The 144,179-nt window shown below is 44.7% G+C and overlaps 2 protein-coding genes across 2 annotated transcripts; both read left to right on the top strand.

Moving 5' to 3' along the window:
• Positions 1–26,989: 26,989 nt before the first annotated feature.
• On the top strand, positions 26,990–103,053 carry LOC8036101 (histone-lysine N-methyltransferase 2A). Its single transcript, XM_029966914.3, has 34 exons — positions 26,990–27,178; positions 30,526–31,822; positions 35,462–35,626; positions 36,941–37,138; positions 39,562–39,648; positions 40,790–40,948; positions 41,883–42,423; positions 47,040–47,087; positions 50,485–51,052; positions 51,571–51,681; positions 53,677–53,790; positions 55,394–55,531; positions 55,613–55,708; positions 56,943–57,051; positions 57,138–57,193; positions 57,412–57,469; positions 59,580–59,728; positions 60,751–60,886; positions 62,189–62,253; positions 62,373–62,453; positions 65,330–65,522; positions 68,818–68,885; positions 70,767–70,904; positions 71,494–71,652; positions 72,837–72,957; positions 82,244–82,322; positions 84,863–87,057; positions 89,861–89,935; positions 90,389–90,513; positions 93,755–93,996; positions 96,499–96,628; positions 97,759–97,854; positions 98,075–98,142; positions 102,088–103,053. The coding sequence occupies exons 1-34, from the start codon at positions 27,011–27,013 to the stop codon at positions 102,191–102,193; spliced, it is 8,139 nt and encodes a 2,712-aa protein (XP_029822774.3). The 5' UTR covers positions 26,990–27,010; the 3' UTR covers positions 102,194–103,053.
• A 2,202-nt stretch (positions 103,054–105,255) lies between these two features.
• Positions 105,256–141,303, top strand: LOC8036104 (vacuolar protein sorting-associated protein 16 homolog). Its single transcript, XM_029966911.2, is given in 24 exon segments — positions 105,256–105,330; positions 106,016–106,107; positions 107,997–108,097; positions 109,835–109,963; positions 110,264–110,408; positions 111,063–111,187; positions 112,348–112,467; positions 113,031–113,086; positions 113,151–113,225; positions 114,517–114,611; positions 117,043–117,119; positions 117,253–117,384; positions 117,555–117,682; positions 118,578–118,722; positions 126,003–126,137; positions 127,005–127,113; positions 129,278–129,345; positions 129,347–129,373; positions 130,066–130,170; positions 131,218–131,295; positions 133,278–133,447; positions 136,910–137,006; positions 137,092–137,195; positions 140,995–141,303. Coding segments are annotated over 24 exon segments (2,511 nt in total). The 5' UTR covers positions 105,256–105,277; the 3' UTR covers positions 141,140–141,303.
• Positions 141,304–144,179: the final 2,876 nt, after the last annotated feature.

Raw genomic sequence — 144,179 nt, 5'->3', positions numbered from 1 at the left:
TCTAAGAAACAGAAAGTTTCCATACGCCGCTCACCTATTGTAGTATTTCAGCACGTACGATAACCTCGTCGGAGATCTGCGCGTGCGGAGCACGGGAAGGCACGAGTCGTCTCATACATTGCCACCTATCGCCTGTGGACAAAAGTGATGGCGGCGCCATCAGTTTTGTCCACAGGACAACCGGACTCCATTATCGGTGTCCGGCTTTATGAGCAGGCACAATTATGTTTTACTTTAACCAGCGTAAAAAGGGTGCTATCACTTCTAACATACCCTAGTCAGGATTGTGCACCGAAATTATATACAGTACGAATGCCGAACACTGGAGAGTGGGTGCCTCACCTTTTGTACAGGTACGATATTTAATCGACGCGTCCCACCTCCAGCTCACTAGAAATACAACACACACACTCACGCACACACGCACGCACGCACACACGCACGCAAACACACACGCACGCACATACACAGAAAAACAGATAGCCTCTCGTATACCAGGTTTACGAAAGGTTTGAAAGCCGTGAATCACAACAGGGTTGTTCCAGCTTTTAGAGAAAGGCTTCGAACAGGTAAACCAAGCGCCTGTATAGTCGTTTCAGTCACATTTTCTTTTCTTATTTCTTTAAACGCGGATATAGTACATAACCCAAAAGAAGACGGCTGAGAATATCCTATCTGGCCTTGCATTGAAAACTCTGGTAGGGGAAGTGGTTGGTGGGGGGGACGACGTCTATAAAATGAGCCACGTCCCATGGCAGCTTCCAGTCTTGGTGGAGGGATACACAACGGGAGCGGCTTTTCACCAGGGGGGACATCTGGTTCCTTTTCATCGGGAGGACAAGGGGGGCGAGTGGCACGGGGAGATGCCTTCCTTTCCGCGCCGATCAAGAGCCGGGTCGCGCGTCGTCAAGCGGCCGACCACGACGAGGGGCTCGAGAGAGCAGCAATCGCTCCTCCTCCGAACTGGTTTCTTCACTCGGGCCTCGAGGCGGGCTCGCTGGAGATTTTTTTGACGGGTTCTTTGCAGGGTCACGGCTTGCGCAACCAATTCATATCACACACCGATTCACGAACGAACTCGTTCTCCCCCGGCGTGATCCAAGAGGCTTTCTGGCTGACGCCGCCGAGATTTCGCAAGACCGATCACAATTTTTCCTCGGTTCTTTCATCTGTCTGCTCTTTTTTTTTTTTTTTTTTCACTTTATAAATGAAAATGCCTTCCTTTCGAAAACGTTCGGATAGTCGATGAATAGCCGCGAGGTACCCAAGTACAGGTCTTCAATGGAGGAGCTGGGCTATATAATATACCTATAATACTTTACACAACATCTCGGCCCGAACATCTCCACCCTCAAGGCTTCGGTGTAAACTCAAGAGTAGTTGGAAGCATCGCACGTGCCGCTTAGAATACAGCGAACGGACCTATCATAGTTGATGGGGTTGGCACCTTTCGTCGTGGTTCCCGCATAGGGGAAGACGATGACCCTGCAATTCGGAACCCTGAAGCGACACTTATTTTTGAACCTTGCATCTGGCACGCCAGTCCCGATTGACTCTTCTCGACCTCCTCCTTCCTTCTCTCTCCATTCCAATTACATATTCTTGCTATATCCTCCAAGAGCCCGCTGTTCTCTTGGCGAATTTCGGGGGGAATCTTAATCGTAGAGTATAACTGCATTTATATCCACAGGTAAAATATTGGGAGACAGATATCGTTGTAATCAACGACAAAATGAAAGACAAAGAAGCTCCAGCGACTGTGCAAGAATTATTAGGCTGAATTAGGGGTTTTCTCTTTTAATTTTTTTTATCACGGACTATGTTTATGGTCTGGATTTCATGTAAAAGTGTAACTCTAGAGTGTGACGAATACGCGTTACACGCAGGCCAAGGCAACATAAAGGATGCATAGCCCGTAGCAGGCAATGCACAGGCATCCAAAGCATAAAGAATATATAATTAGTTCTAGCAATTCATACGTGATCATAACTAGGAACAAACAATCGAAACCAGAAAGGTTCGCAGAGGAGCACACCTAGAATCGAATTCCTGACCACGCGGTCTGCAGTTCGATATTTTTGTTCGGTGTCACGAGATAGGAGTTCATCGTCGTAAACAGCGTGAAAGACAGACGAGGACGAAGAAGAAACACGGGACGAGCGCTGACTATCAACTAAAATATTTTAATAGGGGAACACATGAAAACGACCACTAATCTTTGGCAGTATGCCCCCCCCCCCCCCCCCCCCCCCCCAGTCTTTCTTTGTTTTGTAGCGTGAGCTACACTGGCCGAGGTTGAGCAGTTTCGCGCGGCTCCTGGAGAGCCATGCTGCGCATGCGCAAGGAGCAGGGACGTCACACGGCGCAAAGCTGGCGCGCCGGAGCCGCCGCCGCCGCCCGCGCCTCGCCGGTCTGCACATTACAGAGGAGTGACGTCATAGGCGCGGCAGGCGCACTGGCGCCAGCGCGTGCCCAGCTGTGCACCTCTGTTGCGCAGTAGCCAAGTCTGACGCTGCACCCGAGCCGCTTGATAGCGCCTCTCATTTTGTGCGCATGCGCAGAGGTATCAATGGGGGTATACGTATAGCGGGGCGTTTGCCAGTGTGGTATAGCCGTAGAGAAAGAGAGCGAAATTGCTGCTCAGCGGCACAGAAGAGCGGAGAAGCTTAACTCATCGGATCCCGAAGTAGTTGCCTGGCCATTAGCGGTTGAGCGTAGGAAGAACGAACAGAAGAAGGGTGCTGCGGAGACACCAGAGCAAAAGGGGGACGTCTAGCAAAGCGGCGTCGCCAGGAGGCTGAGAGACGTGCCCGACCGCTCACGCTACGTATATCCTGGCATAGCCGAGCTAAGCCACTGCAATTTTTTTTTTTTTTTTTGGCAGTACGCCCCTCGATTTTCGCCTTGAATTTCCCCGGGGTGAATTCCCATCAACTCTCCTAACTATCCAGTTTTCTTTACAAGATAGGAGATGAACGAGAGCGCGAGCAACTGTACTACTTATGACTGGCCGCCGACGGTCGCCTGCGGTAGCATTCAAAACCTCAGACAAAAGTCGACTGATAGAGTAAAGAGCGCGATAAACCTCCTTCCCTCGCGATTACTTCAGTTGTCACAATGAACTCCTTACAATCCAAGAACACTGAGAATTCAAGGTTCTATACGCACGCACAACAGAAGCGTAAAAACCCATGGAAAACTTGTCATTAAAACATGCTCGTTATAAGAAATGGAAACTTTTCTCGATCCTTCTGGTGAACCTGAAGATCACAGGAGTGTGTCGTGTGTGTAGTGCATCCGAAACCGCCCAAATTTCCCCTCAACCAAGCGTAGCAAATCATAACGCTCGCACAATACATGCATGGTTTATTCTGTGCTTCCCGGGTTTCTCGGAATAATCAAGGCAAGTTTGTATATATTTTTTTTTATTTTTTACTGCATGTTAACTTTAACTTTAGAACTCGAGTGTACTTGCAGTTGAATGCAATAAAAGCGGGACACTGTTGCCAACACCGAAATACTTGACAATATTAACGTATCGGAGACTTGAAATTTTGTTGTTTGTTGCTGTTAATGAATGCGTGCAAGTTCCGTATTCGGAGCGTTCTCGAACTGGGGATCAGTATACGCTGTCTTACCTGACCTCTACGAGACACGCCTGAAATGTTAATTCAGAAATCGTTCTCGACATCGCTCGAGCCTCACCCAGATCGATAGCATCTCAAACGACATCGCCTTTGGCATTGTTGGCGGCCTGGCTTTACGCTGCGATGCATCATCAGAAACAGAAAGCGGAGATTTGATCAGAGAAGCTCGCAGAGTACGGATCGGCCCAATAAACCCGTTTTTTTTTTTTCGTTGTTTTTTTTGCGTTTTGTTGGTTGTTTTGAGCTATCTGCTAACGCGTCTGTCTGTGTTGTATTTCATTCTGACAGAGAAGAGCATCGCCGGGTGATGGATGGGGGGACCGCAGAATCGAAAGGCTCTGCACGAACTTCCCTTTTGTCGACATGACCTGGCCACCACAGTAAACGGCCGGAAGAAAAGAAAGGGAAGCGACGAGTTGGGAGTGTTTACCTACCTAATGTAATCGCCCCGTAAAAAAAATAAAAAAATAAAAAAAAGTTGTTTAAATTACAGTCGCTAAGTAAGGTTAGGCTGCGGTCATGCAGCAAATACATCATAAAAAAACACAGTATGTCTGAAGCGCGTCTCTTCCTTGTACGACAGTCATGTCTCATTGGTCATACAAAAATTGCCTGCAAATATGTTGGGAACATGTATGAAAGAAATACGCTTAAAATATACGTGAGGCGTGGCTGTGGCTTTTTCTGTCATCGGGACTGCAGAGAGCACCGCGTCCTTTGTACGATGGGGCGACTGGGGTTTTATAGCCTGTTGCAGGTTAAGAAAATCAGCACGGGCACTTATCCATTCAAAAAGGGGGAAGAGGCCTAACGTAACGAAGAACCCGTGCAATTCTCCCGCGCAAGACAGCCTAAAGGCGATCGAAAAAGATGAACAGGGCAAGAAGAGGCGTAGAAAAGCTGGACAAGGTAAACGCAAAATAGAGAAAAAGGAATCGAAATAGTAACGTTTCTCTTATGTTATGACTTCTTTTCTTTCTTTTTTTTTTGTCTTTTTTTTTTTGTCTTAAAATTTGATTTTGGTACGTGGCAAAGCTTTGTTAAGAGTTGTCGCCACGCAACGTCCAGACCCACTGAGCGTTGTGTAGAAAGGAGAGCGTGTTCTTTCGGGCCGAGTTGGCGTCAGACCGCATACTCGTTCCGGGGATTACTAGTTTCACCTGTCAGAGGAGGCTGGTTCGATTGGCGTTTTGCTCGTCGTCGGAAGGCTCGTTTGTGCGCGCTCTTCTTTCTCGTGCGCCCTGCCAGTCGGTTGGCTGCCTCCCTTTGCATCAGAATGAATGAACAGTTTCCACGTCCGTTTGACCGGCAAAATAAAGACATCCCTCATGACGCCTAACCCGGAAGGCTTTTTTTTGTTGTTTTCTGACCGAGCTTTCGTCGACGCCGCTTTGTTTTATGCCTACGCTCCTTACCCAACACCCCTTGTTGGCTCACTGCCCCTATTTCTGTCTCTCTCTTTTCCCCTCTGTATATTTTATGTGTGCTGCGTGCACTGGGCGTCGTGTATTGGCCGAACGTGGTTCACTGCTGTCCAAGTGTGAGATCTATCTATCTATCTATCTATCTATCTATCTATCTATCTATCTATCTATCTATCTATCTATCTATCTATCTATCTATCTATCTATCTATCTATCTATCTATCTATCTATCAATCTATCTATATGTCTATCTATCTATCTATCTATCTATCTATCTATCTATCTATCTATCTATCTATCTATCTATCTATCTATATATCTATCTATCAATCTATCTATCTATATATCTATCTATCTATCTATCTATCTATCAATCTATCTATCTATATATATATCTATCTATCTATCTATCTATCTATCTATCTTTTCTTTTCTTTTTTCTTTCCTTTCTTTCTTTCCTTTTCGCTTTCCTTTCTTTCTTTCCGTCCATCCGTCCCCTGCCACCATTTGCTCCTTACCTAAACCAAGGATCCACAAAGCACCAAATTCCGACAAATAAAAAAAACGAAGACTGCCACACACAGAAATTCCACATAATTCCTCTAAACCAACTTTTATTCGAAGCCTCGTGATATGTAATGGAAGCCATAGTTACAACCAGACACATGTACGTAACCCCCCCCCCCCCCCCAAAAAAAAAAAGAAAGTAAATACCGTTACTCGTTACTCGCTCAAAAGGTAACTAAATACGTTACTAGTTACCCATTCTCAAAAATAACGCTTTACTTTACCTCAAAATTAACGAGTCACTTTTCTCGTTACTTTGACAACCAAATACGCAACTGCTTTTGTTTCACGGTTTATTGTTTTCTTTTCAGTAGTCGCTGCACCTCAGCAGTAGCAAGTTTTCATCAGTTATGTTTCCCCGCTTCCTTGAGAATACATCTCCGGCGACATTGAAGAGTTGTTCTACTGATACGCTCGAAGTAACAACAGTGTTGTGCTTCAGGAAAAGCTAGTAAACTTGGGATTCCCTTCTCGGTCTGTACGCGATTCTTGAAGGTTGAACCTTCTAAAAGGATGAAGGACATTCCCAGCTGTAAAGTTCGACTGACGTGTTCAGCGATAAACGCTGCTATACTGTCATATTGTTTAGTTGTTTCTCGGGTTGTCCATCTGCCTTTGTCGCGATACTCAGGTTAGAATGAAAGCAATCCTCTTTAAACGGCGTTGTACGCGTTAGTCCTTAAAAGTAACGAAATACCGTTACTCGTTACTTGGCCTTACAAGTAAATTAGTACATTATTCGTTCTTTTTCTAAAAAAGTAAATGAATAAGTTCCTCGTCAACAAGGTAAAAGTAGAATTACGTACATGTCTGGTTACGACAACCACCTGGGGGATCGGTGGCCGAACGCGTTAGCGCACCGCGGCTCGGAGCGCGTGGAGCGAAAACTCGCCCTCCAGAACCCAGGAATTCTGGCTTCAAACCCAACCCCTGCCCGTTTCGATCTGGATGAGCATCGTACCGGTGGACGGTTGTGAATCACTACCGCGTGGTGCACGTTAAACGCCCCAGGCTAACAATGGTACTGCACTGGATAAACTTCTCATCTACAGCTGAGACACCAGACGCCCATTGAGGCCGACTAACACCCGGCTGTGTAAACATACACGCAACACAATTCATTAGTTGCAAATGAGGCGCTTCATCGGGCGATCTCGTCGTGACAGGCAACCAGAAGGGGAAATCCGTTTGAGCTCAGGGTTCTTTGTTCTTAGCTCTCCGGTTTTGAAACGAAATGATGATGATGATGATTATTACTACTACTACTGCCACTATTATTATTATTTTTAAAGGCCTTTGAAATCAAATTACGCCCCCCTAAACTATCGCAAACAGAAAGCACATAATTTTTAAGAAAAACAACGGTTTCTATGCCCATATCCCAACTGCAGACATCCTTCATTACAGAGATTATTCCGAAACGCATGGCTAAGTCACATCGGCAGGACCCTGTAAAGTTTCTTCCGCAATTGCGACATTAATGTCGCAATAGTGTTTGAATTTAAGTGGAAGACCGCTTGGAATTAGATGGACCAAAGCCGAAAATGCGGAGTTTCCTGTTCGTTCTGCGGAGGTGTGAAAGTTACGCGGCACCTCGGCGATCAAGCCCCTCTTCTTCATTCTGTGGCGCGCGTGGCTCTTCTGAACTGGAATAGATATTACTCTGACTATTATTAACTATGACTTCAGAGCAGATTTCTATTTCTCTTTGTTCACAAATATACCGGGGTTGTTTGTTTTCGTTTTCCTCTCTTTTTATCGCATTTGTTTGTTTGTTTGATTTTGTGAAAACTGCATGACGGACGAACAGGTTGATCAGAACCATGCTGCGGTAATAGCAGCACCAAGGCCGGCAATCCGTGCCATCGTCTCCTCGGCCATCCCCGCTCCTCTCGTTCTTCGTTCGTCAACGGGAAGGCGAGCGACAGGATGGAGTTGCGAATACCTTTTCCATAATCGCGTTTCATCTGTCGACTGCATCTCTCCGTTACATTACATGATTTCGCCTGAAACGGCATCATCGATGTTCACATAATAATACCTCACGGAAGCTCGTTTTAAAGTGTTATGTCTTATTAAAGCTGCAGTGTGGCGTCACGCCTATCTCTTGTCTTGTGTACTTTTTCGTATATTTCATGACTGTCTCTTGGAGGCTTCTAGAACGTATGAATAAAAAAATATGATTATGCTTAATTTCTCTGTCAGCTTTGTCGTAAGTATGCCCTCTTTGTACACCATGTGAAAAAACGCTGCATGGTCTGACGCGGGTACCTCAAAAAATGCAAATAAGATTTAACTGAACGTTAAAAGTATCCGAATTAAAAATTCACAAACATTCTAAAATATCTTTTTTTAATATTAAGTAAGTGAAAATGCACACCCCATATTTCTGGCAGCGCGCACGTCATTGTTTTCCCGCCCAGACACGCCGAATATTAACAGTAACCGGCGACAGATGGCGGCCCCGAGGAAAACCGATTGGCGCCGTGTCAGCAGCGTGGAGGAGTCACGCCGTCCAAAAGAAATCCCAAGAGCCAGCAAGCATCAGGACACCGGAGCACCCACAATTAGACCTCCCGCTCTCGAAAAGAAAGCATCCCCCCCAACTTGGTTTTTATTTTCTGGTTTCTTTCTTGTCCCGCCTGCTCTACATACTGGAACGTGTAAGTATATCCCTCGGCAAGCGCCCGCGCAGCTTCGGCCAAGTCGCCGACCGAACGAGGAGGCGGCGGCATATGCACGAACGCGAAGCGGAGCTATAAATATCGGGCTGTTTGCCCATTGTCCTTACGAAGCTGCCGATTTCCTCGAGGTGCCCGGATATACATTCGCGCCACTCGGGAGGGAGACCTGCCAACTCTTCAAAGACGCCTGACCTCGATAACTCGTCCCTGTTTCTGATTTTTCCTCCACAAACGCCCCGATGCCACGCCGACGTGTCGCCGCCGCTATATGTGCTCGCTTGGCCGTGCATCTCTCCCCTGCGTGTGGCGGGGACTGTTCGACGCGGTTTCCCTTTGGCTTCGGCGCTCTGGCTACTTCCTCGCGGAACTGGAGTTCCGCAAGGAGCCTCCAGTTCCTTGCGGAACTGGGAGCGCAGGATCGCGGTGCAATCGCCGTGCGCGGTTGGTTTAGTCGGTGACGTTCGAACGCACAACGGCCATGAACGCCGTGAGGGTGCACTTTTGACGCCGCTTGATTGACCCCGTCGGGTCGTGGCGACTAAAGTTCCTAAATAAAAGCTTTCTACAAGTAGCGACATTCTTTGAAGCGCGCCGACTGCGTGACGGCGCAGGTTTTGGGAAGCGAGTGGCGGCGCACAGCACAAGACGCAACTGAATGACGCCATTCTGTTCCGGCGGAATGTGCTTTGTAATTTGTATCGGTCGTTCTTACTCGTAAAAAAGAAGTATCGAGGGGCTTTAGTAGTGTCGGCTGCGGGCGGACGCGAAGTGAAATGGAGCGCCTTTTCTGCGTTCTTCAATGGGCCATGCGGACAGTGTAGCACTAGAGCCGCACCACCTGTGCGCAACAAGAACAAGGTTATGACCCGTAGGCGCGAAAGACCGACGGTTATGTGGTGGATACCTGCCTCAAGATCCAAAGACGCAATGCATGTAGCAGACTTGTACGGTACACTTATTACGAGTAATGAGACCACTCGTAATCGATTACGTTTTGAAAATAATTGTGTAATATTTTAACTACGATTATGAGGTAGTAAACGCGAGAGAAATTTGACCACTTTTGAAAGTAATACTCGTAACCCTTACTATCCCCCCCCCCCCCTCCTTCTTAATGGCGCCGTCTGTTCTCACAAGCTTCCTACCAAAGAAATCCTCGAATCAAGTCTCCGGCAGGGCGACCGTCTACCAAAAGTGGTGGATTTAGAAGATGAGTAGTTTGTAATCCGATGATTCTGATTCAGTAATGGAGGATTCGAAAGACATGCTCTCAAAATAGGTGTAGACAGATATATAGGACGTTTTAAAAATCGAAAAAAAAAGTAACGTGTATTTTTTTCTTTGGGTTACTGTTAATTACTTTTTATGTAATTAAATAGACTAATTTAATACTGTTTTAACTGAGAGTACTAGTAAATATAATCGATTACTTTTTTTTATTAATGCGCACAACCCTGCATGTAACGTCGAACAACTGCTTTCTGTAGCTTGTAGTCACTGGCGGCCATAGTTTATTTCTTCGTTTACTCATTTTCCCTTAAAGACCCTATTGAGGGCATTACATAATGAGGTTTGCATGGTTCAAATTATACAATTATTAAACACATCATTCAGGTAAACGAAGAGAGTAGAAATAAAGTTGTATGCAAAAACACAGACCAGCGAGAATATGAAAAACAGCATGGCATCAATATACGGACTTGTGAAACTACACTTTGTTATCTAAAAAATACGTAGCTAGGTTAATTTAAAAAGGAAATCATAATTCTAAATTAATACAATGCGATTTGGCACGCTGTTCAAGCCAGACTTGCGCCTATCTCAAATACTCTACTCAAGATACTGTATTCCAAATACTTTGTGAAGTATCTTGGTATCTTGCAAATACTTTTACTCGAGAATATTTGATACTGTATTTTAATTGCATTTCTTAGTATGCTGTACTCATTATCTCAAATACATTTTTTTGTTTACATTCCGCCATTTTCTTTTTTTTTTTTTTTTCGGTATGAAGTGGCGTGGGCGTGGCACCAGCAAACCTGAACATTCTTTCGAGCAATCAAATCATGTTGCTTGCTCTGATTAGCTACGGTGACTGAGTTCGTGAAAACATCGCTTTTGGGCCGAATGTGACTCATATTTCCCCTCAAAGTTCGTACAATGAAGGTTTTCGTCTCGTCTTCCCAAACATTCCTTTTGTTTCCTAAAGTCCCCCCCCCCCCCCTCAAAAAAAAAAATAAATAAATAAATAAAAAATCTACGAACAAAAGGGGTTGTTTTACGGAAGTAAAGATTGCCACACGGAGGTGCAACTGAGGACTGGAAACGAGTCCCTACGACGATATACAGGCTTCAGTGTCAAGAAAATAACAAGTAGAAGAAAATGTGAAGTAAACATAGAAAGAAGCAGACTTGTACGTAGTTCAACTACTCTACTTAAGTTACTCTAGTTTAACTAATTTTCTGAGTAGTTCAGTAACTTTCAATTAAACTTTTATTTCGGTAATTAATACTTTACTTTAATTACTTTATTCAGTTACTTCCACTCAAGTTACAAATTACTTTTGAATTTTAGTGGTTGTTTTGCCTATCAACAAACATTTCTGCCCAAAGGAGATAAGATGTTGGAAGATTAGCTGATATTTGCAAAGAGGCGGACGCATGTGGCGGATAGAAGGGGGGGGGGGGGGTGAGAAAATGGTTTGGAGAGTCCGAAACCCCCCTAAAATTTTCACAAACCGCCCCTCCCCCTCCACACACACACACACTGCGACAACACTGCTACGAGGCGCGGAAAGCGAACAGACCCGACGCAAGAGAGGCCAAGTAACTGCGGGATTAGCGCCGAAGACTGGCGTTTCTCCGTGACTCGAAGCTCAAGGAGACTTGACCGATTTGAAGAAAGGTCTGGTCCCCACTACTCCCCAACATAGAAACTCTCGCCCACCACAGGAGGTGCCACACTGCATCCTCAGTCAAAGGAGGCAACAAAATGCAGCACCTGCTCTGGAACTCATCTGGTGCTCCCGTTCTGTAGTTTGTGCTGCACTCGAAGAATCGCGTGCTAAAGGGCAACAGAACGATTACCTTTTGCGTTGCCTTTCTTCCCAAAACTCAGAATATGCAGATCTTCAAAGATTCAAAGATCGTTCGAGAAACCTGTAGTAATCCCCCCAACGTTTTTATATAAAAAAATATTAAGCAAGCAGGTGTTGGGAAGTACTCTATGTACATGGTACTTAAAGTACTACTGTTTAGAAAAAATTTACTTTACTTGAAGTAAATTATCTGAACATGTACTGTATTTTGCGAGGAAACTAAAGCTCCCGACTTGAATGTACATTCCCCGAATTTGAAAAAAAAAATGGCAATATCGTCGTGTGAAAACGCGCTCTTTCGAGACGCCATCAGGTTGAATTAATGGCGGCTGTAAGACCGATGGAATTAAGTGCCTTATAAGTTAATCGTGTCAAATAGCCCGTCAGCGAAAGTAAGACAACTACTCAGCGGCGAATTGATCTTATGCAATATTTGCTGCCATTTCCGTAAAAACTGATGCACCTCCGATTACCCCCAAGAGCAATGCATACCAGTTAAAAAAACACTGTATAGGGAATAAAAGGGCATCATGAAAGGTTGTGTTAAAAGTGCTTGTACTTTGCCTTGAAATATATTGTATTTATATATGTTAGTTCACGTACAGTTCACCCGGTGTACTTACTACTTTACTTGAAGTACATAACCTCCCATTTACTTTGCACTTTGGTTCAAGTATTTTATAGGTGTACTTTACGAAACACTGTAAACAAGCCAACACTGTCTAAAAAATCGGGCTCAGACAGTGCTAAACCTCAAAGTAGAAATGACACATTCGCAGTACATCATTGACCAAACAAACAAGAAAGTACAAAACAATTAGGCACGCAGAAGCAGAATTAAAGCATTTCTGTGAAAAAAACAAGCCGATTCATATTTGTGCACCACAATTTTGCTAACGGATCAAAACCTCTGTACTTTCTTTTTACAATAAGAAACATATAAAAGTAACTTCAAAAGTAATTCGCTACTTTTTACGGTAATTAGTAATTTTCTCGATTACTTTCTATTTGAGTAATTTCTACTCTACTCAAATTACTTTTGACGTCAATACTCAGTAACTTAAATTTATTACTTTTTTTAGTAACTTGTACATGTCTTGAAAGAAGACATTTTTTTTTTTTGCTCGTTGCATATTTGATTCCGCTACCGCAAAACGTAGATGTGTATTTTTTTTTATTTTTTCTCCTTCTTGTCGTCAGTTTGGCCATTATTGCTCTCGCGAACACTGTCTGCAAGCGAACACTGATAAGCATGGAACAGGACAGAAAACGAACTAGTACAAGCAGGATGACCACTCAAAATGTCAACAAAGCGTCCCCCCAACGTTGAGTGCCTTTCTGAACGCAACCCACTTGAAGAAGGTGCGACCTGTGCCGTGGCTATTATGTCGGCTCTCTTGGTTATCCATTCACTCATTTTCGCATCCCAAGTTCGGGAATATGAATTGTACTTAAACGATGCGTCTAAGGTGCGCCGCAGGACGTGACATTCAGTGATGTCGCTATTTGCAACTTTCAGCGATGATGGTACCGCAGTGTCAGAATCGTGCTCCCTAGCTCCGGGATGATTGGCTTCAAAAAAAATGATTGCCTACACCTTCCTGGCGGGAAAAAATAAACTGAGGCTCAAACACTGCTCATATAAAGCAAAGCTAGAATTCATTACTGCTGTTATACGACGAATATATAGATGACAGTCATTTTAATAGGCACCAGTCGTGAAAGTTGCAAATAGCTAAAGCGATCTTTTTTTTTTTTTTTTTTTTTTTTGTCCCAGATATGTTTTGTAAGATGTATAGTGATATCCTGCTCCTTATAGTTGGACTGCATAAAATAACCCTACAATGTTTTTTTTTTTTTCTGCCTTTTTGTGCTGTCGGGTGCAAATAAACAATTCTGGCAAACCATATTTGCGAAACTTTATAAGTGTGCTTGTCACTGACGTTGATACAAATTGCGCAATGCGGAAGTATTCCCAAAAGTAATTGAGTTACATCTCTAAGTATTTGTACTCCATTCAAGATACTTTACTGGGAAAGTAACTTGAGTAGTAATTTAAATACTTTATGGAGCAGGTATTTAGTAACTTAAATACTTTTGTCAAGTATTTTCTCGAACACTGGTTCAAGTCAACGATTGTCTGGGGGAGGAAGGGGCGGATAAATGCGTTCGTGCTACCCGATAAGCGGGCGATGTTTCTAGAATTGCTTCTCAGGTAGATTATCTGAAGGGAGTACATAGCAAGGCATCGCGAAGTGTGCCATGATGATGGTAGGTTTCGTGAAAAGCTGAAAGGCAGGCAATTTTAAGGCAAAGGTAATGGCGGGAGGATTATTTGGAACTTGAGAGCGCATACGCAGGAAGTGCGGTTATAATTGGATAAGATAAATCTTGTTGCTCTGTTGTGGACTGCTTTAATAAAATATATTTGATGAGGGGTCCCAGACTGATGCCACATACTTGAGTTTTATTCGAACAAAAATTTCAAACGCTTTTTTTTTTTTTATGTGGTGGGGCGAATGAGTTTGTTGTTGCTGAGCGCGCGCTTTGTGGATTCCACACCGTCAAAATCATAGTTCTCAGAAAATCAGGGGAAGGTACCGTTTTGAGCATGCATGCGCTGTCAACACCGCGCTCAAATATGGAGCCCAGTGAATACCACTCACTGCCGTGGATTATTTAGTGTTTCGAGGAATCGCGCCTACCAACCAAAGACTTTGTGCGGCTAACTGGTCAGCGGCCTTATGACCTCTAATTCCAATATGTGACGAGATCCAGCGGAACTGAACATCGCATCCGCCCGCTTTCATTTGGAGGGTAACCCTAGCATTGCTCGTTGACTTCTCCACAGACATTAAACTTTTTCGAAGACCGCAACGAGTGTCTGTGAGGATATACAGCAAGGGTCTCAAACATGCGGCCCTACAGGCAACCGGCTACGAATCCCTGTTCCCATATCTCGAGTGCTAGAAATGGAATGCGCCATAGTGCATCTCGCTGACTACTTTTCACTCGAAAAGTGTAGTTCTGCTCTTTTAACGTATTCACATAGTTTACACCTATCTGTGTTCATTTGCCTTTTGTTTCGCTTTTCTTTTCTTTTTTTCTTTTTTTTTATGCTTCCCAGCTTTTTGTCGTGTTAAACACCTTCCGCTACTATGCTCCGTTTCACCTTATGATGTGCCGCAGCAAAAACTAGAAACGCGAGCTCTTGTAGCCTTCCCTGCGGTACATTAGAGAGTTTTAGTAGATCGTTCCCATGACTCCGATAACGATATCCCGATACTCCGCCACCGCCTCCCTTGCGCATGCATAGTATCGTTATCGGGGCTATCGGAGGTATCGGAACGATCTACTAAAACTCTCTATTATAAGGTGAAATTGAGTATAGGTTGCAAGCGCGAGCTCTTTGTTGAAGGACGCATCTCGGCTGCGCGAGCTCTCGATCAGCAGGAGCAACTGCCAAAGATAAAGCTACGAGCTCGGGATCCTCGCCTTGAAATATGTCACCATTAAACGACAAGTATATTTTCAGTGTTGTAATAAACATCGTCAGGAGATCAAGAAGTGCCAAATTAACTGATTGTTTTTAGAGACACTTTGAGCTTGGTTAATTCCTGCGTGAATTGAGCAACGGGAACGTAAGTGCACTTGACCTTTTGTTCTATGAAGGGGCCGTGCCATTTTCATTTTTGTTATCACATCAGGTCATTTTCATTTTTGTTACCACATCAGCGCCGAGCTCTCATCTCCTCCTCTACCTCGGCTTCTACCCGTGTTGTCGGATAAATTCGGGAAACCTCGGAAAACACTCGCCGGTAAAATTTTTGACAATTCGATTTATCTGAAAAATTCAAAATTTCGATGTTACGATGGCAAAATGTAAAGCAAAAAGACAGAATTTTTCAAACAAAGTTCGCCAAAGCACAAAACATACAAGCCTCAAAAAAAAAAAAAAAAAAAGGTTTAGCCCATTTTTTAAATTTTCGATTATTGACAAAATTAGAGTTTTCTGTTTACTGCGTCAATGTCCCTTTGAAAAAACGGGTCAATGTACTTCTAGGCCACGACAAAGAACACTTTCTTCGTCGGTTTCTATATTAGATGTGATTCTTAGATAGAGAAGGGGTGGTGTTTTCATAAAAGTAAAAGATACGAACATGCAGCCTTCATAGGAGGGGGGGGGGGGGGGGGGGGGGGGCTGAAGCTTTTATGCTTCCCAATGACTAAGTCCAGGAGTTTGGCTATTTCAAAGTAGCGGCATTTATTGAAGCAACACTCGTGTGAAAGATTTGTCGTGGGACAGTTAGTACCGCTAATCGCAAGGGAGTCAATGCCAAATGCAGCTGCGGAAACATCTTGCAATACCGTGCCGAGATTTTGTTTTCCTTTTCTATTTTATAATTTAGGCTACGTTTTTGTTCGGAGGTTATCTATTTTTATTTTAAACTTAAAAAAAAAAAACTGGGAACAAGGTAAAATTAAACTAAAAGATCAAAAAAAATTTTAAACCTAAAAAAAGCTTCGATAAATTTTGAAATTTCAGCAAAAAATGAACTCCGAAAACATGAAAACCTAGGTATAGATAATTGGAACTTGGAATCATGCAACCTTCCTGTCGCTCCGCACCTACCGCCAGCTGCGACCAAGACCACCTGCTTCTGGAATCCCAAGCGAAAGATATGTTGTTTTTTTTTTTCAGTCTTTGGGCCATAAACGTGTCACAAGCATTAAAAACAAAGCAAATCAAAAAAGGGAAAAAAGTTTTCTTGCACGTGCTTTAAGGTTACACGCTACATGGATGCAGCACCTTTTACTCAACTTCTGAAAAGTGGCACTTGCGACACTATCGACCTGACCAAATTGTCCTCCCACTTTGAATGTAGTTCTCTCGGCTTTGGCCGTAACATATATGCGTGCGTGTGTGCAAGTCAACAATGAAACATTAGGCTAACTCCTTGCCTTTTATCGAAATTCATCGTTCAAGACAGCGTTCAGTCACGGGAAACATAAAAAGAAATATCGTGTCACAAAGTGGCGGCGAAGCACCTATACCACGAAGTGTCGATGTTGCGATATATCAAGGAGTGCTAGCATATCGTTCTTTCATTGCGATAACGCTAGCCCAGAACGATACGATGCACGCGCAAAGGCGCCGGCGAAATAACGAGTGCTGGTATCGTTACCTGAATGCGAAAACGATCAGTTGAAACACCTTATTCTCCCCGCCGACTAGCCGCGTTGAGATTATCGCTTTTTCCACCCACCCATAGGCACGCCTTCGCCATTAATCAGAAAGCGAGTTACTCGACACACGGCATGCCGGTGACGACGAGGATAGCAACCCTGGTGTCACCGCCCGAGAAAAACGGCATTATTGAAACGCTATAAATAACAAAAGCCGATCATCCTAATAAATCCTTAACGTTTATTGACCTTCGTTCGCGGAGGTCGTACACTGTACACGGGTCCAAGTCGGAGGAGAGAAGGCGACGAGAGCAAGCACGGGAACGGTCCATCAGACCATCGAGCTCGGTTGGAACGATTATAGTGGAAAGACGCAAGGTTAGCCACCTTTGCCTCCACTCACTCTTCGAACGCGTTCGAACGTCGAGCGCCGGTGTTCGGCCCTCGCTTTTCAACAGCGAGTAGACACAAAGGCAGCTAATCATTCCTGACTGACGTTCCCTCGCGCTCTCGTTTCCTTCTCTCCTCCAGTCTCTCGACTCGAATAGTCGTCGACAGCTCGAAAGACGCAGTGCGTGAACAGTCCCGATCATCGTATATCGTCACCCCGCAGCGAACGAGATTGCAGCATTCTCTCGTAAATTGATGTCACGTAAAATTTGACTTTATTTGGTCTTAAACTTTCAGTAACTAATACGGAGCGCAAGTTCGTCTGCTTCTTGCTCAGGGGTTTCGATGATGTCAGAACGCCGAGCTCTTATTGGCTGATTGAAAAAGAAAATATATAGTGGGTGGAGCTTAAGACGTCATTGAGGTTTACCCACCATCCTTTCAATCAGAGCCAATCAGAGCTCGGCGTTGTTTTGACGTCACCGCAACTCCTGCGCAAAAAGCAGACGATTTGCTCTTCGCATATTCAACGTTTTTCTATGTCTCCACCCTTAGAAATCCCCCCATAAGTGATACGTAACATTATTAATTCGTTAATACTTAAATAATGATCCTTTTCGTACGTGCCCTTCATATTCATGGCTTCTGAAGAATATATATATGAGCCAATAATTGTAGTTTAGCGACACTCCCGTCGTAATTCAGCGACGGCTTATATATACAGACACGGACTGACTGGTGTAAATTTCGCGTTCGCTGCGATGCCATTTCCGTGTCCGTGCCGTGTTTAACTTGGGCACGCTGCGTGAGGAATCCTCGGCATGGACCGTTGCCAAGCGGTCGACTTGTCGCGACCGAACCCGTGCGACTACTTCGAAGAACTCGTCGACGCTTCTCTAGAACGACGAACGTGTACATCACGCGCCGCACCCCGACGCCGTGTTCTCCGGACGGAGCGCCGTTTGTCGTCTGCACGACTCCGGCCGGTTATACGCTGTCTACTCGAAACAACAACGCAGATCTTCTTTATAGGACTCTCGCAAATCGCTGGGGACGGTGGCACCTTGTCCCTTCGTTCGCCCATTCATCCATCAAGAGGTAGAGACGCTCGCGAAAGAGAGACAGAAAGGAGAACTTGAACCTCGATTTTAGTTGGCTATCCACGCGTGCTGCTGGGGACACGGTGATGGACTAAGAAAGACACGGAAATGATAGATCAAAGTAAGGTGGCATGACAATGAGGATAAGGTGACAAGCCGGGATGGTGTTAAAAGTTACATAAACGCTTAGACATTTACAGGCTGACCGGGGGAAGATTTATCGGTCAGGCTTTTGGGGGGGGGGGGGGGGGGGTACAGAAAGATGACGTCACGGGCGAAGCGTTGCCCATATCTATTTTCTTGACCTAGTATTTGCTATGCCCCTTAAAACTAAACATTTCTTCCTAAACACTTTGTACGTGTCGTTTTTTTTTTTTTTTTTATATATATATAGAAAAAGTTAACCTTGGGGGCATGGGCATCCCCCTTCCCTCCCTTAAACCCTCCATGAGGTGGACGGCGATCCTATACTCGTGAGGAATACTGTACCATGCATGGTCTTTGGGGCCTCAATGGATTGGTCAGCCATGTCACAAACAACAGAGCGCTGTAAAAGCACTAAACTGGCGTGAGTTCATCCCCAGCAATGCTTTTTTACAGCCCTTTTTCTTCGTTCGAGTTATCGCATTCGCGCAACATACGATCAATTGTCCCTTTGAATGCCCACCTGGCACAATCCCCGGAGATGAAGGCCTTCAGGAACTGCTGCCCATGACTATCTCCACTTGTCTTGGAAATCCAAGCGGAACGCAAAATGCAAATCTAGGATGACGCCAATGCGTGTTTGTTCGGTGGTCTATTATACAATACGTTTATATTCGCGGCATAAATCCGGGCATTTGCGTCATGCCTGGTGTAAAAAAGCAAACAAATTTTCCTTGGCTCGTGGATCTTTCCGCATCGTCTGCTGCCTCATTTGCGGCGACATCACAGTGGCCTGCAGTTCACAGAATAACTACGTGACGCCCCTGTTGGTTGCCTAGGTCACACTGGTCATACATCACACAAAAGACAGTCTGCAAACATCAGTCCATGGTTCGAATGCCGCGTGCCAAACTTCTCTTTGAACTTGTTGTCTTGCGGCGTTCGAAGCACGGATCGTTTGTACGATGTGACCCCCGCTTACGTGGCTGAAGATGTCTTGCGTATTATGTTTAATGAATGACTATACGGCGAGCAAGTGTTCCCAAATGCGTCCTGGGCGCGTCAGAATGAACGCCGATCAAAGGGCAACATAGATAAGGCGCAGGGAACGCGCGAGGACCAGGCATCCAAGCGCGCATCGTCGTTGGTTGAGGTGGAGGGGGAAACAAAAGTACGTGGCGTGGACACGTTTGGGGGATGAACAAACGCACGAGGTGCGCAAGACTTGCACGCCATATATGTATATCAGATATATTTTATATCGTTTCATGTCTTATCTTCAAGTTCAAAGAATGACTGTGGACAGGTACCACAACACGAACTGCAGATCACGTATGCATCAAAATAATGATTCCGAAACCGTGCACCACTTGAGACAGCAAGCTGATTGGGCTCGGAGAAAAAAACAAGCAAACAGCACGGCCGCTCGATCCCTTCTTATCGACGGGCCGTGAAACTGGAGAGGAACGACGGAAAACACTAAAACAAATCACACAAAGTTGGGAGGGCCTGCTGCGTGTGCTCTATAATGTTCTCAATCGCCCGTTTCAACAACTCCGATTTGTCACCACGTTGCAACAACGGCTGCTCGACTTTTCTTTTCCCTTTTTTTTTTCTTCCCGCTTTGTTGGTCTGATACCGACGGAAACGATAGACCACGCCGCATCCACTCTCCTCGTTTGTGAACGATTTCGGTCGTCTCTGGTTTCTTCGGTCTACCAGAAAAGAAGCCGATGTTTCCCCGGGTTCCTCTTATCGCAAGACATCGTTCCTCGAATACGGGCTCTGTACGATAACACAAATAAGGTGAGAAGGCGAGAAACCGAGACCGCTCGCTGTTTTCCGCAGATAACGGACAGCCCTACAAACGTGCCAAAACCACCAGTCAACGAGCCGCGCTGATAGAGCGACCCCGTTTGGCGCGACGCGGTCTTTGTTTTGCGAAGCAGGCACGCGTGGTCGGAAATGCGGTGTTAGCAATCGGAGCTTCCTCTCCCGCGTGTTTGCACATTGTATAAAAGAGGCGTTTTCGCCGGAAAAAGAAGACTGCGATCCAACAAAGCGGGAAATATAAATATATAACCGACAAGAGAAACAGTCCGCGCGTACTGTAGATAGTTAGGACTGTTCAATTTTGAGTTTATTTTTGTCTTGTTTTTCTTCAAATAGCCACCTACTTGATATACGCTGACATCATACGCGGTCGTCTACGAATGTGTTTGACCCGACGTGGCAACAATTTGTGTCATCATAGCCAAATCAGTGCGATTTAAATCACGATTGAAATATAACCACCCTGCTATGGTTATGACATGCACGATACGTGCAGGGGAGTGTTTAGGAAGCGTTAGGTAACGATTGAACAAGTGAAGGTTCGCTCCGCTAGATGTAACCAATAGGCACAAGAAACTGAACGCGCCGGGCACGTTCCAGCTTCTTGTGTCCCTGACTGCCTTACGCCTTTCGCGTGAGCTTGTTTGAGGAGAAGGAAAGGATCGCATTTCACGAAAGTCAATAAAATAGCTATCTACCTAACAGGCGACACTCAGTTATCTATCTATATACACCGTTCTGTTATCACTTAGGAGAAAAGTTCTGAGCCAGGGGGGGGGGGGGGGGGGGGGGGGCACATTTAATGCGTCTGATATCTCGGAGAACAGAGCTGCTGTGCGTGCTCAGAACACGTTACACAGCCTGGTAGAAAAAAAGGTGACCGAGCGCGCAGAGGGTGATCTTTTGGAATGGACTACGTTCCCGTCTATATTAACGTCTACATTATTATTTAATCGTTCATTACGAGAGACGTGACGGACTGTGTGAATGACAGCTTATGCTAATGACGATACAAGCTGTACGATACAAGCTTTCCTGTCTCTGTATACGATATAAGCTTCTCTATCTCTGTACGGTACAAGCTTCTTTGTGTGCTATAGAAAAGCAGCCTTTTTCTTCTTTTTTCTAATGTGTCCTGCGTATGAGCGGACTATGAACTGGATGCGAACCTTGCATCAGATCCAAACTGTATAAAAAAAAAAAAACATAAAAACTAGTTTTTTTTAGTTGAAATTGCGGGAAACAAGGCATGTGCATATCAACTTCAACGAGAATGGGCGACTTGTGTGTCAATTTTAAAAACGATGGCGTCAAAAAGAAAAAGAAAATACTATTTTACCTTGGCCGTTGTCTTGAAAGGTTGATCTGGACTATGCACAGTGGAAACTTCGTACCACTAACGATATCGGAATGAGGCATTCTCTGGTGACCTTGAGACTGTTTTCCCCATTAGAACTGTATGACTAATAATTCCACAACTGTCATCACTGTTTCACGGGGAAAAAAAAAAGAGTGGGTGGGAAAGGAGGGGGGGGGGGGGGTAGGGAGTGAGAGGCCAGTTGCTTTAAAAGAATCTGGAACCATAGCTATCCTTTCTTGCGCTCTCGGCTGACGGCACCGAACCGAAATATGAGGAACGTTTAGCAAACCGTTACCGCGTTCCGCACGACGGGAGCCTTTGAAGGCGAGCCAGAGTGATATACCGTGGCCGCGGTGCGCGCGCTTAAAAGCATGTTTCAAAAGCTCCGGTAGTGCGGTACGCGGAACACGGCAAGGGTTAGCTACAAGTCCCTACTATCTCAGCTTCAGCGTAAGTTGGACAAACGAGCAGTCAAAACGACGGAATGAGACACGTGACCAACGTACAGTCGAAGGGCGCTCCCCTTTGCGGGGATCTGTCATGTGTATCGCCCCTTCGCTCTAATTAGCCCACGAAGATCGCACCCTTCGCCGAGTCACGCTGGGCGAACGAGGCGCCGAAGGAGTGGGAGCGACACTTGTGAGCGTTTAATTTGTTTCCTCGTTTCCGCCCCCTTTGCATTCTCGCTTTCCACGCTTCTTTTGTGCGTGAGGGAGTGGGCGGGGAACGGACGGGTTAAAAATACGCCGTCATCCGTGCACCACCGCGGCATCCAGAGAGGAACGGCCGAGCCCGGCGAAAACAATCACCCAGTAAAAACACAACGGGCCGACACAAATAAGAAGTCAAAAAGGTGCAGACGACGTCGACGAAGCAGACGACCGTGCAAGACGTTGAAACCATTCCAAGTTTCTCTCGCTCTCCGTTTTCTCTTTATCTTTAGCGTGCTTTTTCTTTTTGTGGATATTATTTTGTTGACTAGTGTTCTGCCCAGCGTCCCCCCCCCCCCCCCCCCCCCCCCTAGCATCTACTGCGAAAAACGACAAAAACGACGAAGAGCATTTTCGGAATGTCGTTTTCCACCGCGCTCCCTTTAAAAAAAAAAAAAAAAAAAAAAAAAAAAAATTCTCGCCTACTCTTTTTTTTTTCCTTTTTGTTGATATTTTGTTTTCTTACCCCTTTCGCTACGTCTCCACGGTGATCGCAACTCTCTCGAAAAAAGGAGTGACTCGCGCTGTAAATCCTCGTTAGAAGCAACAACAAAACTCTACTTACGCTTCACTTGCAAAAAAAAAAAAAAATAAATAAATAACAGGAACAAAGTAATACGCAATTTGAAAAGGAGCTTACGAGAGCCCGCTCCGCATCCTCTCCTATTTTTTCTTTTCTTTTAGCCTTCTTTTTCTATAGATTTTTATTTATTATGACTGTTATTATTTGAAAGACGTCGGCGGTATATAACCAAAAGTACCCTTCGCACCCGACATGAGGACTTGATATTACGAAGCAGCCTCTTCTTCGCGCTAGCGCGATGATGCCCTCCTGCTTCCCCAGGCTCCGGTTTAAGTGACAGCGTTTATTTGCTTAGTTTGTTAGTTGGCGGCTGTTGAAAAAAAACAAAAAAACCTAAGACACACGCACGCAGGCACACACGGAGAAAAAAAAAAAAAGAGTGCGTGTTGCGAAAGCCGTAGAAGCAACAGCGGCAGCCGTGGCGGCGGCGGCGGATTTATTTAGCTGCTTCGCCGCTAGAGTGTCTGAGGAGGTGGCCCCCGCCGTCTCGCCCAAGCGAGCTCATTCTTCGCCAAAGAGGCAAATTTGCTCGGGTTGTGTGAGTGACTGCGCCGCGTGTGTGTGTGCGTGTACTCGCTGAGCCTGAGCGCGCGGGCGGCTGCCTCTTGCGCGGAACGTGCGGTCGCCGTGCCAAACGCGTTGTGAAACACCGCGTTCGTTCGGGTGTTGGGTGTTCGGAGGATGGTTTGGATCGAGAAAGATATATCAATGTGGAATCGAGAAAGAAAGCTTTTTCCTTCTATATATATATATATGAAAGAGAGAGAGAGATTTTTGACGTGCATGGCGGAAGTCCCTCCCGCACCAACGCGAGAAGCGAGATTGAATGGATTGAATTGCAACGACTCCTGAAAGCAGGAGTGGTGGGAGAGAGAAAAGAAAGAAAAACTAACAACTTTTTTTACGGGGTTATGGAAGCATACGGGGAGTGCAATAAAACGCGGTTGAGTACCTTGTAAAAAAAGAAAACAGGCGCTCGTCATGCCGTTGATAGGGTATTTAATGTGGAACAACGCGACAGAAGTACTTCTACGCGCTAAACAAGGTAAAAAACGAAAAAAAAAAAAAAAAAGAGGAGCGACAGGATCGTAATTTAGTGGCAGCTAAAAATAAGAATCCTGCTTTGTTTGTTTTTCACCTCCGTCGTTTGTTTGTTCCGACGAGAGATTAGGTCGCGATTGTGACTCAACTAAAATATCGATGTCAAGTGAATAGAATTAAAACGTTAATGCATCTTAATGGCGTTCAGAGCGATATTTAGCGCCCGAGCGACCTCATATATATTTCTAACTGAAGAATGTTATACGCATTCCCCCCCTTCTTTTTTTTTTTCTCTCTCTCTCTCTCTCTACAAATCAGGTTTCTGTCTGGTGCCAACACGTTGTTTACAAACAAGCGGGCGTATTGCCCTCCCCAGCTGCGGGCATTGCGCGCGCACAGCAACCAGATCTGCGTGAGAGAAAGCGTTTGCGCACGCGCAGTGTCAACAGCAGCGCCACCGCATTAAAATGACGTCATAGATCGGAGTTGGTACATATTTTATATATTTTTGTTTCTATAGCGCTATCACCGCGCTTCAAGTTGTAAGGCGAACAAAAGAAAGAAAAAGTACGAATGAAATCCCTTTCGGCCAGAAATCTATAAGCACATCGTCCAAACGTTACGTCTTGCGACACACGGGGCAAAATTCATTCCAGGAATGAACGACGCCGCTCCTTTTGCTTTTTGCTGCTCTAGCTGTTCTATAAAGCGAACTGAGACACCGAGCGTTGAGCAGAGCCCAAAGCAGCCGACTGAGACGACGCCAACAAAGGACCATAGAGAGCAGCGCCCGCGATGACGCAATGGACAATGTGCCCTTGCACGGGCGGTCGGAGCGGCGGAGCTAGCCGCGATTGCGTCACAGTAATCGATGCTCCTGAAAAGTGGATGTTTCAGCCGCGGGCAGCGCTGCACAACGCAAGCGGGCTATTGATTCATCATTTCGTCACTGCAAGATCGGCCGGAATGTACCCCCGGCCTCCCGATGTCCGTGAATTTCTTTCCAAACCGAAAAGTCATTGCAAGTCGCGTGCAGAATTCTTTCCTTTGTCACTCTTCGAATGCCACGACCTTCATGGCCAACCCACGATCCGCGCACGCAGGCCATGTGAACAAATAAAAGAAGCCATTGCTTTGTTTGAACGGCGTTCAAAACAACGTTCCGACTTCAATTAAAAAAAAAAAAAAGGACAGTAAAAGAAAGAAGGAAAGAGAAATGACAAATAGAGAGAGAGAGAGAAAGGCGGTGACGCGTGCGCTTGTCCAGTCCTGGAATGGTTGTGTTTGTTTGACTGACGTGAACTTGACCAAGCCGGTCGATACTGGACAGCGTTGTAAACACGATCCAAGCACACCCACTTTACAAATCCCATCTAAAAAAAAAAAAAAAAACTGTGATCAGCAACGATGAGCGTGCAGCGATTTTCAGCTGAACAAGTGACCCCTGTGCGACAACGATGACGCGCATCCTCAAGCCATCGAGCGTCGCTCGACGAGCGAGCCTGACTGCGTCGGATAAAATAAAAAAGCAAATCGCGAAATTGAGGTGAAGAGCGTACGTGTACGCGTACGCCGCCGCGCGCTGCGTGTTTTCGAGAACGTTCCCCGAGCGTTTGACAACAAAATAAACCTCAAACATAAACGGGAGAGAACAAGAAGGGAGAGCGAAAATAAACGAAGAAAATGAATAAAATCGAAGCACGCGAAGGCGAGGAGCGGTAATATATTCTCCCCAATCGATTGCATATCGGAAGGCGATTGTTTGCTAGCCGCTTGCGCAATAAAACCAGGTCTTTTTCCCGTCAATTGCTTTCTCTCTTCCCCTCATTTCCTTTATATTTTCAACGAGTTTCGTCGGTTTCGTAGACGCGGGCGATCGCAGCTTATCAATTTCGGTTATCTAAAAGCTCGCGTTTCAGTGGCACACCCTTATCGACGCTGAGCGTGCAAAGACACCTCCACAACAAAATATCAGCGCAAAAGTCAATAGGCGGCACAATAAAAAAGTAACTAATCCACTTTGCTCTACAATCAATTAGCGAAGCTCTCTTCTCCGGGTTGAATCGGCTCGCATGTTATATTTCGCGTCTCGAATAACCGGAATTGTCGGAATATTGCCTTTGGTGCGCTACGCGCGAATGAAATACGCCTGGCGATTGATTACGCGGAGCGCAAATTAATGCGGAGAGGAAGTCGTCTGCTTCTTTTGTAGGAGTTCCGGTGACGTCAGAAAGACGCCGCACTGTGATTGGCTCTAAACGAAGGATAATGGGTAGACCTCGAGGCAAGCTTACTTGAGGTCTACCCACTATCATTCATTCAGAGCCTATCAGAGCTCGGCGTACTGACTTTACCACAATCTCTACAAAAGAAGCAGACGAATTTACGCTCCGCATAGAGCGCTCAAGCGCCAGATGGCTGAGAGTGCGCAAACAGACGTTTTGGAGCAGACGAATTCTGAAACACTCTGTTGCTGCATATTCACAAATCGCCATACAATAAACAAACCCACCAACAATAAAAAAAAAAAGTAATAATCAGTATTACGAAAAAGGCCTCTTCGTCTCGAAGACATGTTAATTTTCACAACAAAAACGTAAAATAAAAAAAATAAAAAAAAAGGTTTCTTTTTACTTTTCTTTTTTTTTTTTGTAGTTTTCCACCGGGCTGTTAAAGAAAGGGCAGAGGCATCCGTTATTCAAAAACTCAACTGTTAAAAGAAAAGAAAAAAGAAAAAAAAAAGTGTGTTAATCGATTTTATTTTGACGCAGAGGACAAGTCAATGATCATGAAAGCATCAATTCGACACTCCGATTTATTGTCAGAAATCAACGCAAGATTTAACAAAAAAATGACACAATTTTAGTTAAGCATTTCGGTGCGATCAATCAAAAGTGTTCTAGACTGAAATACGTCATTATGACCGGCCAAAGAGCAAGGAAACATATGCGTTGTTGCAACGAAGAGGGAATCAAAATACTTCCAAACATTGAATATGGCGCGAAGTAGCGCAGTACTACACATGTACCTTTACGGGCTCGGAACATAGTCCGCTTCCATCGAGTTTTATTATAAACTATAGTAAAATACTTCCAACAAAGTGATAAACAGTTTTAGAACATATTTCCAGTTAATTATTTTAGCAGTTAAAATTTGTTTTTTAGCGGTTATGCGACCCGAAACATTTGGCACTCTTTTTCTGGGCGGAAGGCCGCGACGGGCCTCAAAACGCACCATCCAAAATGGCGCGACTGCGTTTCCCTGGATGTCCTGGACAGAGAATTGGAAGAAACGTTGTTACTTACGAAGAAAATAGGAATCGTTTACAGTGTGATCCATCGTTAAGTGTTGTGTCAAACATTCAAAGAAGTTTGAGCAGCTTCTACGAGCTGTTCGGAGCGTCAGATGAGGTAGGTGACATCTTACGACACATAGCGTATTTGAGATGGCTTCGCGAGGTGATGAGAGCCGACTTAAAAATGATTATCGGGACGCTTAGAGTGATCTCAGCTATCGGACACACTTGTTGGGACACCGATAATTACTATTCGTGAAATGTTGTTATATGGAGGCCGTTTTACATATCTAAAACCTTTAACATGTATTTAGGCCTAGGTCTCCCCGCAGCCAGTATTTTTTTTCTCGCCGCTGTGTTTTAGAGCAAACGAGCATTAACGCCCCAAGTTTGGCGTCGCAACTGAATTTCCCGTCATCGAGTGCGCTTCCATGTGCATTTCTCGTAGTTTGACACCACCCGACGCCTTTGTGCAACGCTTGAAGCAAGTTGCGATGGGCCCAGTCGACTCACTCTTGGTCGGCTGCACCGTGTTGAAAAAGACGCGTCTGCCTTGGTGTACGGGTATTAGTAGGGCTTGCGAACGTTTCTCGCGGCCGAAAATTTTCGATCAGGTCCCGACTCATTCCCGAATTTCGTTTAATCTCGTCTTCGAAACGGAGAAAACAGCGTGCTAATTGTTCGGATGGATGGTCGTTGCAAGCCCTCTGACATTTTGTTCCGACTTGGATGTTTTATTTTTATTTTTTATTCTCTTCCCCCTTTTCTTGTTATTTAGTATCTGTCCGGTCTTTATTTCGGATTCGGTCCGTAGATCTGGGTGACAACCCACCTATCGTCACGCGTACCGGTAATCGCAGTGAATGTGATTCTCGTTAAACTTCGACGTTGTTCACAGCACGGTGCATCGCGGCAGAGCCACCATACTGTTTACCTGTAGTAGGATGATTTTTTTTTTTCTCCTTTTACCGTTAGAACGCCGCTCGTAGCTGCGGTCGGCTCCGTCGTGGTTGTGGCTGACATTGAGTTATGGCGTATCCTTGTTTCTTTTCTAAATCACGCGAAAGACCCAACCGAGTAAACCGGAGCGACTGTCACGAGCGTGGGATCAATAGTGTAGACGCATGTTTCCATGCTTTTAAAAGCCCGAACCGTATTTCGCCATCTTTTCCATTGATCTCTTGAACCGAGTGCATGTCGAAGGTTTAAACGCGGAGTGTCAATTTTCTGGTTGTACTGCGCGCAATGCGTAGTTGTTATTGCTTTTGCAAATTATAATATTTACGCCTTTTTATCGTTGTCCAAGAGGGTTTTCTTTCTAATAATAGACCGTTGGTACAGACGCCATTTAAATAATTTTTGGCTTTTTTTTTTCTTCACAACTGTTGGTACTTTGGCATGTCATTGACTGCTTCAAGCACGCGCTATACAATTCGTTACCATTTTTCTTTGCTTTTGGCGTTGTTTTGATGTCATAGTTCTTTTGTTCTTATTCTTTATTGTGCGCCTTTGACAGCGCTCAAGCTCGGCGTGTTTTGTCCCAGCGGTGCAACATTTGTCATAGACTCTAATAAAATCTTCTCATTATCATTAGAATGTTAATGTAAATAGCATACGATATATGTATATATATATATATATATATATATATATATATATTTTTTTTTTAATGTTGGAAAATATATGGTTTTATGCTTCTGCTTGTGTTGCATCAAGAGTGTTCCTCCATTATTGTAGTTCGTGCCAACTTCATTAATGGAAACAAATCTCATTGTCTAAACCCTGAGACAGGGAAAAATAAAATGACGGAAAATTTGATTTCTTCGTTCCTCGGGGTTTAGGTTATATATAATGTTTCCTAACTAGATTGCCTGCATACTTTAGCTTCTAGTGAAACTAATGTATTAGTTTTAAGTTACTGGACCTTCACATGCAAGGGTCAACCCCCCTTTTTTTATGCAGTTATCTCTTTAAAAATATAACGGTATTAGCACACAAAAAATATTACCATATCTTCATGTGTGAGGTGTTATGCATTTTTAGTTGTCAGTTATTCTTGACATTAAAGGTGCTGAGCTCTTTTTAACTCGTGCATGCATGCACATTTTTTTTTATTTTTTTATTTTCCAGATTACTTTAATTTTTCATTACTTTAACATTTCAGCGGAAAAAGACTGTCACTGTAGCTGCATAAAACAAGCGTTAATGATCCAAATGTGCAAGAAATGGGAATGCCTTCTGATCTCTCCTATTACGTTCAAACAATAATGCTTAAACTTTATTGGTGCAGGTAATTTTCCTTTTGCAACATTTTTCAAGGTGAGCATGTTTTTAGAATGGCACACTATAATGCTACTCGTGACTACTAATCATGCTCATGGATGGAGTCTTTCCTAATTGAGAACAATCATGTGCAATTGCATCCCAGTCATCTGGTTCTTAGTGAACTGAATTTCTGTTGAAAAGCTGGCCTGCGAGATATTTTTCGCTGCACTGATCCTATTTTACTTTTTTGTTTTTGTGCTGATCAGTGAGAAAGGGAATGAGCCTCTTTTATGTAAACTTTGGAGGAGGATGTAGTTCACAACTGGAACAAAAACAATGTTTAGCATGTCTCAATGTGCACCCTCACAATCCAGCTTGCATATTTGTTTGAGGCCATCAGAAAAACTGGAAAAGAAAGTATCAGAGGTTAAAAATAAATGGTCAGCCTTTGGCCAAACTTCTAGGTTGGTGGGTTATTCTCGTGTATTTTCTAAAGATACAATAGAAAAAGAAAGCCTCCCCTTTCTTCGACACCGGTTGTTAACATACTTGTTGCTCAAAACGTAGGATGTTGATGTTGGCACACAGAAGAGTTTTGTGAGAATGTTGGGGACAAAAGGTGGATAAGTATTGGCACTCTTCTTTTTTTGTTCTGTTGCTTTATTATTGCATCTGTCCCTTTGGGCTCACTTTTCAAGGAAATTGTTAAGATGGTGTAATATGCTTTTTGGTCAAGCACAAGTGATATTATATGAAGTGACCGTGCCATGGGTATTATTGTGCCAAGTAAAAAAAAAGCTTAAGCTTGGTGTGTCACTTTTCTTGCGCGAGCAAATTGGTCTCACACAAAAGTTCTGCTTTATTTGTACGATAAACTGTTAAGTTTTGATTTATTTGTCCAATCTGCCAAGGGAATATCATGTCAGTTAAAGTATTTTACTTCATCGCTAAAATGTGACCGCCACATATCTATAAAAAAATATTTTAGATTGACTAACCTGCAAAAAGATATAAACAAGGAAACGATAGTCAACGGTACCATGCGCTATAGGAGCTTGAAATGCGTCCTATGCTGCGACTGCAGCTCTCGTGGATATTTTGGCTACACGAAAGGAGCTCGAGGCACTCATGATCAGTAATAGCGTCATAGCTTTTCCTTGCACGTACGCTCATCATTCTCTTTCTCCCGCTGTTCAGGACGAGGAGTTTGGCGGTTTCTCTTCCGGGGACGTCAGGAATGCCGTTCAGAAGCTGGGGCACTACAATGACGACATCTCATCGGAGCCTAGCAGCAAGGACGAAACAGCAAGCGGCAACAGAAGCAAAACTGTGTCTCTCAGGTCCACCAGCAAGCTGGTGGGCAGAACCAACAATCTCCCTCCGGACCCCGGCGGGAAGAACGGCGGGAGGGACAGCAAAGTTCCCAAGCTGGAGAATGCGCCTCGAGCTCGCCACCCGGAGATGCCCTCTTCGGCGGCCGGCCAGACCAAAGGGGAAGGTGCGAGGAAGACGCCGGGCAGGCAGGCTGCACACCGGCTGCTCGACCGCGCCAAGCGAGGACGCACCTGGACGGGCAAGGAGGAGCAGACAGAGCGCGGGGGGGCCGCTGCATTGGCCCTCAAGATGGGCTGCTTCCAGCTGCCGGCTGTGAGTGCGCGGTCGTCTCGGAGGATCATCCCCCGGAAGCGTTACCTGGAAGACAGCGAGGACGACGCTCCGCAGCAGTTGCAGAAAAAGAGGCCAATGTCACAGCCTTCCGTCGAGGCGCCCGGAGATTCCCCCGTCGTGGTGCTGGAGCGGTTGACCGCAAAAGAGGAGAGGATTGCGGAGGACGGGAAACCCAACACGGATCGAGACGCGGAGCTCGACGTGAGGCTCGGAGGGGAGCGGGGAGCCGAAACGGCGGCCGACGCAGAAGGGGAACCGTATGCAGCGGGGACGACGAGGGTGGGCCTCTTCGACCGTCCCCTGGTGGTGCAGGGGAAGCGTCCCTGGAAGCCGTCACTCAAAGTGCAGATGCGACTGTCAGAAGCCAACCTGGGGTCGCCGTTCGCCTTCCGGGGCGGCAGCGGCAGTGGCGGCTCACGCACCTCCTCGGACTCGTGCTGCCGTGAGTCCATCAAGCGGGACATGGTGTCCCGCTATGCCGAGATCATGGCGACCAAGGAGGACACCGTGGAAGTGCCGGCCAACTCCCCGCCGGGCACCTCCGGGGGGCTGCTCGAGGACAAGGTGGCCGCCAAGATTGAGCGGCTGCTCAAGTCGCAGTGGGAGAACCGGCTGCAGGGGGGCACGCGCAAGAAGAACGTGGTGCTGCGCAAGGCGAGGCTGCGGCTGAGTCAGCGCACGCTGCGCAGGCTCAGGCAGCCCCTGGACGAGAGCCCGGGGGAGGAGGGCCCCAGGGAGGCCCGCGAGCCGTGTGGGGTCCTGGAGGCCACCGAGGGGCCGGCCAGGACGCGGCGGGAGAAGCCGCACGTCACCGGAGTCAAGAAAGGTGAGGGCGTACAAACTCGCGCGTTTGCGGGGTTGGAGTTCCGGACATGTTCCGAGATGGCCTGCACTTGCCCGTCGAACGAGGCGGGCTGCACCTCCAATTTCAGTGCAGGAGAGTGCAGGTGCAGCACCTAGAATGTGTCTTCGACTGGCATATTTAGCACCCCATGCTGCCCGTCCATTGAAGGTAGTCCCGAGGTAGCAACTAATCGCGTTGCGGGATTTTGTTGTGCAAGAGACCTGCAGCAGCACTAATTGTCTGCCATATCCTCCTTTCCTGCTTTGCTACCACCGGGATCGCTATAGGCAGCAGCATGATACGAGTGTGATGTCCTGGGGCAGAAATTAAGGGAACACACTCGAGGATGCGTTGAATGCACTAGTCGGAGACGTGTTTCAGCCACCAAGGCACAGATAAACCAAGTTTGCACACCGAATGCTGCAAGAGTGCCAAGTGCCGTGACACCCACTCCAAAAGTAGAGCTTGTCAAGTGATACCTCGCAGCCCTGTTGACCCCGTCTGGGCTAGGCAAGCAAATGCAACCGAAACATTCGTCGTAGGGTACACCAGTGCTTGGGACATTTGAGATGACCTTTAATTTACCTTCACAGAGTAGCTCTTTGTTTCAAATAAATTAATGTCACTGTTAACTTCATTGACATCTCTTTAGCATTTTAGAACTTAACTTTAATAGGGTGGGGTGTGCAGTTTCGGGCAATGAATGCGTAAAGGCGTTTGAGTTTAATGCCCACCGACGCTTGTACTACCGAGAGGTGGACAGTTAGTAGAAGCTTAGAAGCTCTGCTATTTTATGGATATCCAGCAACTCAGTGTGGGGTAGAGTGAGAGACAGTGGTAACTGCTTTATTGTCATTGGACTCAGCTCTTGGGGTCTTGTCTGCATTGGGACATTTCTAGTGAGAAACCATTAATCATTTTCGGCAGCTTTTAACAGCTCATTCTGTCCCGACAATACTAGAAAGACTTTTTAGCGACGTTCCACACATAACTCGTTTCGGTTGCTGAAACTACTGAGAAGAGAATTTCCAGGGCATGAAGCTTGCACCTGCCAACCATTCTTTTGAAGAAATGTAATCCACTTCAGTCTGATCGTTCCCTAGGAAGCGTTAGAGATTTTTTGCATTGCAGTACTAATGAACCATGCATTGCAGAGTGCTGGAATTTCGTAGCAAGGATGCAGAGATTTCAGCACACTATGTTACCTGAATCAGAAGTCAGAAGCAATTTCGTGAAGGTCTAGAAGACAAGCCACCGTCTTTCGTTTGTAGCAGATGCAAGTTGGCTACACAATACAATTCAGGTGGCCCAATTTTTCGTCTGCATGTTATTGTGCTGGAAGGTAGTTTCAATGTAGAGATGACTTCGCATAGAACTAAAAGCTAGAGCCGGCCACAATGTCAGACAGCCTGCCTATACCTGCTTCCTGGAAGGACGGTACGCTGCGACCCAAACTCTTCAGGAAATCACTCGTACCTTTTGATTCAAGTAACATATTGGACTGAAACTTTTGCATCCTGTCTTAACCACTGGGCATTCCTTCGGTTAAGTTACACCATTCTGTAGTATGCATTTGATTTATGCGCCGTTTAAAACCCCTGACCCTCTTTGTTGGGGAGACTTTATACTTTGCCCCGCATTGTTGCCTGCTTGATTTCGACTGCATAGCGAACTGTTTGAGATGCAAACCAGCTTTGGTTTTGTGTCGAGAGCCCTACAGCTAGTTTTTGTTCCCTAGGTTTATTTTTTAGGACTGTGTTACATTCAAAATGAGGCCTTTATCTATGATGTTTACAACGTGAGAGGCAGCCAATGTATGGCATATACGCATCTCTGCAAGAAATTAGCCACACTACAGGATGTATGGCAACTTATTTCGTCATTGTAGAGAAAAGGCAAGGGTGACCTGAAACTGTTGAGAGTTTCCAAAGACATACCAGAGTCAGGGGTAACGGGGAAGATATGCTACTTCTACTGTGACAATATACCTGCGTATGCCCAAAGCGCCTGCACATATCTTTTCAGCATATTGGGAATGATGTGAATTGGTGAAAAATAGCACAAGTATGGACAATGGCTTGAATTATTATTATTTGTGGTTCTTTAACATCCATTTTTCCAAATTAGTCTTGGAGTATTGCTAAAAATGACAGGGGAAAAGCCACAAATTTATAAATGCAGTTACCGTTTCTTTTGGACTATAGACCGTGGAGTATACATGATTAAAAGTTGACCCAATGCAGACTATACAAGGATTTCTTTTTTTTTTTTCTAGATTGTTCATTGTGACAGAACATATTAATGTTGATTTATGTATGATACAAGCTTCCTTGCACGTTAATACAGCAGGCATTTGTCAAGGTGTGCTGTGTGTCATAAGTTTTACGTTTGGACTGGGCACTAAGTGCGGACTATGTCTGGCCTGCAGAGTGTGCACTGGATGCGGACTATCTAAGCAAAAACTTTTATTTTTGACCCCAAATTGTTTTTTGCGGACTATGCACAGGGTGCGGACTATAGTCCAGAAACTACGGTACCATATGCAGCCTATTAACCATCAGTCCTTTGTGGGCCCAACATCAGGCCTCCATATGTTTTGTGGTGTTACGATGATCAAAAGAAAAATATATGGTTTCACTTTTGTTTTGAGGGGTGCTGTTTCGAAAGGAGTGGCAGCTCAAGCTTCTTGAACTGCTCAAAAATCTGTTCAGAAAGGAAGCTTAGAAGCACCTTTGCTGGCCATCATTTTTAAATATCTATTTAACCATAATTCTTATGCTTCTCAAATGAAGGATTGCTTGGCATTTTCAGGTTAATTTAGTACAAAGGATATTTTATGTGTTACTAATCATTTTGTTACTTTGTGAGAGAATTCGCAGGACATACTTTTTGTGATGTAACAATATGAACTTTGCTGGAACTATGCGGGGTGCAAGTTTGTCTCCTTCTTGCACAGGGGTTGCGATGATGTCAAAACGCCAGGCTCTTATTGGCTGATCAAAAAAATGGTGGGTACACCTCAAGGCATCTAGCATTGAGGTCTACCCACTATCATTTCAATCAAAGCCAATCGGAGCTCGGCATCATTCTGACGTCACCGCAACTCCTGCCCAAGAAACAGATGACTTGCTCTCTGCGTTATATGGATTGAAGTGATTTGATAATCAGAGCACATCAATTTGCTTTTGTCAGTTTGGAAAATGCAGTAACACTAGCATAGAAAACAAAAAGAGGAGCACTTGAGCTTTCTTCTTATAGTTACAACTTCTTTATTAAATTGGTTAGGAGGTACCTTGCGAGTTTTATGATAAAATCTCTCTAAAACTATGCAAACTGTCTATCTGGTTCTGGGTTGTTTCTTGCCTTGTAGGATGTCTTCATGCATATGTCATTGTGCTTGCTTTGTGCAAAAACAGTGCCGTGTTGTGTGTGCCCACTACAAGGGTCATAATCAGATCAACTCTGGACTTCTTGAAACTGACCACCTATTTGTTGTATACTAACAAATCAAGCATAACGAAATGGTACCTCGTGGGGACTCTTCCGTGTGGTTGCCAAAGCTTGACGTTTATGGTTCCGGTTTGGTTCCTCACGCTGGTTTGCAAATATTTTTATTTTCAGAGAGAGGTGCGTCCCTGACCGAAGTTTCTCAGTGTGCTGTCTGCAGACAGAGCAAGCCATCTGCGGAAATCACAGTCAAGTATGGTCAGCGCAGCTGCCGATTCTGCTTCAGCTTCTACAACCGATTCCTCAGAAAGCCGATTAAATTTCGGTGCATGGGGGAAGGTAAGAGCAGCACCGTTTCTATAAGTGCGTGATTATTTTACATCTGCGCCTTCATTAACAGGCTTTTCTTGGCTTCAGCAGTTCCTGACGTAAACCTCTGTAAATGAATTAGACACGGTATCCCCTTAAACAGAATTTGGCAGGTGCACTGGCAGCAAGCATCGTGGACGCCACTTTTGCGGCACAGTACATTCTGGACCTTTGGCACTTCGTCCGACATCTTAAAGGGGCCCTGCAATCCTATTTAAACGTCTACCTTTTTTGCGGTTTCCACATCTCTTGTGGTTCAAGTAACCCAGCGGTCACGGAGAGAGTAACTAAATATCAGTGCGTCATATTTTAACCGGAGGACACGGAAACCTCCTTCTCCTACGGGGGTGCCCCGTAATGTCAAACGCGCCCGGCATGTGACAAAATCGTGACGTTGTTGGTCCTGGTCAGCCGAGGGGAGAGAGCTGCCCCGTTCCCCAACAGCTCTCTCTCCTCGGCCTCACCTCATTTTCCCGTCTTCCCCTCCTTCCCTACATTCCTCAGTCGCCGTGGCAAGGGGAATCCTTTGGCGCAGGAAAAGGGGAGAAACAGAGGACCAAGAACGTCATGAAGGAGGTTATTTTTTGCTTGTTTTTGTAATTTTAATATGCCTCTAACTTTTAAAATAAAGCGAATTTCGAGAAAAGAAAAAGTTCACTACGTTACTACGTTCGATGCGCTCAGGTTCTGTGCAAATTAAAAAACAGTAAAAAGTCGTCGCAGGGCCCCGTTAAGACAAAAATGCCTACCTGAGCGTTTTATGAGTTTGGCTGAATGAAGGCAATAGCCAGTTTCATCATATAGCACTGTGTGATTTATGTGGCATGCGCCCCAAGACCGTTCTGGAGTTAAATCAACAAAATTTCCAGAACACAATGTTATGCTACGAGTCTGACAATCTCCTGTGCTAACAAAGCATGATTGGTTGGCTTGTTTTGCTCTTTTAAAGACAGACATACAACCATCTTGAAATCCCTCCCCCAGTTTCCTTCTTTCAATTTCTTCTTAAGCTCACATTGACTCTCTCCTACTCTTCGCCTGACTTTTGTGGGTTTGGGCTCAGGGTTCAAGCACTGTTACAAACCAAAAAAGGAAAAACAAATTTTTTTGACAAAGTGTGGTTTTTTTTGGGGGGATGGGAGGGTGTGGTAGTTTGAGGGGGGGGGTTCTCCTTTCTGGCCATACGTCGGACTCCTTTCGTCACAAGTTGTAGCCACATTGTTGCCACCATTTGGGAGTTTTGCTGTTGAAAGCGGCAAGAACATGTTTTGTCACTTTTTTCAGTGCCGGGGTCATGTGACCTGAGCAGAAAAGTCAAGTGCAAAGGCTGCCTGCTGCATTCTTGTTGGACCCTGTTTGAGATCCCGGCAACGCAGAAGCGGCATTTGCAGAGGCACTTGGTACACCTCACTGGCGGCCCTAGGCACCAGCAGCTGACCAGGAAACGCAAGTCTTCACGGACCGTTGGGGAGGGGGGCCTCGGTGAGTTTCCTCACTCAGAATTGAACAATCGCCGATCGCTCCAGGTTTGGGAAGGAAGGTGTTTGCTGACTAGAAAAACTCTGTAAGGTTTCATTTTGCGTTTTCCAGGGCTCTGTGTCATTAGTTGTGTGCAGTGCTGGCGAAGGCAACACCAGGCAAAAGAGAGAAAGGGCGAGCTCTAGGAAGGCGGGACGGGGGAGGAGGGCAATGGAGCGCGAGGGGAGAAAGGGAGAGCACTTGGAACGTTAGAGAGGAGAGGAGGTTTCTCTCTTCCTCCCCTCGCCTGGCATTGCCTTCGCTTGTACTGCACGCAACTAGTGACACGGAGTATAGCACAAGCTAGTTAGCTCTGGCAAAGAAAAAGGCATGCAGAAAACTCTGGGTAAGGAACACTAAAGGAAAGTCTGGCATAATTTTTGCTTTATGATGTTATGTACACTGTTCTCAGGAGACACTTATCATTCTAAGCATGCCTGTCATATTAGACTTTTATTAGGTGTCTAGGGTGCCTGCAAACTCAATTAAAAGTTGTTTGTGTCACATGACTTCTCTCTGGTGAGTGAAATTAAGCAAAATGGGGAGGGAACTTAGGAAAGAAGAGGCACTTTTTTTTTTCTTATTTTTTTAAGAAATACTCGGAGTATCTCAGCTGTGCACTTCTCCTTTCTTCAGAAATACCACGGAAAGTTGCTTCCAGTATAGAGGTACACACAACATCCGAGGTTGACAGAAGTTTGAATACATCTAAAGTCTACAGAAATGCAGTCTGCATATCCAGATTAGATTTTGTTTTACAGCAATAACTGTCATGGGCTGTTCCCATTACTGGAAATGACATCCGTCGTAGTAAAATGTAGGGCACATCGTGCCCGTCGTCGATGTCGGTAAGTGCTCGGAAAAGAACACCCGCTGCTGCAAAGCTCTCGGGATTTGATCCCAGGTCCGCCGTGTGTGAAGCGGGCGTGCCACCACAGAGCTATGCCACAACTTTGACCATCCGTTTTGTGTACAATATTTGAGGAACAAACATGTGCGTGTGCTTCTTGTGTGTAGTGCCCTTATTTAACTCTCTTTGTTAGTGTTCCGCCCATTGAAAAGCATACGGGAAGTGCCTCAGCACGCACCTCGTACCGCTGTGCCGCAGTGTTCTTCTGCAGAAAAAAGGCCGTCTGCTTTCATTGCCGTTACCATGGCATTTAACGCCGAATGACCTGTCCGGACGGCATGTGTATCACTGGGGTGCGTGTTAACCCACCCCTCACTTGCGTTTACGCCGCCTCACAGCGACAGTCTCCGGTTGCTCATTACAAAACTATTAAATTTTGACTAGCAGACAGCATTGAGAAAATTGGCGTTCATTGCCATGGTGATGGCGATGAAAGCAGACGGCCTTTGTGCTGCGGAGCAACACTGCAGTGCAGCGATACGAGGTGCATGCTGAGGCACTTCCCACATGCTTTTCAATGGGTGGAACGCAAACAAAAAGGGTTTGAAATAAGGATTTAACGCAGAAGGCTGGTTTTCTCCAGCACCTCATAATTTGACAAGCCTTACACGAAAAGCCTCTTTTTAGACCAAAGTTTTGGGATAGCTTTTTTTTACAACAACTACTACCTAGAGGACAAAGCCTACGCATTATGTCGTTGTCGGTGAATCCCTGAGCCGCCCAAAGCGGCAGACGCGTCTGTCTTGGCATCGACGCGTGCTAGCATCGCGCTTGTTGTGAGATGCCGAAAGACGCGCTGGCGTTGCGTCTCGGTCGTCGCCGCGAGAACAGTGAGGTGCACGCTTGTAAGAATGAAGCCGAAAGACTTCGCTGTCAAGAATCCATGGTGCGTGAATGCGACACCGATGCCCAACGACCTCACCGTGGCATGCTGCAGCTGTCGCCGTGACTGCTCGTTTTTTAAGTTCCCATTTATTGGTGGAGATGGCTTAACTGAATGTGGAACTTTACTTTTCCTGACAGAAAGATGTTACTGTCAAGACCAGTTATAACGAAGTCAACAGGAATTGGAAATCACTACGCTATATCCGCTATTTCCTTTTAATCGACTTCGGTTAACGAAGTGCAAAAGGGAATGGGAAATCGTGACCGCTTCGCTGTGCCGCTATTTCATTATAACTGGCTTCGTTATAACTGGTCTTGACTGTACCACTTTTAATTGTGAGACTTGTAGTCTGGGAGGCTTTGGAAACAGGCTTAAATTTAATTATTTTTTGTTGTTTCTGTAATGGAAGTCTGGCCTAATCAAAAAATTTTCCGTAATACCCCGTTGTCTTGACAAACCCGTTTTTCTTGGCTTACTGGCTTTTAAACGAAGCTGTGCTATTTTACTGCTATATAGGGTGGTGATGTATACTGATATGACATGGAAAGTACTCCTGGGTATCTTGCTGATGTTTTTATTTCTGTTTTCTAGGTACAGAGGGACCTTCTGAGATGCCAAAACCTGTTCTTTCTAGTCCAGAGGATTCGCTAGATGCACAAATTTCTAGTAGCGATTCCTGTAAGCAGCGGTTTCACACATTTCTAAAGCTTTCAGTTGGCATGCCCTCATTTTGATATTTATGTTGTGTTGTGCTCCTTGTAACTTTAATTTATCGGGTTCTACAATGCAGTAACAGTGCACTGGTACAGAAAATCTGTTACACTCATTAGACATCTTGTTTGGTTCTTACTTATTCAACGCATAAATTGTGTCTATGTCAAAATCATGAACCATATTAATGGCGCTTTAAGTGAGTCATGTCTTTGCATTGCAGTTTTGGCTAGCGTTATTCAAGGAGCTTTGCTTCTCTGAGGTTGTGGATATGTCTTTCTTATCCACTGCAATTATGGGCACTTCCAAGAAGTTCCGATATATTTTGTTGTAGTGCACTTAAATGAATGCAATAGGGTCCTGTAATAACTTTTTATACAACTTTGGGCATCAAAACGTTGGAAGGAAGCTAAAAGAATTAATGAACTCACTTTTAAACTTCTCCAGTTATGTTTCATTGACATATTTTTGTCCAAATGGTTGTCTATAAAAGTCAGCCTCATCTTGTCACTGTGACAAAAGGATTGGGGCAACAAATTAATGCAGTTCTTGACAGGGAGACGTGGGTCTTGCAAATTGTTCATGCTCCCCTTCTCATCTTTTCTCAGTGCTTGGTGACTCGTCCTTATTTATAATTAAAATTCTGTGTGTTTCAATGAATGTTTTTTTTTTTTGTTTTTTTTTTTTGGGGGGGGGGGGGGGGTTTATAGGTTTGGTGTATTTTTCTGTAAATTGGTTAGGTATAACCAATTTTCACACAAAACACTGAATCTGTGGAAAAAATACCCCCCCCCCCCCCCTTAAAAAAAAATGACCCCCAAATTCTGATTACAGAGTGGTACAATGTTCTAGCAAAGTCTTAGCTCCCATTGCTCGCTGTTAGCAAATCTGATACATAAAATTCTGGTAAAACAACCAGATTTGTCAACATTTAATTTTTTCTTTAATGCTGCATAAATTTTATAAATTTCATTGCTCATGCCAACCGATACAAACTACCGTTCATATTCCACGAGTTGCTACGGATGCTGCGTCCTTACGAAGGTCTGTCGTCGCGGCAGCTGCCTCCTGACCGTCTTCTTTGTTTGTGCTCCCCCATGCCTTCCAGCCAAGGTCAGCAAGGGTCCACGCATCAAGCACGTGTGCCGCAGGGCAGCCGTGGTCCTGGGCCACGAGCGTGCCACCTTCTCCCCTCCTTCGAGCAGGATCAGCCTCAGCGCACTCTCGGAGGAGGACAAGAACCTGCTCGTACGCGGCGCACTCGAAGGTGAGCGGCACTCGAAACGTTGGCAGTTGGTTTAAGCGTTGTACTGCCGGTCTAAGGAAACGGCGTTGGATCTGGAGAAATTCGTCGCTCACGCCGGGCGTGTCTACGGCTTCGGCCATTTTGAGTTGTAGAACGTGGGTGCTCAAACTGTGTTTCATATTCCCAAGTCTTACCGTAGATGGTTACTAGATATCGCAGATTTGTCCGCCCGTCCTTGCAGCCCCCCCTTCCCCCCAATATTAGTGTTTTTGCAGTTTGAGCGCTATTCTAGCAGATTTGAGCCTCCCGTTGATGTACAGCTATGTGCCTCTCTATAGTCACCCACAAGCTGAGGGCGGCAGGAAGGACCTTCCCTTGTCCCCACCAACAGAAGCCTACGGACCTTCTAGACAACAAGAGTGGGAAATAGGGCCAGTTGTTGATTCATAATATTTTAAGACGTGCAACGAGACACGAACAAGGGAGACAGAGTAGTCGCCTGTGATATATATAACCGGCGTCAACAAGAGTGTACACTAAGTGACTACAAAAATAAAGTTTGGTTGTAAGTTAGCATTGTATCTTTGTCTACCTTCCTTGTCTGTGTCGAGTTGCGCTTTTTTAAATATTGTGAATCACCAACTGGCCCCATTTTCTACCTTTGTCGTTTACAAGGTCTGTAGGCTTCTTGGCCGCTTTATTGCGGCGATGCCAAGACGGGCGGGGTTCCTCGGCCGTCGCTTGAGAGAGAGTTTCCTCGAGCTTGCGGAGTTCGAGAACCCCAGCTCTAGAACGATGAGAGTATGCCGCAGTCCTAGGAGCTGGGTTGCGAGGTTTTTAGGTTTGTGTCTATGACTGAGGCAGTTGCCATCGCACCTTCGAGAAAGTGTCGTTTTAATGGCCCGTGATTCTCAAAGAGGCTAACTTCGTCACGCTTTCCCCTCTGTTTGTTCAGACACAGATTCTTCCCCCGACAAGAAGGAAGAGGTCGACAAGAGGAAGAGGAGAGAGAAGGAAGAGAGGGTCAGGGAAAAGGAGGAGAGAATGAGGGAAAAGGTGAAAGACAAGGAAGAGAGGGTCAGGGAGAAAGAAGAGAGAATGAAGGAGAAGGTGAAGGAGAAAGAGGAGAGGGTCAAGGAGAAGGAGGAAAAGGCCAAGGAGAAAGAGAGGGTGAAAGAAGAGAAGGAGCGGGTCAAGGAAGAGAAGGAGCGAGAGCAGGTCCAAGAGACAGAGGTGAAGAAGGAGGAGGCGGAACAGCCCAAGGAGGAGGACGAGAGAGTCAGAAGGCGGCCCACTCGGAGAATCTCCAAGAAGGAAGAGGGGGTCAGGGAAACAGTGAAAGAAAAGGAAGAGAGGGTCAGGGAAAAGGTGAAAGAAAAGGAAGGGAGGGTCAGGGAGAAGAAAAGAGAAGAGACGCAGCAACGGCCGCGCAAGGGGCGATGCCACCAGTGTGCCGGCTGCCTGGCCGAGGACTGTGGCAAGTGTGCCAACTGCCGGTTAGTGTCTCCTCAGGCCCTCCTTTTTCTCTCACATGCTTCACTTTGAGCATGGGCCAGTTGTCTGCTTTTTAATCCTTCCAACCACTATGCCCAAGCCAAAAGGGTCACAGACAACTTCCACATCAATATTTGTTTTTATTATTGCAAACAACCGAAAATGGTTCTTGGGGATCACCCTAAAAATATTGAGCTTGAGAGGTGTGTATTTGCAGAGAGAAAAAAAATCTTTTTAAAATGCTGGATTGCTTGCCCAAATCTATAACGCTTGCCCAAATCTACAACGTAGTTAGCGAAGTGGTGCCTTTTGAAGGACTTCAGATGGGAAGTGTTCTTTGACTTTCTCTTTTTCTCTCTTGTCGTTCGCGGGCACGTGCACGGGCAGTTGCAAAAGAGGTGAAGGAACGCTTGCCGTAACATTGCTCGAGAAATTGCCCATTCCGTTTTTCTCTGTAAATATTTGTAAATTTCTCTCATGCTTGTTGCACCACGGTATCCGCGTTTGCAGTGACAGCAATCTGTGGTATCGGATTCCATGACGCGGAAATTCGTGGTGGGTTCCTACGTGTTTTTTGTGCTGTGGAATGGAAATTTGTCGTGTCCGCAATTTGTGGTAGCAGTTCCGTGACTAGCAAGTTCGTTGTGGTTTCCTGCACATTTATTGCCCTATGGCTCTGGAGTTCTCAGTGACTACGATCTGCGGTATCGGGTCCCATCTGTTTATTCCCCAGTCGAAAGCGAGGTTGCCACGTCTGCTATCTGCAGTATCATTTTCTGTTTTTCCATGTCGGGTGAGTTCATAGGGGGTATATTATGTATAACTAATTTTTAAAGCGGGGCTGTTAAGGGCTAGTTTCCCCAGTTTCGTGTCCGTAGACAAATAAATCTCGGCACAAAACTCTGGACAGACGGCGGCAACCTTTCCACTTTGGTTTTCACCTGAGTCAAAAAGCTTAATTTCTCTAAACGTCGTCTTCAAGAACGATGCCTAGAGGATGACGTTCTATAAGCATCATCCTAAAGGTCGTCCTTGAGGTCATCCTAGACGTCATCCTTGAAGTTGCCCTAGAAGTCATCCTTGAGGTTGTCTAGACGTCGTCCTCGAAATCGTCCTTGAGTCCGTACTAGACGTTGTCTTTGAGGTCGTCCTAGAAATCGTCCTTGAGGTCGTCCTAGACGTCGTCCCTGAGGTCGTCCTAGACGTCGTCCCTGAGGTCGTCCTAGGCGTTGTCCCTGAGGTCGTCCTAGGGGTCGTCCCTGGGGTCGTCCTAGGGGTCGTCCCTGGGGTCGTCCTTGAGGTCATCTAGACGTCGTCCTCAAGGCATCGTCCTTGAGGTCGTCCCACCATAGTACAGCTCCGCTGGTCTTTCTTCATCGGAGTGGAAAGGCTGAAAGTTTTTAAATCAACTTTTGTTATCGCATTCACATAGTCCACCCAGCCTATATTTTTCATTGTTTCTCCCTTTACCATTGATGGGCATTTAGCTGGGTAAAAAATAATGGCAATCAACATCAAACATCAACAGTAAAAAAAACAGCTGAAACATCAATTTGTTTTGACTTAAGTACCGTATTTACACAATTGTAGGTCAACTTAGTTCTAAATTTTTGAAAACCTGAAGGGGGAGGGGGGGGGGGGAGGGTTGACTTATAATCGAATTAAAGCATTCCATCACCGACAGAAACGAAACAATCGCGATATCAAGAATGCCTCGGCTTGTTCAGCCGGTTGTACCTGTAGCATTGCGTCATTCTGTGCGCTCATTTTACAAGTTCCATATATCTTTTTTTGATCTGAGCGAACGAGTATCATTGATTGCGATTTGCAAATTAGCCCGAATGCATGGCGCTGAACGGCATGCGGCGCACTCGACTTCCGGGAGTGGCAGGCTTGATGTAAGAGCCACTGCGGAATATCTGCTGGAACCCTGAACATCCTCGCTTCTTGCGGGTACTTTTCCACAGTGCATGGCCGCACATTGTTTGATAGAGTGTCAAGATTGTGGGAACGAGCTGGAGTGCCAACTACTTTTCTCTGTGTCAACACGTGATCTGGGCAGTTTAGGTTTTCGGCTGTCGTTTATGGCGATTTTTTGTCCAAAAGCAACCAACAATTGTGCTGCTGGACGCAAATTCGACCTGTCAGAGCGCATGGCGCGCCAGTGCCACCTGTAACGGCGCAGGACCTGAACTGCGACGGCAAACGAAAAGGCTTCTGCGGGCCAAAGTCCAGATAGGTCCTGATGCCCTCCGGAGTCGGAGAAGTCGGGCTTGCAACATACGTCGCTGAAATGCCTTATCCGTGATCGGTTCCCACTTGTGACGTGCGACGCTGTCACCGAGCAAGCACGGAAGGTGCGGTCCATGCAGTCATTCGCAAAGCGCCAGATTTTATTGTATGACGCCGGTGTCGGGCTTTGGGAACGAATCAGCGACGACAACGGCAAGGACAGCAATAGTGCGGACGAATCGTTGTGTCTAGTCGCAGACAGAATGAGAATGACTGCTTCGGTTGTCCCGCCTCGAGTACGAACTGCCTAGCTTCTATAACGCTTCAGCACCTCGTGCACCTCGCGTGTGCGCAGCTAGAAGGCATCGAGCGTGCGACGGGTGCTGGGCTTTTGAAAGAGACGTTCCGTCGTCCTCACACGTTCGCCGTAAAATGCGCCCCTAAAAATTTTTTTTTTTTTGTTGACGTGCAGTGTGGCAGGTCGACTTAAATCGTGTAAATACGGTATGTTCTCCCGAATGGTCTTAATTGTTTGAATAGAACTACCGTAAAATCCTGTGAGGACGCCCACCCACAATGAAGAGATGAATTGGGAAAAACATGGGATGGGGCTATTTTTGGAGATGCGACAGCAAATCTTTATAAAAAAAAAAAGTGATAAGACACTAGGCTATCCGCTACAAACCATATAAAACGCGAACTGATACCGTGGATTGCAGACACAGCAAATTTATGTTTTATGATGTGATAACCACGCGGGATTTTGTTATGACATCCTGCGTCACGGTAAAAGACGTTGCGGACGCAGCAGATTCGCTTTACCGTTTTTGCGTGATTCTAACGCGCAGGCAGATATGGCTTTTAGATGTTCAAAAAGTACATTGTGGCCGATTCTGCCGCGCAGGTAAAATAATGAAGATTGAATACATAAATCATAGAACAGATTTTAAGAAACGAATGCCAACACAAAAATAAATGCTGTGCACTAATCGTCGTTGTCACAGTTCGACGATGGTTCTTTGCTGTCCACAGAGGTGATCCCTGTTTTCGTCTGAAGCGTTTTAAGTGCCGTGCTTCTTGCGCATGTTTGAGTGCGCGACCATCGGCTTTGGGAGGGTTGTCTTCCAAACAACAGTTTGCAAGCTCGTCGGGCCGCTGGGATTGCGAGGCCACGCAGTGCTGCTCCGTTGTTATTTTTTCCCGGCAGCAAGACGGCCTTTCGTTGAAATAAAGCCTCCTAGTGGATTTTCTTTTCCATCTCAAAATGGCGGGCACGAGCCTGTAGACGCGTGACACAAATACCAAAATGACAAACGTAAAGAAACGGTCACGATGGCGTTGGGGCTAGCCACTTTATACCGAGTATTGCGTTGTTTTTTTTTAGTTTCGGTTCTTGGTTTTGATTGGAAACCTGCATGTAATTTTGGGCCCAAACTTTAGCGGGAAGAAATGCGCGTTAGAATTGCGAAAACACGGTACACGGTGCAAAGGTCACGTGGGAACCTGCCGCGAGCTCGCACATATGGGAACCGATTTGCATTTCACGGTGCAACAGACATTCGGGACAACTCGTATGTCACGGGAACGGATATTGCGTGCGCAGATTGCGGACAAAAAACGCGGGAACCCACTACAAATGCACATGCTACGGGAACAAATATCGCGGATGGCGAACGCAGCAGATTCGCATCTCACGATGCAATAAACGATCTGGATCAACTTGCACGTCACATGAACCAATATTGCATGTGGAGATCACAGACAAAAACGCCTGAAACCTAGCGCTAGAAACTCCTTTGTTAGATGTACCGGTACCGCAGATCGCTTGATCAATGCGATTCCCGTCGACGTCGTCGACGACGAGAATATTGGTGGGCAGTATTTCAGAATATTTATGTTTTAGATATTAGCCTAAAAAACGGGACGGGCGATCTCATGGGGGAGGGCGGCCCTACGGGATTTTACGGTATGTAAATATTAAAAAGGGCCGATGAAAACATGCAGGGCGTTTTTTGTTTTGCCATAACTCTCTTCTCTGCTGCACCGTGCTCTGGTCCAACTTGATGTTAATGTGAGAGAATGTTCCTAGAGCTCATGTGCTGAACATTAGGCCAAAACGAAGCGGGGTGCAATGTGCGCTTTCTCCGACTTCCACTAATGTAGCGTCGAGCACTGCGCATCTTTAATTCGGCGACTGGTCGGCACGATTGACGCCAAAGTCCTTAACATCACACTCGGTGGTTTGGTGTTCAATCTTTTCGTAACGGTGGACAGGAAATACTAAATACAGGGGGCATTGTTCGTGGTGGGCAGCAGATTAATTGCCACTCATCCTGAGTCAATCTCATTGGGTTTATTAGGCTAAGAGCAAGGTTTTCTTTTGCAGAGACAAGAAGAAGTTTGGTGGAAAGAATCTCCTGAAGCAAGCTTGTTCGTAAGTACATTTCCAAGTTGTAAACCTTTTTAGTGCAGAAGGTTGGCCCTATGTCTCCTATGCAGGCTTAGCCCACTTTGAGACCCATATTTCACACTTCTTGTGATGCCCCCAGTGACTAACTTTGCCTGGGATCGACAGTAAGCCCTAACTGTTGTTTCCGGAGTGTTTTAAGCAAGAGTGTAATTTGTAGTCTTGTGTGAGTACATCCGTCGGCGATGCGAAGGTGAACGCCGAACCGTCGACTGGTCCGACCTATCAGTGCCATGGCGCGGCTTCCGTGATGGCTCGCTTTCTTATCGCGCGCTTCGCCGAGATTAAGCGCTTTGATCGAGAGCTGTTCTCGGCTCTGATGCTACTCCCCACAGAAAGCGTGGAAGTGGGTTTCGATTTTGACATCGCTTTTTGTGGGCGCTGTGTCTACGTCATTGTTGACAAATGATTTGCACCTTGCACGTGTACTAGAGCGGACGTTGTTCGGCATAGTTTATCAGTGACTCGACCACTTTTTTTTTCATTAATGAGCGAACGCTAATAACTGTTCTTTTTAAGAAATGGAAAGTATAAGTTACTTTTTTATTTGTTCCGCAGTTTTCTGGTTTAGCACATATCACAAAAAAAAAAAAACTAAATCATATTGTCTATTGATCGCACCTGAAAGGAGTCTCCTTCCACAATCCTCACGCTTTCTTTTGGGAGTAGCAGCAGAGCTGAGAACAGCGCTCGATCCAAGCACTTAATTTCGGCGAAGCGCGCGATAAGAAAGCGAGCCGCCACGGCAGCCGCGTCATGGCGTTGATAGCACGGACCGGTCGACGGTTCGGCGTTCACCTTCATGTCGCCAACGGGTGTACTTTAATTTTATAACAATAGTTTTGAATAATACGCTAACTACGATAGTAATACTTTTCGAAGTGTTGATTGTGGCAAACTAGCCCCGTTAAGTGCACTTTTCCTTGAGCACCGTTGCACTGCAGAGAAGAAACACCCGTGAAGGTTGCAAGCTCCGCGGGTAGTGCTTCCCCGTAGTGCACCGGTGCTCGGTGAGAAGCGCACTCAACGGGGCTAACCTGCTGTGATTGTGCAAGAGTATATGTTAGGCAGCAATGTCTTGACATCCTACATTCATTGTTCATGCTTTTAACACAAAGTGTGTTTTGTCAGTTGATTTTCATGCAGATCTGTAACGTTTGACTGTAATGAACATCTGACACCGAAAGCGTTACGCCCTTAGGGAACCATATAAAAAGACTCGCCACCTTGAGATTGTAAGCAAAGTGCTTTACCGACTGCGCTAGCCAGAGACGGCATTTGATCTCGACACGAACAGAGACTCCTTCGCACGGTGTTCAGAGGTGCGCGCCTCATGGCCTTGAAAGCGTGTGGTCATGTCGGGTTGTGCCATCTCGTGGCGCAGCCCATGAGATGGCGCAGGTGATCCATCCCATGGCATTTGTCAGAAATTAGAGCAAATCTTCGACACACTTGCTTTTTAGCGAGGCGCTGCCATTTAGATGCCTTGTTTTCTTCCGTCGTGGCCATGTTGGAGGAAGAGAGCCAAGCTTATCGGGAACATAAGAAATGGCAGAAGCTGCAGCAGGAGCTTGTTCTTATTAGCCTTTGTCAGCGTGATCAAGCTTGTTTTAATGCAAAAGCATGACCTATCCCAAGGAGCAAAGCCAACGGCGTCTGTAACCGAAAAAAAAAAAAAAAAATGCAAAAGAAATGCCAATTTTTCCATTGGCCGAGCGAAACGGCTCGTAGATAGCCATTGGCAGCCACTCCACAAGAGCGCGCACCCGGTCACCGCTCTTGTGGCAGGTGTTGCTGAAGGAACGGGGGGGGGGGGCTGCGGTTGCTTTACGAGAGCAAGTGCTCTGCCGCCGGCCGCAACCTCGGCAGTAGCAAAACGTAGCCGTCCATGCCAGTACACCGCAGACGAACTAAGGGAGCGGAAGAACGGCATTCATGCTTTCGCATTCACAACTCGTACGAAGCTCTTAGGTGTCCTCGGAATTTTCGTTCAAGAGCTTGCTACTGAATGCAGCTATGTTTTAGAAGTAGAAAGCATAATGCACTGGCTGGGCTTTTTTTTTTTCTTTTTTTTGTCAAATTTGAAATAGAAGAAAGTATTTGCATATAGCAGCCAGATTTATAAACTCCCTCAATTACGATAACTACGACAAATCTGACGTTTACATGCCACAGTTTATACAGTAGAGCGAAACTGACTCGAAAAGGTCCTGCGAAGCTCCTTGTCGAGTGTACTTCGGTATCTATAAAATTTAGTCCAGAAGGTTCGAGCGTCAAGCATTCGGAGTGAGAATGAACAGGCACCTTCGAGAACAAGAAAGTAGGACAAAATGATTAAAGTTATGTCCTGAGTTAGGCTAAACATCAATCGTCTAGAAGTCCGTGATCAAACGTTGCTTGCTCGTCTTTGCACGCGGCATTATTAAATTCGGAAATATTCGACCAAAACCACTATTTGCTTAGAATTCGCTTCAAACTCGGAATCTACCAATAGCACATGACTAGTAATTGGTATTTTAAAATAAACTTCCTTTTTTTTTTGTGTGTGTGTGCGTAATGTGGATTATGAATTATAAATTTGGAATGGAAGAAAGGAGTTGTGTTTTACTGTTGAGTGAATGTCGCAGCTTTGAATATCTGTGTAGTAAGCTGTATGAGCTTTGAGAAAAACAATGACGCATCTTGCCACAGGTGCTTCTTGCTCATATATTATCACATGACTTCTTTTGATGTGCATCAAAGTACCATCTCACTTGCGCCTTTCACCAGCTTTGCCTCGTCTTTCATCTTGCCTCCCTCCACTTTGTTTGAACTTTTGATTACAGTAAAACCTCGTTATAACAAAACGGGATATAACAAACTAATGGATATAACAAAGCAATCATAATTCCCCTTGCTTGCTTATAGGGGAAGAAATGGACATTGGCTATAACAAACTAATGGTTATAACGAAATAATTACGACCGCTCCTTCAACTTTGTTATAACGAGGTTTTACTGTACATGATTTAGAAACTTAACTAGAGGTGCAGTACTATAAGATATTCCTTCTAATCTTTCTCTAGGCTATTTCCAAACTGATCCTCGATTGATAGACACGCTTGTAAAGCATGACACTCGCAGAAGAATCACACTTTGAGCTCAATAGTCCATATTTGCAAGTGCAAATGTCATAAAGTGTGAGAACAAGGGACAAAAGGTCAATATATAAATCTCGTTAGTCCGTATCAAACCTTCAAATCTCGGAAAAGAAAGAGGAGAAAAAGCTTTACTCTTTGTCTCGTGTTCATGTTCTCTTGGCCAGTGGTGCTTCATTGCTGGGCTGCTTTTTCCTTTCCACTAATTTTGTCTTTACTTTCTTCCAGCTATCGGCGGTGTCTGGACCCGGTCCCGTCAAGTCGAACGGAGAAAGATCCCCCGGAGCCCGCAGCTGAAAAGACTTCGGACGCTCCGGAGAAGTCGTCGGCCGCGCCTTCCGAAGCTACGCCAGACTCTAAGACACCCGTCGCCTCCAAGCTGCCCGGGAAGCCCAGCCTGGCCCTACAAAAGAAGCGCCTTCTCGCGCAGCCGCTACGGAGCTACAAGTCCAAGGTCGAACAATCCCGGCGGCTCCTGCTCCACACGGCAGCCAAGAAAGCGAAGTCCAAAAGCAAGTCCAAAGTCACATCCAAAGCCAGGGCCGCGATGATGGCCTCGCGAGTGGCGCGGAAGAACGGCTGGCGGGAAGGAGGCCCGGTTGCCAAGCGGGAAGCGGACGACACCATGGAGCGGCGCGAGTGCAAGTTGGAAGAGGGGACGGGATGCGACGACGCGAATGCTGCGTCAACCCGTCGGGAGTGGGATCGGGACGTCGGGGGCACGGTGCACTCTCTAGACAGGGTGGGTGGAGCTTCCTCCTCGGCAGGAAGACTCCAGGACAAGTTGCAACCAAAGGTAAGCGAAGATGAGCGAAGCGAGGTATTACAAAAGGTGTCGTGCATTAGAACCCGAAGCTGGCATGATGGGTGCAAATCGCTCACTCGTAACCACCTCAAAATAAAAGGAAAAAAAATAGTCATTTCGTCAAACTCACAGTTGGACTCAAATTCGACTCGCTATCACGACGGCACTTGCGAACTCGCCAGACTCGAACTCGTGAGCTCGCCAAACTCGTTCTCCACACTGACCTCACGCCTCTCACTCAACTTTAAGCTCGCGAGCGTTCGAGGCTTATAAATTCATTCACCTTCACCTTAACTCCAAGGGCAAGGGTGATCAAGGCGAGCAAGTGCTTTCGTACATGAATTTCGCCGAGGTACATTTGGGATGCGTAAGAAATGTGTGCCGTGACACCGAGCAAACTGTTGTCTCCGACATTTACAACCTGGTTAGGAAAGGCTGTTCAATACGTGTCATCTCGCGGGTGTTGAAGCAGGAGAGGCTGCAGATTCGGTGGTGGGGTATTTCTGCAGGCATATCCTCCACTGGTGCCCAAGGTGGTGGAGCACCCACTGTCCTCGAGGCAGCTGAGCAAGAAATCGGTGGGACACGGGAACCAGCCTCTCGTCCAGTCGTTATTCGGGGTGAGTAGTCTCTCCCCGACTTCTCTTCGCCCCTCGTACACACGACCTACCGCTTGCAGTTTCTTCGAATAGCTTGCGGGTCATTGGCAGTCTACCCGACGCATGATGTGACCTGACCCTTTCAGATAAAGATTTAAATTTCACCATGGAAATGTGACTTTTAGAGCTGAGGAAATATTCTAAATTTCTAATATGAGTGGAGCATCTTTGATATTCGATTCATTCGTGATTTGCGACCAAATAATCAACTGTAGAATCGATATTCGGGTGAATGATGAAGAATCGCTACCCAGCGATTACACACTTTTCCAAGAAACACTCAACCCCAGGGGCAGCAAACTGTTTTCGAGCCCAGTCACTGGGTTTGAGGCTAGACGCTCACCGGCGTCCCTGCTAACCCTAACCGAGTGGACTGTGGTTTCGATAGGCGCAGCCTGCGTAGGTGCACTTTCATACACTGCTGGCAACTAAATTCTTGTTTTTTACCGCTGTATTCTGTGTTTCATGGTGTATGTATTTTCCCAAGGACATTGAGAAAGCATTGTACCACATTTGAAAAAACAAAAAAGCAATAAACTGTAAACTATTTTTGTTGCGTACGCGCGCGCAACAGAATGAAGGCGACTGGAATGTTGTCAATTTTTTTACGGTAAGCTTTGGCGGCGCCGCCTGATTAGCTGCTTGTCAAATGACAAAGCGCTTAGCTGTCGAAAATAATTTACAACAGGAGGTAGCTTAAAGGCATGCATTTTTTACGCTCAATGTGTTTACCGATGGACAGGACACTGACATACAATTTAGCGGGTGTTAACATTCAAGCAATATATTGTGTGTACCACACGATCAGCTTTATCTAAAAAGAATTTATTTGAGAAAGATCTCAAATAACACAGACACAGTCGACGACAGTCACATCTTGATGATCGGATGGAATCCAAGATGACTTCGTTTTGGTTCATGCTTGGGGAGAGCTTGCTTTTCTCACATCAGCACTAAGGCAAAGGAACGGGCGCGACTGACTCCAACCCGAACAACTATTTTTGGCTATGACTGAGAAGGACTATACGCGGATTATCTGTAGGAGGGGGAGAACAGTTGTCATTGTTCGCAAAATCGCGTCGAGGGCCGTTCAACGTCCCTTCCCTCCTTCATTTCCCGTGAATATCGAGCAGAAACGCTTGAATGGCAGGCGCTTACCAGCCCTATTTCTCACAGTGGAAGATAACGAAGATAACACAAAAAGGGTATGCAGCATGCATCAGAAAAATTAAGTGGAAACTTTGAAAAGGGGCCGGAAAATGTTGAATACGAAACTGCAAAACATAAATGGAGAATTGCGCTGAGTGGGTTTTCTCTGCCCAAGAGAATGGCAGAAAATTTCTAGCTGATAGGGGGTGCGAGAGTCGCACCAGCCGCATCAGCAACAGCAACATGGCAGCGGCCTAAGAGCGTTTTTTGGAAAGGTGTATACCGGAAGAGTACATACATCTCGGGAAATGTAAAATTTAATTTAATATAAGCTAAGATCACACTCCTCGGAGCTGGTTTGTACGCAGGTCTACCCAAATATGTCTTTTGACGTTATTAATTGTCAGTGCCAGACACAAAAGAGTTAAGAATGACTGCCTCGTTCTGCAAAGGACTGCAGCGTACCTAAATAACGGCTGTTGCTGTGGTTGTTCCATATTTTGACTTAAGTTTCTTATATTGTGCACCGTTGTTGGCAATAATATTTTATCACGGATTTCTTTGCGATCTGTTCGTATTGGGTAGACACATCATTTCGTAAATGTGTTGAATTGTGCGTTGGAATGGTAGCATTGTGCAGTTATTTTAGACTGCTCGAATTCGTATTCGTAAAATGTGAGTAGGTTCTGATAGTGAACAGTTTTAATGTGTGCAAACAACCAACTGGAGCAGAGAGAATAAAATGGCAATAAATCTGAGCTTGGGGTCTGTTACATGTCATGTGTGTTTGTTCTTGGGGTTTTGCAGGAGGAAGAATATCGGCGGGCACAGATCATAGCGACGGGCTTTGCCCTTGTGTCGTCTCGGCGCTTTGCTGTGCAGGCAGTGTGTTTCCTCTGTGCCAGTGCGGGGGAGGAAGAAGTGAGTCCCGGCATGCATTGTTTCATTTGGACTTCTGTCGTTAAAACAAAATTTTAGCTCCTGCTTTATTGCTCTTTTTTTTTAAACGGCAAACTTTGCAATTTATGCAATATCATCAGATACATGCCCACTAACACAGTTTTAGTAAGGGTGCAGCTGTGGGACATAGGACTAAAAAGCAAATAAATAATACAAGGAGTATTAGTCTTGTTTCAATTGTCAGTTTTACTTAATAAGTCAGTGTCTTGTTTTATATATTTCAATCATTGGTCAGTAGTTCTGGGTGTCACTGTTTATCGCGGAATTTGACGAGAGACTTTGTGAATATAGTTAAAAACTTCAAGGTCTTAATTTATCTTGTTTAGCACATGTAGCGAGAAAGCTATTGGGAGTAGAATTGCTAATGGCTTCGTTTGATTTACCTAAATGTCTCCAGCCAATGGCTTTATGACGCAATAAGTGTGGGGAAGTTACATTCTCTTTGAAGACATAATCTGTAAGGAGGACAAAGAAATGGCCTTTTTATAAGCCTACAACTCCAGGTGATGCTGAGTTTATTTGCGCACTTCAGCAAGCACCGTTAAATGTAAGAAATGCCACTCTAGTTAGTTTGGAGCAGGATGCTTACACAAATGAACTTCTTGGCACAGACAATCAAAATATTAAAATTCATACCCTTTTGGCCACATGGCTGTAAAATGATACAAACCTGTAGCGGCGTGGGCTTGCACTACATGTAAAACTTCACGGGGAAGAACACAAACGAACCCGCTTTGTTCTGTTGAGGAGTAATGCCTGGAATCTCATAACCCTTGGCTGCATCACTTCAGTATTGCTTGCAGAAGTGGAAGGACTGTGCTCGTTGCAAGCTTAAAGAACACAAATAAAAAATAATTAAGTTGCTTTTTTTCATTGAGGACGCCTTTGTAGTAGGCCATATAGCCAATTCAAACAAACTCGCTTCCTTCAGGTGACGGAGACGTCTTCAGATTATTACTTCAACCTAACGTGACTTCAAATGTATGCAGCAGTATAGCCTTGAACTCTTCGACACAAATACCTACACTGCATCAGAAAAGGAAAATCCGCGCGTTTCAAGCTGCAGACTTGAAACGCAGCCCTGCAAATGTCAGAACCATACATACACAGAGACGCAAGCAGTTTCTGAAGTCCCCGCATGAGAGGATGGGCCTCGTCATGTCTAGAAAATGGAGACATCATCACAGTACAACACTTGCTGGCAGTATGCCTTGTCAACGACGCAATAGCAATGTCGCTGACTTTGTATTCATTAGTACCGAGGTCATGCGGCTAGCAGCAGTAAGGCGCTAACGTCAAGCTGCGAAGCTAGCACCATACACAACTGTGAGTGGCATTGCATCATTTTTCTCTCAAAACTTGACAACTGCCCCAGATCTAGCAACAAATGCACAGAAAGGATCTCTTGACTGCGAGCCGACGTCGGAATCTTGAGTTACGGGAAGTTGCGTGCGTACCAGTCCTCAACTTTTAGGGCATATCGAGTCGAGGGAGGAAGCTGACCAGGAATAGTGTCACTTTTAGACCAGTTTTGTTCCCTCCCGAATGGCCTCATCTGCTTCAGCTGCTGTTCTGCACGGTGTGCTGCGAACCATACCACTGGTTCTGTCTGGACCCCGAGGAAGCCCCCCAGGGCCTGGACAAGGAGAGCTGGTGCTGCCCCCGCTGCCAGACGTGCATCGCCTGCGGCCACCGCAGCAGTGTGAGCGTCCCGTCTTCACCCCCTCAACTCGTTCGTCTTTTGCGGTTTTGTGCCGCAACGCATTGTTTTGTTTACTCGCAGCAACTCCTGAGGTGCAGCAAGTGTCAGCAGACATACCACACAGACTGCCTGGGGCCTGGCTACCCTTCCAAGCCGTCTCGGAAAAAGAAGATATGGGTGAGTTTTTTTGTCGGCGGACGTCACACACTTTGCGCCATTAGAAAGGGGATCAAACCGGAGCCCCTCTAGCAGCTAGTTTGAGAATTGCACTTGTGGAGACAACAGCAACATGAATTATTAACATAGAATCTGTTTATGAGCCTTTTTCTATGAGAAAATGGCGACGAATCAGCATCATAAACGAGCGTCACGAACGGTCGAGGCGGACGAGCAATTTGATGGAGTGACATGCTGGGAGCGTTGGACGAGATTAAGGTTCAAGGCTTGGCGGGGCTCGAACCTGGGTCGGTGGCAGTCGGATACCATAGCTTCTGAGCTGCATAGCACAGGTGCTCTAGAAGTATTGGGCTCCTGGCGAGACGTGCTGGTGAGAGCGGTGCAATGTCACACCGTGCGACTGCTCGCCTCGTTAACGTCGTGCGAAAGCCATAGAAGGTAGCGCCCGTGCGGAGCACTCATTCGCTCGGTTTTGCCCCGAAAGAACTAGCACAAACCATGCATGGAGTGTGGTTTCTCTTAGTGTACCGTGTGCCTGTGTGGATTGTGTCCCATGCACCTGTGTATTGCGTGGGAGACGGTCTGTGCTCCCTAGTTTTTGTTGGCATGATCGAGCGAATGAGTATTTTGTTTGTCTTTCTGATGCAGCGTTTGGCTAGGGTTTGTGTTTGGCTAGTGAAACAACAAAAGAAAAATTCCAGTCGAGTTCCCACGCAACGCTTGTGTTCAATCCGTGCCGTGTTCTTGAAGGGCGAGAGACGACGTAAAGTATCTGGTCAACGGGCCTTGTGTTGGGTAAACACCATATTTATCGGAAAAGAAGCTACACAAAGCACCATCTATATTTCAATTTCCTTGCCAATAAGAAATAGTACTACCTTCACAATGGCCTTTCTGTGAACTTAGGTTCAGTGAGACAGGAAAAAAGCATTTAGTAACTCAAACGCTCTTAGCATTTGGATTTCTCGCGATAGCAAAAATAGTGGTACCAAAATTATTTTAAAAATTGGTGAAAAGTTATTTTGGAAAATTAAAATGTGGGAATAAATTTTCAATGTGGGAAGTATACTGATATTGTGGTTACATGTTTCCCAAAGCTATTTCTAATGTCCTTTCCTATTAATCTGCAGGAACCTGTTCACTGAAACGGTCCGTTGACGACGCGTTGATAGTTCGGGAGCTTGTGCATTTTTTCTCGTTCAATCTCAGAATGGCTTTTCCTTTCGTGCTGCAGCTCTGTGTCAAGTGCATCAGGTGTAAGAGCTGTGGTACTTCATCCAAGCAGTCGGCATGGAACTTTGACTTGTCGCTGTGTCAGGACTGCATGTTGTTGCGTGAGAAAGGTAATTTGACCAGTCTGCCCTTTCTGCCCGAGAAGCATTAAGTTTGTGAGAAGGTACTCATGGGTTTTCTCCCATTCCCCCAACAGGAAACTATTGCCCCCTGTGTGAAAAGTGTTATGAGGATGATGATTACGAGTCTATGGTAAGTCATTACTTTCAAACTTTTCTCTATATCTGTCTCGCCTGTAAAGTTGATGTTAAGATAAAATACTACTGGTGCTTGGGTTTTATGTAATTTTTGTTTGTTTACTGTATGAGACTGAAAATGTGGTTTGTTTGGGTTTTAGTTATCTCTGAAAAATTAACATGTTTCAGCAAGTATTTATGATGCCTATTGATATCTTGCCTTTTTGTTTTCAGATGGTCCAGTGCTCTCAGTGCCAAAAATGGATTCACGCACGTTGTGATGGAATATCAGGTCTGTAGGAATTGAGGGCTTGTCATTTGCAACATGCTTTGTGTCTTAGGACAGAGAAAACCATAAAATAATGCAAGTGGATTTTTTTTTTGCATTGTAGAAGTTTGATGTGTAAGGTATTTTCCAGGCAGTCAAATATAGCTACTTAAAACATAGTTGTGTAAGAAAGGTTAGTCCAGATTTGAAATACTTCTGAAAAGTTCATAATCCTGGATTCAACAATGCCGATATCTAATGAATGCTGGAACCTTCTACAGTATTTTTTCTGGTTCAGTAGTTATAACCGCAAAGTTCGTTAAATGTTGAAATGTGACTAAGAACTGCAGCATAACCATATCAAGTGTTTCTGCAACAGTTAGGCAGATTTTAAATTGTGTTACTAATGCTGACTTTGCTAGTGAAATATAGCGTTGTATTGCAAAGTATTTGCTAATGGTTTGCAAGGTTTGAGACATTTAAGTACTCCTGCATTTTCATAGCGTGATAGACCCTTTTTAAAAGTTCAAGCAATATTGGCAGTCTCCATTGCTTGGACACGTAGCGTGTGATTGAGTCTGAGCATAGAGTTATTATAATGCACGCTAGAGGTTCAACTGGCGCTAGCGTACAGTTGCAAATTGAAGCAGACAGCAGCCAGTCGAAAATTTACTTCTGGTAATACATTTTTATGGGGAAATGTGTGCACTTCCCCGCGCTCGATTATAACAGCAACTATCTGGCTTGGAACATTTCTCAGTCACGCGGACGAAGTGGTAATTGGTCAGTTGCAGCGTTTTTCTTTCAAATTCATGGCATTAAACACAGTGCTAAAACAGCTTTATACATGCATTTTTGTGCACTCAGACACTGTTGGCGCGAACATGGCGTCGACGCTTTTCAGCATTAGGGATATATGTGCCAAACAAACGAAGGACGTCTAGAAAACCTAGAGACGGCAACAACTACACAGTAACACTGGATCAGTAACTTCCTGTGCATGTAGATAATCAAAATAAATTGAAGGTCACATAATATACTCCAAATTTGCAATAAATAAGTACTTTTCTCTTCCTTTTGCCCATGAATATCTGTGAAGATGCTTGATGGCCCGATAAAAGCTGCCCGGCATAGGAAATAGTGAAAAGGAACAACTTTCATAACCCACATACGTTATACTTTACGTTTTGAATGTTTTTAACCGCTCGTAAAGACACCTGACGGGGTCATTTTTATATAATGACAGGACGTGCGTATTAGCAATATATAAGTGCCCCCGGCGAACCTTCAAAACGCTCAACATTCCTTTCAGTTGTTCTTTTGTTTAGAATCATCACACTTTTTTGCACGCCTGCTATGGAACAGACGTTTCGGCCTTAAATATAGCGAAGTTTAACATTGTTTACTGGTGAATAAATCTACTGTAACTAACGCAATTACACTTTTACAATGTTAATGAAGTTACCTAGTATTTGCTATGACCCAAGTAACAAAGGTGATTCCTCTTATTCTCCGGCGAAGACACAAAATGCATAGGAGCACCGCAAAAGTAGACTGGTCGCTGTCTGCTTCAATTTTCAGCCTGGTGGTCGCATCGACACTAGTGCCAGTTGAACCTCTAGCATACATCATAACAGCTCTATGGATCCGTGTCCTTGCCGATTGCTGACGCAACACTTTTTTTCAATACAAGCCGAGCCGAGTTCATGCCGAACTCTGACTCAACCCTCGTGTCCAATACACACTAGGACTGCATGAGCAAGCAATGGCGGACAGGCGATTACGCAGACTTTTGAAAAGTGTTTATTTTTTTTTTGTTGAAATGGTCGCAGCGCAAAACTAGTCTTAAAATAAGCCATTACAAAGTGACGTCCAGATACCACATTATTTTTGAATTGTCGAAATGGAACGACACAAAGCACTATCACGAGAGCAACTGAAACTGTCTCGTTCCGAACGGAGCTTCCTCAAACCCTTTAACGCAGCTTCGCTCGTTAAACACGAGGTGGGCATTCGAACAAACATTGTTAACGGCAAACCACAAGTGCTTGGGTTAAAAGTTGCCAGCAGCTGATCTTTCGCCCTCTTTCCTCCGCTGCATGGGAACCTCAATCCGCCGACGCGGAATGTGCAGAGGAGCTGTACCAAGTGCTTTCCCTGCTTCCCGAGACGGAGCTCTACCTGTGTCGCATCTGCGAGCCCAACTCCCCGCGCCTGTGGCTCGGGACGGCCGAACGGGTGCTGCAGGATCGCCTGCGCTGCATCATGAACTCACTCCTCGAGGTTTCTCCCACTGCTTTCTCTTTGCGTCAATGTATATTGTCACGTGAACAGGGCCCGTAAGATTGGTAATGTGTTAAGGAAACTATGAAGTTCTCGTGATCTCTTGCAACAAGGGAACGTGCTGGCACCACCTATGAGGGGGCCCTGGAACTGTATCTCACTAGAGTGAAGGTTTTGCAGTACTTGCGAGATCAAATTTACGTAAGGTTGCCACCTCTGAAGAAAAAACCGGCCATTCTGGGAAGGGGGGCGGGAGGGTTTAGCTGGTTGGTTATGTGAGGCTGAACTGGTAAAAGGAAAGACATAGAGTTGAGTCTTAATTGACACACAGATTCAATTTATTTTGATATGAGCTTCCCAAAGGGAAATACATTAACACAGATCTGTTAATACGTGTAAGTATAGCATTCTGCTGTGGTACCCGTGACAGGGGAGTTCATAGGAAATCCCCGCAAACTTGTCGCAATCGCAAATTCACTGCGTCTGCGGTATGTATCATTAATGAAAATACAGTGAGTGCGGAGGCGAGCTGGTGATAGTTAATCATGATGTTTAAAACCAGAGACTGTCCACCCCTGTATGCCGACCGGCAGTGTTCATCGCGCATGTGCAAGCAATAGACTTTGCAATTGTAAAACGTTTATTCGTGAGCATTTCTTTCATAAAATAATGAAACTAATTCGAGTTTTTAGTTTAATGTATCTCTTGTGCAGCTGCGCTAAATATGTACAAAAGATTGGTGCTTTTTATAGCTTTTTCTACACTTTTGTGCTTACCCATTTAGACATGGCTCACCCCCACCTTTTTTATGAATTTCAGGCGGCAAAGGGGTGGGCAATGACTCGGGATATTACAGTAGTCACTAAACAGATTCCCATTTAAGGGGAAGGCAGTGTTTAAGAATTTGAGTTGCGTAAGTAGTAGTTACTTGGGGAGACCTTGCCCTTTTTGGCACGCTGTGGGGGGACTCTGGGCGTGTCGGGGTGTGCGGCAGTGGGCTGCAGTGTCCTGGCCTCTCTCAGCTGCAGAAGGCGTCCAAAGACAAGTGCCAAGTGCTAGAGCAAGCCGTGCCCACCCCTCCGGACCTGCTCATGCTCCCAGACGAGCTCACCGACCCCTCCCTGGACTCGGTGCAGCCCATGGCCGTCTGGAGGACGGGTACGTCCTATGTGCTTAGGGTGTCGACGCTTTGTTCCCCGACTTTCTAGCGGGCGCTGCCACTTTTGGTGCTTACGGTTGTGTGGAGCGGCTGCAATTGGCGATGGTTACGATTTGGAAGTGTGACATTCGCTAGTTGCACGCAGTGCTGCAGAAGCCACGGACGGGAGAGTGGAGAAAGCAACTTTTGTTTGAAGTTTGAGCGATGGGCTTGTCTTCTAGGGAGAGAATGGCGACGTGCGGGTACACAAAGGAGGGCACGAGCAAGAGGGGTTCCTCCTTTCCTTTTTTCTGAACTGCCAGAGGTATACCCTCCTTTGGTAATTTGCGTGTGCCTAGTGAGATAGAGTATAGGTGCCGCGTCATGGAGCTCGGGCAATATCGTTTTGGTCTGCCGCGGACTGTTTGAACGTTTCTGGGGGCTGAAAAACCATTTCCTGCGATTTCATATAAAGCTTGAGACAACGATGATTTTAAGCGCCAACGTGGCTGAAGTACCATTACTCTGAAGCGTGCTGAACTGAAATCTGAATTCCCCAAAACACGCGGCAAAAGCGTGCAACGGGATGCTACAAACACCAAAACATCAATCATACAGCGATATCTCGAACGGATGACTGTATTTTTCAAAAAAAGAGGCGCATTTGGCAGGAATGTTGACGTCATGTTTCTCCGAGAAGGAGAGGGAACGGCCTCGTGTCTTCTCCGCCTCGCGGCCTTGAGAGAGCAAAGCGAAGAGAGGAGGAAACTAGGTATCTTGACGGTCCCGCGCCTCGGCAGCCTGGTTCAATCTCGACTTCTTCCAAAAATACGGCCGTCCATTTGAGATATCGCCTTACTAGTAGTGTTGTAGGGATTGTAGCGTCCTGCCTACATCTCCAGTATTGTTTTTTTGAAATCCAAATTACGGTTCACCATCCCTTTAAGGGACTACAGCCAAAGCTAGGGTTCACCAGGTTTAATCGTGAGCCAGTTATGGGCTTCGTGGTATACTGCTCTGATCCGCATATTGGAGACTATGTCGGTGCTACAGCCGACGGTTTTGTGTTTCTGCTCCGTACTTGTTTCGCCCTGCTACGGTGCACAGAAAAAGCTACGGGGCACCAGGTGTATAGCTTCGGCTGTAGCACCGGCACAGACTTCACCCGGTGCGCGGGTGTCTTTAAAGGGAAATGCCGGCATTTATTGCCTTCCGAGTTACACACCACTTTGAGGGCTGTCATAAAGAAAAGGACTGAATTATTCTGCTTTGACTTTGAGAAATGTGGCTGGTGTTTGCTAACTCCTCTTACGTCTTTACAGAGATTCACTTTGTGGACCTGATCGCAGTCCAGAGGAAGCTCGAGTGTGGGGAATACACGGCAGTGGTGAGTTGGCGAAAACCATGCTTTGATTCTACAGAAGACGACTCGCCCTAGTACAATTGTGTCCGCACGCGTTACAAAGGGCCTCGACAACAGGTGTCGCTTGTTTTGTTTTATTGCAGAAGGAGTTTTGTGAAGACATCCTGCAGGCTGCGATCGCGAGCAGGGTGTCAGTGCAAATGGTGCGAGAACTCTTAGCAAAGGTATGTTGGGGGAATGTGAATCGACTTGAAATTGGATATTGTAACTGCCAGCAAAGTTACGATTTATTCGGTTATATGTATGTTTTTCTGCATGGAGTGGTAGCTTACAGTTTACAGTACCGAACTTTGTGCTAGTGGATGTCTCGAACTAATAGATCACTGGTAAAAAATTACAGGAGGACGCTTGAGCTTTGCCTTTAAGAATGGAACGCAATAGCTAAACCTATAAGCCCCCGCTTGTTCCCAAGCCATGCAAGCATGTCTGCAGGGCCCAGTCGGTAGCGTGCCTGGCTTGCAACCGAAGGGTCCTCAATTTGAATTCCGCCTTCGCCTAAAATTTTTTCAAGTTTTCTTTTAAGGCAAGACACTGGTTCTAAACTCGACTTTTTTGTTTATTAATGGATTATAATGAAAATCAGTGCGTATATATACGTTCTGGCTTCTTTTCAAATATTCAATTAGTTCTGCGATATCTCAATTACTTTTTGAGTTACAAAGAAAATAATGAAGCCTAATTAGGTCATTTCTTACGACTCATTAAGGAACTTTCTAATAAGAATTTTTTTGCATAAGTGATATAGATTCGTAGCTGAAGACCTGCCATGCAAGATGATGCTATTGATATTTTTGTAAAGATAGATCATTGTATATAACTAATCTAATTAGGTGAAGTACACTATTTACAAAGATTAACGAGGTCACATTATCACTAATAAAAAAGTTTCGGGCCCATACTGTCATACAAAAATAGCATCACCCTGCGGTTCATTGCTTTCTGAATTCAACGGTATAAAGTTCATAGAAATCCTTGAAGAATAATCCCATGAAAACACTGGAATGTTCTACCAACTGAGCTAACCAGGAGTTAGATGTTAGTAGAGTAAACAGGTTTTAACAGTTGCCACCACTCTATCACCAAATAGGGTGAACAGCCTGCATTTTAAGGTTAGTGATGTTAATTCAGTTAATGCAAAGGTTCAGCGAGCTGGACAAGGATAACAATAATAGTCGCTGGAAAAGATAAACAAGGGGGAAAAGGGACATAGTATAGACCACTTACAACGTAACCGCTTATAGTGCAGGACCGGGTATAACGCGGTTTTTTTAAACCACCGGTTCACCTCCCATAGAACTCCATGTAATTACATACCGCTTAAAATGCAGGCGCACGAAGGGAAATACCGGTTATAGTGCGGTTTTTGGCACAGCCCGCCGACCGCGCCGACGACCGGAGCAGCGAGCTCGCTTCCCTGTGCGACACTAGATAACGGCGCTGGCGGTGCGAGCCGCAAGCTGTACTCGCGGAGCAAGGAGGTTGCTAGAAAACGCGGGGAGAAGCGAAGAGAGACGCTTCAGTTGTCATAGCGACGAAGGGACGCACGCACGAGTCGTTCACGTGCGTGCGTCCCTCCGCTGCATTGGAAACAAAGAAACAAACAACCGCAACGACAGACCAATCGCAGGTCGAGGAGAAGTGTTCGCACGCGTTGCATACCGGTCGCGCCGTCGCAGGCCGGCCGCAAACATGGCGTCGGTTGTGATCGTTCTGCGTAAAAGCGCTATCCTTGACTGTGAATTTACGTCGTGTGGCTATGATAACCAAGCACGTACTAGAAGGGAAGATCCACCTACTCGTGCGGCGATGTCGTGGCGGCGCTCTCAAGACGGCAGAAACGCCCGTGTCGTCGTGTTTGTTTACTTCGACTACAATGGTGCTTTCTAAGCATTTGTGTCCTCGAACATCGCCCGGATTTCTTATTTGGTGCATTTCATGCGTGTGCTCAAGTTCAAGGTATTACTGGCGCGTACCGTATGAAGAATGCGAATTTTCACGCGTTTTTATCTCCGGAGAAAAGTGATTAGGGTTAGCAATCCTGAACGCTCGCAACGTCCGTCCGCAACCCGCGACGCCAAGGCTGCGCCAGGCAAAAGCCGCTCATTTCTTTCAAAATGTGTGACACACTTGAGACAGAACTGTACTAGTCTGATGAAATAAGGACTTTCCTCAAACTAAGCTTTATTTTTCATTTAACATAAAATAAATTCTTTTACAAAGGTAAGTTGTCTGATGGCATGTATTTTGGCCTGAAAAATTGATGTTTTGGTTATAGTGCGGTACCGCTTATAGTGTGGATTTTCGCGACTCCCGAGACATATGTTATATGCGGTCTACACTTACACAAATCTCCAAACACAGCTAGGTGTCTGGTGCGCGACTGAAAAAATATGCCTAATCCTGGTATCGAACCAGGGAAAGTTCCCTGGTTCGCTACTAGGACCAAATATATTTTTGCAGTCGTGCATCAGTCATTTAGCTGTCTTTGGAGCCGTGTTTTTTCCTTTGTCTGCCTTGTTCCCCTTCTCCAGGGATTATTATCGTTGTTCACCTTTCCATCAATAACAATGTTCATCTGCCAGTTTCTCAAATGGCTTAATCTGAGACAACCGAATCTGATGCTAGGCGTCCCGAAGTTTATTTTTCTGGGTGACCCTCTCATTGCAGAGGGTTAGTACCATACTAAACATTGTGCAAAATAAAAACGATGCTATGGTCACTGACGATATGAGAGTGACAGGACATTTTTTTGGAACGTGCAGCCTCCAGCCTGTGCTCATTGTCTTTTGCTGGGCTTTGGTTGTGCACGCATCCTCTAGGGTTACGAGATGCCAACACATTATTGAATATTGGAAGCTTTTTTCTGCCATTCACATCCTGTATGCAACTGTAGATAACAATGAACTAGTGGAAAGAGTAAACAAGCGGGGCTCCTTGCGTTTGTTTGTGGTCGTCCAGCACCATTTAATGTTGCAGCGCACCGTAGTAACTCATCTTGGCTTCTACCGAGGCGTCCTCCTCATTTTTTCTGTCTTTCCAGCTTTTGGAAGAGGCGTTTCCGGGGCTGCGTCCGTCCCCGCTTCCCCCGACGCCTCCCCACGAGCCGAGCGACATGCCGTGCGGCCTGCTGCCAGATGCCGTGCTGCCTCCTCACGCGGACCACGTCTATGCCCAGTACCTGCCCAAAGAGGACTCGCCTCCCGTTGACCAGCCGGGAGTTCTGAGGGGATGCGGTGAGTCGGCAGCAACCAGGCATTCGTGCAAAAATCAGGGCCGACCCTAAAGCCTAATAGAAATTGTGGCAAATTTCCCTCTTTTTGTTGTTCGAGCGTGAATGCTTTCTTTAGTTGGGCAGTTGCATAGAATGGAATTTGTTACTTTTGCGCCCTAATCTTTTTATCGTCGAGCTCAGTGCAGTAACACTTGCATCAGACTGGGATTAGACAACCGCAAATGCCCTGCACGGTGACCCTTGAGAGTTGTCCACATGTTTTTTGTCAATTGCACGTCGAAGCACACTTAGTTTTGTGCAGGTGAGAAGTGCGAGATCATAGCAGAAACTTTTCTGTGAACGCATTTGGTTACCTTATATGTATAGGGTCCCAGATACAGTCAAACCTTGATGTAACAAAGTCGGTAAAATTTACAATTTACTTCGTTACAATGAAATATTGCTGAATCAAAATTCGACTTCAGTATGCAAAAGACATTTTCTGGAGCGTTTTACAAGTGTGAAAACTCGCCAAAAATGACATTTATTTGTGGGTAAAATAGTCAGCGACTTTTGCTTACACCCGGTTCGACGGTAGAAGCAGGGTCATACGGCGTTTGAGCGCCCAGAGTGCTTGCATAGCATCTTGCTGCCCGTGCGATCCTGTGTGCTGCCTCAGTACATCAACTGTGTCAAGCCCTTCCCGAGTGTTCAAGATCTCTCAAGTTTTTTCGGTGTCGGCCTCAGAATCGTCGTCATCCTCCGTCGAGTTCCTGATTGCATCTTGCACGATGAAAGTGTCGGTAACCTCTTCCGTCACAACGACGCACGAGTCCCCGTAGAGCTAGTCCTCCGGAGTGACATCGTCAGGGACACCTTTGCCACGGAGGGTCTGCCGTGCTCCCAGAAGAGCATTTTGGTTCGTCTCATCTTCACTCGGAGCGGACGAAACTGTGGGAGCACTTCTACTCGCTTCCCCGAGAGCACTGGCTGTTGATGCTGCAGGTGTTTCAAACCCAGCTTCCAGGAAACGTTTGTGGATGGTTTCATTCGTTGTGACTTTCTAAGATGCGGAGAGCATTTCCAGTGCTTGAAAGATGTCCACGTTTGTTGAACGTTTCGAGCGAAGGTTAAGCAGAAGCGTATCGATCAGCCGCCAACGATACGCGCACTTCACACTGTTGATGCCCTGGTCGAGTGGCTGAATCAAGGACGTACAGTTTGGCGGGAAGAATTGCAGCTCCACGTTTGTTTGCTCCAGGTCTGGTATGTGGTGCATGGAACAGTTTTCCATCAGTAGACACACTCTGCGGACGTCATTCTTCATCGCTTTGTCGAAGTCATTGAGCCATCTGCAAATGATGTCATGGGTCATCTACGCATTCGTGTTGGACGTGTATTCGATTTCGAGGTCCCTAGCATTTTTGAAGCATCACGGCTTCTTGCTTTTTTACAATTATGAATGGCATCCGCTTGTCACTCGCATCCATATGCGCGCAGAGAAGAATCATGACCCGCAGCTTGCTCTGTTTTCCTCCGTGGCATCAATCCCCTTTTAGGGCTAGTGTCCTGTTTGGGAGCATCTGATTAAACAATCTAGTCTGATCTGCACTGTAAATGTTAACTGGCTTGTAGCCCGTCATGATTCCTGGCAGTTCTTTTCCAACCCAAGCAACCGCTTCGGGCACACCGACTGGCGTCGATTCCCGACCTGTCATCTTTAAGACAATTGCGTGCCAGGCCTTGAACCTGTGCAGCCATCCACTGCTCGCCTTGAACTTGTTTTCATCCAGAAGACTTCCAAAGTCCCTGGCCTTTTGCTGCAAGACAGCCCTGCTCAATGGGATGTTTTGAGCACTAGTGTTTATAACCAAATGAAGACTGCCTTATCCACGTTTTGATAAGTGGCAGCTTTCAGTCGCTTCCGTTGGCTGCTTGTGCCACTCTTTGGGAGCCAAGAATGGAATCCTTTGCCTTCAGAATTTTCTAAAGGGAACTCTGTGGTGTACCAAAGCGAGCCGCGACATCTCTCTCCCGTTCACCTTTGGAGATGGATTTTCATTTCATTTCATTTATTTCACCTTAAAGGCCCAGTTAGGACATTACATAGGGGGCGGGGGGCAGTTTATTAACATGAAGCAGCAGAAAAACGCATGAGTAGAGAATAATACAAAGAAAGAAGTGTAGTAAAAGTTATACATAATATAAAACAGCAAAATAGCACTCACATAAAATGGGTTTGAAGAGCACTTAGGAACGCAGTAGAGTCGTTAATAATAACTATAGATGATGGCATCTGGTTCCATTCGGAAATGGTGAAAGAAAGAACATTCGCTTTCTCATCTAGACAAAGAACTTCGCATTTTCCCATGATGGCAGCAAGCACGTGAGTGAACTTAATTTGCAACCTACACAGCGCTTGTGGCCCCTTGCGGTGCAAGGGGGCATTCTCTCAAGACGATATTGTGTCTTCCCGGTCTTCTCCCAATTGGCACTGCCCATGCGACCCGCGCCGCCGCGCTGGCGACGCTACTACATTGCTTCCACCAACACTGGTCCTCGCGTTACCCATGCCACAGTGTGACGCTAATAATCAATGAATGTCAATGGTGCAGCTGTTATGCCATGGTAACTTTTTGCCCAGCATTTTCTGGTTAGCCCCACGAGATGAGCTTTGCCGCATGCCTCGCCAGCGCTACGAGCACCACATGCTCGGACAGCCTGGGCATGTTGGAGGCCCGTCCCCATGAAGTAACCTCTCAAGCGCTCGCGTCCGCTCAGGATTGTTTTTGTTTGTTTTTAAACCGCAATTTTATTGCGAAGTAGTCTTTGAGGGCTTATTTATTTATTGCTTTTTATGGCAATGGCACTTTGTTATATTGAAATAGCAGCAAAACAGGCTTCGTTATATTGAGACTAAAAAATATGTTGCGTTCTACGGACAAGAAGTTATGAAAAGGGAACTACTACATTAAGTCTAGGATTTCGTTACACCGAAGTTTGTTATGTCAAGGTTCGACAATATAACAAATATCGGATATATCAAAGATATTCATACTGGCAACCCCCGAGTAGCCACTACGAATAATCCTATAATCCTTCCATAATCTTATTCTGTAGAAGTTGAGAGATTAGAGAGAAAGTGAGAGACAATTATTATGTTTCAGAATGTTTGGTATTTGTCTTCTTCTGCCATATTGAAGCTGTGGTTCTCAACCCTTTAACTTTGAAGGATAAAGAAGCATATATATGTTTCTTTCCTGTTATGTAAATATTTTGGTCGCTCGTTGTAGTTCTGATGGTTGGTCCTATTTCAGAGCAAGGTTCCCTGGCTGACAGCCGGCGCTGCGTACTCTGTGGCCAGCCGGGTGATGACACTTGCACGGTATGTTCCTCTTTGCGTCCAGTGTACTCTGTGGAGAGCAGGATTCTCTGGACGTTAATGAGGTGTTCATCTGCCTATGATGGAATGGAGGCACACACCTCTAAGCAGAAATGTAGAGAGAGAGAGAGAGAAAAAAAAAAATAAACAAAGGTTGTGGAGGATATTATCAGAAAGGCATTTTCCGTCATTCTTGATGGTGTCATCTTGGTTTCTTTATCTTGCGTCTGCCTTGCATCTATGAATCGTTATGGCTGTTGTCTGTGGACAACCTTTGATCGGTTACCTCTTGGGCATTTTGTTACCATTGCCTTCTTTTAAGTTTCAAGTATTCAGTGTGCTATGGTACAGCATGAGAAGAGCCCTTTTGGGACACTTTCTTACTTCTGTGCTTTTTCTGCTTTAATGTTTCTTTTTTTTTTTTTTTTCGCACATGGTTCAGAAAGCAGTTGAGAGTAGTGCTGCGACACTGCAAATGAGCAACTCTGATTCTAGTAATATACTTTCCGAACACATTTGTTGTCCTAAGCTTTGCGAAAGGACAAATAGTATCTCATTTCCAGCAATTTTTGCCTGCTGAAGCTGCCGTCCCTGCAGTGCACTTATTCGCTGGGAAGTTGATTGTCTGTGGCGGTTCTCTTTTTGGTGTATCTGCCTTGTCTATTCTGCCCATTGACTCTGCCTGGCTAAGCTCCCTTGCTGCCGTGCGCTAGACCCAAATGCATGGTCTACAATCGGCAGATAAATACCAGGTCATCGAGATGCCCGTCTCATATTCCGGAGGTTCTCTAAATGTTCAGGTGGCCAGGATGCATTGAAAGTAAGCAGTTTATTGGACTAGCAAACATCAGTATCGCTGGCATTTTGGGGAGGGTGAGTGTAAACGAAGCACACAAAAGGGGTAACGTTTTTTAATGCGAAAGCATTAACTGGTCTTGTGGAGTGAACCTACGTCATGAGCTTTGAAGACGCACCAGACGACTCCTTCCCCTGTCTGAATGTCGTCTGTGAACGAAATTTGAGGCACAGGCTCCCCTTTGCTGGCGCGCGTCATCATGGAACGAGGCTCCCATTGACTCTTGTGTGGCGGTGCGGGCCTGGTAAGAGGTGCAGCAATGTGGGCCTGACCTTCGCCCGGGCGCGCGGTGCCGGGGCTGAGCTGCTGGGGTGAGGTGTGTAGTGCGTCGGACACCCGTCAGGCGGCTACGACTGCCTGAGAGGCTTTCCCCTCCTTCCGCTGAGTGCACTTGTTTCGCCCGCCGATGGTGGGGTCTCTGAGCATCTGGGCGTACCACCCCCCCCCTACAAAAAAAAAATCGCATTTCCACGTGATGAATGATGTTGATTGGGGCGAAGCTCTGGTGGTGCTTGTCTGCGTAGACGCTGAGCCGCAGCATACCGAGCCTTTCGTTCGTTTTCATCCATGTCACGCTGCGGTCAAATGCTCAAATGCTTATATAACCACGTTCCATACCACACATTCTCTTTCTGACATGGATGAAAACGAACGAAAGGCTCGGCATGCTGCGGCTCACCGTCTACGCAGACAAGCACAACCAGAGCTTCACCCTAATCAACATCATTCACCTTGTGGAGATGCAGTTGTTTTTTTTTCCCTACACGAGCATGGGCGCACGTGAGCGCGTGAGCTCACGAGCAGGAGCACGAGCCCCCGACGCCGGATATCGGACGGACATATGGACGTGGCTAGCCCCTAAGGAGCTTCGCCCCTAAAAGGAAGGCGACGGCACGCGATGAAGAGGAGCGGAAAAACGACATTCATGCTTTCGCATTCACAACTCATAAGAAGTGCTTAGGTGGTTCGGACTTTTTTGAATTATGCGTGATAGGTCCTGCAACATAAACCTCTCCGTCTCGTTACAGAAGTCCGGACGCCTGATCTACGCCGGGCAGGACGACTGGGTGCACGTCAACTGCGCCCTCTGGTCTGCCGAAGTGTTTGAGCACGTGGACGGTTCCTTGCATCGTGTTCACTCGGCCATCTGGAGGGGACGCTGCTTGGTGAGGACCCTGCTTGGTAGCCGGCACCGCGGAGTAGAAGTGGCTTTCGAGAAGCATCGCAGATCCCACATTGTCGTCGTAAGGAGGCTAGCAGCGACGGTTGTTGTGGGGAATACATTTGGGGACGTGCACGGTGCTCCACAGACCTGACGCCACCGTAAGATGACCCGCTTTATGTCAGTTCTAGCGCCATTCCCATGGTCGCCAGTCGAATTATCCAACAACAGTTTAACTCCCCGTCTGCTACCCCGCTCAGGGAACACTTACCAGCTGGTTCGGTGTCCAATTTATTGCGGAGTTACCCGCGATAGATTTACGTTTGGGCAACCGAGTGGCGGTGGCGAGTTTAAGAAGCAGCCAGCGGAGCAACGAGTTGTGCAACGCCCGGTTGCGTCTCTCGTAAGGAAGAGCCGCTACTCTGCAAAACACACTTCTTGGTGGCATTTTGAAATTGGCTTATTTACCGCCCTTTCGTGCTTTCCACAAAGAGAGATGAGTCTGGCACCAGCCACAAAGACTGCGGCCCGTGACTGGTGTTTCGGCACCTTTCCCGTGTCGCCTTCCGACGTTCCTCTCCCTGCGTGCCCAGCGGTGCGAGCTATGTGGCAACGTGGGTGCCACGGTGGGCTGCTGCGTCAGGGGCTGCCCGGCCAACTTCCACTTTGGCTGCGCCCGGGCCGCACAGGCGGTGTTCCAGGCAGACCGGAGGGTCTTCTGCTCTCTGCATCAGGGAAACATCAACAGAGAGGTACGGCACACGGCCCGTTGCCCGCCCTCTGTCCTCCGCTAGATAGCGAGTGCATCATTGTTGGGTCGCACGGTTTGTTTTTATATGCGTAGTGTTCACGGGGCGAGCTGTTTGGGCTTTTGTGTCACTCATGTGTTTCTGCTTGTGGTGCAATTTTATAGTTTGCAAAAACATTCATTTTAGAGTTTCGAAACAAAAAAAATGGGGCAAAAAATAAAATTTTAGGTGTTTGTGTGTTGAAATGGAAAAATGAGAAAATTTCGAATTTTAAGCTAGTTAGAGTTAACATGCTGAGAAACTCCAGAAAAATTACTTGGTTTTCTTAATATTTCCTGAATTTTCAAACAAGCAGGTTCTCATTTTATATTTTCTATGAACTTACCGCTTCGGTTTTGACTACCAAAAAATTCTGTAGGAACACCCACCCAAAATGAAGAGATAAAGGGCAAAAAACGTGGGGTGGTCTTTCTTTCGGGATGCCACAGCGAAGCTTTATCAAAAGTCTATGATAAACACCTGGGCACCAGCTACAAACCACATGACACTGGAACTGATACCGAAAATCGCGGACGCAGCAAATTTGCATTTCATGATGCGATCAACACGTGGGAATTTGCTACAAACTTCCGTGGCACCAAACAAACGAGGTTGCAGACATCGCAGATTCGCGTTTAACAGTGCGAAGGGCCCGCAGAAACCCGCCGAGAACTTGCCTCTCGTGGGAACAGATACCTCAGATCGCGGATACTGCAGAATCGTATTTCACAATGTAATATACACACGGGAACAACTCGAGTGTTACGGGAATCGACATCGCACGGGCAGATTGCAGACAAAAATGCGGGAATCCACTATTAGCATGCTTGTCAGACATACCCGTACCAAAGATTGCGCAGTTGATGCGACTCCCAGCAGATGTCGCTGGGCGTCGAGGATCATAGGTGGGCGATGTTTAAGAATTTTTATTCTACGGATATTTGGCCAGAAAAACGGGATGGGTGATCTATCGGGGGAGGGCATCCTTAGGGAATTTTACAGTAGAGTGGAACCCGCTTATATAATTGCCGCTTCGGTGGCTTGCTTTCCTTTAAGGGGGTTTTATCTGTCAACTTCTGTGTCTCTTTGTGGTAGAGAGCAGGCCCTTGTTTACAGGCAGTGTGTGTAATGTGCCTTTCTGTCTCCAGGTGGTAGAGGGAGACAAGTTTGCTGTGTGCCACGCAGTCTACATCAGCCAGCAGGATGTGAACAGTAAGTGGCAGAAGGCCTGGCAGGAGAAGATAGCCAAGGGGATCAGCGTCATCACAGGTCAGGCCTCCTTTCTCACTCTTCTATAGCAGACAGAAGGTAGTAGCTGGGTTGCATCACATATTTGCAGAAACATAATCTTTTTGCGTTTTGCATGAAGCAGGGTGTCAGTGCCTTTAACTGAAGGTGAAAGTAAACTGAGTGGCATTGGGAATGTGCAGTCACATAGTTTACCTGACTCCAGGGAATCGAGCCAGTCATTATTCCGGTTTGGTTCCGGTACAGTGTTAAATTAGAAATAATGGTTTGGTTGCCAGTTCTTCCAAGCGGAAACCGGTTCTTCAAAGGAAAAGTCCACAGCTCCGTGTCGTTAAAAAATTGTGTTCAACACAACATCATCTACAATAAAGAAAGAAAAAAAAGTTGCTACAAGCCATGCTGCGGAATTGAGAACAGCAAGACAAATATATGTTTAATTTTGTCTTGTGATCGTGACTTTTTATTGCAAACTTTGTTCTGCGCAATTTAAGTGGTGATGCAAATGCTCAGAAATGGTACTAAAGTAGAGTGTGAAGTCAATCAGCCGGCACACACGGTGACACTGTGACGGTAGCACACACCATACTCGGAAACTGCCGACCCTGCACGCGCCAACGCTTTGCTCGAACGACTGAGTTTAAGAGGAGGCATGCAGTGAAGGGCGGTCTAAAAAGAACAAGAAAGAAGACAAAAAAAATACAGGCAACTTTTTGTTTTTGAAAAATACACACAAAAGTTCTTTTCAAGCAGCGTTTTGGGTTTCACTGAGCGATTGGTGTTCCAGCGATGGGCATCTTAGTTTTCGTCGCGTCTTCAATCCCTCGGCGCCTCCAGATTTTGCCACCGCGGAACAAACACGCGTCCGCCATCGACTTTCTATTTTTATTTTGATGTTTATGTTTGCTTTTTCTTTCCATAAAAAATTTTGCTTAACAGTAAGAAAAAAAAATGACACACAGACAGACACACAGAAAGAATAGTTCTTTAGCCTCCTGGCATAGCCAGATATACTCCGTTTCACCTTATGACACACCATGATGAACGCTACGAGCTACCTGCGCCAATCCATAGCGTGTAGCTTGTCATGTGACTTCGCGATCTCCAGATTGCACCACCCAACTGGAAAGGCACGTGACGCTTTCCGAGCTCTAGATTAGCTCCGGTGGCTCGTAGTATCCTTTGCAGTTAGTCATAAGGTGAAACAAAGTATAGAAGTGTATGCCACCGCACCAATTCGCCGACACCAATTCGTGCAGCACATAAACGTAAAAAATTTAGGCTTGTTTCATTCTCATTTGAGCTCTCTCCACATCACCGCCGTTCGTTCAGTCAGAACTGCTGCTAACGCCACCGTCGCGAATATTTAAATGATTTCTCGCCGCCACCTGCAATAAGGTGCACCCCGGCCCACATTTTACTTATCCCAAGCTGTTTTCCCGTGAACCGGTAACCACCACATGAGATTACGGTTGAGTATTAAACGCTTTGATTTCGATTCTGGTTTTGTTCCAGTTTGGTAAAAAATAATGGTTTGGTTCCGGTTTTCGTTTCGGGTTCGGTTCGACACCCTGGCTGCTTGGCTGGCACTGTGCTGAACAAGTGAATCTCGGTCTAGATAGCGACCCTGCCATGCAACTCGCAAGAAGGCGTGCAGAAATGTTTGCTTCACTTTCGCCACATCATAGATGCTTACCCATGTGTTAGCTTGTCTATGTACAAGCCAGAGTGCAGTGTCAGAGACACTGTACTCTGGCGTTGCTTTGAGATGAACTGCAGTAAGTGGCAGTCTTAACTTGAAGCTGAACTAGTGGTTCATTATTTGTATGTGGTGCCAGCTGAGCATGAAGGAAGGTTACATACAGAGAGACAGAAAAGGCAAACACACAGCTGGACTAGCAACTGTTTAATTAAGATAATCTTTTTCTTTATCTATTTTACCTCACATCATGCGGATCTGCCATCCAAGACCCTTTAGAAGATCCCAGAGTTAAGGCTATCTTCAGATATGTGGACGATTTTCTGATATTATCTAACACTAAAGTAAATGAACCAATAAACGGGTGCAAAGCTGTAATCATGAAATGTTTCAAACAAAGCTGCTTGGATCTTGCCTTCACTTATAAACTCCCCGTGAACAAATGCATGAAATTCCTGGATCTATCCTTAGAGTTCACACCAGGACACATGGGCTGGAGGTATCAAGCAAGGTCTTGCAAAGGATTTCTTCCTTTTGGGGTCCAACAATTGAAGGATGTTAAACGAGGAGTTGCCACCACAGCGCTTACTTCCGTCCTTGAAAAGGGCCCGAGGTACACCTAAGCACTTCTTATGAGTTGTGAATGCGAAAACATGCACGGCCGCTCTTCCGCTCTCTTCTTTCGTTGACGGTCGAGCGCGCGCGCTAACCTTGGGCATGGAGCGGTGGAGCCGCTGCCTCGCGGACGCACAGCGCCATGGGGTCGCCGGTCGTTGAAACACACGCAGCGGCCCAAGGGAGCCTCATAGCACCTGCAAGAAAATCAAGTGCCAACCTGAGGGAAATGAGGCGATAACAAAGAAGTCTCAAACACCACTAAAAAAGATTGCTGGCCGGTAGGGTGTTCAGGTGATATGCTCTGCGCCCAACAAGGCCTATTTCATGTGCCGGAAGCTGAACAGGGAGATAAGTGAGGAAAGATCAAGCTACAACATGTGAGAAGGAGGTTGTATACCAGATCCCATTGTCATGTTGTCAATGTTACATTGGACAGACTGGAAGGTGCATCAAGGACTGGACGAGGGAACATGCAGCTTCTGTGAAGGCAATTACAGCAGCAGGACACCTACCAACCCATCGTCCTGTGTGTCAGTGTGCACCAGAGTTTTATAGCCTAAACATCCTGGCAAGAAATCGCAACAAGGCAACAACATCCTGGAGGTTCTTGTTATTGACACGAAGGCAGACAATTGTGCGAGTGTGCCTTCCATTGGGGGTGCTACACCACAAGGTAATTACGTACCTGAGAAGAGCCGCACCCATGGTGGAGAGGTGAAAGACGAGGAACAAGATGGCTCGATATCAAAATTTAATGGGCAACTCCATTAGAATTTTGATGTTGAGAAAACAATGCAGTGGTATGTCGTATCATCTGAAAAGCTTACACGTAAAATATTACTACACAATTCCACCTAAAAGTTCATTAAACCGGCCAACAAAGTCAAAGCAGCTCCATGGTCACCAAAATACGCCCAATCTGGCGGGCGATGCTCGGAGCGGCGCAGTCAACGCTGCTGTGTGGGCAAAGCCAACACTGCGTGGAACGTCAACAACTGGAAGAATTCTTTTGTTTGATTCTTGCTTTTCGAGGTGTGGAGTGCAAGGGCGAGAGAGAAAAAAACCTAACAGTGGTTTAACTCAGCTATGCCAGGATATACGTAGCGTAAGCTTAGGTTCAGCTGGTTATTCTTAGCTTTCCTGGTTGTCTAGGATTAGCTTGATCATCATGCTTACTGCTGCTTAATGACACACACACAGTATACGCATTACAGTAAAACCCGTTTAGAACGAACCCACATACAGCGAATTATTGTCGATATCGAACTCACGAAAAATTTAAATCAAAATGTATGTAAAAAGTACTTTTTATAACGAGCAACATATTGGCTATATCAAACTTTTTTCCCCTGGGAAGGTTTCCAGAAATGCGCAAACAATCGTCTTTCAGCCAATGCCTTCGCCCGAAAAAGTGTAGGAAAGAAACAAAAATTCCAAAAGCTCGAGCTGCAAACAAAAATAAGCGAAGAAAAGCGATTCCGAAGAAACACAGAAAAAAAAATCTTTTAAGTGCAAAGCGGTTGCTTACAAAGAAAAGCAATTAAAAAACGGAGATAAGCTAAAAAAAATATCTTTCTAGCGCGTTGTTACAAGGCGGAAGCGAAGATATGAGAAAGAAAGAGAAGTTCTCGCCTCCTCTCTCTTTGCGCCCTGTTTCACCTAAAGTCACTTTAGTTTGACCTAGGGGGCCTTCATGTCCCGCCGAAGAGAACTTGAAGTCACTCTAGTTTGACCCTCCTCACCTTGCGCGTTCACTTGGGGCTTGACACGCCACGCCCCAAGAGGCAATAAACCTATCGCATTTCAGATTCCATAGCGTTGTCACGTGCCGTTGAAAGCGTCAACCACAGGCAAAGCTCTCTCCCTCCCTCCTTTCTTCTCGTTAATTTAGTCGTCGTTTGTTGTCAACTTTTTTGTCCCCATTGCACTTTCTGTTCACTGTGCGGGCCAGCTAGTCCGCGCCCGAAATGACGACGAAGCAGTGGCAGGCTCTGCCACTTTCCAACAAGGTCGACATCAGCAGTTGTGTGGAGCACGGCGAAAAGAAATCAGACGTTGCCGCTGCCTACAAGATCCCGAGAAGTACGCTGAGTACAATTCTTAAAAACAAGTCTGCCATCCGAGACAAGGCCCGTGAACGGCCAAACGCGGAGAGCAGGCGCATCCACAAGCCGGCGTACGACAAGGTGGGAAAAGCGCTGTACCAATGGTTTTTGGACATTCGTGCGTGGAACTTGCCGCTCTCCGGACCGATGTTGCAAAGCAAGGCTAGAAATTTTGCATCCCTCCTGAACGTTAAGAGCTTCACCGCTGGATCTGGGTGGCTGCTGCGATTTAAAGATCAATATTTAATCGTCGGGAAAGTCGTAGCTGGGTTTTGTAAATGGGTTTTGCTATATCGAACTGATCATAGCGTTTCCTGCTGTTCGTTATAAACGGGTTTCACTGTATGTGGCTACTTCGGGACCCGATAAGTTAAGCTTCTCCGCTCTTCTTATTGCGGAGGAGGCGCCATGTAACCGAGCTTTCGGTTGCACGTCAAAAGATCCCCAGGTGGTCCAAAATAATCCTCCGTCCTCTGCTGGGGCGTGCCAGGTGCCCGTCGTTGGTTTGGCCTGGTGTGTGCCGTGTTGTCATGTATCAAGCAACCAAGCTGCCGCCCACAACAATCGGACAGCGCGAGCCATGATCTCGAGCGGGTGCATGCGCGCGGCGCGTGCATCGGGGACTGACCTAGGTGCCATACCAGTCCTGCCCGTTTTGTCACTGCTCCTCGCGCATGCGCAGCACGAAACTCCAGGAGCCACACGAAGCTGCTCAACCTCGGCCAGTGTAGCTTACGCTACAAAAGAGAGTGGGGGGCGGAAAAGGAGCAGAGCAGACGACACGCGACACTGCCGATGTGCAACTGTGCCGGGTCAACAACGCCGTCACGCCGTCTGCCACTTTCGTTGATGACATAGCCGACATCTCCATACCCTGGCCCTATGTTGCTGCTGCGCCAGAAAACTCCAAGTTCATTCATTCATTCCATACCCTGGGATGTCCAGTAATTGGCAAGCAGGACCAATGTTGCCTGCCATGGGCAAGGTTTCGGTTTCACTTTGTGATTTTCGTTTAAACGAGGTTTGCAAGCAAACTATTTAACTTTTCGGAAAACAAATGACATAGACCCATTTATGGGTATATTTAACATGATAATCACCCGTAATCCCAGAACTTTTGGAATTGATGGGAGTTGCCCTTTAATAGTGCAGTCTTTGATTATAAGTGTAGAAGAGGTGGAAGATGTCCATCAGTTAAGTAAAACATAATACAGATAACGAAAGAGAGTGAGTGAAATACAATATAGGTAAGGAAAAGGATTATCTTAATTGAACAGTTGCTAGTCCAGCAGTGCATTTGCCTTTTCTGTGTCTCTGTATGTAACCTTCCTTCATGTTCAACTGACACCATATATGTGTAGGAGCGCTCTTGTTTACCAGAAGGGGCCAGTTGACTTCAACGATGTACACCAGCCGCACCTCACGGATTTCTTAATTTTGTCATCTTTCTTCAGAGGTGAATGTCAGCCATCACTTTGAGGGGATTTTTTGATTAGGCAGCACCATGTGGACACGGCGGCCATGGCCGGCATAATCGCCTGGGTGCCTTCATGGGTGGATTTAGGAAGAAATGGAGGGGGAAGGGGGGTGACATAGCAGTTATTTGAATTTTGGTGCAATTACTGAGTCAACAAAATAGATCTGAGCACCATTTCGGCTGCAATGTCACGTCTTAGCAGACCCCCCCCCCCCCCCCCCGCCAACCAAATGCCTACTACCCTCCCACCCCAAGCCTGTCCCATAAAACTGCCTTTCGGCACCGTCTGCCACGTTTTCGTCTCTCATGGTCTGCCTGGATTATTGCCCCTCCCCTGGAACCAATATATCTATATCTGGAATTCCCTCCCCCCCCCTAAGACCAATGTCTGGGACTGCTACTGACTGGAATATTTATACTTTTCAAGGTGTTGATTGCAGAGGGTGAGCTCCCTCAAACGCGCTTTTCACCAAGTACGGGGCAATACCCACGGAGCTCTCTTGATCTGCAGGTATTGCTTCCCCAGAGTGCACAGGTGCTCGGTGAGAAGTGCACTGAACGGGCCTTACCAGCCGCAATTAAGCGAAAGCACATGTCACTTGGCGATGTCTTGAAAACCCACATTCATGCTTTTTTTGGTCAAATTTGAAATTGGAAAAAGGTTTGTATATAGCAAGCAGATTTATAAAACCCCTGGATTGAGACAGCTGCAACAAATTTGTCGTTTACATGCCACAGTTTATAGATACAGTTAAATTAAAATAACCGAGCTTGGAAGTGGACTAGTGAAAGGCTGGGAACAACTTTCACAAGTTGAGCTGCATTTTCGTTTAAGCACGGTGCACAGTAGTGGAAGGCTTGGAGAAACTATTCAATGTTTCATTCGGAAATATTTGGCCAAGACCACTATTCGCTTTGAATTCGCTTCGAACTCGAAATCTACTAGTACGCACATGCCTAAAATCAGAGATGCTATACCCAGAAATTTACCTTGTTTTGTATGCCTGGTCACTTGTACAGATACAGATAGAATATGTACTTGGTGATGGCATCTTGCTTCCACTAATGCAGGAGGGCATAGAGCAAACCCTCTTCTCACAATTAGCTAAAGTTCTGGTAACATTAGGCATAATAAGTAATCTTGTGATCACTATGATTGAGGACAATAGATTCAGGCTTTTCAAAATGTGCAAAATTAGCCACAGTTGGTTGGCATGATCTTTGTTATTTACATATGTAGCTCTAGTAAACACTTGCCAATTTATTCTTTATTTAGACATAATTATTAAAAGCTTGTGCTTGAGTCAACGGGTGCTATGGCACTTTCTTCCCCCCCCTTCCACATGCTGACTACCCGTGTTGGGGCTCGCATTATGTTTCAAAGCTTGTGTAAAACCAAAGCTTGAAACTAGGCTTGTGTCTTTGGGGAGTTTGTAAAGACCCCAACTTCTGAGGTAGCATGTTATCAGTATTTAAATCAGTCAAAGTTAACATTGAAATAGTGGCGATATATCGTGTCTACAGTTGCTGACCGATTTTTAACTTCACAATAGACAAAAAAAAGTCCAAATAGTAAAGCAGTCCAAAAAATCAGCAGATTAAAAAACATGCCTTTATTACGTCTAAGCGGGCTTAAAAAAATGTCAATTGTGCCTTGCTTCAGGTTACACTGCTGCTTGTGTTTGGCCACCTTCTATTAGCTTGAAAATCGCTGCCTTCTTTTCTAGCGTTATGGTCGAGTACTTTCCGCGCTTCTTAGCGACACTTCGCGGCAGCGGAAGAACAGGCGGGGCCACAATGTCCAGGCCAACATAGTTCAAAAATATTACTCACCGAGACGAGATAGGCACGAGTCCATGACTGCAGAATGGCGAGTAAACAAGGCAAAATGGCAACAATGATGATAATGACGTGTAGCTAGAGAACAAAAAAGAGCCGTAGCATAGCGTCACCTAGCAGTAGGACCTAGCAGTACTCAAGTTGCGCTGCCAAACCAATCCATGTGCAGCCAACATAAAATCTAAAGTGACGGCTTCTCGATGGTGTTTCCCGCTGATCGCTCGCGACGATTCTGTTCGAAAAATCTAACTTTCTGACTTAAGCTGTCTGATACATCGGTCGTGAATATGCACTATTTCCATTGGGTAGGTCATGGTTCCTCCTTTAGGCCTGCAATATTGAACAAGTCCAAGTTATCGGCGTCTGAAAAACCGGTCGACGACTGTACTTATCTAGTAGACATGCTGTTTGGTATGTCAGCTAGTCCCGAGCACGGAGCCAGTTTAAATGAAGCTGTAGCCTGCAGCATGCAAACGGTCTTGCGCTAGCGTTCGATTCTTCTGCAGCACCAACATTGACGCCCTTGATGTCTGTTACTGTGCTTCCATTTTGGGCACAAGTTTGGCCGCATTGAAATTCTATTTCTCAGTTCGTCGACACCTCGTCACTCATCCCTGACATCTTTGAAGATAATTGTTTTCTTGACCTCATTATTTGCAATGTTTTTTGTATAGAGAGCCATGGATGGCTGGATGTTAAGGGGGGACATGGGTCTTCGGAGCCAAAAACGTCCTAAAACTAAATTCTTTTGAAAATGGCGATGGCTGTTGTTCTTCTGAATTTACCAGGCTTCTAATTTCGTGGATGAATATTTGGGCTATAAATCGATTAATAATGTCTATCTGGGCTGAATGTGCATTGAAGTTGACCCTGAAACATTGTTTTCACAAGGCACAATTTTTGGACTTGTTGAAAATTTGCACGAGGGATATCTCAGCATTCAGAGCAGACAGAAATATAACCTTTCCTGAAATGTGTAGCTAAATGTGTGAAGCATACAATGTTGAGAGCAGATTTTCTAATATAAGTTTAGAAATTTTTCTATTTGATTTTTTGTTTTATTACTTGTTAGCCATGCATTGAGCACTGAACTTTAATGTGTGCTAAATCATTAATAGTGGGTTTATCTTAAAAAGTACTTCCAACATTGTATGCTCTACACTTTGTAGTATCTAGCCATGTGTTAAAAAAAATATTTTGTTGAGCAGTTTTTTTCCTATCATTCCTCTAAACAAAGGCAGGCAAGTTTTAATTACCTTGAGGACAATTCTACTTACTGAGAAAGTGACCAGATATATGAAATCAGCACAAAAAGCTGAGCAAGCTTGTGCAGTATCAATGCGTTTGGTCATAGAATAAGAAAAAAAGCTCAAAGACCAGTGTTCCCCCTTAAGTTAAAATGTACTGATTTTGGATGTGCACAGGGGTGAATGATTGGTGGGCATGTGGTTTGTCTATTGACCACATAGAAACTTTCAGTTGTCGACACGTCGAACTCGCTTGTGCTCTCTTGAATTCTTCATTTACTTTTTAATGAGAATTGGACGCAACAAAATAATAATTTGTTTTCAGGATCAATGACGATTGAAAACCTGGGACATCTCACCGAAGCATCTGACTTGGAGAATGTCCTTGTTCCCATCAACTACAGGTGAGCTGTGTCTTTAACAGCTTGATTGTTTCTACTTGAACTCTTCAAAGTTATGTTGCCATGGTTTTCCAGAGTGCTTGACATTAGCTGCTCTCTGAAAATGCACCTGGAGCAATATTGTGCATGTCTATATGCAGGATGTCCTACATACGGATGAAATGTGAGCCGAGGTTACTCTGTTAAAGGCTGGTGTAGCAGTGGCAGAATTCATATTTATTGAAGGGTTAATTTTAGTATAATTTTCTGATCACTCTGAAGGGGCAAAAACGTTTGGAAGTCATATTGGAATTATCTTATGCAATGTTGACCTTACTGAAACTGATGACAGCATTAATGTTTCTTTGAAGGCACTGTTCGATCCTCAAGCAAAGAGTAGTAGTACAGCAATTTATTTTTTGTTAATCTTTAAATGGCTAACATTGCTCATGAGGAGTGATATCATATATGTTTTGGTTTGTTATGTATGAAGATTATTTTGATATAATCACCTGCTCTTTAATGTCTAAAATGTGCGTCAAAAATTCTAAATTCTGACTCACAAAAAAAAAAAAAAAGTCAAGCAAGTTGATATTGGACTGCAAGCTTCAAGCCACAGTTTTGCCTAATAATTGCAGCTGTGACATTGCCAATCATAAATGAAATGGTGGCCTTGCCAATCATCAAATGAAACGATGGCCGCCATTTTGTGATTAACATTCATTATTCTCCACAGCATACACACACTTCGCATATATAGTGGCATCTTAAAATCTTGATGTATGTTGACAGGGTGTCTAGCGACCTGGAAAACTGGGAACTGTCAGGGAAATTTTAATTACCGGGAAAATTTAGGGAATTGTCAGGGATATTGTCAAAAAGCGAGCTCAGTCAGGGAAAATGAGCCCGAAATGCCATCGAGTGCCCTGAGCAAGGACTTGAGGGCAGAAAAATAGGCAGTAAATTCCGCTTAGAGCGGAGCGCGGGCTGTGCTCACCCAACGTAGAATGTGCTACCCGATGCAAAGAAAACAGCCGACAACTCCAGTCCAAGGCTTGGATTGGATTGAGGATGCGACTCTAGGCTAGATCCAGTTAGAGCTACTAGCTTTAGTAAAAAATGGAAAAGTCGCAGAACCCAATCCAAGCCTTAAGCTGAAAGTATCCGAAAGTGTGCATCTGGCGGCCATGCTGCCATTCGGTTATTGACGTGTATGGTTGACCTTCGTGTTTTCACAGTGTTTCCGGAAGTGGTCTCTTTATTCTTTATTCTTTATTCATCATTGTCCTGCAGCGCCATCAGGCATTATCGCAGGGGGCGAATAAACTCTGAAAAAACATTTCTGAATTCGCGGCACACACAATCGCACTGGGTAAGGCATTCCACTCCTTAATTGTTTTAACAAAAAAAGAATTTTTGCCCAATTCCGTCCTGGTGCGGTATTCTCTAATTTTATGAATGTGGTCTTTTCTTTTTGAGATATAATTTGGTGGTAATAAGTAAAATGAGCTATTAATGCCAGTTTTATTGTTATAAATGTTGTATAAAAACTTCAAGCGCAAATTTCTTCGTCTTAATGCCAATGTAGACCATCCCAGTTCTTTTATCATGTCGGTTACACTCTCAAAGCGGCCGTACCGCACCAAAACGAAACGAGCGGCACAACTCTGAATTCTTTCTAAAGCAACAATGTGGTTTTGCTGAGAAGGATCCCAAACGGTGCAGGCGTACTCTAGCACTGGGCGCACATAAGATAGATAGGCGAGCTCTTTGATAGATTTAGTTGATTTTCTTAAATTTCGTTTTAAAAATTCAAGCGCTCTGCCAGCCCTCATAACAACGTCGTTAATGTGTGCGTTCCAGGTGCAGTCAGCTGACAGAGTGACGCCAAGATATTTAACTGTTTGCTGTTTTGTTACGGTTTCATTATTCAGTTGGTAACATGTTTCAACTTTTGTTTTGGTTTTTCGGGTAAAACTAACATGGGCACATCTTCACTGACAATGTCGGCAGCAAGAAAGTGCTCGTTTAATCCAGACCAGACGAAGCCAAATATTTCGGAATATGCAAGTTGGACTAAGCCCGTGCAAAATGAACCTTACAGTGCTCAATGCTCAATACATTGTGTTGTAATGGTCTTATATGTTTAACCGACTCTACAGTGGTCAGGGAATTTCACCTGAAATTGTCAGGGAAAACCGGGAAAAGTCGGGGAATTTCAAAATAATAATCTGCTAGACACCCTGGTTGATCTCATTTCGATGATCGACAGTTTCCTCATGACTATCGTACTCAGCCTACCAAGCTCGTAAGAATACCTCGCACCAAGAAGCAATCATCGGATTGTTTTCTGTTCTTCTCTCGCAAATGAAAGACTCATTGAAACTACAAGTGGAATATGCTCATCTGGGACAACTACCTAGGTAATTCGGCATTCTTAGCACTTAGCACAATTACAGTGCAAAAAAGCACTAATGTTGCTAACTGTGTCACACAGCGTATGCACACGGACCAAACTTCACTCGTCAGAACCGGGCCTCACATCCACGCTGTCTCGTGCGCAGGTGCCGCCGGCTGTTCTGGAGCACGCAGAACCCCCGGCAGCGAGTGGTGTACACGTGTCGGACGTATGAGGTGCGGCCACCCCGGCCACCGCCCCAGGAGGACGACTGGGGCGTCAACGTGACGACGGCACACGCGGACGAGCCCTACGCCCCGCCACCCTACTCTCCCCCGAGGGAGGGTCCCCCGTGTGATATCGCCTCGGCGAGCTGTGATAGTAGCAGGGTGGGTGCGGTGTCCTCGAGCGACGCCTTCGGCACAGACGCCCCCTCGCAGTCAAGTCCCGACCTGGACGACCTGGATGCCAAGATCCTGGACGAGCTGGCCAAGTGCGTGCAAGGCAACGACAGCCACCTGGACTTCGCAGAGCTGCTCGAGAACATCTCGCGATCGTGCGACCCGGCGAAGGGCTGTGGTGGCTCTGGCGCCGACGGTGCGGGTGGCGGCGGGGACTACGGGGTGCCCCCGGTCCCCGACCGGCTATCGTCGGTGGCGCAGCCCCTGCAGACGCGGCAGAACGGCGCGGCGGACTCTGCGAAAGCCGTCGACGCCTCTTCCCTCTCTGAGGAGCAGAGGCGGGACTGTGCCAAAGTGTCAGCCGAAGCTCGTGTGGGAGCGACGGCACCCCCACCACCGGCGTCGCGGGGTGCAAACTACAGTGCGGTTGGTGTGAACCAGAGCCCAAAGTGTACGAAACCTGTAAAGCAGCCGCAGAGTAGCTGTGGCTGCACGTGTGAAGGGAGGGCGGCGGGAAGGACGGTGGGGAAAGTGGCAACGGCAGCGACGCCGAGCCGCGCCCGGTCTCGGCCGACAGCGTCCCCCAAGACAATACTTCCCAAAGTGGCCGGTGCACAGAGTTGCCAGAGGGTGAGGGCTTGTCAAATGCAGCAGCCGCAGCAGCAACAAGTGGTGCAGGCAGCTCCCCCCTGCATGGGACTGCCACCCGTGGCGCAGCCCGCCCCATTGGACCTGAGCCGGCTGGTGAGCTACTCTCCCTACGCCTACAACATCCCCGTGATCAACCAATACCCGTCGACCATCAACATGACCAGCGTGAGCTGCGACAAATTCGAGGTGTACGAGGTGCCCGGTGGAACCATCATCATACCTCGACATCATTACCGCCTCGAAAACTGCGTCTCCACCTTGAGCGTGGCGGGGGCGCAGGTGGCCTACCTGGGGTCGCTACCCCTGGTGGCAGCGCCCTTCATGCAGCCCGCCACCACCCCCCTGGCCTTCATCGGGGGCCTGGGAGGCCAGGCCCCCGTGATGCCACTGGCCCTCCAGCCCCCGGCGGGAGTGTGCGGCCAGGTGCCTCTGGTGGCCGGCTCTGGCCTGGTGGCCAACCCCAGCATGGTGGGGCCTGGCATCGCCACCGGCAGCCTAATGGCAAGCATGACCAGCTCCACTGTGGTGAACGGCGTCCCCAGCAACACTGGCCCGGCTCCTCCGCATCCAGCGCTGTCGACGCAGCGGACGACGTCGTGTTGCGTCGCGGACCAGCGCAAGAAGACTGTGGTGGCCCAGAAGCAGTGCACCAAATCGGTGGTGGTGCGCAACAGGGTCGTCCAATCATCGAGGGGCGGCGGCAAGTCAGTGGTCACGCAGAGCCGCTCCTCGTTCGTGTCCCAGCAGCAGTGCACCAAGTGCGTGGTCCTGCCGGAGCATGTCCCCCACGCAGTCGCAGCCGGAGATCCGCCCGAGGCGGGCCCCGTGCCAGCCGTGAGCTCCACCGCGGTGCTGCCCCCGGCTCCCCCGGTGCCCTCTCTTCCGCCGAGGAGCAGGACCTCTCCGGACCTCTACCCAGAGCCGGACTCCTCAACGGCGGAGGACCTGTTCGGTGGGCCCGGGCGCGTTTCACCCGACTTGCTGCCGCCCCCCCAGCCCCCATTCAGCCCTAGCCCCCAGGCGAGCCCCCGCGGGGACTCTGGGTCCCTGGGGGCCGAGTCCATCTTCGCCTTGCTCCAGAAGGCGGCGCAGCGCATCCTGCAAGATGGCTGGCCTGCCGACGCGGATGCAGACCCCGTGCCCCCGCCTCCGCCGCCCGCACCGGAGGCCAAGGAGCCCGTCCACAGCACGGTCAACTTGCCGCTGCCACGGGACTCTCGGGACAGGTTGGCCCCCTTCGACCGGCCCTACGTTGTCTACGAGATCAGCAGCGAGGACGGGTTTCTTCACTCCTCACACGACGTCCACGGTACGTCAGACTGTTTAGAGTTACAGAACGGGGGACGTGGACATTTTGAAGAACGTTAATTTTCAAAGAATTTTATTTATGAAAGAACATCCAGAATTGTTGTAGACTCGCTTTGCATCTTGCCCGTTAAATGATGAGGGCTCTCTTTGGCAACTTGCCAGCTTTCCATTTATAGCATTGAGTGATACGATGGAATCTCGGTATAATGAATATCACGGGACTGCCAATTGTAATTCGTTATTTTGAAATATCGTAATAATGAAAAAGCTTGCCGATTTACCTACCTCTGCAATGAGGACATCAGCGAATGTATCCATGCTGAGAGCAATGCAAAATGCAAATTCTCACTGTACATTTATTTGAAGAAATCTGTCATCACCCTTCAGCAGGTGCAAGACAAGCGCTGCAGTACGAACGGTTCATTACCGTCGGTGATCCGATTCAGTGATCTTTTCGCAATCTTTCAGTATCGTTACGACAGTCGACGGGGCGATGCCACGTTCTTGGGGAACCTAGACTTGCTTCTTGCCGCCATCTACTTTGCGAAGAATGTCAACCTTGTAGCAAAAATTGCTTCCGTTTCTTCTTGCCGCTTGCAAAACTCGGATTGGGTTCACTTTGAGACACAAAGAAAACAGCAGCAGCATGGTGATGCAACGGATGCAGCAATCTAAAAATAACCCTAGCCGGGTATACGCTATGTAGTCAAACCGGATGGATGAATACCCAGTGTCCAACGATGATAGATGGCAGTTGGAGGCGCCCATGCCACGAAGTGGCCGAATTTCGCACTATCAATTCGTAGTAGTGAGGTGTTGCTCATATATGAGAGCACATAAATTATGTATGTTATTATGAAGTGTTTGTTATTTCGAAATTCGTAGTATTGAAGTATTTCTACATTGCTAGTACAGGCATTTGGAAGGGGATCTTCGAAATTTTTGTAAAGTGGCATTCGTTGTAACAAGATTTCAATGTACTCCTAAGCAGTCATGTAGAACTTGCTAGCTATTACTATTTGTAGACAGTCTCGTAGCATTTAGATTTCGGGGTTGAGCCGGTACTTTTTGCCACCAATAAATGCAATTACTACATCCTCATTGAGTAAAGTGGTAGTTATAATGTTCTCCGTACGGTCTACAATAAAACACTACTTGGTACGATAAAATGAAGGAGTCGCACATTTAGAAAGGTCGCTGCGAAGCTTGTCCATGTAGGCAGATGAAACGTTGCACTCTAAACACGAGTGGCAAATCTGGGCAGTGGGACGCGACGTTCCTTCTGGCTTCACAGTTCTTCGAGTGCCCGTCGAGCAGTTAAATTTGAATAACCTACGCTGTCCATCCCTGCATACCGATTTTGATAGGGTTTCATATTTGCATGGTTTATATTTCTTGGAATGAAGGCGTTATTGTTTTTCTGGGTTAATTTCCTTTTTCTACAGATACAACTTCTGTTTTTGGTGTCAGACCAGATATTGGCATTTGTCAGGGCTTACGTTGAAGAAAATGGGGCACGGGCATGGGATTCCCGGACTTCTGGGAAACATGTGGGTGACCCGAAGGTTTGGAAAATGTTCTGGAACTGTTACGATAAGGAAACGAGAGTGGCGGTTCTTGAAGAAAGCAGAGGCCTTGCCGAGAGTTTGGTGTGGGTTGTGTTCCTGGTCGGCGTAAGCAAAGCTGTGGGTAAAGATTTCTTCCTACGAAGCTTGTTTTTTCTTTTTCGAGGACAGCTCCAATTTGTGATTTGTTGGTTCTCCCCGATTTTGATAAAACCAACTGGGGGTTTGTTTTTAGAGTTTATCGGTACACAGTCGTCGACAGATTTTTCGGACGCCGATAATTCTGACTTGTTGAATATATCGGACCAAAAAAAGGAACCGTGACCTACCCGATGCATATAGTGCATATTCACGACCAATGTTTCGTACAGCTTGAAGTCTGAAAGCTTGATTTTTCAGACAAAACCGTCACAAGCGATCAGCTGGAAACACCACCAAGCAGCTGGCATTTCAGATCCTATGTTGTCTGCACATGAATTGGCTTTTTTTTTTTGGCAGTGCTACTTGAGTACTGCTAAGTCCTACCACTAGGTGGCGCTATGCTACATTTTTTTTTTTTTTTTTTTTTTTTGCTATGAGTTATTATTATTGTTGTTTTCACCATTCGCCATTCTGCAGTCATGAACTTGTGCCTCCCATCTCGTCTTGGTGAATCGTGTTTTCGGACTACGCTAGCTTGGACGTTATGGCCCAATCTGTTCTTCTGCCGCCGCAAATTGTTGCTAAGAGGTGTGGAAAGTACTCGGCCATAAGGCTAGAAAATTGGGCAGCGATTCTCATGCTAATAGAAAGTGGCTAAATGCAAGCGGAGGCGTAACCTGAAGCAAAGCACTATCGATGGCTGTTTTAAGCCTGCTTAGACGTAATAAAGGCAAGTTTTCCAATCCACTGAGTTTTCGAACTGCTCTATTATACGGATGTTTCTTTGGTCACAGCGAAGTCCGGAAAATCGGTTGGTGACTGCATACTGAAAACACAGAACCTACTCAAAGCGGAGGCCACGATACTTCAGGTTCTTGATGGGTGCTCGAAAACCTTCAGACGAGACTGAGATGTTGTATCTAGGAGCACTATTTGCCATTCATTTTCAGTGTAAGCAGGTTTACAGACATTTGGGTGTAACACATTGGTGTGACGTAATTTGAGTGCTGTCCCTGCAGCTTTGCAGTTGTCATGTTTAAAGTGCGTCCAAGAGTAAGATGTGGTTGTTTCTTCAAAAGCTGCTCACATCTTTTCCAGAGGCGTGGCGTTACGTGTTTGAAAAGCTCCAGGATGCCCGTGCAGCTGCCAACCTCCAACCCCTAACAGCAGATGGTGCGTTGACAGTGTTCGCCTTTTATTTCCGTCTCCGGCACTAATTTCTTCCTCCATTCTGCTATGCCGGTGACCTTGGAATGTTCATAATCGCTCTAAGGGTGACTACGGCGGGTATAAAATGTTAATCGCTTTCGGAAGGGCTCGTGAGAAGGACTGTCTTGTAGACAAAATTGCTGCAACATATTTTGACTATACAGCTCTCGTATCTTGCTGTTTTTTTGTTCCTGGCAACCTGTTGACCATCTACTAACCTGTCTTGACATTTTTGTCTGTGTAAATTGTAGGAAATGGTATTTGCTGCAAGTATTTTGGAAGCCTGTAAATTTTATGGCATCCTTTTACAACTCAGAATGATTTGGTTGTTGACCTGCACCTAGGGTAACTAGGAGTTCTCTTGTTTCTTCTGCCAACTTTTGTAAGAATGCCTGGACGGTGTGACCTGTCTTGCAGATGTGGATGGCTTTTCCATGATGGGCCTCACTCACAAGACGGTGGTGTATCTCACGGAGCAACTCAGGGGTGCAGACAACTGTGTCAACTACTGCTTCAAGTTTCACAAGAGGAACTCTGTTAAGGTATAGTTTTCATCAGTGTTTAGTACACAGTACCTAACTGAGAAGTCATTGACTTCATGTAAAATAATGAGTACACTGGTGTGCAGTGTGTACTACGCGACACTGTTAGCGTGAAAGTGTCTTTTTTTTGTGTGTGTGTTTTACTTCGCAAGGGGATTGGCAGGCACCGAACTTTACCACTTAGGTTAGTGCTGCAGCTGAGCACCTTTCGTGATGCAGTAGTTCAAATTACAGCATTTTCATTTTTAAGAAAAGACTACCTTCTTTGTGCTAACAGTGTCGCTCACTGCGCTTGAAGGAAGATTCTATAAATGCAGTGTTCTTTGAAAGTAAAGTGTAAATACTTTTGAATACTATATTTCATAATACTTTTTCGTAGTATCACTGTGGATATCGGATAAAGTGAAGTAGCCGTACAGTAGCTTTTTTTTTTTTTCGCCAACAAATTACAATTAGACGAGATCTCGAACGACGATAGCACATTTGCACAGGACGATTATCCACCGTTTTGTTTTTAGTGGTTTGTGCAGACTTATATAGCACTCCACCTCAGTTGTGTGCAATGCTGGGAAAGCCGAGGACGCAAGCGTGTTGCTCTTGAAAGAGCTTAGATTTTATTGAGCTCTCACACAATAGGGTCCTGCTTGGGTTAACAACAAACAGAGTCAAAACCAGGCGAGCAGAGTCACATATTTCTCTATTTCTTGGCAGATATATGACTGTCGCAAAGAATCTCAGTGTATCGCTTCGTCCCAAAGGAAATGTGCCGAAACAGTCGTACTACAGTCGAACCTCGATATAACGAACTTCAATGTAACGAAATCCTCGATTTAACGAAGTATTTTATTTTTCATAATTTCTTGCCCATAGACCCCATGTATTTTTAGTCCCTATATAACGAAGTCCATTTTGCTGCTATTTCAATATAGCGAAGCGCCATTGCCATAGAAGGCAATAAATAAATCAACTCTATAAAACAACTTCGCAAAAAAATTGTAAAAAAAAAAAAAAAAATTATGCGCAAACGCGAGCGCTTGATACGTTACTTCACGGGGACAGGCCTTCCAACGTTCCTAGGCTGCCCGAGGATGCGGCGCCGGTAGCGCCGGCGAGGCATGCGGCAAAGCGGATTCCGCGAGGCTGGCCAGAAAATGCCGAGCAAAAAGTTAACACGACATAACAGCATCACCACTGACATTCACTGATCATCATAGTCCACTGTACCGCGGGTAGCGCGGGAGCCCACTTCGGCGGGGGAGCGACGTGATGGCGCGACCGCGCGACCGCACGGGCAGTGCCATCTAGGAGAAGACCGAAAAGACAGATTATCGTCTTGCGAGCGTGATGTAAAGCAAAGGCGCAAGCACACTGTGGGCGCAAGGGGGCAAGTAAACTGTGCGGGCAAGAGTGCTGTGTAGGTTGGAAACATTGGCACCGCCTAAACTAAACAGCTTTATTTTTTAACCAGGCGGTTCACTCACGTGCTTGCTGCCATAAGGAAACGTAAAGTTCTTTTTTTGGATGAGAAAGCAAACGTTTTGGACGCCATCCTGAAGAAACTGCCGAGATCACAAGCACTCGGGAAGTGCTTGACGCAATGGTGTACTGAGGAGGTACACGGCGTCGCATGGGCAGCAAGATGCCGTGCAAGCGCTCTGGGCGCTCGAACGCCGTATGACGCCGCCGACGCCGCTGCTACTGTCGGACAAGGCGCAAGCAAAACTTGCGGACTACTTTGCCCCTAAATAAATGTCATTTTCGGTGAGTTTTCATACCCGTAAAATGTTTCGGAATTTTTTTTTTTTTTTCGCATGCTAAAGTCAAATTTTGATTTAGCGAAATTTCAATGTAACGAAGTAAATTGCGAATTTTACCGACTTCGTTACATCGAGGTTCAACTGTACTTCCATCTTGTGATGAAAGGGCGGAAGCACTGCGCCAATTGCGCCATGTGTGCCAATCCATTTTCGCTGCGCCATCCTGCTCACAAGCGCAAATGTTGTGCCAAAACTAGCTGAGAAAGCTTTTTTTTTAAGCTATATTTTTTGGAGTCTTCTTCTTTACTGGCCACAGTCGTTTACGGCGTGTTCGTTTAAGTAATTCTGAACCAATGTTAGGAAACCACCGTACCCATGTTGCCCTGTCAACAGCGTGTAGGTGTCTTATCTCCAAAAATAGAACATGCATAGGTGGCTTTGTCAGAAGTGCTGAAACATCAATTCATAGTGTACCTACCTTTTTTCTTTTTTTCTTTTTTTTACACAGTGACGCTGAGTTTGGCCGCGTGTCTCGCATTCGAAATACCGCACACGTTAAATCACGTATATCGTAAAGTCTCGTATAGACTCCAGCCCCCAAGTAATCACCAATCCAGTTTTTTTAATCAAATCACCCTCGCGATTTCTGGTATTGGTATGTGACAAGCATTTTCGCTGTGGGTTTTCTCAGGCTTATCGCACCGTGGCACGCAAATCTGCAGCTTCTGGAATCTGCAGGGTACCCGTCCCCGTGACATGAAAATTCTTAACTCATTCCCGCATTTTGCAGTGAAGCTGTTTATGGCTAGGGTTCCATAGATTTTTTTGTGTGCGTAGACAAAAACTCGGTGAAAACTTGCACTGCCCTCTCTTTGTCGTCGTTCCAAGCTCTTGCATGCCTAGTTCCCTTTTCTTCCGCTGGGTGGCGGTCTCGTCGCGCACGTCTAGTTTCCTCCAGCTCCTCGGGGCAGCGATAGTCCTCGACATGTGTGTGCGCATACCTTTCGTCACGGTGATTACCGATCAAGACAATAATTGTGTCTCCACCTTTGTTCAAAATTCTGTGTCACGTCTGTGTCGTGTGCTAAACAAATTTGCTGGTCATTCACCTTCACAAAGTGGAATGGCTCATAATTTTTTTTTTTTTTTTGTCTGCCTATTGCACTTGCGATATCAGTTCCAATGACATCTGAGTTCGTAGCAGGTTCTTACGTGAACATCGTACTGTGAAGCGCGAATGTGCCGCGTCCACATTCTACTGCCTTACTCATGTCGGGAGTTCATAGCAAATTCCCGCATACTTATCGCGCCGTAGAACAGGAGTTCGCCGTGTTTGCAATCTTTGGTATAAATATTGAAAAGACAGTGTGTGTGTTGAGCTGGTGATAGTTAATCATGATGTTTAAAACCTGAGGCCGTGGTGAGCGAAAATATAGGAAACTTTGAAGTCGAAGAGTTCCCGTTTCACGCACCCTCCCAAACAGCTGGCAGAGAACCCTTCGGGCTGCGCGAGGCTGGAGCAGTTTGAGAGCCGCGGGGACCATGACATGTTCAAGTTTCTGGCGTCTGCCCACCGCTGCCCACCCCGCTACGACCCCAGCGAGAGCGGGGAGGAAGTGGAGGTGCTGCACAAGTCTTCGAGACGCCTGACCAGCCTCGACCTGCCCATGGCCATGCGCTTTCGGCACCTGAAGAACACCGCCAAGGAGGCCGTCGGCGTTTACAGGTGGGTAGCCGCTAGGCGACGACTTGCTCTGCTTGACGTCCTTGGGGTGTCCATGCCTGTGCTCATCGTCACATCGAAAAGAACTAAAATTTTTGCACATTATTCACACGCTGCATGAAGTAGTCCTTACAAGGTTTGGTTGTTGGGGGAAGAAACTGGACTTCTAGCGTCTGAAACATGTACTCCCAATGAAATAATGATGAGCTAACCTAAAATTTACCCGCATATATATATCTTAATGAACCGCATAAAGGAGTAAATCAATGATGCTTCGCGAAAAGCTTGATTTTTTTTTTTTACTATGGTTCTTGAGGAGAATATGAGTATGGCTGTCTGTGTGCTGTAGTCTACCCTGTTTTCTAGACTACAGTCTGCAACCTGGTGTACAGCAGGCTGCAAAACCAAATTTCAACTAAAAGAAATAATATTTTTGCTTAGTTTTAGTGTTGTACGGAACGGCATTCCAAGGAACAACGTCCCTGAGGCGTGTTTCTTTTAGAAGGAATGGAGGGAACGCCGCCGTTTTGCCTTGCGCCGGTGGAACAGCAACTCCTTTCATTATGAGGAAACAATAGGGAAAATGGCGTTCCTTTATTTTTATTATTATTGGCATTTTTATTTAAATTCAGTTTCGGCGTCCGACTTCAAGGGATGGGAAGTGTCCGAGATATAGTCGAAAACAAAGAACTGTAACAGACAGGATCGTATCGACTCGACAAGTTATTCTATGTGGATATATTCACCTGCTTGCTTTCTTTCATCTGCAGATTATCGAGCGCAGTATTTCGTTAAAGTCTGCGAATGTGACGTTAACGCAAAGACACATTCCAACCTTAGGACCGTTATAGGAGCGCGTTGCTTTCAAGTGGCTGGGAATCGTAATGGGAACTCATTGCGAAATTGACAAGGAACGAGGAACGAGCTTTTGTTCCAGTTTTGGAGGCACGTGTACAACACCGGAGAGTTGGCAGCGCGCGTGAAGACATTTTCATATACAGCACACCTTGATGCATTCCTGCTTTGTTCGCAGACAAAGAAGCTTGTATCATGCAAAAATTGTCATTAACGTAACCTCAGTGATGGAAGTGCTGCGCCATTTGCGCCAAATTACGCCATGAACGAAAGTCTGCTACGTCTTGCGCCAAAATGCCATTTTCGCTAAGAATTGCACCACATTTGTGCCGAGATGAGCTTAAAGCGAACAAATAAATATTTTATTATTGGTCGACCCTAATATTCAGAGAAGTAGAAGGAAACAAAGATTGTACAAATATGAATTTCACGGCTTCCCTACTCACCGTATAGATTTTTCATCTCGGGTCAGAGCACGGTCGAAGGCTCGAACACGTACAACCACAAACAGACATACTAAAAGTGCAAGTCACGGTACATTCACTTCACTTGATTGGTTTCGCCCAGGGGCTCTCAAACTGGGTTCCGTGGAATACAGGGGTTCTGCGAGCTGGTTTCATGGGTTCCGCGAGCACCCAAATTGCAGTGCCGCCCCCCCCCCCCCCCCCCCTCTCTAATTTAACCTTCATAAATCAATTTTTCTTTTTAAATGTTATGAGAGAATTTTTATATAGCATCAAAAAAATCACCTATAAGTTCAACATCGACGTCGTCTTCTCTGCTCCTAATACGCTTTCCAACTTGTGCAAAGAAGTAAACTGACCTTATTCCCACCGAACGGTAAGCTGTACCAAGCAACATCAGAAAAACTTAGTTGAGTGTGCAGAGGAAGTGGTGTATTCGTTTTCCCTTTTGTGCGGGAAAATGTACATAGGGCAGACTGGACGATGCCTTAATGAATGGCTCCGAGAACACAAAAACAATAGCACCAGAGCTAACTCTGGCCACCTGTGCATACACTGCCGTGATTGTGGGTGCGAGGTTCACCTGCCATGTTGTACAATTTTAGGTAGGCACAGTAATCAACTAACTAGGGAAATTATTGAAGCCGAACTCATCGTCAGCAATTATAAAAATTGTATTAGTACACCATCTTTGATCCTGACTGAAAAAAAAACAAATATTCTTGGCGTCTAGGAGTTAAATGCGCGTTTTTCAGGAAATTCAGTAGTTCCAGACGTAGAAGAAGAAGACAAAGTATATAAAAATGAGTTCTGAGTCGGGTGTGCGTGATTTGGGAAATTCGGTAGTTCCAGACGTAGATGAACAAGACAAAGTACGTATATAAAAATGAGTTGTGAGTCAGTGCGGTTTGTTTTATTTTTCCTTCCTTTTTCATGTGTAAGGAGTGAGGGAACGGTGTGAGTGTACTTTTGCAGTAATGCGTCGAAGTGTGTGTTAATCGTACAAGGAGATGACAAATGCCATGATGTCACGCTTTGATGCTGCGAATGAACCGGCCAGAGCCATTAATGGCTGGGCATCAACCGCTCTGGCCGGTTGATGTGTTGGCTGTTTGATCGCCGACGTTGCAACGCCGGAGGCACGGGCCAAGCTTGCATGTAACTCTGCTGCTTCCGGTTTGCCCAGGTCCAGCATTCACGGGCGGGGTCTCTACTGCAAGCGGAACATCGACGGAGGGGAGATGATCATAGAGTACGCCGGGGAGGTCATCCGGGCCGCTCTTACGGACAAGAGGGAGAAGTACTACGAGAGCAAGGTGGGAGTCCCTTAGAAGTGCCAGACCACAAGTTCTCAAACTGGGTTCCTGGGAACCCTTTCTTAAGAACCCTCAGGGTTCGCACGAGCTCCTCAATATCCTTGGCTGCCCTTTGGTGAAGTGTTCTCCCAGTTTAAGCCTTATCTTAGTGGATCTGAACCATCTATAATTATGTGGTAAATAGTTCCAAGGACGTGCATTATTGTTTGCATGAGTTGTAGGCTTCTGCCTTACTGTATTGTTTTAATGCCAAGACCCGGGAGGAGTTTCTAGGCTTTCAGTAAAGAGAGGCATTCTTCAAGATGTAAGAGTTGGAGAACCCCTACACTAGAATCTTACTGATCGGTGAGCTTGTTTCTGGTTATGTAGCTCTCACCTTTCTTTTCCGGGTATAACCTCTTGTTCATTGGCACCAATAATAATGTTTCGGCGTGTCGAGGATGCTTGCATGACGGAGAGTATGAGCATTTTTACTCTTCTTCTTGCTTTATAGTGCTTTATTTTTGTACTTCTATAATTTTTTGGTCCTGTTTTTTCAGAGAAACACTCAAAACTGAGCATATAGAAAGTATGAATTTGAGGCTTATAGTCACTGGAACTGAAATTGATTGTCTTTCTCACTTCGAAGTTACCGAAGCTTTGTCAAAAGATATTTTGCACTGGGGAGTATTTATATATTTAGTCTAAGCTCGTTATAACAGACTTAAATAGTGGCCAATGTTTTGACTGGTTGGAAAAGAATGTGGATTATCAAGTGGAATTTATTGTAAGCAGCGAGACTGGCAAAATGTGGTGGCTACCAACAAAATCTGGTTTACTGAAACTCATCAACTCTTAAAGGAGGTAGTGATTTTGGATTGATTTGTGCAACTAACAGCTTTCAACAGAATTGTGGTCTCATTACAAGGTAACACTCCTCGTCCGGCACCATGTGCAAAATAGCACTTGTGGACTTCTATGTGCTCCGAGGCTTCTGCAATTGTCGTTTATATCCAAATGTCTGTTGCGGCCAGGTCCGTCATAATAAAGCTGTACCGCATATGGCGAGCAGTAACACGTAAAATAAGTGTAACGAGTTGCATAAAATGCTTGCCCCGCTCTGTGTGCTGACAATGTTTCTTTATTTCCAGGGAATCGGTTGTTACATGTTCCGTATTGATGACCATGAGGTTGTTGATGCCACAATGCATGGCAATGCGGCTAGGTTCATCAACCACTCTTGCGAGGTAAGACTTCTTTTCGTTACTTCAAAGGCCTGTTCGCACGCTTTTGGACTGCCTGCTTTCACAACCGTTCTAGGGGACCATGCCATAGCTAGATTTTTTTATTGTGAAGCAAAAGTAACTTCCTGCCAATGTTGCAGAGACCCTTAGGTCATTGATTTCTGCATCATTGAAAGTTCACCAGCTTCAGTGTCTATCTAATTTTCTTCTTTTGTCTTTTCAGCCCAATTGTTATTCAAAGGTGATTACAGTGGACAACAAGAAACACATTGTGATATTTGCATTGAGGAGGTGAGTTTTCAAGTTTTCTTGTTTTTTTCTTAAAAGCCCATTGTGCTTTCGTAGGTGTGATTCCGGCCCTATCTTCTTTACGCGCAATAAAATTCAAATTGCTTCATTAATACCAGGGATGGGCAAGATACATGCAAATATGTATCGAAATACTAATACAAAATACTTTGTCAAAAATGTATTTAATTACAAATCTAATTACATTTCCAAAAAAGCATTTAAGTACAAGGTACAAATACAACCAAATGTTCTCAACCAACCAAATACAAATGGTCTCCTCCAAATACTTTTCTAAATACATTCCTCAAAACTTGCGTCAGCGACTTCAGGGCACCTGCAACGGGTTTCTGGGTATCTCATTTTGATTTTGCATCGCACACTCGGGAGTTAGTGTGCGAGGCTGTAGTAACGTAATAGAGACATAATCACAAAAAAATGTTATCAGCTTGGACGTAATAGGTGAAAAAAGTACAGAGCTTCAAGCAGCTTTTTTTGTCGATTACATTTTGGTATAGACCAACAAAGAACTGATACGACCAAGACGCGCAGCACTAACTAGAGAATTTTTTATTGTTGCTACTCGCACCAGTTACGAAAATCTGGACGACTTGCAGATTTAGAATGTTCCAGGCAAAAATATGGATGGAAATCAGGCTGGAAAACATCTCAAGTTGTCACAGGCACTTATTTAGCCAGTCTGCCTGTGAACATAGATTTTGTCACTATTCTTGCCCTGGACTAGCACCGTAATCACAAAGTCACTAAACGCTTGTGCTTGATTGAGAGACACTGCATTCGGTGCAAAACATTGCTTTCTTCCTGCTCTGGACGGTGACAATAAATTTGAAGGGTGTATTTTTGCCCATAAAATTGTGTTTAATTGCAATTGTATTTGAAATACCCACATTTTAGTATTTAAATACACACATCAAATACATTACCCAATTTGTAATTAAATACAAATACAAAATACACAAAGTATTTGAAATACGTATTTGAGATAGTGCCCATCCCTGATAAATGCTAATGTTATTATTAGTGCAGTTGTGAAAGAGCGTTTAATGCACTTTCTATTGATGTAAAAATTAAGCCTTGTAGGTTTCTTGAATTTAGTAATTGTGCTCTTTTGAGCAAAGGGTAGTTACTGTTATGTTCTTGCAGCTCAATATACATAGGTAGTAGTAACATTATTGACACTGCTGTGTCTGCTTATCTTGGTCTATATCCAGACGACACTTGGTATGATTTAGCATCGGAGAGCCATTCTGCATCATCTGATACTGCCAACAGGCACCATGGCAGATATGGTATAAACCCAAGCCCTGACTTTACTAGTCACCATAGTAGGGATGGGCGAATATTCGGTTAATACGAATAGCCAATCGAATTCTGTTCTATTCGGTATTCGCTTCGAATCGAATTTAAGTATTCGACAAAATCGAATTATTCGACAATATCGAATTATTCGACAATATAGAATTATTCGACCTTTCGAAATACAGTCAAACCCGACTATATCGAACCCGTTTACATCGAATTATTCCTTATATCGAACAATTGTTGTGCACAGTAATGTTACAGTGATAATATATAACAAAAACTATGGTTGCATCGAACAAAAATAGCAGCCGCTACCGATATATCGGAACTGTCAAGAGCGCCGTTTTGCTCTGCAAGCTGGCTTTCCCCCAACGCGCAGCCGCATTGGGGGAAAGCCAGCTTGCAAAGCACACTAACTTTTTTTTTTCTTTGGGCGGCCGCGTTGATTGTTCAGAAAAAAATAAAATATATTTTTTGCTGAGAGACGGTGCTCCGTGCTCCTTCCGCAAAAGAGAATATTATTTTTTCTTCCAAATTGACGCGGCCGCCCAGAGAGAGAAAAAAAAGCCAGCTTGCTTTGCTAGTTGGCTTCCCCCAGCGCACCACCTGTTTTAGGGGAAAGCCAACTTACAGAGCAAAACGGCGCTCTGCAGGAGGTGCTCCCGTTGGACGTGCTCCGTGCTCTCGGCATATTTCGGCGCTAATGCGCGAATATAGAAGGCAGCGGCCCAAGAATTTTGGAGTCCGTCGATAGCGTAGAAAAATATCGTTATCACGGATGCAATGAAGAAAAAGCAGTAGAAGATGCAAGACTACTTCATTGTGTAATATTTCAGCAGAAAGGGGATTTTTGAGAGTCAAGTTCATTAAAACTTTTATATCTAATTACCCGCTATATCGAACTGGTAGACTTTTTTTGCAAGTTCAATATAAACGGGTTTCACTTACTCTGGCTTGGATTTAAGGCCAGGTGGCGCAAGCTTCCGACCGTTTCGTGCTACCGAACTCAATACACTTGAAATTAACAATTACAGTATATCAAATACCAAATAAGGGCAAATATAAAACTATAGTTTAAACATATTTTGTGGTATTTTTTGCTAGTACTATTCGAACTATTCTATTCGAAATTATTCGACCAAAATCACTATTCGCTTCGAATTCGATTCGGACCCAAAATCCTCTATTCGCCCATGCCTACACCATAGTCGAACCCAGATATATTGAATTCAAAAGGGATCATAAAATAGTTTGATATATCAATAATTTGATATACAAAAATGTGTTAAATTAAGCTCAAGTTGAAATTTTCTGGCGTTTCTGCTAATACTGAAGGTCGTGACAAATGGGAGCTTACAAAATAGAGCATCCAAGAGCCGCTAAATACAGTAGAGCGTAGTTGGCGGAGACCGCAAACACCTCCGTGCTTGTACGCGCACCTGGCCAAAACCTTCACACAGCATAAGTGACGAAACAGAAAATAATAAAAAAAAAACAAAGAAAAAAAGGGAAAAGCGAGATGCATAAAAAAAAAAATCTCTTCATCCATAGAAAAAAAAGTTAAGCAAGCAGCAAAAAGAAAGCTCACTAAATTCTAACAAAAAAAAAGGCAAAGAAAAAAAGGGGGAGGGGGGGGGGGCAAAGCAATAACAGCAAAAGAAAAAGGTAAACAAACATAAAGTGTTTAAAGTGCATTTGTAACACACTCTCAACATGCCCAAGACTTTTTCTTTTTTTTTTTTTTCTTCTTTTTTTTTTTTTTTTGCATATTTTATTTTGGGGTTAAGGAGTCACACAGCATCAGCAGTGTTGGGGGGGAAAGGGCACAGGCTACCCTTCCAATAGCGGGCACTCCCTGCTCTCCCTACGCAGGTGCCCTTCCCCTTGCTTTTGTTATCCTCCACTTTTTTTTGACCGTTCATTGTGTCTCCTTTCTCACAACTGGGGCCCTAATCTGGACACTTGACGAAAAAGTCCGCGAGAAATCCGGCGGCTCTAATTGGCCAGCACCAAGGTCAAGTGCGGCGTTGGCCAATCACGGCCACCGGATTTTCGCCGGCTTTTTCGCCAAGTTTCCAGATTAGGGCCTCTGCTCTTTAGCTGTGTATCTTCCCGTATCTTCCGCATTTATGCTGGCTTGGCAGTCTGCCAGCCACACAATGCAAGCGATGTGCTTGCCACTAGCGCAATCGGATCGCGAGAAAAGTAACCGGCCGCTGGGCTTTGTTCGCTATATTGAGTGTCCCTGCCATGAAAGTTGGATAGAAAAGGACAACACTCCTTTATTATTACATGTGATTTTCAGAGGGATGTTTGGGCTGTTTGATACAGACAACAATTCAAAATACCAGAGTGTGATATAACCGGGCTCAACTGTGCACCTCAGTAGACCTGCATATCATAATTTGATATCTTTTATTTCTGTTATGCCTAACCGTACCTCCTGAAGGCTTGTTTCTCATAATGGGGGGATTTCGGGTGTAACTGGGAAATTCACGAGACAAGGAAAGAAGTAGAGAAATAATGAAAGCTTTGTTGTCGGCGTCCTAATGGCATCGCTGTGTTTAGGTCATCCTACTTTGCTTGGTGCTAACATTGCCTCTATTGCCGCCTGGTTGTTTGCAGCATCCTCAAGGGAGAAGAGTTGACGTATGACTATAAGTTCCCCATCGAAGAGGTCAAGATTCCCTGCTCGTGTGGCTCCCGACGCTGTAGGAAGTTTTTAAACTGAGAGTTGAACTAGAGCACATCGAGCTTACTTCAGGCCGAGAGAAAACTGTACATAGATTTTTATCTCTGCATGTGTGTAGCTTCACCGTCTGTTTCCCATCCCACCCTCTTGTTTTAGATATTTTAATTACTTCTCTTTTCTTAGCTGCAGATGACTGCTAGTGGCTTGCAAAAAAGGAAAGGGCACCTGTATTTTGTTTCGTTTTTTTTTTTGGCGAGCAAATGAGCTTTTGTGGTACCTTGTAAAAACGAGCTTTTGGAGAGAGAAACCTTCGAACAAGGCGTTTACGCTGAAATATTTTTCTGCTCGAGAAGGATGGCATGGGCGTGACAAAGCTGTTTTAAAGAGAGAGAGAAAGAGATGTTACACGATACCTGAAAGTGCCTTGAGTGGTTTTTACGGGTGCCAACTGTGATCCCCGGAGTCAACTTGTAAATAGCATAGAATTTTAACTGTAATTACCATCAAGGAGTATATCATTTGTAATTGATTTGAAAGGCAGAAACAAACAAGAATATGCACAATTATAAATATGTCATTTTATAAGTTGTTGTGTTCTCTCTGATGTGTGTTACAAGCACTATTTTCGAGTCATTAAATTTTTAGACTTGCTCCTGTGACCTAGGAGTGATCACACACGAACAATTGTGGGCTTCGTTTTTGGTTTTTGCGCTATTGTCTGGTACACTGTGCTGCTATTGAAGACGCTGTAATTACTGCAAGAATGCTCTTGTTTCCCTGAGAGTTGTGATGCCTTTGTTTTGCGCTTGTGGCGTTCAGAACACTGGGACGTTCTAGTATGGATTAGACACTATAAAACTGTAAATACCAAAAAACTCATAAAGATGTTTGTTTTCTGACATGTTTCGTGAAAAGTGCTTTTGATAATTATTGAGTTCTCCACATGACTGCCATTTTTGGGACGAGGAATGGTGAGTCCCATGGACTTCACGGCAGTCACTGCTGCCTTGCTGCTCTGGTTACCCAAGGGTTCAATAATTGGACTTATCTGAATTGCTTTTACTCTTTAGGTAACATGTTAATCAGAAAGTTTTATTTAAAACATGTTTATCTATATGTAGCTTTTCTTAGGATATCATAGTGATTGGCTGTTGCGAGGCCTGTCGTAGAGTCGGATTTTATTTTAAGGCAGTTGAAACAACCCCAAGTCACGACTTAGTACGTATAGTTTTCCCTCACTTCCTGAAGACTGCTGCAGCTCGAAATCAAACTTCTTTTTGCAACCACATTAATGCAAACTATTTCATTTGGCCCTCCCAATGAAATTGGAATCTCCATTCCCCCGAGTTTACTAATGAAGTCTGCAAGCAACATTTACCACAAATTCTGTGTGGTTGCTGCGTCAGGCAAGCAAGGTAAGGTGATGTCGCTTGTGTGAGCTGAGTTCGCTTTCTGTGATTGAAATTGACCTTTATGCTTACACTTGAACTAATATCTGCCTTCAGGTCGCAGCTTTTTGTGACCTTGCCATGGGGAAAGGTACCGGGCAGTGGCGTTGGAGGTGTTGAGGAGAAAGGAGTGAAAGATTTTCACTATGACAGCCTTCGTCGGCGACACAAAAGCCACAAGAAAAATGAACGTCGTTTACAACTCCCTGTAATGCTGAAGTAGAGCGCAGCTCTTGAGGAGGAGGAGGAGAGAAGGGTACTGAGGGGAGGGGGGGGGGGGGGGCTGGCGCTTACGCCGACGCCGCTCAAGCCGGAAACTGGCGCCTATGAGTTGCGCTCTAAAAATACAAAAAGTTGGGGTGAAGTTTCTGGTGCCTTTCACTATTTCACTGTCCTACCAACCAGCCCAAGTTCATGCATAGGTTCATAATTTGGGTTTTGCTGCATTGAATATAATGAACAGCCATGGATATCGAGAGGAGAGAGTCTGCAGAGGACGCATAGGAAACGGGAGCATCTTCACCTTCCTCGCTCGGTCCTTGATTGGGTATCAAAATGGCCCTTTAAGGATGGCCCAGATGTCGCATCACTGACGTCGAACAAATCTTTCACAAATTAAACTTGTGCATCTGGTTCGGACCGCCAGAACGACATTTGGGCGGAGAATGGGCGTTTCGCGATGCGCAGTTTATGTCTGCATGTGACAAAAGCCCTGTAAATATTTTTTGGGGGGACATGAACTACCCAAAACAATTTGTGGCCCGAAAACCGCCGATCGAGAAATGCTCATTCCGTGGTCGCGTGCCTTTTCTATGGTTCAGACACAACCACCAAAGATAATCCAAGTCGCGGAGGGGGATCGGTGGCCGAGTGGGCTGAAGCGCAAACCCAGCTCGACGCGCGTGGAGCGAAAGCTCGCGCTGCAGAACCCAGGGATCCTGAGCTCGAGCCCCACCCCTGCCCGTTTCGATCTGGATGAGCATCGTACCGGCGTGCGGTCGTGTATCACTACTGCGTGGTGCACGTTAAAGACCCCAGGCTAGCGGTTGTACTGCAATGGCTAGATTGCTCATCTACAGCGTGTGTCGCAACTTTGATGGCAGACCAACTACACGCTGTATAAATATCCCCACAACCCAATTATTATTATTATTATAAAGTCGTGGACCATCGAAGGCACATACTCATTACTACAAATGGACAAAAAATATGATACCGATTTTTTGTGGCTTCTAAAAATCTGAAATATGTTAATTGAAACTTTTTTTTTTTTTTTAAATATAGGTGACATTGTAGCAAAATATTGATTGGGTAGTCTTCTGCGCCTGGCAAAACATAAACAATCATGCTTCAAAGGCTCGTGGCTCGTGCGGTACGCGAAACCCGGTCCCAGATTGCTAGTAGTCTCTAATATTGCTTGAACACGGCCGTCTCTACAGGAAAACGAAACCGAAAGCACCCGTCTGATCCAAGCTTGGTCTGGCCTTGTGTCTACATCTTTTAACTCTTTTATAAAATAATTTGAGTTTTTTACTTTATAATTTTTACAAAAATTATCAAGTGATGTGTAATGTTGTAGATTATTAATTTTTTTGTTGTTGTTGCTGTGTTAGCTAGGTTAGCTAAGAGCGTAGATCAATCTGGTCTGGAAACCTCTTCTAGGGGCGATGTTAAAATGGCGCTCTACACTGCTGATTGGAGTCCGCTAGGCAGAGACGTTTATTACAGGTATTCAATTCTGCGTCTCATCAATTTTATTACTGATTTGTTTCTGAGCGCATATGACAACTGAGAATAGAATTTCAGCAAGTATAGGCTGATTGCATAGCACTAGTAATCAGTACACTACTTGATCATGGTGGTTGCAGATAGACCCAAGGCCCGTACCAAATGCCTAAAACAGACACAAAAAAAGTCGATGAATCCTCATAAGCTTCATTAGCCGTACTGCTGTTCTTGTTATACCGTGTTATATATGTTCTTCAATATTACATATTTACGATATTATGTGTCTGCACTTTGTAGGCACGGTAAACAAGCGCAATCTGTTTATAGTTAAAACTGCGATTTTAGAGCGACACAGCGAGGAAACAATCAGCGAAATTAACAAAGCTTATGTGATCAAAACAAGGAGTGCGGATAAGTGTCGACGAGCCTTCCTTGGCCTTCATTCTTTTATTTTTAGAGAAAAAATAAACATGCTAAAAATGACGCCTTTTTTTTTGTTTTAAGTGGTGGGGTGTCAGTGGTTATCTAATAGAATTTCAGTTGCTAGTGCGCCTTGTGTTTTTGTCAATTCTTATTTTGTCCCTGTTCCTAAGTTGAGAGCAAAAAGCTAGAAAGAGTCGAATGAATTTCATTGAATGTGTAGTTTTGAACATCTGCCTAAAGGGTTGTGATGATTCTTTTCCAGAAAATTTGAATTGTATTCAATGAAATGGCAAGAACAGGGACTGAACCTGTCCGAGTTTATTGTGGCCGCAGCTCCTTATGGTGGCCCCATAGGTATGCTTTTCTTTTTAAAGCGAAAGCATTAACTTCCCCATGGAGCGAGCCGATGTCATCAGCTTTGAGGCCTCGCCGAATGGCACCTAAACTCCTTTCTCCAAGTGAAGCCGCGATCTGACGGCTCCTAGCTTTGAAGCCGCGCGAAAAGCTTAGCCAATAGGCACCTAGCTTCCCCACTCCGAATAAAGCGCAGTGAAGCCAAAATTTGATGGATTTCGGCTTCGGTCCCATTGGCTGGCTTGCGACATAGTTTCAACGAGCGAGACTCTCATTGGCTGCTGCATGTCAGTTTCAAGGAGGACCACCCTATGGCCTGTGTGCCCACGCCGCCAGCGTGCCGTTACAAGGAGTCAGTTAACTCAGGCAGACCACCAGCACGCAGGAAAGGAATCGGCCATGTCACTGCTCCGGAGAGCGTCGGCACGGCTGATGTTAGCGTGGCGCAACCATTTCATGAGGACGCGCGCAAGAACGACATTCACGCTTTCGCATTCACAACTCATAGGTGTACCTCAAGCCTTTTTCTTTTTTTTTTTTTTTCCGGTATAGGCTTCATTTTAGAGTACATAATTCCAAGTCGCACAACTTAAACAACCCTTCTGTTGAAGAGGGAAACAAACAAGACACTAAATATTCCCAATGCCTACCAACATTTTGCTAAGGTAAAGGGGAAAAACACCCCAGAAATTAGGATAAGAAACTTGGGGATAGTGCAGTGAACCCTTTGCATGACCCTATATAAAGTGAAGGGCAGCAGAGGAGTGTTCTGGATAGCTTTTAACTGTAACGTGAAAGCTAATTTTTTTATTGGCCACTGTGTGATGGACAGTATTATGTGGGACCTCTAGCTATCATATGTTAAAGGCCCTAATGCATAAAGCAATAGAGATTAAAACATTAAAAGAAAAAAAATGGATTTTTATATGGTTTGGTTGGGACATTTGTGTCAACAAATGACTTTTGCGTGAAGAAAAGTAATTTTTAGAGCAATATTGACGGTGCGAGGTGCGATTTAGTGGGTAGTCACCTCCTTTCCACTTGTTTTCTCCTTCGACATTTTGGGCTGTGGAGGAGAGGTGGATCGGCTTGGCCATCAAGTTGAGGTAGAGAGAGTGTATGACCATCTCGTTGAGGTGGATAGAGTGTATGACCATTCCGTGACATCATGGACTTTGCACGCAGAAGTTAAAATAGATCTCGCGCCGTCAATATTGCTCTAAATATTTTTAACGCGAAAGCATTAACTGTCTCATGGAGCGAGCCGATGTCATCAGTTCAGAGCGCAAAAACGGCTCCTTATATCCTTCTCCAAGTGTAACCAGCTCCCAGCTATGAAACTATGCAAAAAGCCTAGACGCAACACCTAGTTTCCCTGGTCCCAAAGGAGCAAAGTAAAGCTGATGAATTTTCGGCTTTGGTCCCATTGGCTGGTGCGCGTCAACGAGACTCCCATTGGCCGCTGCTCCTCAGTTTGAACGATCGCTCACCTGTTGGCGCTGCCTGTCTGCGAGGCAGTGGTTCTACTGTTCCACGCTCAAGGTCAGCGCGCCGTACGCCGCAGATGAAAGAAGGAAGCGAAGAGCGGCATGCGTGCCTTCCTCGCATTCACAACTCGTAAGAAGCGCTTAGGTGTACCTCAAACCTTTTTTATTTTTATTTTTTTTTGCGTAAATTTTATTTTTTTACTCTTGTGTCCCAACCAATCTGTTTAAAAAACCTTTTTTTTCTTCTTTTCAATGGCATTTATGCTTTTTGTTTTTTTTCTTTTTTGGCACATTACCTTGGCAAGTTTAATCCCTAAATTCGTCTGCCATAAATCTGTTTTATGGTGCAAACTTGATTGCATGTCCACGTGCAGTGCTTGATTCATTTCCTTTTTGTTCCAGCTATCATACGGGATGAAAAGAAGATCATGAAAATCAAACTCAGCAGTGTCTGTCTTATACACCTGTTCTCAGCAAGTGGTCAGACTTTGGGAAATATCAGGGTGACCTAGGAGCTCATTTCTTTTTTTATCATGAACCTAGTTTTATGTGTTTGGCTTCACTAAACTGCTTGCTATTTGAAAATTTTGCTTTAAAATTGATTTTATCCGTTGTGGTTTCCGTCAGTATCTCTACAGTCTCTACCATTATGAAAGACCCACTTGGAGAGAGTGGCCGAGACCGCGGCTTGGAGGGGCGCTGCTCACGCTTTGTGCAATTCTGTGTTGCTCTGAAGGGAGGGAAGGTGCTTCACCTGTATGCACCAGTTCAGTTGGATTGCATTGCCTAGTTTTTTTCGGGGCAATGTGGAACTGTGCATAATGTGCACTGTGCCCCCATCAGCCACCATTGCTAATGTGCGCCTTTCATATTGGTGGAGACTGTGCAGTCATGTCTCGTCAATATGGGTGCCTCTTTTTCTAGGAAAGATTGTCCATACTAGAAGTTGTGCAGGTCAAAAACAAACAATAGACCAGTGGTGGCCAAGCTGTGGCTCGCAGTCGCATGAGGCTCTTCGCTTGTTAAAGTGCGGCCTTGCGGCTCCCCCCCACACACACACACATACACACACAAAAAAAAGATAGAAATGGAACACGTTTTAAATTAAAAGACAGGTTGCGGTTTGGTAGTCTTGTGCTACTCCTACCTTACATATAATTGGACTGCTTTTGACTCTGATAGATTGAAAGTTGTTCGAGTTTTGTTCATTGCTCTGTACAAAAGCTTGCCCCCTTCCCCCCTGCGGCTCTTGGAAGTTTCGTGGTTTTGTTTGCGGCTCTTGGGCCGGGTCAGCCTGGCCACCCCTGCAATAGACGATGAGTGTGACCACAGGTGATACGGCTTATTTAGCTACAAAATGATAAGGTGTGGATCTGTGCGGACACTCTGGAGCATACTTTCTTGTCCAAGGAGCCTTCTAAATGATTGGAGAAGTGTCCTGTCTTGCTTTTTATGCACAAGTGGTGCACATATGGCAAGGGAAAATTCTTCAGGTTTGTTAGCCGACCCAGGACTGCACCCTAAACTGCAATAGCAAAGAAAAGTCAATGAACCCATTTGACCTGAAAACCACGAAAAACAACCATTGTTTGGTTCAAAAATAATCCAATAGCCGGAAGTTGTTGCAACTGAAATCAGAATGCCAACTGCATAGCAAAGAAAACATGTTTATTAAACATTATCACTTTCTCAAGAGGAGAATCCAACAACAGATGGTAGTAAAACTCTGATTCACTCTGTGATCCAAAAGCTTCGTCAAGCTTTTTTTGTTGGGGGGGGGGGGGGGGGGGGGGGGGGACTGTCTTTAAAAATATTGTGTCCATAATAAAGAGATAAAAATGCATTTATTTATCCAGTTACTTTCCAAACTAATTATCCAATAGGTAATTCCTAAAAACTTTGTCTATGCAGTGGGTGCATTTACTTTATAAATGGAATGCCAGAAAGTGTTTTGTACAGTAGTTGGTTGTCCCTACCCTAGACGGGACTTTTAATGTAATTACATTTTTAATTGCTTTTATTTTCTTATTTTGTGTGGGAAATTTTGTACCTTTTTCTAAACTTTACATTCCTGGTTGCTTAAATACCTAATCAATGCAAATGTATGCACCATGTCAGCAGCTTCATGTCAGGTGCTTATTCACTTAAGGATTAGAAGGCAAACGTCATTGTGTCCAGTGTAGCTTAAGGAAAACTTTTCCATCAGTAAGCAGTAATAAATGCAGTCTTACATATTGCAGCATGACAGCGGCATCATTGTGGCTATGGGTTGGTCTAATACGGAAAGTCTGGTGTGCGTCCAAAAAGACGGTGTCATCATTGAGTACAACTTGCTGGGAAAAATCCTGGAGACCTTCACAATGGGCCAGGTGAGGCCAAAAGCTATAATGATTTACTGTAAACAACTATTTTTATGAGCTCAGTATTTCACACATTTTGCGAAGCGCGAGTTTTAATTTTTTTTTTTGTCGGCATACAATTTTTCTTTTTAGGAGTGGTCAGCTATGTATTCCTCACCATGGGGTTATTTATTCACATAATAATTTACTTTTTTTTCTCGAGAATTTGAGAAAACTTGGATCTTTGTGAAAATTATGTTGTTTACAATAGTCAGTGACGGGTCTCACCTTTTTTTACTACTGAACTTTACTTAATAATGTCTCTGCCAGGTTCCAAAGGACACCAACGTGCTGGACTGCAAGATTTTCACTACATCTCAGAGAACCGGCGTTGGAGTTCTCACTGGCTCGTACAGCTTCTTTCTGGTGGAGAGCATTTCTAGCCACAAAACATGGCAACTTCCTGAAGTACCAGGCAGGTTTAATTTTTGACATCTTTGGACAGGGAGCTTCTAATTCTTATTAGAACAATTAGGAAAGTGAAGATCTAGTAAGGAAAGCATTTCCAGGTTATGAAAAGCCTACGGACTATTGAATTATTACAAAGAGACATTTCTGAACGGCTTTTCCGCAGAATATCGTAAAGGGAACCGAGAGGGCCTGTGGAACCCAGAAATTTCTAACTTGACAGGGACGGTCTTTGAAGAGAGGAAACTCTGGGTTTGATTTGGAAACAAAACTGTTGCAAAATCATCTAAAATCTTGCTGTTTTCACTGTGCCCATTTTACCAATAATTGAGAGTGAAAGGAAGAGGGAGGCAAACTGTGTTGTAACAAGGTTGCCTCGGTTTTGGTCTCGAACTGTTAGGAGAGTGATAGCATTCTTTAGTCTCTATTTCTTTCATCCATGTCTATTCTTAAACAATTCCAAATAATTTTTTTTTATATAAAATGAAATGTGATGTGGCATTACGGGCCCGCGTGACTTGCTTGAATTAAATATTGTTTCTGGACATTTAGTGTTTTTGCTAGGCATACTACATGCATTTCCATCTGAAGTTGCTCGGGCTCTTCTAAGAATAGAAAATACTGGCATATCCAAACACTAATTTGTAACTTGCTTGCCCAGGAATGGTGGCACCACCCAGTAGCTGGACTATCATCGCAGACGAACAGGGCACAAGAGTCGTCGTTGCCAAAGACGACAAGATTTTTGTCCTCGACCCTAGGGGCAGTGCAAGGTGCATCGAGGAGGTTTGTGCACTGCAAAACTCATAATTCTTAGGATGCCAGTACAATTAAAATGCCTACTGTTACAGAGAAAATGTTGCTGCTTTGATGATTCATTTGGGCCCAGTTGGAAGGATCATCTGGTTGATGGGAGAGGAAGGGAGGTACAGTCGGGAGCAAAAGTTTGCGGGGCACGGGAGCGCGTGCCGAAATGCATCGCCGCGCCGTGCAACGGCGCGCCACCGCATTAAAAAGCTGCGCTTTGCGCATGCGCGCCCTTCGTGCTGGCAGTCATGTCTCTTTCGCTCGTTTCTGTCCGACTCACTCCTGATTACCGGAGTCGGCGCCAGGGGCGCAAGTTGCCGTTTCGCTGGCTGTCATGCCCCGCGTCCTCTTCAGCTGCCTCAGCAGCCACGCTAGGTGACAAGGCGCCTGGCTACCCCCCCTCCCCCCCCCCCCCCCCCCCCCCCACACACACACATACACACACACGCGCGAGCTCCGTGACAAAGCGCGGTGGCTGAGACGGCTGAAGCAGACGCGCAGTAGACAGCCAGCGAAGCGCTAACGCACGCCCCTGGCGCTAACTCCTGTTATCAGGAGCGCGTCGAAAAGAAACGAGCGAAAGAGACATGATTGCGAGCACGAAGGTCGCGCGTGCGCAAACCGTGTCTCCTTAATGCGGCGGCGCGCCGTCGGACGGCGCGGCGATGCATTTCGGCACGCACTCCCGTGCCCCCGCAAACTTTTGCTCCCGACTGTACATCATCCTTCGGTGTTACCTGAAAGGGCTCTGTATTTTTAACTTTGGGGGCCATAGGAATACACTACTATTGCATTGCATTTCCATTTACCGGCAGTTGCTGCTGCCTTCTGCATTAATATTGCTAGGGCCTTTATGTTTTTTAACCCTCAATTAGAGCATTTTAAATGTGCAAGTAGATCAACAAACACTTAAAAAATTTAAAATTGAAATTTGCATAAAACTAAGTATCCACCTTCCAGTTACTGGCTGAGTGTGATTGTCACTACATTACGCTGGCATGCTTTTCTGGCCTGTCAATATGGTGTGTTTACGGCTTTTATTGAGTTTCACTGAGAGCATGAACGTTTGTAAAGCTTATTTAAGTGACCAAATAAGCGGACATTTTCTTTTTTTTTTCTTTTTTTTTTTTTCACTCTAGACACCACCAATTACGACAATGTTCAAGGCAGTGACAGAAATGGCTGTATCATTTGACTACCGCAACATCGCCCTCTTTCTGGATGATGGACACCTGTGGATTGGAACCAGTGACTTGAGGGTATATTTTTGCTAAGATATCGGAGGTTGTTTCCTGGAACCTAATTCCCTACCAAAACAATTTACAGGCAGATTAAAATAGATCCTTCTCAAAAGTATATGCCCTCCAGTAGCTGCTGTGTCGATTATCTCAGTTTGTCATATTTTGGACCCATGCTTTAAGTATGTATTGGACACGAGTGCTGTGTCGGCGCTCGGCATGAACTCAGATCCAATCCCACGCTTTGCACGGGGAGCGATGTCAAAAATATGTGGGCCACCTCTGCTGCTCTATGGTCTTTTGAGAAGTGTCTATTGCTCTCATAATAGCTACAAGTTGGCTGTTGCAATCCCTGTGGCATGAAAAAGCTTGAGGTTGTAAAATGCAAGGCTCGAATTTGGCCTGTCTGTGAACACTGAACATAGTGACAGTGTCCCTGGCACTGAGGTGAAAGAAGGAATGAAATGAATGGAAGATAGGCCTTCCGTTCACGTGAGACCTTTCTTCTGTTTCTCTCATCCTTATTCCACTTGGTAACGGTCACTGTGTTGGTATTGTAAACTGAGAGAGCCTTTACTTTTCAGAGCACACTTTGTGAACTTGACACAAAGGAGAAGTCACGTCCAAAACAGCTTCTCTGGTATGTTTCATAAAAGCTTCAACCCCTTCTTGGTCCGAGTTGAAGGACATGATTGCTGTTTCAGGTGTGGCCAGAAAGCTGTCGTGGGCCACTGGGGCAAGATTCTCCTTGTCTTGGGCTTTGAGAGGGACTTCATCAAATATCCTTGAGCCAAGGTTCTAACATGCAATAGCCTTTGAATGGTGTAATCCTGTCTAATTGAATCTGAAGTTGTAAAAAAAAGGAAGCTTTTGGGAGCCCTTTTGCAGGTGATCGGTTGAAATCTATTTGCAAGGACAGTATGCACCACACGAGGGCAGAGTTCAAGGCTGCACGTGTACAGGGGGAACATTTCAATAACTCTACGGGGGCATTCAAGGTCTAAGGTCTCCTAATTTATTTAGAAAAAAAGTCCTTGCAACAAAAAGCTGGAACTTTATGTAGTTCTGTACACTTCTGCAATGTCGATGCTACGACGGCATGGCTGCTGCGAAGACTTCCTTGAGGGTCTGTCGAGACCACTAGGATACTGTCCATGCAACAGCAGATCACATTGAAAACACGCGACCACAGAGTGTTTCACAGTTGGAAATAGCCAATAATCACTGGGCCCAAGGTGAGGGGAGTAGGAAGCCTGGGGAACCAGTTCATAGTTGTTTTCATGGAGAGAATTTTTGAAGACGCCTAGCCGATGAGCTAGAGCGTTGTCATGATGGAAGATGACGGCTGCAACTTTTTCTGGTTGTTTTTTTTTCAATGCGGTAAAAAATGTTTTCTCAATAATGTCTTTGTAGAACGGAGGTGCTCTTGTTGTTCCACTTGGGATGCAGTGGGTGAGGGTGATGCTTCCACTATCCCCGAATATGTCCACCACCATCTCCTCCACACTGACGGCAATGCAAAACTTCTTCGGTGGCGGGGAGATGCAGTGCTTTCATTGCTGCGACTGGCACTCAATTTCGGGATCGAAAAACGGCATCTATCTCCCATCTACTGCAGTAATTGTTGAAGTGAGACCACCATTTGTGCCGTTATTACGAGACGAAATCGCCCGATCCTGCCTAGGTACAGAGAACAAATAACACGCTGGGCTTTCTGAAGGTAAACGTGGACATTTTTAGTGTCTCAAACAAGGGGGACACCAAGTGGCACCATGAACGTTTCACGACTTCTAACAGTTTTGCTCTGCCTCGTTCTCATTCCCAATTATATTCTGCATATTTTAAGGTGCTACCCATGCCTCTAACTGTCCACTAGAGAAAAAAAAAAAAAGAAAAGAAATAGGGGACCTTACAACTTGAATGCCCCTCATACTTGGCTTGATTATTTTGGAAATGATTCTCTGAATCTCTAATGTTTAATATTGGAAGTCATAGATTTTTATGATTGAGAAGTTTCATGAATCATGAGTGATGCCTACATCAGCGTACCATTTCTTCACTCCTCTGCACTTATCCCGTTGATGTGCCTATTCACCTGGTTCAAGAAGTGGATGGTGTTCGTCTGATTGGCAACACTATTCATGAGTTGCTGCAGAAAGTGCCAAGTGAGTCTGCACATTGTTCAGTCAGAGTGCCAATTGCTTGACTTTTATTTAACTCTTTCTGTACCACAGAGAGAAGTTGCGATTCTTGAGCGATGCACAAAGCATTTCTTTTTATAATAACTACCGAGAAATGCCCTACCTCCAAAAGATAACCTACCCCTACTTTTGGCCTGATTTGCTATTTTCTTTTAAACATAGAGAGATAGCCCGCTCCTAATAATCATAATGTTCAAATCAGTGATGACCTCGGCGTAAATGCGGCTAGTTAACTATAGTGGGATATAAGCGACCGTTGCTGACTGGGAAGTACAGTCATCTTCGCTTCCATTATCACTCGCTGCAAAAACATGTTTGGCAGAAAAACATAATCTAAAAATAATGCATGTGTTCTTTTTCTTTTACTTTCTTATTTTACATCAAAGTTAGCCCACACCTCATTTTCACCCAACTTGCTCTCGACTTGAGGTGGGCTATCTCTCGGGATGTTGGGGTACATAGCAGATGGCTAATTATGGTACATGAAAACGTAGCCAGTAAGCTGCTCTTTAGAGAAAAAAAATGTTTGCACTAATGTCTGAAAATATTTTGTCAAATTTAAAAAGGCTGAACTTGGAACTTGTGTAACAATTAAAACAAAAAGTCGAAACATTTTTGTCTATATTAAATCACACTATGAGCTTGAAAAATGCTACATATACGAAGTACCTCATATGCACCACTGTAAGTTAGAGAGCTCTAGCTGATATCGTCTTTTATTTGTCCGTCGGCTAGTGTGCTTCCATGTCGTCGTGCTATTCAGAGACGCTGTTGCATGCGGAGGTGAATGTCGTCCAGAATACTTTTGTTTTTGTTTGCTCAAAACCTTGGTTTGTGATAGCTCTGCCCCTACTTTTTCTCTGCCGATGTTTTTGCGGCTTGCAGCATACATAAAATGTGTGCCCTGACCCAGAACAGCCTATAAAACTCGAACGACGCTCTCCAACAGGCACCTGTTGGTATTCTGCACTTCGGAGACGAAACATCGCTGTAGGAGCTCAAATGAAGTGATCCAACATCATCCACAGCTGTCACTGTTGCCGTCATCCAACGATTGAGCAGCAAAAGTCGTTAAATTGCACGATTGAGGCTTTCCTTGTAGCAGTCTCCAGTGCCAGCAGGACAGCATGTTTGATAAGTTCCACCGCCTTGCAGAGATTTATTTCTGATAGCTCACCAGCTTACCAGCTTGAGAGAAAGCGCAAGTCAAAATCAAAACCGAAGCTGTTGTCCTTCGGCTATCTGCGAGATGGCATATGTTCTTGCATTCCCAATTAGAATTCTAGCGGCGCATGGAAACCATCAATCATGAAAGATCAATGGCCTATGGGCGTGATATGGAAAGAGTTAACCACGATTTCGGTCGTACGAGGGTTTCCAGTTAGCAACGGACTTTTAGTAGTTCGCTTTATGCGTTCTATCAGAAGGTTCAACATCATGTGCACTAACTCCTGGAGCCCACTTTAGACAGTCTGAAAAAATCAGTTTCTTTACATATCGCGTTGTGATTTACTACAGAGGTGTGGTTCGCATGTTGAAAGTAGTGAAAGCGCACAATAAAGACGAATACGAAGACGGAGAGGCAAACAGGATGAGCGTTGGTTCGGTAGAGGAAGTTTGGAGTGGAAGTGTCCACGGATGAACTTACTTTGTTCAAAAATGAAAAAAGAAAAACCTGTTTTGAGCAGTCTGTGGCGGCATTTGCAGACGGTGTCATGACCATGTTCAACTAGTTGTATGTGCTGCTAACAGTTCACGCAACGTGAGCTATTAGAGTATGTAATGCCTTGACCAATCATCTCTATTGGAAATGAGGAGCCATGATGGATTTAAATTTCTGTTTTTCTATTCAGCTTGTTGTTTGAAAGATGAATACATTATGGCACTTTCTGAATTGTACATTAGAGAGACGCACACTGGCAAAGTGGTAACTTTCGGAAGATCATCTGCTAAGCTCGGCGCCGGCATGTCCTCGACACTTTCGACATCTGTCGGCTGCAAGTACAACTAGGCAAGCACAGTCATGACACTGTCTGCGAATGCTGCTGTCAGTTGCCCAAAGGAGGTTTTTCTTTTTTTTTTTCCTCGTTTGAATGAGATAAGCTCCTCCGTTGATGTTTTTACTCTAATCTTTTACCACCTAGCCGCACCTCTGTAGAAAATGGCGGCGCAGCATGTTGAAAAACCGCTTTTTGCGGACCGTCTAAAGTGGGTTCTAAAGACCCACTTTAGATGGTCCGTAAGTGAACTACGGTACATGCTCTACACCCTAAAGGTCTTGCAGAGACTTTTCATACTTTACAGAACTGCATTTGGATTGCATTTTGAAGGATTAAATTATCTTATACTATTAAAACATCTAACCTACTTGTACATTACCTATTTCTTCTGCCAGATGTTGTTAAAGATGTCTTCAGGATTGGATCTATGGACCCTGGGGCTTTACTTCTGGCAGCATCGGTTGAATTTGAGGTTTGTTTGCTCACATCTATTTTTTTTTTTGCGGTAGTACAAATACTGCTTGCTTCTGTGGTTGCACATTTTCTTGAATGATTGAAGCTGTCCATAAGTCTGACTTACAGTGCATAACTCTCTTGTGTTCCAGAAAAAGAGTTACAAAGCAGACGAGTACCTGAGATCCATCATCGAGGAAAATAATCTGGAGCTTGCCATACAGCAGTGCATCGATGCTGCTGCCCACGAATATCAGTCTGCGACCCAGAAGAAGCTACTCAGGGTGCGTGCATCATTGACAGAGCTTGGGAAAACCAGAATATTAGTGCTTTCGCCAAGTTTGTTTTTGCTTTCCTTGTTTGTTTTCTCTTTGTAGTCTAAGGACTGAACTGGTGGGATTATTTTTTCAACTGAGTTTCTAAGGGAGTCCTTGGTCATGGTATCCACACGCAGGCGGCGTGCTTTGGCAAGTCCTTCATCCCCAGCATGAACCCGGATGGCTTTGTGAATGCATGCCGGACGTTACGGGTTCTGAATGCGGTCAGAGAGCATACCGTCGGCCTGCCCCTCACCTATGTGCAGTATCCTTTCCTACTCAACCTTTCAACAGCTAAGTGTCGCGATACATATAAGCATTCCGGTACTTTAATTAGGTTCACTCTATTCACTCGTGCATATTTGATCAGTTTTGAACTGTTCTACCTTAAAGCCCCAGCAATGCGGTTACCAAGGTCATTAGGTCAATGTTGCTTTTGGGCATGGCAAGACTAAGGGGCTTTAGCTTCAAATGGGGCATTATCATTTATGTATCCAACTTTATAATTGCCAGCTCGAAAGAGAAAAAAAAAGCATGCTTTGGTAAAGGTTTGTTTACACACCTGCATTTGCTTAGGACTGAGGTTTTGCGATCTGTTACGACGAGAGCACGCTGGCAACCCATGAGGTAACCCTGGAACTGCATTCCACTGGAGCGAAGGTTTTGCGGTATTTGCAAGATCAAATGTATACATACTTTTTATGAGAAGTGGTTGTTATAACATTGTCAGAAGTCTTTGAGACAAGAAAGAAGGAATGATGTACAAAAAACTAGGATATACACGGAAACTGCAAGCGATCTTAAGAAGTTTGAAGGCACTTGGTCGTAAGCAGTTGCGAGTGTGTGAACCAGCCTTAAGGAGATGATGTCTTGTAACATGGAGGAAGTACCCATTCTTAAGATTTTGTTCTTGCGCTGATACTTGTTCTGAGGAACAAAGATTATAGTGACATTTGACACCTATTCATAGTGAACTCAAACAGCAGAAGCTCGTGCAGAGGGCGACGTTGCACATATAGTATTAACTACAAAGGTATTATGTGAGCATGCATCTTGGTGGAATACCAGCTATTAAAGTTTTACTCAAGTAGCTATTAAAAGAAAACAAATCGGAGAAATATTTGGCTCGCTGTTACTCGGTTTTCCTGAACCACTAGCAGGTTGCAGTGCTTGACGATGGAAGTCCTTTTGGACCGGCTGATCCTCAGACAACACTACTACCTTGCCCTGAAGATAGCCAAATTCCTGCGCATCCCTGACACTGAAGGCACGAGCCGCATCTTGGCGCATTGGGCCTGCTATAAGGTGACACCTAGGGCTGTGTTGAAGCATCATTTGTTTTTCCACTTCTTTCTTACCTTTGGTGGTGATTCCATTTTGTTCTTTGTTATAAGTGCATTTGAAAAGACCGCATAAATTATTTTCTTAACACGTCGAGCTAAACTTCTTCACGGAGGTGATTGAAGAATGTGCCAAAGTTTCACAGAACAAACTTACCTGAGTAACAAGTTAGAAATCAAAAACCTGAAGTTTCTGCCTACGGCCTCCGTCCGCTAACGAAAGGCGCCTAATTGGCACAGCATCCTACAGATGTTGCGAGTGCTCTCTGCGTCGACAGGTGGGGGTCGGCGGCAAAGGCTCCGAGTACCGCATTTTTCAGTGTCTGCTTCGGTGACGACACCACTGTTCTCCAAGAGATGTTTTAGAGGTCTTTGCCCACGTTGAGGTGCCTCACCCGGCGTAGAATCACCGCCGAAACTCTGCTAAAAAATGTTGGCGGTCCTCTTTTGTCCTTTGGCACTCCCCGTACCAGAGAACATCCTTCACTTGCTTGTTGGGAGTTAAAGCCTAAAACAGCATGGAGGAAAGTTGCATACAAGAAAAGAGATGCAGTAATAACCAGGGAGTGCAAAGCAGATGACAACATAGTAGTTGAAAATAATAGTTAAAAAAAACGAGACAGCACCTGTTTTTTTTTTTTTTTTTTCATTTCGTGTTTATTTTTTTATGTTTTATTGGTATGAATAAAAGAGTCATACATTGACAATCGGCACAAAAAAAGAGATAAAGATCTCATCGCTTCTGGCTCAGAACGGTCATCTGCTATTGCCGAGATAGAGGGAAGCGCCATGGAGAACCTTGCAGAGAGCTTCCAACCGCTCGATTGGGGTCACGGAATTTATACGCCACATTTGCAATATGAGCTGCGAGGAGGTGCCGAAAGCGTTGAACGTCTCCACCTTTCCTCCTGCTTTTCTCCTCGCCATACAAAAATGCAGTGCATGTGCACTTGCGACCAATCTCCACAGGAGGCATCTACGAGAGCCACTAAATGAGCTGCGCTTAGAGTATCGGCACTCCGTTCCCTGAACATTATAGTGAGCGCCGCCATTTTGGGGCTTGTGCAGAGCAGGCGCAACTGCCGACCGTCACGATTCAAAGGTGCGACTTCCTCAGCCTTAGATTCGGTGTTGGGAAGCTCATGTAATATGGACTCTCTTTGTAGCGAACTGTTTAAGCATTTGTGGAGGCCAGAAAGACGTTTCCTGTGATTTCAGATAAAGCTTCAGATAGCTGGCAACCATGATTTTAAGACACAATATGGCCAAGTGTCGTTACTCTGAAGTGTAGCTTATTTAGTGGCACTAGAATCTACCATTAAACTGCAAATGCTCCCAATGGTTTGGACCCTCTCTTCAATTTAGGCTCTCTAGGTGCCTGCCATCTTACGTGCTGCCATCCGGTGGCTGTTGTGCCAACCAGACGCCTTCGTTAGTAGATGGCAGCCATAGGTAGGGATTCCAGGCTCTTGATTTCCAACTTTTTACTCTGGTAAGCTTGCTCAGTGAACATTTGATAGACTTGATGCGCACTCTTCAGCCACCGTTGTACAAATTCTTAGCTCGATATGTTCAGAAACCGATTTATGCGGTTTCTTCAAACAGTCATCGATCCCCTTGACTCGTGCTGTAGAATGTGATAAGTGATAAGTGACCTTACACTGGGTCCAAAACAGGAAAGCAAGAAAGTCATAGTATTAATTGTATAAGAAAACGTCTGTGTTTGTCTGGGCAGCTGCAAGTGCATTGAAAATGTAGTTCCTGAAATTCCTAGCTCCTCAGGTTGATTTTGTAAATAAGACTCGTTATTTTAACGCAGAATGTGTTGTACATCTAGCTTCTAGACACTTCCTGTAACATACCTGCTCTGTAACAGAAGAGCGTCGCACAAGTGCTACGTCTGCGTTCAGCTGGAAGTCCTATCCCCTCTGATTGAACATGAGTTCCAGCCAAACACCGATGCAGCACTCGTGTCCAATTTGTGCCCCACGCTGGCCTCTGGTGAGACTACGACCTTGTTATTTAGAAGGTGGTGAGCAAGTGTGCTCGCACATGTGGTGAGAGAGTGTGCAGAAGGTGAGTGGGAAAAGAACAGGCACGTGCTTCGGCAGAATCGGGTAGACGCGAAGTAGCAGGGTCAGAGCTGGGGTACTGCTCAAGATGGGAGCTTACTGCTCCACTTTCGCCAGAGCGCTAGGCTTGGCAGGGCTTTCTCTCGGAGACGGGACGTCTCCGAGAGATGACGATGGTTCAGCGATGTTCATGCTGCCGGGACACAAAATGGGTAGCAAGCTTGTCTGTGCAGCATCACTGCAAAGTGGCACACCATGCATTCCGTTTTGCCACTTCCTTTACACGATGATGGGGGAAGGGGGTGAATATCTTCTTTATATCTGTCGCGAACTCGGTGTCCACATGTTTATAGGGTGGTAAAGCCATCGTGCACAGTTTATGTGGCTGGAATAAGTTCAAAATTTTGCAGCGACTTCTGTCAACCTTTTCTGTCCCACATTTTACAGCAATAAGCTGTTAGTGGGCCGTTCCCCCGGTTTTTCGATGGCGTGAGCGTGAACAAATTCAGGTTCTCCGCTTAATTTTGAGGAAAAATTGATGTCACGTCACCTATGCACCAATTGAGTTTCCCCGCTAAATTTGCTGGGAAAATTGATGTCGCGTGACCTGTGCACCCATTTAGTTTCCCCTCTATATTTGGTGAGAAAATTTATGTCAAGTGACCTATGCACCAATTCAGTTTCCCTGCTAAATTTAGCAAAAAAATTTACATGTGACCTATGCGCCAATTCAGTTTCCCTGCTAAATTTAGCAGAAAAATTTACATCTCGTGTCTTATGCACCAATTCAGTTTTTGCACTAAATTTGGCAGAAAAATTTATGTCACATGACCTATGCACCAATTCAGTTTCCTTGTTAAATTTGGCAGGAAAATTGATGTCACATGATTTATGCACCAACTCCGTTTTCCCGCTAAATTTGGCGGAAATATTGACATCACTTCACCTATGCACCAAATCAGTTTCCCCGCTAAATTTGGCGGGAAAATTGATGTCACGTCACATATGCACCAACTCAGTTTCCCCGCCAAATTTAGTGAAAAATTTTCGTCATGTGACCTATGGACCAATTCAGTTTCCTGGCTAAATTTGGTAGGAAAATTGATGTCACGCGACCTTTGCACCGATTCAGTTTCCCCGCTAAATTTGGAGGGAAAATTGATGTCACGTGATTTATGCACCAACTCCGTTTTCCCGCTAAATTTGGCGGAAATATTGACATCACTTCACCTATGCACCAAATCAGTTTCCCCGCTAAATTTGGCGGGAAAATTGATGTCACGTCACATATGCACCAATTCAGTTTCCCCGCTAAATTTGGCGGGAAAATTGGTTTTACGTGACCTATGCACCAATTCAGTTTCTCCGCTAAATTTAGCGGAAAATGTACATCATGTGACCTATGCACCAATTCAGTTTCCTCATTAAATTTAGTGGGAAAATTGATGCCACGTGACTTATGCACCAACTTAGTTTTCCTGCTAAATTTGGCGAAAATATTGACATCACGTCACCTATGCACCAAATCAGTTTCCTCGCTAAATTTGGCAGAAAAATTGATGTCATGTGACTTATGGACCAATTCAGTTTTCCCACTAAATTTGGCAGGAAAATGTATGTCACATGACCTATGCACCAATTAAGTTTCCCTGCTAAATTTAGTGGAAAAATTGACGTCACGTCGCTTATGCAGCTATTTAGTTTCCCCGCTAAATTTGGCAGGAGATCACGTCACCTATGCACCAATTCAGTTTCCCCACTAAATTTGGCGGGAAAATTGATGTCACGTCACCCATGCACCAATTCAGTTTCCCCACTAAATTTGGCGGGAAAATTTATGTCATGTGACCTCACGTCACGGGGCCTACAGACCAAACTCAGGTTTACCGCTAAATTTAGCAGAAAAATTGGTGTCATGTGACCTATGCCCCAATTCGGTTTCCCCGCTAAATTTAGCAGAAAAATTTACATCATGTTACCTATGCACCCATTCAGTTTCCTCACTACATTTAGTGGGAAAATTGATGTCACGGGACTTGACGTCACTGGACCCACAGACGAATTCAGGTTCCTCACGAAATTTAGCGGAAAAATTTGTCACATGTCCTATGCACCAATTCAGTTTTCTCGCTAAATTTAGCAGAAAAATTGGTGTCACGTGACCTATGCCCCAATTCGGTTTCCCCGCTAAATTTAGCAGAAATATTTACATCATGTGACCTATGCACCCATTCAGTTTCCTCACTAAATTTAGTGGAAAAATAGACCCTTTCCGGAATTCAGTCTGGCCACTTTGATCACTATCATCATCATCTGAAAACGGCATATCTGCTATACTAATGGCGGCCCTCTGTTTACTGATAAAGGAAGAAGTTTAAGATGCTGCTAAGCAGATGATTCGAGGCTTATACATTCTAGATGTTGGCGCGGCGTGAAGCAGGAATTGGACGCAAGAGCTGCGTAAGCATTCATTTCTAACTCGGTCCCAGTCAATCTGTTAGTAGCACTCACTCGGCTTCAAAGCCCCTTGATGTACACAACTCTATCAAGGCGTCTATGTGGGTTGGCGCTTCGTTCCGATTGGCTGCATTTGTTTCGCCATCGACACTAAAAGAGATTGAAAAATAATTGTAGTGAAGTGCACATTCTCGTTTACTGTTGACCTTTAAAAGTGACGGTGCCCCATAAAATACTGCAGACCGCAGGTTCATTGCCGCCATTAGTATAGTAAAAGATAAACTGCCATTTGAGTCACCAGATGGCACTGAATTCCGGAAAGGGTCTATTGATGTCACGGGACTTGACGTCACTGGACCCACAGACGAATTCAGGTTCCTCACGAAATTTAGCGGAAAAATTTGTCACATGTCCTATGCACCAATTCAGTTTCCTCGCTAAATTTAACAAAAAAATTGGTGTCACGTGACCTATGCCCCTATTCGGTTTCCCCTCTAAATTTAGCAGAAAAATTTACATCATGTGACCTATGCACCCATTCAGTTTCCTCACTAAATTTGGTGGGAAAATTGATGTCACGGGACTTGACGTCACTGGACCCACAGACGAATTCAGGTTCCTCACGAAATTTAGCGGAAAAATTTGTCAGATGTCCTATGCACCAATTCAGTTTCCTCGCTAATTTTAGCAGAAAAATTTACATCATGTGACGTATGCACCCATTCAGTTTCCTCACTAAATTTAGTGGGAAAATTGATGTCACGGGACTTGACGTCACTGGACCCACAGACGAATTCAGGTTCCTCACGAAATTTAGTGGAAAAATTTGTCACATGTCCTATGCACCAATTCAGTTTCCTCGCTAAATTTAGCAGAAAAATTTACATCATGTGACCTATGCACCCATTCAGTTTCCTCACTAAATTTAGTGGGAAAATTGATGTCACGGGACTTGACGTCACTGGACCCACAGACGAATTCAGGTTCCTCACGAAATTTAGTGGAAAAATTTGTCACGTGTCCTATGCACCAATTCAGTTTCCTCGCTAAATTTAGCAGAAAAATTTACATCATGTGACCTATGCACCCATTCAGTTTCCTCACTAAATTTAGTGGGAAAATTGATGTCACGGGACTTGACGTCACTGGACCCACAGGCGAATTCAGGTTCCTCACGAAATTTAGCGGAAGAATTTGTCACATGTCTTATGCACCAATTCAGTTTCCTCGCTAAATTTAGCAGAAAAATTTACATCATGTGACGTATGCACCCATTCAGTTTCCTCACTAAATTTAGTGGGAAAATTGATGTCACGGGACTTGACGTCACTGGACCCGCAGACGAATTCAGGTTCCTCACGAAATTTAGTGGAAAAATTTGTCACATGTCCTATGCACCAATTCAGTTTCCTCGCTAAATTTAGCAGAAAAATTTACATCATGTGACCTATGCACCCATTCAGTTTCCTCACTAAATTTAGTGGGAAAATTGATGTCACGGGACTTGACGTCACTGGACCCGCAGACGAATTCAGGTTCCTCACGAAATTTAGTGGAAAAATTTGTCACGTGTCCTATGCACCAATTCAGTTTCCTCGCTAAATTTAGCAGAAAAATTTACATCATGTGACCTATGCACCCATTCAGTTTCCTCACTAAATTTAGTGGGAAAATTGATGTCACGGGACTTGACGTCACTGGACCCACAGGCGAATTCAGGTTCCTCACGAAATTTAGCGGAAGAATTTGTCACATGTCCTATGCACCAATTCAGTTTCCTCGCTAAATTTAGCAGAAAAATTTACATCATGTGACCTGTGCACCCATTCAGTTTCCTCACTAAATTTAGTGGGAAAATTGATGTCACGGGACTTGACGTCACTGGACCCACAGACGAATTCAGGTTCCTCACGAAATTTAGTGGAAACATTTGTCAGATGTCCTATGCACCAATTCAGTTTCCTCGCTAAATTTAGCAGAAAAATTTACATCATGTGACCTATGCACCCATTCAGTTTCCTCACTAAATTTAGTGGGAAAATTGATGTCACGGGACTTGACGTCACTGGACCCACAGACGAATTCAGGTTCCTCACGAAATTTAGCGAAAAAATTTGTCACATGTCCTATGCACCAATTCAGTTTCCTCGCTAAATTTAGCAGAAAAATTTACATCATGTGACCTATGCACAAACTCAGTTTCCTCACTAAATTTGGTGGGAAAATTGATGTCACGTGACCTGACGTCATGGGACCTACAATCAAATTCAGGTTCCCCGCTAAATTTAGCAGAAAAATTGATGTTGCATGAGCTGCGCACCAATTCAGTTTCCCCGCTAAATTTGGCAGGGAAACACATCACAACCTTAAAATAATTTATTCATCAAAAACGTATTGTCTCTAGCTTAATGCAACGTCATTTTAATATCAGATCACCGTATGGCGCACGATCGGCGCAATGTCAATCGATCGTCATCATCTTATCATCGAATAAGTAGCATAGCTGGGATGGTCGCGCAATTTTTTTCCTGTGCATGTCTAAAATATTTTTCAATGCTATCTTTTTTTTTCTTTTTTTGGTATGACTCCAGCTATCTTTGCTACCCAAAACCCACTGGCAATACATAAAAGCAAGTTTCAAAAATCCACAGCCAGCCGAAGTCAGTTTAGTGGAGTTCCTTGGTTATGGCAGTGGCAACAACAGTTGCAATTTCAGGTGGCACAAATGCACGTTCCCACGGACGAAGTAGCAAGAGCCATCTCGCAGAAGCTGGAGTCATCGCCTGGGATACTCTACTCTGAAATTGCGAGAAAGGCGGTGCAGTGTGGTCGCAGGGACCTTGCCGTGAAGGTGAGAACTTGGGGCATACTGGCTTTCGCTACCTTGCGTAGCATTTCATAGACTTCTTTAATGGACAAGTTAGGCCAGGAGTGAAACTTTATAACTTCAAAAGATACATATATGGTGGAGGGATAGGTGCAAAATCATGTACCTCTCTTTTTGCTGCACTTGTGTCTTTTGGCAGTACTATACCTCCTTTTATTTAGTAATCAGCTTACTTTACCCAGTTTTATCAGGGGTATTGCTAGGCTGCCTTTGCATGCATCTTTTAGGTTTGTGAACATGTGTTAACTTGAACATGTGTTACAATGAATTTCGAGAAAGACGAATGCAGAAGAGAGTATTCAGCATAGTGTTGCAAAGCGTCTGCAAGCCAATACACAATTCATGCTACAGAAGTATGACTCAAATAGGCTCAAACTCCCAGCATTACTAGTCAGATCTCTGGTGCAATATTGTAAAGTAATGTCTCTATATTTCTATGTAGTTGTGTGGTGGTGATACCTAATGGCACAAACTGTTAGTACGTAGTTGCAGTAACTAAAAGATTGAGGCAGGTAAATTGTTGCATCTTAGATATTGCAATATGGCCCTCATTCATTGGAGTAACTGCAGCAGGTCTAGGTGAGAATGTGACAACAACCAGGGTATAAATACCATATAAAAAAGGATGAATTAACTTTCAGCACAAAGAAGAAGGGAAGTGTGACTTGTCACGGGTGTAGTTATATCATGTTTTCTTTTGAAGCCAACTGTTTAGTGTGTGTGTGTGTATTCACTTTAACTATGTATATGGGCTATGTTCTGGTGGCAGCAGTGGCTTTCCTTCATCTCAAAATAAAACAGACCTGATATGAGTGAATTTTTCTATGACAGCTTCTGGACTGTGAGCCAAGAGCCTCAGAGCAAGTGCCTATACTGATTGAGCTGGGTAAAGAGGAACATGCACTTGTGAAGGCCATTGACAGTGGAGACACCGACCTGAGTATGAATTATTTTCCTCTGGCTTACCATAGAATACCGTGCATCTGCCCATTCCGCACTAGGCGCACACCCCCAAAATTTGAAGCATCTGAAAAAATATGCACAGTACATATATGTCTGTAAAATTGACGACCTCACATGCGCCCATCCCCTATTTTTTCGCGATTATCTTCAAATTTTGAGTAGGCGCTTGTTCGGTTTTTACGGTATGTCTGCTTAAAAGCTTTGGAATTTTGGAGAAGAGGACAGTTAAGAAGGCGCGGAAGATACGAGCAGGCGAGTTTGTGAGGAGCGCGCAGATCAAAACGGGTTTGGAATCTGGCAAAGGCAGTCGTCATACTTTTGTTTCCACATCTTGTGCCCAACGTGGGGCCAGATGTTGTCTGCCTTGCTGCTGGTTTATTGAAATCTTAGCATATTATTCCTTCCTGTACCTTCAGCCATTGATTACACCAAGTCCTCCTAATCATTGCTTGATTTTTAGTTCTGACAATTGGATGATTCTGAAAATGATATGTTTTATGGAATGCAGACCAAACTTTTTCTGGAAACTCTAGGCATCACACAGCTAAAAAAAAGTTGGTGCTGTATATTAGTCATTTTAGAGTTTATAGAGGTATGATTTTAATTAGATATCTCTTGACCATAACCAAAACTTCTGAATAGGTAATTTTTGGAAAGACATAAGGTTTGTTCAGTGTTTGGTCGACTGTTTGAGCTCTAAAGGTATGACCTTTGGAATGCAGCTCAGAGGTTTTGGCTTCATGTTAGTTGTTGCTGCCAAAGATTCACGCAGATAAATATTTCAAAAAGTGACTTGTATGTTGTTTTAGATAATGCTCAGCAGGTGCCTCATTAAAACTTTCTATTTATTTTTACAAATTAAAAAGTTATGCAAAGCTTGCATAAAAAGGTTCTTTGGCTGTAACCTGTACGACACCAATCTTATTTTTTTGTGTGTGTGCGCATTGTGTAGCTTTGCAAGGAAATGGCATGCGTTTCATGAAATACCCTGTATAGATGTTCCTCTTAAGGTCCTATCTAACAAGGCAAGCAGATGCCACGTGAATGCACAGGCACCGAAGAAACAAATGAGCAACCACCATTATTTTGTCACATAGCACTAGATAACAGCGATAAACACTTGATCATTGCTTTGGCATCAACATTCATATGTGCACATTTTATTTACTGTTGTAACATGCAAGAAGTATTCTCTTCATGCATTGCCATTTCCTTTGCCCACGAGTGTGCCTGTCTGGAGCCGGTCGAATCTGCTATGAATAATTTGGAAAGATTGCCAGGTGCAATCATAGTACATGATCAGGCAAGCCTCTGCGCTCAAGAGCCTCACCAGCGCTCGTAATAACTTCAAGCGCTGCACGTGAAAAAAAAAAAAAAATTGTTTCTTGCAATAAACATTTTTGGGCAAAAAAAAACGTTGTGAGGTTATTTGAAATAGAACTCATAAAACAAAATTGTGGACAGGTAGGTTCGCTTCACTCGAGTCAAATGATGACGGTCAAATGTTTGCGCAATCTGCAATGTCACTCTAAGGTGGATATTACTTGAACAAGCTATATCATCAACTTTGCACCTTCAGTCTACAAGAGTAACATTGTGTTACAATCCTTATTATAGCTTTGTGCATTCCAAAACTTGCTGTTCAAGAGGAACGGTTAGTAAAAGATGTGGAAAACTACCGTAAATTATGTATACTGGTTCACGACGATGGTGAATTTCGCATATTGCAGCAACTTAGCCTATGAACCTAGAAGTCGCGAAATTTCATTCGACAAAACACTCTGAAAAGCGGCACTTCAAAATAATTTCCATATTTTATGCCTTAAATATTAGGCCTGTGGAGAAACAATAATTCACAGAAGTCTTCTATTTCAAATTGTTTTCAATCATAATATCTTCTTTTTTATTAAAGCACATGTCAATTTTTTTAGAGTTAATAGCATGTCAAACTTGCACTTGAGGTGACACATTATTTTGGCATGTGACCCCTATTATAGAGGGCTTCAGGCAGCTGAGCCACAACGAATCTTCTTGGGAACCACATGTGTCTCATGGACCTGAGTTTGAACAGCCCCCTGCCACAGGAAGTGCTAAATTTTAATTATTGTCTTAATGGGAAACTTGCTGCTCATTGATTGCAGTCTACACGGTCATGTTGAAACTCAAAGAAATGAAGTCTTCGGACTTCGACCTGACAATCCGTCAGTACCCCCGTAGCCCTGGCCCTGTATCTAAAGGTACAGTTCATTTATTATATTACTTTTTTTTTAGAATGCTCATTTATTTGTAGTGTAAGGTAACTAGCTGCTTGTTTCTAAAAATAGGGGTTAATAAAAAAATTAAGCAATCACAAAAACATAACATGCTCGAGGTGCCGTTGGTGTGTTGTAGAAACGCTCGAGCTGAGGAAAATATGAGCGATGGTACAGAAGTAATGTCTCCAAATTATTGCCTCATAAAGTATAACATATTTATTAACGACATAACAAAGATTATTGTTCACAGGGATTATTGTTCATGTTCACCAACGTTCAGTAAGGCCTGTATTATTATTTTCTTTTCTTTTTTTTTTTATCGCTGAGTAAGATGCTTAATTTCGGTTCTGTAACGGTGTTGATATCGACTTCGAAGGTTGTTGCATACAGTTACAGTTCATCATCAGTTAAAAAATGGCATATTTTGACTCGTTTTGTGGCCCAAACAAGGTTTTACCACCCCTTGTACATTTTTAAACATCCTTTGCATGTGGAAGGTACAAGCGTTGTACACTGGGTTAGCTCTGCCTTTATATTTTCTTCCGTAGGCTAATAACTGTATAATAAAGCCAATAGTGAATAGTCAGCCACGCTGAGCGGGAGAGACAGTTCTTAAGTTTAGCATTGTCATGAGCATGTACTACGGTAGTGGTCTTTTTCCTCCTGAAATTCAGTTGTGCAAGGAGTGGGACCTGCAAAAATTGGAAGCACTGTACGATGTGGGAGACAACTTCACGGGAGTTGCAGAGTGCAAGATCATGGAGAGCTACAGGACTCCGGTATGATTTTTTAAAAGCACTTTTGATGGTTTCGAAGTGTCTCAGTAACTTTTGATATAGCCTCGTGTTGCCTGATAAAAATGCTTTGTTTGACTGAAAATGTTCTGTATTCGCACCTCAAGTAATAACTAAGATGACAGTTGTCAAAAATCGCATATTACAGTAAAACATTGTTAAGAGCAACTAACTCAGAAAGGACTCCTGGGTAACAAACAAATAGGATCCATTTAGCTAGTCTTGGGTAAAAGTCACCTGCTTTCAGTAGGGTTCTGATAAGAGAAGCATCTGATATCCGATTGAGAGGGTTCATACAGGTAAAGCAGTTCTACTATATTTGTCATGATGCAGTAGCTAGATTTTTCTAGTTCTTACAAAAAGTATGATGCCTGTAGAATGTGCAAAATACTTTTCTCTACGGCACAAAAAAACTTGGCAAGTGTCTTCACACATTTTCAATTAAATCATACCTTCAATATGTGGGAACTTTTGTCTGTTTCTAGACATATAAAAGAAGTTATCATGGTCACTATTGTAATCGATTTTGGAATATCTCCCTATAGCAAGGAAAATATTGAACGTTAAAAAATCTGAGAATTTCAGCTGCCTCACAAATCTTTTTGTCTAATAAACTCATAATTACCAAGGTTAACTAAACAATAGGAGAGCAAAACATTACAGTTTGTTACTTTCTTGAATATTTTTATTTTGCGTGTTTAAAAGAAAGTTTTTATTGTTTTTTTTTTAAACTTGGAGTAAACAATAATTGAAAACTGCACTATTTAGCATTGAGCTGTAAAGTGCTTGTTGTAATAAATAAGGAGGAAACCTGCAAGCCAGTTTCAGTTAAATTTTATTTATCTCATTTAATTATTTCCTAACTGCAAAACCTTGCATTGAGTGAAAAATGATTAAGTGCCAAACCTGTGTTGTATAAACTGGGGTCAGTCTATGGATAAAATTTATTTTACAAAGCTCATGTTGGCTTTTTAACTTCGTTGCTTCTTTTTACTGTGAGCCCCCAAAAAAGGCTTTTTGGTGATTTTCTAGCGTGTTGAGCAACGTCTGGCCTTATTACAAGCTGCGGCAACGAAGTACAGGCAAGCGAAAAATGACTTCTGTGCAACGGTATGTTTGCATTCTTGCCTTATTTTCCTTGCTACCTAGTGCATCTGTCTGTGCAAAATGCTGCCCCAGTACTCTTTTGACCTTGGTGACTGCCGCCGATGTAGGTCCTTTATTTCTTGCGCATATTCCAATAACTAACATTCAACGAATAGATAGTGTCTTTCATTTGCAACTTTTCGACATGAATTCAGGTCTGTGCTGGTACTGTCTGTTGCGTTATCCCTCTTTTTATGTTTTTTTTTTTTCTATCTCTGTTTAAGCTTAAGTTATGTCAACCTTTCTCCCTTCTTTCAGCAACTATAGTAGCACGTGACAGCCCGAAAGCGAGATTGCACTGCAACATACTTTACTCTTATGGGTTATATAGTTATTTTTTGATTTGGAAAATGCAGCAGGCCATTTAACCAGGCCTCTGTATAATTTGAACGCAAAAGTGGGCATGAAATAAAACAAAAAAATGTGGTATAATAATATTAATATTGCTACGAAGAAGGGGAATCTTTATTTAATCATGAATTAAAACCGACAAATATAATGTTTCGGTTACGGTTACGGTTTCCTGTTGATATTGGTTTCGTTTCGGTTTTTTACGGTTCCAGTTACTGGTTACACATTCCTGAAAGCCATTCTCTTTTCGGTTTCTCCAATAATTTGTTTTATTGAAATGCTAGACAGCCGTTTTATAATAAACGGTTCAAAGTGGTCCGAGATATCCAACAATGGGGCGTTCACAATAACAATAACTCAAAAACATCTTAGTACTTCTAATTGGTCAAAAGTTGCACACGTTTCTAGCTCCGACACTTGTTCACTACATCTATTTGTGTTATATAGTTTGATACCCAAGCATACATGTTACATGCATACATACTACTCGGGAATCATCACATTCTATATAATAAAAATAAACATTGCTACTTTGTTGTTCAGAGGCATTTGTAAACAATTATCAAAAAGCTCCCACTGGGTGCTGGAGGAACCATTCGCACCTTCTCATCACTATATCATTATAGTTTGAACTTTGATGCAACCTAAGATATGCAGAAGAGGCTTCGCCCACACTGAAGGAAAGAACAGAACTAGAGCCCTTTTCTAGTAAAATACTGCTAAGTGGAATAAAGTAATAAAATTGAGAGCTGGGTCACATTGGTCGGCCATCGCACACTCGAGGCAGCACCGCCATCTCCGCCGCCTCGCCGGCCCCACGATATGCTACAGCCCTCGAGTACTTCGACAAAGCAAGATTGTGACTTGGAGGAGGGGGGGGGGGCTACTTGGGGGCCTTCATTCTGCTGCCCTCTGACCTGGTGGGTAGGACTTGCGGCACTGCAGGCCCTCTTGGCCGTAGGTTCCGGGGGGGGTCCCTGGGCTTTTTTGAGAAACTTGAGAGTCTTGTTCCCAGTACAAGGCTACTCCTGAAAGCCCCCCCCCCCTGAACAGCATGGCAAACCCCTCATCCTCTCTGTTCTGGGCCACCATCTAGTAAAGCTCTGGCACTATCCTCGTGATGGCGCACTCGGATGGCTGCTCTTCGAGCGCTTGCCAGAATTAGTTGTTTAGATAGTAAAATATAGCCATCCATTCAAAATACAAGCGTGTGATTGTCATTAGCAGATATTGTTCATCATGTCTAACCTATATCCAAATGTGAGAGGGGTATATTCTAATTTTCATGTCAGTACCCCTTTAATCAGGGTAAAAGTCTAACTGCCATGACAAACTGAAAAACACAACCGGCAAGGATAGACAACTACAGCCTTTCAACCTCTGCAATTGGAAAGAGGCAGATTTTTCAATAAGAAACGAGAAAGGGGAGAACTAAATGAGAGAGAAAGGAGAGGAGAGGGTGACACCTTTGACCTTGGGGAAATGCAGGTCATTTTTGGTTTCAGAGATTTCAGCTCTTTTTTAAACAAAACGTGGAAAGGGATAGCCATGTTTTTTGCCGCTTTGACAATATTATATGCTTCGATTTTATTCAGCAAACAGAGGACCAACTGCGCCTGATGAAACACCAGCTGAAGTATGAAGGCAGATTCAATGACAAATTCGACGGCCTGTCTGTCCAGCAGACAATGCGGCGCCTTATGGAGATCAAGGAGATGAAACTGGCTGAAGATCTTTGCAAGGAGTTCAAGGTCCCTGAGAAACGGTAATTGGAGCAAAAATTTGTCTGATGATAGTAGCATCAGATAGGTCCTGCAGGACAAAATCTTTTCAGGAGCATCTAACTGGAGCATAAATTTGGGTACTAACTGTCTTTCTTGAGAAAGAAGCTAAATCTCATTTGATCTCTTCCTTCAGAGGTGGGGTATTACGTTGTGGCCTCTGGCATTGCTTCCTTCAGAGGTGTGGTAAATGTTGTTGGGCTTCTGGGATGGATTACTGAAGGTATATTATTTTGAGGGTAGAGGGTGATATATGTTTATTTTTCTCACAAGTTAGCGCTGCCATAGAATACCGTGCACCTGCCCATTTTACATTAAGTGCCCATATCCAAATTTCTAAGATCTGAGAAAATATGCACACTACAATTATCTGTAAAATTGTTGACCGGACAAGCGCCCATCCCCCATTTTTTCTTGATTATCTCTAAATTTTGAGTGGGCATTTGCCCGGTATTTTGCAGTATATCAAATACAAGTGCGAGATTAGAGGTCTGCACAATTATAGACCAACCTCTGTACCTTAAGTTTGCCATTAAGAAGGGTCCAGGCTGGGCCTGGCCTTTGCAGTGACATTACAGAGCAGTTCAAGGCAGGCCAGGCACTTCTTTTGGCATAGAAATAATATCTTGAAATGCTGTTTTAGAGGGCAAAGGACTCTCCAAACTAGTGGTGGTGCCTAATCTGTGCTAGGGAAAGCTTTTAAAATACCTTCCCCTTATCTTCTCTGAAAAATGATTTAATCAATAATTTGTTCTTTAGGCGAACTTCGTGCAAGCAAGTTTACATTTTCAGAATTTATTTTTAGTTTATTCGTGTGAGTAATTTTATGAATGTAATGTCTATTTCCTTAGCTGCCAGTGCATGAACTGGTGATAAGGAAAGTATGCAGATATATCACTTGTGGTCCACAAACCACAGTAGACCATCCCAAAAAATCCCAAAAGGCCTCGCAAGAATCCCAGACTACACTGCATATCGTAGGAAATTGTGGGACGGTTTGGACGTACGCTCAGTTTGACACTTGATAGATCCTGTAGCTGGCACAATCTGTTTCTGCTGTGGAGAGGGGACAGACTATTACCATTGTGCACCTGGGAACATGCACTTGATGTCCAATTCTAAACTACATGCAAACCAAAGACTGGAAGTATGCATTGAATTTTTTTTATTAAATTAAATATGAACTGTTGCCAAACATGGCATGTGGACATTTGCACTGACAGTAGTGACTGCCAAGACATTCCAAACTTTCTTCCAGTCATAGAAGTGCCTACTAATGCATGCTAGCAGGAGCTGGATGCATGTATATTCAAGATCATGTAATCAGTGCACAGAAATTTAGTGCTACAAAAAATCAGTGGTGGTGACATGTTACCAGTCAATAGTCATAGAAGTTTGGGGATTGCAGGCTGAAAGATTTTTAAATCTCTAATCTAAACAGTCGCCGAAAATTTAAAATAATTTCTCTTCTTGGTTAATTCACGTGTCAAACATTTATAATCAGATTCTACATAAATCTAATCGACGACTTCAGACATTTCACATTTCTGCAACATCGTCCCCGTGGAATGCAATTTAGTAATACTGTAAACGACTTCATTTTTAGGTGCCTATTTTTTTGCGAATTTCACAATCTGAAAAATAGTGCTAAAAATCCATCACGCAAATATATCACCTCATGGTAACGAGCAGTATATTGCATATTGGTCCAAACCATAAAATGTTCTGTATGCAAAATATTCCCAAAAACCACACTGCAAAAAGTTTGTTAAATTTTGAGCCCGCAAAGATAGAAATTGCTTACAGTATGTATTTGTTCTTGATTTCTATTAACAGCCAAGAATATCTATGCTTTGGCACAGCAACATTATATTATTATTGGGAATGCTATTACAAAAATCGTACATGGTTCCCATGTTTGATCATCAGTGATAGACAACTCTGCTGTTTTCCTCCGGCCAAAGAGCCTCAACCAGGCAGGCGTGAAGGTGTACCATGATCTTCATGACACTTTTCCAGATCACACTTCACAAATTCAGTTGCTTAAAGTTCTCAATCTGAAGTCTTGCCAAGTTCTCAAGTCTTACCATATAACATGGTCAACCAGGTGAAACATTGTGGAATCTGCCTGGCTACGCGCCGTAGCCAGCTAGCTTCGATCACCATCATTTGTTACAGTTTTTTCTTGAAGCTTTATGTATATGCTAGCTGCTGCAACTGTGTAGAGAAATCTACACAGTTGGTGCACTGCAGAAAGATGGTGCAGTTCACTTCAAAAAGAGTTACAATGCGATCAGCAAGCACGTTTGCCGTATTGTTCAGTGATGGTGACGTATTCAGTGCACTCAAACACTTGGATACCCATCAAGAATCAATTCTGTCGGTGTGATACTGGTCTTACAGGAAAGTGTCACAGGTGTAACACACATTTTGGTTGATCACAAGTTGCCCTTTTGAAGTGCGTAAGTATGTGAGCAGCGTGTTACTGTGTTCGTGACTTGTACCAACTGCAGGTCACTGAAGTGATATTATGTGGTTGAGAAAAGAGAAATAGTTTGAAACCCTTGGGTGGATGAAAAATAAGTTCTGTATACTTCGTGTGAAGCTTTAGGTAGTTGTAGAAGGAAGGCTACAGGTGGGAACTTGCATCTGGCAGGCGCTTCTGCTCGTACAGTCCAGACATATTCAAGGCAAAGAGAATCCACTAGCAACCTTTGCCTTGTTCCACTGCAATTTCAAACTGAGGTGCTGGTTTTCTGAGAGTTAAAGGGAAGCTCTTTTGTTATGGCTAAAACATTTATGGAACCATGGTAGAGAGCATAGTATGATATCTTTAAATGCTCTATGTAGCAAACATATTGCTTCAAGATTACACTTGGTGCAGGTTATGCATGCCAAATTTTTGAGCTGTTGTGGTCACATCCACTACATCGATTCTTGATAATTATTGGAATGTTCGAGAGCACATGCGAGCTACACCACCACTTGACAATGCATTAAACACAGGCATTGATTGCACTGCATGTGTTTTTGAAGCAAGTTGTGCTGCCTTTCTGCAGTGTTGTGCCTTCACAGAACCTTTGCCAGGCCCTCAACAACCACAGCTGCTAGGATGCACACGCAGTTGCGAGAAATCTTGCATTCATAGCTTGGGGACACAATCCAAACAATAGTCATGAAGGTCAGTGGGGTGCACACTGTCATGTGCTGATTTTCATCACCTCTACCACTTTCACACGGTTGGCATTATCATTATTATTGTTTGATTCCCTGTCCCACCATTTTTAAATGCTGTATTATTTTCCGAGCTTTACTCCAGGGTCTGTAGGTCACAGGGTAAAAACTTTTGAAGCACTGCTTAGAGTTTCCTGCTGAGAGGCGAAAGGAATCGGATCTTGGGTTGTTAGTCTGATTTCATATTGGCATTCTACTCATTTATCCTCCAGGTTCTGGTGGCTCAAGTTGTCAGTGCTTGCAGAAGGAAACCAGTGGATAGAGTTGGAGAAATTTTCAAAGTCGAAGAAGTCACCTATAGGATACGAAGTAAATAGCTTGTCTGGCCCAAATTTTACTCTATCTTTTTGTGAGGCAGAAAAGTACACCTAACCCATGTTTCATACTATTACAGCCCTTTATTGACATCTGCCTAAAATATGATAACAAGTATGAAGCGATGAAGTACCTTGCCAAAGCAAAAGAAGAGAACAAAGTCAAGTACTTTGTGAAGCTTGGGTAAGTTGGAATCACTGCTGAAAATCTTATATATTTGCATTACAAGCATTTACTTACTAAGGAAGTATAATTTGAGGCAGCTTGGGAAAGGTACAATTGATTATTTCAACAACTTGGGAAAGGTACAATTGATTATTTCAGAGCACTCGAAGCAGCACATACGTATTTACTCGCATAATGAACACACTTTTTAGAGCGCATTTTTAGGCGCCAGTTTTCGGCTTGAGTAGCGTCGTTGTCGGCGAAATAGCGCGGTGCACCATGGGACACGTGACGTCACTGGTGACGTCACTGATGATGTCATCAGTGACGATAACGATCACGTCACAAAAACCACCAGTGACGTCATCGTGATAACGTCATCGTCACTGATGACATCATCGTCACTGATGACATCATCGTCACTGATGACATCATCAGTGACGTCACTTGGAGAAAAAATTCCCCGCTAAATCTAGCGAAAAAAATTTCCCCGCTAAATTTAGTGGAAAAAATTCCCCACTAAAGTTAGGGGAAAAAATTGCCCCGCTAAATTCCCGCCAAATTTACACAGTGCTCTCACCAAAGGTGCGCATTTTCTGCGACTTGCGTTAAGCACACGTCGATCCACACCCATCTTAGTAGTGGGGGACTTTCCACCTTCTCCCCTTAGTACCCTTCCCTCCTCCTCCTCAAGACCTGCGATCTAATTCGGCGTTGTAGGGGATTGTAAACATCTTTCATTTATTTTTCTGAAAAATTGACCTATATGGGGGGGGGGGGTTTATTATACGGAATAAATTTTTGTATTTACACTTTGCACAAATGTGATTTTAGGTGCCAATATTACATGGCAGGGTACTGTAGCACGTCTTCACTGGCGGAGGCGTGCCCATGGCTGGTCGTAGGAGTGCCACTGTAATCATGCTCTATAAATTGCAAACCTTTTTAGGGCGCTTTTGGTGTGCCTTGTGCTGAAGAAAAAGCGCCCTACGAAGCGCACTCAGCACGGGGAGCAATGCGACTCTTCTTAGGCCTAACCACTTTCACTCACTGTCCGGAGGCAGACCACAGACGACGGCGTGTTTGTTCAATAGGAGAAGAATGTCCAAGGCTGGGCAATTCCTCTACCCAAGCTTCGTCAAGTGTGCGCGCCGCTCGGTTTCACGGTTGATCACTTCCTCAACTATGCACCTGCGGCCGCTTGCAGCCATTATGAGAGCGGCTTGGCTTGGCTTGACTTGGCCTGACTGCTTGGCGGCAAAAGAAAATGGACTTTGTGGCTGGCTAAATTGGATGCAATTGAGACTCGCGGAGCCGAAAATTGGAAATGCGTTCATTACGCGAGGGAAAAAAAAAGTCTAAATATTGGTACCCGTTTTGGGGGGTGCGTTTATTATGCGAGTATGTTCATTATGCAAGTAAATACGTACTGCTGACTTTCTTGTCACTGCCAATATGACACATCATTGGTCGGGCCATGAGGCATGTTCAGCGCACTGTAATTCGTAGCCACACAAATTTGTGCTTTTTTACAGTCTAAGTGGGCTTGCTGAATACCCAAAATAAATTTGCAAGGCAAAATAAATTAAAGATTAGGTTGTGAAAATTGTCTCAGAATAGACTTCCTCATTCCTTGCTGGCCTCTTCTCTGTCTCCTTTCTAATCATATGCAGTGTTGTCAAAGTAATAGTTAAAAATATTTAAAAGAAGTAATATTGGAAAATTTACAAAATCCAAAAGGCAGTTGGCTTTTTTTTTTATTGTATGAATTGACATTATAGCTTTATAAACATGTATTTCTTTAGGCTCGCAAGAGCCAACTATTTAAACAACTGTAAGCGTCGAAGACTGGTGTGTATTTTGTATTTGTAAACCATAGATTGTTTCAAAAATATCCAACGACTGCATGCTTTTAAAAAATATCCAACTGCATGCAGGCACCTTGGACAGTGTTTGAGACCACCTACTAGGGATTTGTAGACTGCCACTTCATTTTGGAGCCACCAAGCTGGCCTTAGTTGCAAATGAAGTTTCAATTGCTCGTCCTCGGCCAAGCACTTCTCTGTCAAACTTGTTTGGTCACAGTATATTTGGCGAGACATCAAAAATAAATTGGAGCGAGTATGATATTTGTGCTACTGTTACACTAGGACAGTAGGCCTGTTAAGCATGCAAGAAAGTCCAGCTTGATTCAGTGTAAGTTGAGGTCTCACTGTGATGGAAGTGCTATGCCATTAGCACCTTGCACCAAAATGCCATTTTTGTTAAGAATTGTACTGCACCTGTGCCGAGATGGGCTTAAAGCAGAGAAGTTAATATTGTATTATTGGTTGACTCTAATATTTAGCAAAGTAGAAGGAGAGGAAAATTGTATAAATACGAATTTTACTTGTCTCTACTGTAATTTGTTTAGGTCAGAGCATAGTCAAAGGTGCGAACACATACAACCACAAACACACATACTAAATGCACAAGTCACAGGATATTTGCTGCACTTGATTTGTTTTACGCGACGAAAGAACACATACAAGGAGATGACGAATGCCGCGATGTTGCGCTTTAATGCTGCGAATCAACCAACCAGAGTGGATGATGCTGGGCATCAACCGCTCTGGCTGGTTGATGCGCTGGCTGGTTGATCGCTGATATCGTCTAAATTTCCAGACGATGTCGTCGATGTCAGGAACAAAGAGTCCTGAGAAAACTTTGCAGAATAATAGGATTGCTGATTGTGGCTACTGTGATAAAACAAAACCAGGTTCCTGTACTCCTGATAGATCCCTTGATTGTTATGTCCGCCACTTGCGTTCGTTTCGTGGCTGCAGAGTACTGTGGCAGTTGCACCGCTCACGTCAACCTCTGCCTCTCACCAGCGTATGTGCATCGAGCTTCACCGCTTTGCACCAAAGTGCTAGGAGCAGCGACTGACTTGGGGGAGCGCCAGGCTTAGTGCAATAGGCACTCTAACTATGCTCGAAATTATTACAGGTCGACCTTCTTTGTCCTAATTGTAAGTTAATCTCTAACCTAAAAAAAAAAAAAAGAAACAGCAGAGAAAGAAGAAAACACGAGTATATATATATATATCTGAATGAATACGGTAGTTACGGTAGTTCCCGTGCAGCTGTCAATCGAAAGACCAGCAAACATTGGCGCAACCCTGGTTCCTACGCCGCTAAAAAGCAGTGTCACCTTCAGAGCACAAGTATAATATTTATAATACTTTGGGGTGGTGGTTTTTTCAGCTTATGATGTTAGAGTCTCGAGTTTGGTAGGTTCATTAAACCTACGGGATGCATTTTTGTTGGTAGACGTGTTAGCAAATATGCTGGTTCTTGCTGGCATTTTACAAAAATTTACAGGCTTTAGCGAACTACCGAGTCTAAAACAAAGATGGAGAGAGGATTAATCCCAACAAAGTGTTGTGCTGTGATTCGCTTTTCAGCCATTTTTCAATACCCATTGTAAATGAAACCTACTCCAAGTTTTTTTCACGAACGGTAGTAAGTAACATGCTCGAGTATCATCAGAGAGTAACCCTTGATTACTATCATAAATGAACTCATTCAGAGATGCAATCACTTTTTTATGTTCAAGTGATTTGCTAACAGATGTTGCTCCAAAAGCGTCAGTTCCTGCTCCCAACCAATATTTTGCCTGCCACAGAACCTGCTACAAAAGGTCAAATGCCGCTTCCATCACTGGGTCTCACCAAAGGGGTACAGGTGCAAACATAGACACTGCTCTGCATCTCATGGTCAAAACATACATGCTTTTGCCAGCACAGTTCTACAGAGGGATCTCTGCTTGGTTTCAGTAACTTGGATGAAGCGGCCAAGTTTGCCTTTGAGCAAAAAGACGAGAATGCACTCAACTTTATCCTGAGCAAGTGCACCGCAGCCAACCGAGCAATCAGCGAGAAGATTTCCACCATGAAGCAGCAGCTTGGTGGCAAAAGATGAAGGCATACATAAAAGGTTGACTTAGCCATTGTTGTAAATAGTCTTTGTATACTGTTAACAATTATTTTTTTTAATTTACTGTTCAATAATAAATGCGAAAAAATGTATACAAGGCCTTTGCATACTTTGTTTGAAGCAATAAAAGTATGGCAAATTTGTTTGAAGAACTCGATTTTAATTGAGTTTGTCAAAGTGCCAGAGGTTTCTTGAGAATCAGCTTGTATCTTCACTTTGGCCGACCCTATGCAATATCCAGACTCTGTGTGCCTTGTTTCTATTATCGGGTCTATATACTAAAGAAATAAATAGCAAAAACATATAATTCCTTTATTTTACAACAAACAATGTTGGAGGAGGCAAGAGAAAAAAGCTGTTCAAAACAGCTTGACTGGTCTCGAGCCCCCCAAAAATCCAGCAGCAGTGGATATAAAAGGCTCAAAACAAGGAAAGAAGATTTGTTCAATTACTTGCAAAGATGAAACTTCAGATGGGAAGATATTGTTGAAGGGGTCATGAAATTATTTTACAGCGAAGCTGTTATACGCTAGGGTCTGGGAAAAAATGTGTCCTCACATGTCGACAGAAAACTCCTCATTGGTCGTGGCAAGTAGAAATAAATAAAAACGAAAAGAGGGGGCAACCAGCGTGGGTCAACCTTCCTTGGCATCATTAGCTTTCTTGAGGCGGAACCTCTATCTGGCCCCTGCTGCGACAAAATTACTTGCCTATAAAACAATAATTCGACCCAAACTTGAATACGCAAGCGTTGTGTGGAATCCAGATCAAAATGATCTAATATCAAACCTAGAATCCATTCAAAACAAAGCTACCCGGTTCATCCTAAATGATTACTCTCCACGAAGTAGTGTCTCCGCCTTAAAATCAAGACTTGGTCTCGCTTCATTAGCCACACGGCGCAAAATTAACCGCATGTGTTTCTTCCATCAAGTTTACCATAGTAATTCACAGTTCAGAAATATTTATTGTCAAAAAGCCCATTATATTTCTTCTCGAAACGACAACACATGCAAACTCTTTCAATACCGCTCCCATAATAACTCATTCATGTTTTCTCCCTTAATAATATGTATTACAGAATGGAATAACTTGCCAGATCATTTTGTAACCAACTTAGATATTACGGCGTTTCAAGAAATGTGCGCGCTTTTGTTCAATGAGTAGGGAACGTCTGTTTGTGTATATATATATCTTGTTTTCTTTTGTGGTTAGACGAGATGTGGTTGTGTTCGTGTTCTTACGTTATGTTTTATATTGTATTCCCATTTATTGCCACCCCCCTCATGTAATGCGTCCTCAAAAGACGCCCTTGAGGTAAATAAATGAAATGAAATGAAATTAGATACTGAGGTCCTGATCCTTTATCATCTCTAGGCATCGTCCTCAAGGTCGTCCTAGAAGTCGTCCTCGAGGTCATCCTTGAGAACGTCCTCGAGGTCGTCCTAGAAGTCCTCCGAAAGGTCGTCCTTGAGGTCGTCAGAGTGGACTTCCAGACGTCCTCGAGGTCGTCCTAGAAGTTGTCCTTGAGGTCATCCTCGAGGTCGTCTTAGAAGTGGTCCTTGATGTCGTGCTAGATGTTGTCCTCTGGGCATCGTCCTAGATGTCGTAACGATAACAGCTTCGCTGGTTCTCCATCTTCACGTGAAGTGGAAGGGCTCTACAATTTTTTCAGCTTCTTCCTTCTTAGCTTTTCTCCTCAATTTAAAAGCAAAATGAGAAATCACGTGGTCATGACAGTATTTCACCAAATGCAACGAATCCAAGCTTCCACTGCGTTTTTTTAAGCAAGTCATGAAATTTCATCAGCAAGTGATGGCAAATGTCATCATGGCACTCATTGGCCACAAACCCAAATATTCGTCGACAGATTGATTATTGACGAGTGCATACGTCCAAGTGACGCAGGGCTTGTGTCCAATGCGCGCGATAGGGTCGGCTGATGTGTTTTGAGTACCATGGATGTATCGCAGTGAAAAAGCGGAGAGCTTTCGAAAAAAAGAAAGGTGGTGCAAAATCGTATGCTATATTTTCAAACTTTCGTACCAAAGAGCAGGCTCTTGACTTTCTACCCTCTTCCTTTTGGCCCACTAAACAATATGTGATTAGCAAAATCCCAATCTAGAATCATTTATCCCAGCCCAAAATTAATTTCGTGGCCCCTTTAAAGGGATACTACGAAATTTCGGCGCTTATTTTTAGGTCTATTCGTGTTCAACGGAGCAGTATCGCATCAGACCCCAATCTCTTGTTGAAAAAGACAAGCAAAGAAATTTTAAAACAAATTAAACGATTAGAAAGAGCACCTAGTGGATGTCGCCAACGCCTCGTTTGTAATGCTCATCTAGGAACCTTGACAAGTAGCGACGATAACTGTCTTGCCTTTGGCCACTACGAGAGAAGAGGGGAAGGAGGAACTCCCCTCTCCCCGACTCTCTTTTGTGTGTCCCAGATGTCTGTCCCTCTTCATGATTATAGAAGATTAACTCGTCACTCAAAATTCATACAAAAGCAGCTTTGGGCTTAGTTACAGTGGCCCGATCGATTGCTGGCGTGCTTCGGTGGCTGGAACGGCTGGGACAGTGGTTTTAAAATGGGGGCTCGTGAAGGAATTCTAGGGGTCCGTGAAGCCCTGCCCCACCAGTCAAGCCTGGCAATAAAAGTTGCCTTTTTTCAGATCGAGAAGAACTGTTTCAGTTTTCGGGCAAGTTATCTCGCATGTATGTCAGGAACAGAGGTCTACTTCACACTAGCCCTTAGTTCTATTCATTTATTAAATCATATTTAACCTATACTTTCGCCTCCCCTCGCCACAAACGGGGTCCTCCATCATCCCCGCCGATCCACAAGTGGTCCGCGAAGCATCAATGGTTGAGAACCACTAAGCTAGAACATCCTCTCATTGTCAGTCTCGCCGCAGCTTTGCTCGTCCTGAGACAATCTATGTCACGATTGCAATGGATGTCACGTGCTCTCCGTTGGCTGCTCTCCGAGCGCTTGCCAGGGTGGGCCATTTCTAACGAAA

The sequence above is a fragment of the Ixodes scapularis genome, unplaced genomic scaffold (genome assembly GCF_016920785.2).
Source record: "Ixodes scapularis isolate PalLabHiFi unplaced genomic scaffold, ASM1692078v2 PGA_scaffold0__279_contigs__length_252992795, whole genome shotgun sequence".
In the NCBI taxonomy this organism is placed as follows: domain Eukaryota; kingdom Metazoa; phylum Arthropoda; class Arachnida; order Ixodida; family Ixodidae; genus Ixodes; species Ixodes scapularis.
Note: the sequence above shows the minus strand (reverse complement) of the source record. Positions and strands in the feature narration are given on the sequence as shown.

Coding starts and splice junctions, on each gene's coding strand:
- LOC8036101 (XM_029966914.3), top strand. CDS start 27,011: ATGGCGCGACTGCGTTTCCCTGGATGTCCTGGACAGAGAATTGGAAGA. Junction 40,949..41,882: donor CGTACGCGGCGCACTCGAAG/GTGAGCGGCACT, acceptor CTGTTTGTTCAG/ACACAGATTCTTCCCCCGAC. Junction 55,709..56,942: donor CTCGGAAAAAGAAGATATGG/GTGAGTTTTTTT, acceptor TTCGTGCTGCAG/CTCTGTGTCAAGTGCATCAG.